The following is a 115,550-nucleotide window of genomic DNA, read 5'->3' on the forward strand; positions in this document are numbered from 1 at the left end:
GCCAGCTGAAACGAGGCGGGTGTTTTCAACCAAAATGAAGGATTTGCCACGAAACATTTCGTTGTGACCAACATTACCCTTTACTTTCTGATTTGGGTTGTTTTTTTCCAATCTGAAACAACGAAAGAACTTCCGAAACCCAAAACAACATATATACGGCTGCAGCTATACGCCCCTCGGCGACCAGCCACGCGAGCACGCAGAGGCACGCGCGGAGTGTTCGGTGGCCCGTGCAGAGCGGGAACCGGGCGGACGGCAGCACCCCGCCCCGGGGCCGCTTGCCGGCGGGAGGGCGGCTCCGCGCCCGGCGGAGGAGGCCGCCGCCACCGCCCCCCGCCGCTCCCGCCCCGCCCCGCTCGCGCTCTCCGCGGCCAACAGCGGCCCCCCGCGGCGGCCCTGGGGGCCGAAGCGACGGTTTCGCCCGGCGGGGGGCTCCTGGCACACGGGGACCCGCAGGGACCGGCCTCCTCCGAGATAACCCGGGGACCACGCCGCAGCCGCTGCACCGGGGGCAAGCAGCGGGGCCGGGGCCGGGGCCAGGTCACCCACCGGCTGTTCCCAGGAGGAACGCGGCCGTCGAAGCCCAGCCCGGCGGGGTCTACCCGGGCAGCCGCTCCCCGCCCAGCCCGCCGCCCACCACGGCTTGTGCTTCGCAGCTACTCGTAGAGCGCCGGAGCCGGCTTTATGGGGCGCGGGGAGCGGGTACCCCGTCGCCCCGGAGGGCCGGGACCTGGAGCGGTCCGGGCGGGAGGCCCGTTGCCAGGATCGCAGCCGCCAAGGCCGAGTGCACGGTGTTGCCATGCAGCGGGGCACGGCTCTATTTCTTGTTCTCTCCTCCTCTCAGCCTTTGGGAAAAAGCAATTAAAAACCCAAATTGTAATAAAGGAAATAACCTGTGAAACAGAAGGAAGTAAAGTTGTGAGTGCTTCTTCCCCAGGATCAGGAGGAGAAGGGGAGTTAATTTTGTTGTCAGGATAGCAACACCCCAGCACAAGATAAAGAGTAGAGAAGCAACAGCAATAAAACCATTTGGAAGTAACCTCGCCCATCGCGCAGGCTGGCATCTTCTGTGAGGGTTTTACCTGGTCAGAGCCTGGCAAAGGCTGAACTCGCACACTTAGGGAGCACTGCAAGGAATGAAAACACACACACAAAAAAGATTTCCAAGCCCTGCGCTCTGAGTTCAGAAATGCCAGACTTAGTTTTCTCCTCGTGGGCTCCTTGTGCATAGGTGTCACGGTTGTCCTTGGTTACCCAATGACAGATTGTTTTCTCCACCAAGTCCCTTCTTTGTTCCTCGCGTAGGAAGAACACCATACAGAAAGAGGAAAAAAAGTAGCTATTTGCTTTTTTTTTTTTCCTTCCACATGCAGTATACAAATCCATCAGCGATTTACTGCACATATCCAAACTCCATTCTGCAAACAGGGCTACTGATCTTCTCATCTTTTCTGTAGTATTTATCATTACCTCATCCAACAGCTTCATAAATTTGAATCAACTTCTTTCACAAGAGGCCCATAAGCCAATATGGTATTATTACTCTTTTATGGGCAGGAAACTTTGCAGCTAAAATGTATGTTCTGAATTACTCTGGATGTCATTTTTTGGAGTGCTATATAGCATGTATATGTTCTTTGTGTCGCTCCTACTGTCACAAATACAAGACTCAAGCAATTCAGTGAATCAAACACCAAAATCTCAAGCCAAGAACCTTTGTGAGAAGGGGCAAAGGTGGATTTTGGGGACAATTTGGCATATGTGCTGATGCTCAGTATCACCTGGGGGCTCTGGGGCAGAGGCAGGGGCTGTGAAGGTGGTGGCAAGGGGTTCACAAACACTGTGTTGCGCGGAGATGAATTTTTTCAGATGCTCCTATATCAGTCTGCAACATCTAGATAATGAGCAAGGGGAATTAGACATTCTCATTGATGAGCATGCATTTGATATAATTAGCATTACAAAAAACCCAGTGGGACGATTTGCATGATTGCAGCACTCTAGTCCCGGGTTATGGCCTATTCAGAGGGGACAGGGAGGTTAAAAGAAAAAAGAAGAGTAGGGGAAACATGCTGCTACAGCTTAGGGACAGCAGTCGCTGCTGTGCAGCTGCTGAAAGCATTGCAGTGTGCCCGGCAGGCTGCGGAGCCAGAGGGGGCAGCAGGGGCTGGGGAGATGCTATGAGAGACCTGAATCTGGGAGAGGTGCGGGTGACTCCTGCAGCCATGGTAAGGATGCCTCATTAAGCGCTTGCCGAAATTATTGGTGACAATTTGTAAGCAGGGAAAGGATCGGCACTGCCACAGGCTGGCTTGGTTTTGGGGTGCGTTGCAATGAATAGCGAGGCATTTAGTTGTTGGCCTGGGAATCGGAGGTTGTCTCCTTGAGCTGGTTGCCTTATTTTCACATCTGGAGCGTAACCTGAACGCCCAGCACGCACACTTGGTGCTCCAAAAGGACCTGCCTACAGAGGAGGGAAGTGATGTGGCAAATTAGTCGGGAAGAAACACAGTGACAGACAAATACCAGTGAGGTCTGGCGGTTGGTTGCACAAAGTTTATTACCCAGCCAAAGAGCCCATGGCTATAATTGACAGGAAAATGCCATCTTAGTTCAGAAGTGATATGAATGAGAAATTTAGAAAGTAAAAGGGTAAGACAGACAAAACGTGACATGGGTCATTCTCTCACTCTGCACATTGTACTTTCTAATGGTGAGGGAAAGGAAAGCCAGTGGGTAAGACACTGTGATGTCCTGGACAAGGAAGAATTAAATATAAGAGAAGCAATAGGAAAATTCTCTGGCTACTTAAATTAGAAATGGTATTTATTGACTTTAGCTGTTTCAGAGCAACTGCCAGTAGCAATGTATCGTCAATCTGATAAGCAGATCATTGCCACAGGCAGGGTGACATCGATGCTTCAAAGGGAAATGGTCAGGCTCATCACTTGAGCTATTTTTGAAGCTTGGGAGGGCCCTCTCATACACACAGTTCTCCATTTTGCTCTCTTCAAACCTGACGCTGTGCTACTCTGTTCCCTCCATGCTGACCTTCCTCATGTCATTTTCTAGACATGCAGTCTGAAAGTACTAAGAAAAACTACTGTCTTCCAAAAACCTGGGGCACTTTGCACCAAAAACATAAGTCATTCAGGAGAGCAACTTCCCAGGGACACCAAAACAAGGAATGAAGCTGATTGTGCCTGCCTTTTCCACCACTTCTATTTCTGTCCTTGGGCTGACTTCCATAGCCATCTATAGGGGGTAGCCTTCACCAATTTAAAAAATAAATAATTTTTTTTAAAAGTGTTTGCTGCTGGCTTGGGTTTAGCACGGAGATGGTGCTAGTGGTCCTGAGAAGTAACCTCCTCAGCACCAATGGTTTGATCTGTCTGAGCTTTTCCTGCCTTTCAGGCTGAGCAGGATGGTGGGTGGGGATCTCCGAGTCTGATAGACAGCTCTTCCCGGTGCAGAGTTTCTGTTAGCAGTTGAGTTCTGTGGAGGGTAGTTGTCCCGCTTTACGTTTCAAATTGCCAGGGTTGCCTGTGAGATGTCAGACACTGCACTGCAACAAAGCCTGAAAGGAACAGGAAAGGCTCTGAAATCTACTGGAGAAGATGCTTGTGCTCCTCACCAGAGGAACCTTTTGAGATGCTGACAGCACAGCAACCCTACCAATAACACAGGATCTTCATAGCACTGTCTCTGTGCTTGGATGCCAGGGCAAATGTCTGGAACGGCCTTTTGTCTCAGCTCTTTGGACTCATGCCACAGTGATGGATGCTTTTGGAATCTGAGATAGGGCTTTGCTTATGTCTGAACCTGCAACCATTTGGAGCTCACAGCTTCCCGATCTCATGAGTGCCAGTTGATATTCCTCGTCCTGCACCAAACCTGCATCAAAACCATCTCAAGTTCCTTCCCCGAATAGCTTAGGGAGTGATTCCCAGGCTATAATTTTGAAAAGAGGGCTGGTCAAGAAAAGTCAGCATCTCTTTCTTGTATTTTGTTTCTCCCGCAGCTTCTCGGGTGGGGACAAGGGGGGAAGAAAGAGGGGGGCAAGCCTGAGCATCCATGAAAGGAGGCAAATTACAGAAAGAGAGATTCCACTTGGCTCTACATGCAACTACCGCAGCGTAAACTTGAAACTTTGTTGATAAGGTGCAATGTCCTTGTTTTGGATGGCTGGTGGAATTTATTTGGCTGTTGACGAAAGAATTGTTTTCAAGATGATAACACAAAGGCTTACAGAAAACTTTAACAGCTGACATTGTTGTGTGCAGCTCGGGGGGGGTTCTAAATGCCATCCTTGTTTCTACTTCAAGTCTAGGTGAGTGCATCCGTCAGCAAACATACCAGGTGTTGTTGTAGAGAGAGAAACACACCTGGGAATGGCACACCTTGCAGTGCTCAGTCACTCTCACTGTCCCACTTTATCCTCCATGTCATCACAGTTTTTGAAGAGGATGAGTGAAAGAGAAGAATCACAGCCTTTGACAGATTTTGGATGGACCCCATCCAGCTCTGGCATCCCAGTCACCTGCCCCATCAGCAATTCTGGTGAAAGCCCTTATAGCCTGGACAGTAAGGCAGGTGGGCAGGTATGGTAATTGTAAGAGGAAGTGGGCAGAGCGTGTAAGAATTAGGAAGAGGTACAGCACAGACCTCGGGAGCACCTTACCCTAAGCATTAAAAAAACAAAAAAAACCCAAACCAAACCAAAACAAAAAAGCATAAAAGCTTTCTATCCGGTCTTCTAACTCCCCCCTGCCCTCCCTCCCCCCCCGAAAAAAAAAAGTGTAGGGTTTGTTAACCAAAGACTTTAAAACAGATTCATTTGGTTTTGTCTCTGTGACATTACCAAGGAGTCCAGAAAGGGAGCGGATGAGGATATGGGAGCAGGAGGGATGCTCTGGTCCACAAGATGGCCTCAGGATGTCATTTATCACCTGGTGAAGGAGGCAGATCTTTTTTAGGAGTAATTAATTTGTGTTTTTTCATGTGGAGAATGGCAGCTCAGAAACTGTTTGAGAATCCCCTCCGTCTTACTCTTCTTTTTCCTTCTCTCCTTTAGCACTTCATGGTAGCCATGCTGCCAGCCTCAGCATTCCTGAATCATGACTCAGGAATGATGAGATGCAGGAAACCTGAGGGTTTGCTTATGCCCCTAGAACAGGACAGACACTGGTGCTTTCTTGGCCTGCCCCTTCCACCTCAAATCTCTTTGCTCCGTATCTGAGTGCTCTTCCTGCTCTTTGGCTCCTTAGTGAGTCTATCACAGCTTGTTCTTGCCTACCTCCAGGTCCAGTGTTGTTACACCCTTCCCATCACTTTTACCTCCCCTTTTCTCCTCATTTCACTGGCTCTTTACTCCTGCTTTCTCCATAGCTCCCAAGACTAGCTTGCTTGTGCAACTTGTCCTAGTCTTCCCTCTCTGTAGGCCCTGCTCCACTATAGCTATCAGTCTTGACTTTTTTTAACCCTGTGTACTCTGATTTTCAGTCTAGTCATGTTAGTCAGACAGTCAAGGTTCTTTTCCCCCTTCTCGACCCCTTCATTTTCCAGTAACTCCTTCTGTCTTAACGCCCACACCAGTTCTAGTATCATTAGGCTCCTTGCCCTCATCTATTCTCCATGCTTCCCTTCCCCAAGGGACTTGCACTCGCCTGGTCCTCCTTCACCTCATCTGGACCCAGCGCCGTCAGCAGCAACGGGGTGCTTGCTCTGGCCACTCAGGCAGGGCAGTGGTTGCAGAAGATGGGTTGCTCTCCCCCGCAGCCCTACCACATGCACATATGCTTATCTCACCTTTGTGAGGCAGTGGTCAGTGAAGGAAGATATTTGAAGAACTGCACGGTAAAAGTCTGAAGTGTCCCTAACGATCCTGGGTGAACCAGATTTTTTAATATATTTTTTTAAGGCTTCTCATTTATCAAAAGTCTCACATGGATTTTTCTGGAGATAGGGAGTAGCGTAGCTCTGATGCGAGGACAGCTCTCCTCCATAATCTTCAGCTTCCTCCTCCAAAGCAGTTAGGCTGGAGTTGTTCATAGTAAAGGGCTGCTCTTGTTAACGTACACTTTAACAGTCTAACCAAAATGTTTTTCTCTGCTTTTTTTTTTTTTCCCTGAGTAGATTAAAGGTTCAGGCTGAAGCCATATTTAAAAAGAAAAAAAAAAATTTAAAAAATCGGATGTAGGCAGACAGCCAGAATGGAAAATTTCGGCTCCAATTGTAAAAGTTACAAGCAACTGAACAGTTTACAGCAGGAATGCCCAGACAGCCTAATTCCAGCTCTGCTGGTAACTTTCTCCTTGCAAAAATCTGCAGTTTGAACTTGCCACTCTGGGATCAGTCACATCACTGTCCCAAGCAACTTCAGAATAAGTCAGGAATATAGCCCTTGCTTTGCTATATGCCTTCTCAGCAGCTTTGTCTGAATTGCGAGGCAGATGGAGAAATAAGGCCTGATAGCTGGAAACAGCTACTTCACACACAAACACTGTAATATTTCTTTGGAAAGAGAGAAGAGCAAACCTGAAACCTGGAGTTTTAGATAATAATGTTGGTCTGTTAGGCAGTGTCACTAGTGTATATCAATCCATTTAAAAACAGTCTTGTTACACTTCTAAAAAACAGCTAATGTGGACATGTTCAAGCCTCACCTAAGACAGAACATTTTGAAGTGGTATGATCAAATTTTCTGAGTTCTTAAAGTAAAGGATCAGGCACCTGTTCACTTAGTGCAATCAAACTGAGAGCCTGCAGGCTGGCGTGGCTCGCCACCCGGGATGCTAATGCCCCTCCTGTGCCTGCTTGCAGCTCACAGGCACTGAGTGGCAGCTATTGCCCCTGCAGAAATATGGCTCCTGCTCCCCGGTGCCCTCTTTCTCTGTGAAAGGTGCAAGAGGGAGAAGGCTGCACAGCACAGGACCTGCTGTGGGGGCTGAGGAGGACAGGAGAGGAAGGAGGGTGCGCAGGGGAGAGGAGGAAACGGGTGGTGGCAGGGCAGGCAGGCCCTGAAAAGCGGGATGCCCCAGTGGGGCCCAAGCATGGCCACCGAGGTCTCCTCCTGCAGCTGTCCTGCCATGAAGTGCTGGACTTCGTGCTGGAGCACACACATCTTCTGCTCTGTCACCAGAGCCGAGAGAGGAGCAACTTCTACTGCAGTAGGTCAGTAGCAGACGCCCAGGGAACAGGAGCACGCAAACTGCGACGGATTTCTACTAAGTGAGCGTGTGCCCAAACCACAGATTTATCTACTTAAAGCCAGGCTTGGAGCAGCTTAAGTTCCTCCTCTGCATTAGGCATTCTTGATATTTTACTAAACAGATGCAACGTTGATCTAAACATGTCACGTGCAGATGGTATAGTACGGACCATAAATTGCAAACTAAGATTCTGTGTTAGCTCAGCCTGACATGACCTCGTTTGGCCCTTCAGTTCCTCTCTATGTAAAAGAAGCGAAAGACAGCTATCTTCCCGAGGACGCAGAGTGGAGACCTACTTAGTGGGTGCCCAAGTGCACGGAAACGTGAAAAACAGTGAAGCAGGAAGGATTGTCAGAAGGACTCAGTGCTTCCCAGGCTCCCAGTCCAGAGATCCTTCTCAAAGACTGTGGAGTGCTGCATGTATTCGCTTGCTTGCTTGCTTGCTTCTGATGCCAGAAGATCACCTGCAAACAAAATGTATGACAGGCAGAAGAAAACGCATGGCGCTTTATGGGCTGCATCCTCCACTGCCTTGCGCTCCCCTGCAGATGCTTTCCCTGTTAACAGATCTGCCACAGAGGGACTCCCTGTAAAACACGGAGTTTGCAAAGGGGGCTCCTGCAACCGTTGCCGGAAAGCCACCAGACAAAGAGACCACACCTCGCCAGTACTGCCAGTGACGGCAACCGGCACCGGGCTGCTGGTGGGCACGCAGTCGTAGGGTTGCTCCTGGCAGACCTCTTCTCCAGTTTCACCAGGATGAGGCCCAATGGAGAGCCTTCCCCCTGAAGCAGTGGGTTTCTCACTAGGAAAACAGACTCCTTCCTGTCTTTCCTCACAGCGGTGTCCAAACTTGCTGCTGCTGCTCTAAAACCTCATCCCCATGCATGTTCTGCAGGGATCTGACTGAACGGATGCAGGCGTCTTTGCTGTGTCCCACCTTAGCGCCAAGGAAACACTTTGCTACCTGGCCCCTGTGTATTACTGTTTCCCAGCCCACCTAGATACTTCTAATCCACAAAGTCCCTCATTTTGGAGCCTCCATTGAGGGTGTAGGAAATTACGTTTTTTGGTTCTTTTCTGCATACAAACCTTTTACACGTCATTATTTCAGCTTTTGGGGTTTACACTTTCTATTGCTCCCTTAGATACCGGGACACTTTTATTGGCTTTAACAAGAAATGTTGCAAGTGCTGAGCAGTACTTGTAAGAATGGGTAGTGATGATGTCCAGTAAAACCACTGATCAGATCAGAAACACTACCACATAATAAACATTAAATACAATAGGGTACAAAAGCAGTGATGGGGCTGAAAGCAAAACCCAAAGACAATGGTAAAAACTGTGTCCAGAAGTAAAATACACTCATGTGAGCAGAGGGCAAGACGAGGATTTATCTTCCACAGCAGATGCAGGATAATGCAGATGCAAGCGGATAGCAAAGCTTTCTGCAAGCTGACCGAAATGCAGCACGCGGTGGCCGTGGGCAAGGAGCAGGAGGCCTTCTGGATGGCAGCACAGCACCCAGCAAACTAGGTCAGGGCTCTGAAAGCTGTGCCAGCACGCCCCTGGGCCCCATGGCAGTGGGGCCTCTGTCCAGACCGGGCACAGGTACACGACCACCTTGCCATTGAGCAGCACACCGTGGCACTTGCTGCGGCTTTGTGCTTTTCTGCTGGCTCCAGGGTGGGCAGTGGACAGCAGGCAGCGCCCGGGCCAGCTGGGTAGGTTGTCAGGGAGGGCACTGGGGCAAGGGGCCCGGCACAGGTTTGGGGCACCCCAGGCCAGGCTCTGGTAGGGCATGGGGCCGAGGCAGGCAGCCCTGGAGAGCTGGGGTGGTGGAGGGCCTGGGGCACAGGCAGGGCCACCAGGAGGGCCCAGGGCACAAGCAGGGCGGCCAGGAAAGGGTGAAGCCAGCCCAGAGCCGGGCAGCGAGGCTGGGGCGAGCGGAGCGGCGAGGCGAGGCGAGGCGAGGCGAGGGGGTGCCGGGGCGGAGGGGGGGGTGGGGGGGTGTGCGCGGCAGGGGTGCGGCGGGCCCGGCCGGGCGCCGGCCGCGCCGCGCGGGGCTGGCGGGGTCCGGCCCACGGGGTCAGGCCTCAGCCGTGGCTATTATGGGATGGCGAGGCCCGCGGGGAGGGGGGAGGAGGGAGAGGGCGAGGGCAAGCGGCGAGTATTATGGGATGGCGAGGCCTTCTGCGGCGGGGGAGGGAGAGCCGCGACTATTATGGGATGGCGAGGCCTTCCGCGACCGGAGGGGGGCAGGTGGGTGGCAGGGAGTATTATGGGCTGGCAGGGCCCTCCTGCCGCTGGGGGAGTATTATGGGATGAGGATGCCCCATAAGACGCGGGGGGGTTGGGGGGGGAGGCGGCTATTATGGGATGGCAGGGCTCGCCGCAGCCGGCGTAAGGGGGGAGAGAAGCGTATTATGGGATGGCACCATTCCCAGCGCTTGTGACCGGGCGACAATTATGGGATGCCTCTGTACCTTACGGCGAGCTGCCTCCCTGGGAAATATTATGGGATGCAGCGGACAGAGGGAGGAGGGAGGGCATTATTATGGGATGTCGGTGCAGCCTGGGGCCGGGAGGGAGGATAGCCCCAGCCAGGCTTCCTGCCGGTGCCCGCTGGGACATCCCCGCGCCGCGGCCCCGCTGCCCCCCGTCCCGCCGCTCGCCTGAGGGCCTCCTGTCAGTGCCCCCGTCCCGCCCGCCCCAGGGCCCCTCGCCCCGGCTCCCCCTCCCATGCCTCTCCACAGTCATAACCAATAAAGCCGGCAGGGTATTATGGGATGGCTGCTCCACGGTGTGGGGATGGGGGGTGGTTGCTAGGGAGCATTTCCCGTGGGTGGCTATTATGGGATGGACTCGCCTTTGTGAACTATTATGGGATGCGGCCGGCTGGGCAGGGTGGGGCTGCCCAGGAGGGCTGCTCGGGGCCTTCACCCTGCCGCTCTTCAGGCGAGGGAGGGAAGGCACGGCAGCAGGAGGCAAATGCAGGGACACATCAGGCACAGGCAGAGACGAAAACGGTGGGGTCCATGGCTGCCAACTTCACGTGGGTTTTATAGAAATCCTTGGCTGGCTCTCCAGGATGGCGAGGCTGCTGTTGGGTGCTCCCACCTCCAGGAGTCTGCAGGCTTCTGCTTGCTCTCAGAGCAAATTCTGTGGCCTTCCTAGTTGAGGAAGGGGAAAAAAAAACCCCAAAACAGCCGCCCTTCGAACTGAGGCTTCAGAGCATCCCAATGATTCGCAATAAGAAAGGCGCTTAAACACTGGTCCCAAATGTATCCCTTTTTAAGAAAGAGCTTGCCATGGAAGTCCAAGTGCCAAAAAGCTAGGAGCTGGCAATTCCAAATTCGAGAAGCATGTGATACATGGCACAAAGCAACATTTCTCCCCAAGCAGTCCACCTCAGAGCAGGACCTGGTATGTGATTGTTGATTTCTGCACTGTGGACAGTCACAAAGTTACCTGGCTGGTTGTTGCCTGTTACAGGACAAGAGAAAACCTCCTCTGGACACTCATGTCTCTAGCAGCTTTGCAAACCTCTGGCTGGTTGTGAGATGAAAGTGGCTTAGTAGGTATCACCATTGAGATCTGAGTCTTGTATGTCCTCTCAAACAAACCCAAGCCCATCAGCTCTGCTGGAGTGGCAGTGGGGTTCATACCGAATCGAACGGGGTATACAACTTCTAGGCTTATTTGCAGTGCTCCCTGTAGCATAGTTGTTGCTGGGTGCAGCACTGGAAACGCCTCTCCCAGATCCAGGTGGAGGTAGGAGATGAAGGAGAATTCTGTCCCAGCCTGTTTTTTCAGTATTTCTGCTAACTGAGCTCAAGAGGATATGTGTTTCAGTGTCAGTGTTTTTTGCCAGCATGCACCAGCTTTAATAGAGGATGCAAAAATGGGTATCACAGAATTGCAATCCAGACAGCTCGAACCATTAGGCTGTTATTGCAGTCCCTTTGAGACCACACTTGCTTCTTCTCTGACTGGATCCAACTGTTTGTTTCATGAAGAGAGGAGCAGGGCACCTACCTAAGACATTTTAGGGAAATGGGAACCTAAAAATGATAGCTAATAAGATCCTTAACTTTTGGGTATCACTTCCAGCTTTTGTTATTCATTATATACAAAATTCTATGTTGAAAGACTGGTAACGTTGCAAAGTCAACTTTTTGCAATTGCACATTTGTTTTTTACATCTTGCTAAGTGCCTCCATCTTCAGAAAAAAAAAATGAAGATGGAAAATTCAAATCTGAATGTCTGTTGTCTGGCAAAGTTCTGAGTAACTGAAAACAGACTTGTGATGGAAAATATCAAGTAACCTTAGCTATAGGTGTCGTACCAAGTATGCCTGTGATGTTTTTTAAAGTGAGCAAACTAGCAAAGCATGGAGAGAGATCAGCAGTTCAGATTTACAGGGGGCTGAGCAGCCCCCAGTCTTCTCTATCTCTCCCTCCGCCTCAGTTCTCTGCCGCTAGCACTGCCTCATGCATCGTGTACGACCGGCTAACATGGCGTGGCTCCAGCTGCATGGCTACGCCATTCACCCTGCCCCCTCCTTCTCCTGGCAGAACAGGAGATGAGACTCACGATGAGTGCAGAGCGAAGTCTGAACTGCTGTTCTTCTAATGGGAAGTAGATGCAGAGTCATGCTGGCATATGGGCAGTCCCCACCTAGGTGGCTATTAGAGGGACTGGATCCTCCATTGACACTAGTATGTTCTCATAAAAGAAGCACACGTGGTACGTTCAGTGGTTCTTGACCTTACTTTCGTTGTATGCTCCCAAGCTCTCTGTGTGTAAGTCTCCCTCTGCCTCTCGTTCCGGTGGCATTTGTTTGCTGCAGGAGCAGCTTCTTGGATGTGACAGGAGGGGCTCTTGTCTCTGAAGATGAGAGCATTTCTTCTGTCATTTGCTTCCATGTCTGACACCAATGCAAAGATACTTCCATTGTGCTAAACAAATAAGTTCATACTGCTTTGTGGGGGGAAAAAAAAATAGAAGGGGGGGGGCACAGTGAAGAAAGCAACAATGAAAATGGATCACTTAGATTTCCTTAGCATGCCATGGAGACTTTGCAGAAATCTGGAAGTGGAGAAGAGTATCTCGGGCAGAGGAAAGAGCTTTGTAGTGTTGGGGAAGACTTGCAGAATTCAGGACAATTGCTTTGGCTGGTGTTGGGGACACAGGATTCTCACAAGATAGTTTAAAATGGGGAGGTTTGAAGAGACACAGACTCTGGGACAACAACTGAATACTGAGTGAAAGTTTGGAACAGTTTCTTACTAATTTCAAAGTAAAAGTTATGTATCTGGGAGTTTGATACACCTCCCCTCTCAAAATGGTCTTGGGCAACATTCTCTACCTTACCAAAGAAAAACAAAAGGCAACACTTCTCAGAAATCCTGAGATCTTCAAGGTTACTTGGCAGAAGCTGTAAGACCTCAACTCGGAGTCACGGCATGCATAAATACGATCAGGAGAGCCTACAGGGCTGCTGAGCAGAAAACACAAGGTGTTAAGTCTAGTCACAGTAGCTACAAATGGCCAAAACTAGGTTAAAGGAAGAGGTGAAATGTACCTGCAGCCTTGAGGAACAGCATCACTCTTTGGGATACATTGGGTGATACCAGTTTTACACAGATGCTGTGAGGGTTTTCTTTCATGTTACTGTAACATGTTCATGTTCCATGTATGTAACCTGACAAAACAGATACTACAGTCAGATTACGTACAACCCTCAGTCAGAGGAACTGCAAAAATGAATGAGTGAAACGGAAGTGTGTCTATATCCCAGAACCCAAATGAAGCAATATAGAGGCAGCATCACAACGTCCAGCATCTAAACCCACTAACACTTCTGCTTTGTTATTGGACACAAAAGGAGTCCAATATAAGAAATAACCTGAGAGACCATAAACTGACCTCTAAGATCACATTGTTTGCAGCACCAGCAAGTCACACTTACAGTCTGTTATCTGTGTCCTACATATGAACGGTTCACACTAGCCTGGAAAGCCTCCCTTCTTTCCAAAGTGCTCTGGAATCCCTTCCCCCCCACCCCAGACTCCCACACTGGGCATCACCAAAATACCCTGGACGGAGGTTTCCGGCCTCCATCCCTGCGGGATTGAAAACACCGAGCAAGTACCAGCGTGAAACAATGTCACACTTTGCTCTTCTTGTTACCTTAGAGAAACATGTCTCTCCGAAAGTGAAACCGAGAAAGGGCCCTGGGCCTGATAAAAGCCTGGGCAGGGGTGGCTGCAAGGGAGGTGGAGGAAGGTGGGGCAGGGCCCTCCCCTGGGTCCCCAGGCTGGGACCTGAACCTTGAGTCACTCGGACCGTCCACGAAACTACAGAAATCATTGAAATAGAGTCTGTGCCAGCATGGTGCTGTGGGGGTAAAGGGTGCACTTCACCCAGTTGTCCTTGGAAGCAGAGCTGGGCAGGGGTGTGTGGAGGGTCCTCTGGTTAGTTTGGATGTACTTAACACAGGCGCAACACCAAAGTGAGGGGATGTTGCTGGCATTTTCCCCAACGGAAGCACACTGTGGGGTTGTTCAGGGCATTGACACCCATCAGCAGGTAGGGAAGATTACACAGATCTTGCTGTAATTGTTTCCACGCCAAGTGCTATGAACTCTGAAGATTCAGTTAAACCAGGTAAGTAGTCAAGCAACAGTAAGGTAGGGCAACTTCCAGGTTTAAGGCAGCCAAACAGCTGGATATCTATCTCGCGGTGTTATCATCAAAGGAAAACATTTAGAAGTTTCATTTTTTTAAATCCATTTAATCTACTTGGCCCTCACGAACACTAAAACCACCTTAATCATAATTGCTTATAACCTGCATGGATTTTATTAGGGTGGAAATTAAGGCTTATGCTGACTGAGAAACTTCAAGTTACCAAGAAAAAGGAGTTGGAGGTGAGGGGTGGAACCTTGGGGGCATAAGGATAAAAACATGTTCAGGTGTGCTCCACACAGTGCTTGAGGGAAGTGGTGGCTCATTGGGAAGCTTGGTGCTTTCATGACCAAGGCTCTGGGGTACATGTTGCATAACCAGTAGCAAACAGCCCTCTCCAGATTTTAACCTTGCTGGCAAGAGCGACGGGGAGCAGCTGTAGAGACAGCCCCAGTAACTAATTCCTTATGTGGGGGCCTTCGCCTGCGTGGTACCTCTCACCATGCCACCAAACCACCGGAAGAAAGAGGTACAGGCAGAGTCCGGTGGTCACGGGTTGGGGCCAGGCTGCTCAGCACAGGAATTTGGCGTGGCTGTCTGCTTGGCTCCTATTAGAGAGGATTAGAGCTGTCATTGCACAAAAGAGGGAATGAAGAGTCCTGCGGGGATCCATGTGAGTTTGGTGGTGGCGTTATCTGCCGTATGTTTCTGTAGCGCTGGATATTCTGTTATGCTTGATCCGTGTGGAGAATAGATAGCGTCTGTGGAATAGTAACGTGGCTCTTTCCTACCACTTTTCCTCCACAGAGCTGAGATAAGCAATAGCATCGTCATCACTCAGGCGAAGGTATACTGACAGGGATAGCGCACGTGTGCATACCATGGCTGGTTGGAGGGTTAGTGGGATTTCTGTAGGTGCACGAAGGTGAATAACACAACAGCTCTTTGGGACGTACAGTCTGGTCTTTGCTGGAGAGGTGGGAAGGATGCCTGCAGGAAGGGCGGCTTGTGTCGTGGAGTGGCTGTACGCGTATTTTGCATTGCAGGACCATGCTGGAGCACAGGGCGGTGATGGGCACCTGGAGGAGATGGCACAGTTTGAAGGTATCTCAGCAGGGAGGTGCTGGTGCAAGGAGGTGGGCGGTCAGGGACTGCACACGCGGCTAGGGGGGACATTTTGGCACGTGGCAGAGGTGATGGGGTGGTGTTATGGAATATCCGTCTGCCCGGCATGCATGTGGACAAGTTTTTGGCATGGTATGGCAGATAAAGCATGGCTCATGTTACAGGATCTGTCACGACCTGTTGCAGTCTATGGCAGTAAGTCCTCCACTGGTGTTTCGGGATGTTCCACTGCGGTGGGATGAAATGGGCACATGCACCTGCAAGTGCGGGACAGCAGAAGCGTTTGTTGAGGAGGAATGAGTGCAGCCATTGACACCTGCGTGTTTACCGGGAGAGTGGACAGGACTGTGCATCTGTGTTGAGATTAATAGTGTTATGAAGATGCTAAATGGGGGATAGGTGGCATTATTGGATGTGATTTTGTTTAAAGGAAAATTAATGATACAGTTGCACATGCACAGTTGGAGTGTATTTTTATCTATGGACTGTTCATGTCCATATGAAGTGGTGATGACTTTCCTGGTAGAGGGCCGCAGCAGGGAGCAGCGTGCAGCACCGGGTACAGTGTGAGAGGAACGGCGTACATGGAGACGCTGTGTATCCCTGGGGTACAGATAGTTCTGTAGGTACCAGCAGTCAGGAGAGGAGGAGGCCGGGGAGGCAACGGGGTCACCGCAAGCTCCCCATACGCATGCTGGTGGTGGCTGCGCTGCGGGGTGTCAGGGCTGGGGATAGATAGCCTTGGAGGGGCCCCGCAGCCCTGTGGGCAGGCAGAGCGGGTGGCATGGGGTGTCATGGGCCCCAGCCCGGCACACGCTTAAAGGCGAACACATGCCACGGAGGCCGTACACCCGTCTCAGGGCACTGGGTGGGGAGTGAGGGGGTCAGTCAGCCCCAAGATCGGGGCCCGTCGGCGGGGGCCCAGCGCCTCCGGCCGGGGGAGGGTGGTGCCCGCTGCGGGCCGCCTGGGGCCTGTGTCAGAGGGCGGGCGGGTGGCGCGCAGGGGCCGGGCGATGCCAGAGCGCTCCGAGCTGCGTGGTTGGCCCCGTGCCCCGGGACCTTGACGGCAACGCAGAGGGCCGGGACCGGGCGGCGGGCAGGGCCCCGGGGCGGCGGGCAGGTGGGGCGGAGCGGGCGCCAGGGTGGGCTGGTGCGGGGGCGGTGGCGCGGCGGAGCCCCACGGGCTGCGAGGCTGGCGGCCGCGGGTATTATGGGATGCCTGGCTGGACGGTGGCTCCCGGCGACTATTATGGGATGCCTGCCTGGGCGGGGGGAGGGGTGACTATTATGGGATGTGCGCCCGAGGTGTGACTATTATGGGATGTTCTGGGGGTTACTACAGTATGCACCCCCCAGCTCCCCACTGGAGTGACGTGCCTATTATGGGATGGCAGGACGGGTAGCGTGCGTGCGGGCGAGATGCCGCGCCGCGGGGTGCGCCCTGCCCGGGCATAGGGTCCCGGGCGCGGGGGGTGGGGGGGCGAGTATTATGGGATGTCGGAGCGAAGGGGTGCGAGCGTAGGGACTATTATGGGATGTTTCGGGGGGGGTATTATGGGATGTTCCCGGCGGGAGGGGTTAGGAGGGGTTATTATTATGGGATGCCGGGCCGGGCAGTGAGTGGGAAGTTCTGAGGGGAGGGCGAGTATTATGGGATGTCGGGGGGGGGTTGCCGGGGAGACGGAGGCGGGGCCTGTTGCCGGGGTCCTGGGGCATATTATGGGATGGAGGCGGGAGCGGGGCGGGGCCTGGCCGGGTTTTTTCCCCTTTAAGAGGCGGTGCCGGGGCCGGAGCCATTTTCCCTTCAGCAGCGGCGGCGGCGGGGAGAGAGGAGACAGGGTCTGGAGACGGGTGAGGAGCCTGGAGGGGACGAGGGCGGGCAGGGCCTTCCACCGCCTCTTGGGGCGTCCCTGCTGGCGGGTGCCTCTCTCTGCCGGGCGCCCCGTCGGCCCCTGGCTGCAGCTCCCCCTCCCCGGGGCCCCGACGTGCCCCTGCCTGGGCGTTCGCAGGACGTTTCCTCCCCTGCCCTTCTTCCCCAACCTGGCACCGCGCCGGCGGGCGGCCGGTCCCCGCAGCCCCGGTCGGCGCCTGCCGCTCGGCCCCCGCCCCGGCGCCTGTCCCTGGGGGGAGGCGGCCCCTCGCCGCATGCGAGCCGGACTTCCCCGCCCCGCGCCGCCGCCCGGGAGACTGTGCCCCGCCGAGGCGCTCCCCCCCACCCCCCGCCCCCTCCCGCCGCCCCCGCCCTGCGCCGCGCAGCCCCGCTCCGGGCGGGGGCGCGGGTGCGGCGGGCAGCGGAGCGGGGCTGCCGGCGCCGCCGAGCCTGCCCTGCCTTTTGTGTGGGGCCGGCGACGGAGGAGGGCGATGCTGACCTGCCTTCCCGGCCGCGGCGGTGTCAGCCCGGGGCCGCTGCGCCAAGTTCGGACGGTCGGGTTGGGAACCGCCGGCAGCGCCGGTTCTGCCGCTGTCCGCCGTACCGGGCCCCGCACGGACTGCCAGCTCCCTGCCGCGGATCGTTGACAGCGTCCCGGCTGGCTCAAGGTCTTCCTTGAAAACCCAGCTGCCTTCCCTGCTTCACTGCCTTCTCCAGCCCGCGCAGAAATAACCGAAGGCACCCGTCTGGAGAGGACAGGAGAATTTTCCTATAGGGCAACTGTGTTTGGCTTCCTTACCAGAGATGAGTTGCTGACTCAGTTTAATATGTAGTGTCTTCAAAGTCTGCTTCATCACAACTCTAAGCTGATACTTGCTGCCAGTGTTTCTATTATCCATAGGCTCCAAATCCAGTAAAGTTGCTGTCTAAGCTTTCTCATGGATCCTCTTGGTAGCACTATTGCTTGGGAAAACGGAGTTCAGGTCTGCTATAACTTTGTTTTTTTCTTTTCAATGAAGTACTGGCTTGATTGGCAAGAAGACAACACCCTGTATAAGCCCAGGCCTCCCCCAGTTTGGAGGACATGGCATCGGGCATTGGATCTCCGTCACCATGCTCAGGGGGCAGCGATGATGATGAGATGGAGATACTGTTGAACAACGCTATCCCCCAGCATCCAGGTATGGAGATCCTGCAGGATATGCATGTGAAATGGAGCTAATGCTGGTCTCTAGCTGAATATGTGAAATACACAGTGTGCTGGGGAGTGTGTTTTTTTTAACTATGGCTCACACATGTTTCTGATTTTGATATCAGAGTCCTAGGGTTACTTCAAAGTGTGAGGCTTGTGGCTTTGTGTCAGGTGGAGCTGACTTTGTTCCAAGCTGTTGCAGGTTGTTGGGGCCCATGCTTTGAGGAGGTGTAAAGGGTGGAGGCAGTGTCCAGTTCTGACAGGGTACCAAAATGCCTGTGAATTTCATATTTCATGAATGGGAAGGGGGTAGTACGTGAAAGGGCAGGGTGCCTGGCTTTCTTTCATCTGGGAACTCAGACCGGCTGACATCCAGAGCAAACTGCCCTGGGCTGTTGCGTGACCCACTTTCCTTCATCACCACACCCAATTATTGAGGTTTCTTGTGGTTCTTGCTCCATGCTGCTTGCTCACCTTTGCTTTTCTTGTAGTCGTTGTACCTTGGCTTTTCTCCTCATGTTTGCATCCTCATCATCAACATAAGACCCCTGGGTACTCTTCTGTTTTGTGGTTTTTGTTGTTGCTGTTGTTGATTACTTGCTCTTTGGACTTGCATCTGGATTCTCTGCTTCCTTGTGAAAAGGAATAATGTATATTCTGATGTGCTGGATTGTAAGACAAGTTTGAGTTTTTCCTATTAACTGATGCTGTAGTATTGTAGTGTCATATAAGATAAATGTTGCAACTGGAAAGGCAAAATGGTGTTATGGGCTTTTTGGTTTTTTGTTTGGCGTTCTTCCTTAAGCTTTGACTCTAGGGTTTTCTGGCACGTCTGAAATCTTAGGCAGAAGGGGACTCACAGTAAGCCTTGTGAGGAAAATCTTGGTGAAGAAAAACTGGTAAAATCCCTGCAAACTGGAGAGCTTTAGGTAATGTGTTGGAAAGGATGGGACACTAGAGGCTCTAAATCAGAACTTGGGGGAGAAGAGGTGGAGTCCCTGAAGGACCTAGTGTTGCAGGATCATGGTAGTGAAGAGGCATCCATCAGTTGGGAGTATGGCAGGGGCCAGGTGCGAGACCTCAGGTTCTGAGAGCTCGACCTCTGCCGTTTCACCCCTGTGCTGCGGTAGCTCCTCTGACCTGTGGCTTCCTCCGTTCCTGCCCTGCTCCTGTGGTCAGGAGGCCATTTTCCCTTGGAGGGAGAGGAGTGACTCTGGCTGTGTGTGGTGGGCGGAGCGGCAGGGGAGGGCGGGTGGCCAGGCTGTTCCTGCAGCCTGCCACAAAGGGAAGGGCTGTGTGGCTGCCCCTGCCCCTCAGGCGGGGGGCAGGCAGGGAAGGGAGGCGCACAGATGGGAGCTTGTATGGTGGGGAGCTGGCATGTGTTTCTCTGGCTGGGCAGTGAGCTTGCTAGCTGTTGGTGCAGAGGGAAGGGGTTGTGGGAAGGTTGTGTCAAATCCGGATTGGAATAGAGTTACTGAGTAACAACTTCCCTGTGGAGGAGGAGGAGTAGAGGCTTACTGACCTGTGTTTTGCATGGGGGTGTAGGATGCTGTGTACTGCTGAAGAGGCTAGATAGTTGTGAGTGTCTTCCCTGGACACGCATGAACTGAAACAGTATCCTGTCAGGTTCTCAAATATATTCACTATTTTGTCTCCTTTAGGTGTGGCCATCTATTCTATGCTCTTTCCTCCTCTTGTTGGGTTATGGCAAACTTCTGGTCCCCAAGATCTGAGTGTAACTCTGCCTGGAGAAGTTTTGTGGAAGGGATTATTGTGGAAATTGGTGGTGTTGGAGGGAGGGGGGAAAACCATGTGCAGTGGTAACTTACGATATTACCTAGTATCTGTTGTGAACAGTAACAGAGTAAGTAGTTGTAAACACTTCTGTGTTTAAGTATGTAGCAAGAAGTAGACAAGTGATTTCTGTGAGAAGTGGGCTATGCTGTAGTGCACAGATGGGGTTTGAATGAGACATGTAGACAGGTTGCCTCTTCCTTTCCAGAGCCTGAAGAAGAGCTGGAAGAAGAGTTGCTGTCAGAGGCTGAGACACCCAAAATCAAGAAGAAGAAGAAGCCCAAGAAACTAAAGGAACCCAAAGTGCCCAAGCTCAGCAAGCGTCAGAAGAAGGAGGTAAGGAAAAGGATGGCTAAGGTCATACTCTAAAATATGGATATATGTGGTGAGGGTGCTTGCTGTTGTTGGCCTATGGCAGCAATCGTTTATATGAACCCTCTAGAGTGTGGGGAGTGTGGTGTTCAGTGCTTATCCAGGGTATTTTCTCACAGCTGCCTGATCTTCTCTCTCCTTCCCTTGCCAGCTGGGGGACAGCTCTGGTGAGGGGAATGAGTTTGTGGAGGAAGAAGAGGAGGTTCTGCGCTCTGACAGTGAGGGCAGTGACTACACTCCTGGGAAGAAGAAAAAGAAGAAATTAGGGCCCAAGAAGGAAAAGAAAAACAAAGTGAAGCGCAAAGAGGAGGAGGAAGAGGAGGAAGAAGATGATGACTCAAAGGTGAGAAGCTACCCTGCTGACTGAGTGTTTGTATTTGATTTTGGGGATCATGGTGCTCTCCATTTGTGACGGCACATGAAGTTTGTGCTGTTCAGTCTCCTCTTCCTCCACTAGACCCGCTTGACTTGAGCGTTTTCCCCACCTTTCATTCCTTCCCCTCTTCTGTCTAAAACACATGTGGAATGTATATTGAATCCAAGGACTTTTCCCGCCTCTGCTGATGTTCTACTGAGGCTGTGTCTTATGGCAGTGATAAGTGGATGGGGGGGTTCTCCTGGTCCTGACCCATTGTGTCATCTGTAGATGTGTGGAAGTTCTCCTCTTTCCTAGAAGAGAACTGGAGCATTTTCTCAGTTGCTACGATTCTCTTTGCACAGGAGCCAAAGTCGTCTGCTCAGCTCCTGGAAGACTGGGGCATGGAGGATATTGATCATATCTTCACAGAGGAGGATTACCGCACTCTCACCAACTACAAAGCTTTCAGCCAGTTTGTCAGGTGAACTGCAAGCCTGCATTTGGAAGAACTCTGGAACAAAAAGAGATGGGACAAGGGCTAGGTTCCTTGTTTTTGGAGGAACTAGCATTCTACCTAGAGCAAAAACTGAAGCAACAGTTAAATAATTGATCCATATCTTTTTTGTTTTTGGTCCTCACTCCCAACAACCCTTTCTTCCCTAGTATGTTAAATTCCATTTCACTTTCCAAGCCCCTGAGCATTTGCATCTTCCACACAGAGTGAAGGATGGGAGTGGAGAGATGCATTGTCTGTTGAGATCTGAGATTAGAAAGGAATGTAGTTTGAGATAGAGGTGCTGATGGGGGTGGTGACAGGGAGGAATAATGATCTAGATTTTGGGATGGTTTGGTAATTCTTCCTTCCTTAACTGTACGCAGGCCACTTATTGCAGCCAAGAACCCTAAAATAGCAGTGTCGAAGATGATGATGGTACTGGGAGCCAAATGGAGAGAGTTTAGCACAAACAACCCTTTCAAGGGAAGTTCAGGTGCATCTGTGGCAGCTGCTGCAGCTGCAGCTGTTGCAGTGGTGGAGAGTATGGTGACAAATGTGGATGCTGTTCTGCCACAGCCCCCTGTAGATGTGCCACTCAGGAAGGCCAAGACAAAGGAGGGCAAAGGTGAGATGAAGAGTCTGGTAGGATGGTAGAGGGTGAGTGGTGTCAAGGCAGTAGTCCTTCTGACTCACAGGCCCCTCTGTTCCCAGGACCCAATGCCCGGCGGAAGCCAAAGGCCAGTCCTCGTATTCCTGATATCAAGAAACCTAAAACAAAGAAGGTCGCACCTTTGAAAATCAAACTGGGAGGATTTGGTTCCAAGCGTAAAAGATCATCAGTAAGTGATGCTCCTTCCTTGACCTTCTGAGGAGGAGGTGGTGATGTGCTAGAAATGCTGGGGTGCGTGTCTGATTGCCCCCAGCATGCATACCTTTTTTCTTACCTACCTCAGAGTGAAGATGATGATCTGGATGTGGAGTCAGACTTTGATGATGCCAGCATCAACAGCTACTCTGTTTCAGATGGATCTACAAGCCGCAGTAGCCGCAGTCGCAAAAAACTCAAAGCTGGGAAAAAGAAAAAGAAAGGTATTGATGCTTGCTGTCAGTTGGAGACAGAAGCGCAGCTAAATATATAGAAAGATTAGAGGAATGTCTGTGTAGAGTTTATATATTTAACAGCATACCTGAGGGAGAATTGTTAGTGAAGGAAGAACCTGGTATTCTTAAGGAAAAGGTTTTCAGGAGTTCTTTCTCACCTTGGTAGGGGAACAGACACAGTGCTGAATTTTGCTGGCCTCAACTACATCTTTAATTTTGTAGGTGGAAGGAGGCACAAGGGCTGGTTTTATTCCTATTCCAGCTCTTGCTCCTTGCCCTGTGTACTTGCAAGAGTTCTGGATTCTGGATCTCTACATATTATGTAGGCTGTCGGGAGAGCACCCTCCATTGCTGTAAGAAGCCTGTACCTGTGGCTTATACTGCTGTAACTGCTCACCACCCTCTGCAGGTGAGGAGGACTCCACAGTGGCTGTGGATGGCTATGAGACTGATCACCAGGACTACTGTGAGGTGTGCCAGCAGGGAGGAGAAATTATACTGTGTGATACCTGCCCTCGTGCCTACCACATGGTTTGCCTGGACCCAGACATGGAGAAAGCCCCAGAGGGCAAATGGAGCTGCCCACACTGTGTGAGTACTGGATTCCCCCAAACTGCAAGAGGTCATGGAGGGGGACATAAAGTGACTTGAGGCTGCTCTTCTGTGGTAATAACATAACCACAAATGTGTGACTTTGGTCTTCTGATTTCCCTTTCCTATAGGAAAAAGAGGGAATTCAGTGGGAAGCGAAGGAGGATAACTCTGAAGGTGAGGAAATCCTGGAGGATGTTGTGGGGGATGCTGAGGAAGAGGATGACCACCATATGGAGTTCTGTAGAGTCTGCAAGGATGGAGGAGAGTTGCTGTGCTGTGATGCCTGCCCTTCATCCTATCACATTCACTGTCTGAATCCCCCGTTGCCAGAGATTCCCAATGGAGAGTGGCTGTGTCCTCGCTGCACTGTGAGTTTCTGCTAGTACCATTGTTCTATTGCTACAGGAGATGATTGATCTAATCCCTTGGATTGTCATGTTTTCCCAGAAGTGCTTAGTCCTCTGAAGACTCTATCTCCTCTCACGCTTTTGTCATAAAACATCAAGGCTTGGCTTTTTGTGGCTGGATTGTACCTTGTCGATTGGCTTTCTCCAGACAGCAGGAAGGACAGGGTTACAGACATGGAGGGTCTTGAGGTTTTCCCATGGGGAGAGTAGTTGAGCAGTTTTGGGTCCAGGACGCCAAGGCTCAATATTCTTGCATCCTCTATGTTTGTAGAAGCGGGAGAATGAGTGCAAGCAGATTTCAGTGCTTAAAAAATGCTTTAAACTGATGTTGAGCCAAACAGTGTTTTTTATACTGCAACCTCTGTAATGCCAAGCCCTTTCTTAGATGGTTGGGAGAAATTTTACACTTTCCAGGAAGTTCTTGAAGTATTATAAATGGCGTTAGGTGGTTTCATTAGGTGATAAGGACTTTTAAGACAATGAACAGAAAAGCCACTTCCTATGCTGGGCTGATAGCTCTATAGCAGAATATTTTTCTCCACAAACTTCCATTGGAGTTGTGGTTGGATAGACTACTGTGCTCATCAAGCCTAGCAATTTCTAGTATTTCATGTAGAATTTCTGAATTGGTGTGGCTCTAGGGAGACAACTAAATTGAGATACTAAAATTCAGTTTTGGGTTTGTTAGTCCTAGAAAAAAAGGCAAACTGGAGAAAGCTCAAAGAAATGCTGGAGATAAGAGGATGAAAGCTTCCAAGTCCAAAAAGCAAATTCTATCTGTGTAGTAAAGCTGTAACTAAGGAAGATGACTGTGACTCTGTATGTTTCTATTCCTCAGTGTTTGTGTGTACACTCTGATGTAACAAGCTCTATTTAAATTTTCAGTGCCCAGCTTTGAAAGGAAAGGTACAAAAGATCTTGATCTGGAAATGGGGTCAGCCCCCAGTTGGCCCCCCCCCGCCACGTCCACCTGATGCAGACCCTAATGCTCCTCCCCCTAAGCCTTTGGAGGGTCGGCCTGAAAGGCAGTTCTTTGTCAAATGGCAGGGCATGTCCTACTGGCACTGCTCTTGGGTGTCAGAGTTGCAGGTGAGTGGAGCACTCTAACCATGTCATAAGGGTGGATACTTGTGTGGGATGGGGGAAGATATTTTGGGTAGTTATGGGGAAAACCCCTACTAACTGCATCTGTCCTGACTCCAGCTGGAGCTGCACTGCCAGGTCATGTTTCGTAACTACCAACGCAAAAATGATATGGATGAGCCACCCTCAGGGGACTTTGGAGGGGAAGAGGAGAAAAGCAGAAAGAGAAAAAATAAAGACCCCAAATATGCTGAGATGGAGGAGCGCTTCTATCGATATGGGATCAAGCCTGAATGGATGATGATCCACAGGATCCTTAATCATAGGTAGGAGGAGGTAGTAAAGAGGATTTTCAACAAAGACCTTAAGCAGGCCTAAGGGAGAATGGATGAGCTAAACTGCAGTGTGACTGGAGGAAACAGTGGGAGTTCTTTTGTTGGTATGACAAACATTGTTCTTCTGTTTATGTTGCTTCATTAAAGGATACTTTCCTTCTCTGCTGTTTGAGTGGATTGGGTGAATACTGTCATTTCACTGTGCTTAAGGCTTACTGGTTTCTTCTGCAGTGTGGATAAGAAGGGGAATGTCCACTATTTGATCAAATGGAGAGACCTGCCCTATGACCAGGCATCCTGGGAAAGTGAAGATGTGGATATTCAAGATTATGACCTCTATAAGCAAGCCTATTGGAATCACAGGTAAAAGAAGTATCTAGAGGTTGTGTTCCTAGCCCTTCCCTCAAGAGAAAAATAGTGGAGTATGTCAGCCCCTAGCACTGGCTGGATTCATATGTGGAGATAGCCAGAAGGCATCATCTTGTTGCTGACTCTTTCCTTTGAGGAGGGACCTTGTGCCTCTCCACCAGTTTGTGAAGGTTCCAGCCCTGTTCTCTTTAGCCTATTTGAGTTGGGTGATCTCCCTCCTGTTCTTTGCAATAGTTTTCCCTTGATCTGTTACAAAAGCCATTAAACTTTCATGTTCTTGGGACTGTCCTGCACAGGGAGCTGATGAGAGGTGAAGAGGGCAGGCCTGGTAAGAAGTTAAAGAAAGTGAAGATGCGGAAACTGGAAAGGCCCCCTGAGACTCCCACAGTAGATGTAAGTTACTGTTCATTGCTTAGGAGCCAGCCGATATAGCTGCTTATTTTGGGGAGGGAGGCAGGTAAAAGGGAAACTGAAGAGTGAAGAATATGTGGTTTAGTTCCTTCCTGACCTAGAGAACACACAGATTATAGAGCCTTCAGGCAAAGGCCCACCATGTCTGTTGGGTGAGACACTGGGCTGGCTCTTGGTGAAAGGGTTTTACCAAAAGAAAAAAGAAGCTCTTTGGTGGATACCTTGTGCTAGTCTGGTCATCATCAGTGAAGTCTCACCTGCACTAGGGAATATATGGGTGACTGGGAAAGGAGTCTTGGTAGCTGTCTTAAGGTAAAGGATCTCAACTCTTCCATCTTTCCACTGTAGCCCACAGTAAAATATGACCGGCAACCAGAGTACCTCGATGTAACAGGGGGAACCTTGCATCCCTACCAACTGGAAGGACTGAACTGGCTGCGCTTCTCTTGGGCCCAGGGCACAGATACAATCTTGGCTGATGAAATGGGTCTGGGAAAGACTGTGCAGACAGCTGTGTTCCTATATTCCTTGTACAAAGAGGTGAGAACTGGGAGATCACTGCCCAGGAAGGTTCTGCCTGTGTTAGTGGTTGCATTCATCTAATGCTCTTACTGACCCTCTTTATAGGGCCACTCAAAGGGTCCGTTTTTGGTGAGTGCCCCACTGTCTACAATCATCAACTGGGAACGAGAATTTGAGATGTGGGCTCCAGATATGTATGTAGTGACCTATGTCGGGGATAAAGACAGCCGGGCCATCATCCGTGAGAATGAGTTCACTTTTGAGGATAACGCTATACGTGGAGGCAAAAAAGCATCCAGAATGAAGGTACGGAACTCTGCTGTGATGCAAGCCTGAATTGAAGGAAGAGATGCACTAGGGTGGCTTTCAGCAGCTGAGATTCAGATATTTTGATGTCCCTGGGAACTGGTTATACTTAGAGTTTCCAAGGGGAAATAACTGCAAATTGGTGACTAGTGGGCATTTGGACTCCTGCTCTAGACTGTTTAAATACTACTAGTCTGAACTAATTCAGTACTAGAGAAAGAGTTGACTAAGGTAATACTGACTGTAGGCAAGTCCCTCTGTCTCTTCTACTTAATCTGTGTTGTGCATCACTTCTACAGATCTAAGTCAGTGTCAGAATTGCCATTCTATGAAAAAGACAAACGTACCAAAAAAGTATGAAGTTTTTAATCTCTGAGGGACTGTCTGGCAGTGAGGCTGTACCTAGACATCTGAGAAATTTATTTCTGTGCCCAGACAGGAAGAGCCTGATCTAGGTGGCTAGTTTTTGTAGAACTTCAATCTTCCTAGTAAGAGGAAGATGGGAGCTAAAGCAAAAGCTGGTAGAGATTGATAGAACTTCTTTGCTTCCCTTGAAATTGAGCTGCCTGAAGTACTAGCAGTAACTTTAAAAGATAAGTAGTTTATTGTGGAACTTCTAGTCTTAGCTTTTTGATGAGCCACTCTTTTTCAAATGTCCAATGTACCTCTGTTTGCTGCTTATTTGTTAAACTTTTCTGTTACAATATTTGGCAACTGCCCAGAAGTAGCAGGTACTGAGGGAGTTGAGGAGACTTACATGTGTTAAAGTAATGGGGGATTAAAAAGCTAGAATGGTTTGGGTAGCATTTTGAATCTTGTGACAGGAAACTGGGTGGGGGTGTGAAAAGTTTTTGATGTGATGTTTGACCAGGGCTCATAACTTGATGGAGAGAAGCTGCATCTACTGTATCTACTTTATCCGGGGGCATTCCCCTATCCCATTACCATGTTCATCCTTTTCCTCTGCAGAAGGAGGCTGCTGTGAAGTTCCATGTGCTTCTGACTTCCTATGAACTGATCACAATTGATATGGCCATACTAGGCTCTATTGACTGGGCCTGTCTCATTGTGGATGAAGCTCACAGACTGAAGAACAATCAGTCTAAGGTACAGAGAAGCATAGGTGGTTTATAGGTACCTGGCATATGTTGCAGGGGGGAATGGGTAGAGAGTGTTCGGAAGGTTAGATAGCTGCTCCTAAGCATGTAAGTTTGTCTGCCAACTCTTAGTCATTTGTTCAATAGTAAATTTGATGCATTATTTAAAAAAAATCAACAGCCTTAATTTGGAGATTGATTATCATTGTCAACAACTTCACTTTTATACATATCACTAGTTAAAACAGCTTTCTCCCTGGGTGAATAGGCAATTGGTATATACTGGAAAATGGAAAAACCTGGATGTCGTCATTGCTCTGAAATACGAACTGACTTTTCTGAAACCAGATCATATCTCTGCACTGCCTCCCTTCTGGAAAGGTTTACCATACTGAGCATAAAACAAGCTGCACAAGCACAATTATCATCCTTCTAGAGTAGGGTTGCTCTCTGCATTCATCTATTTAGTTGTTACAGAAATGGGAGAGGTGGGCAGAGTTGTCCAAAAATGCCTGGGTAGATGCTGAAAGCCATATAGCTGCTTTTATGAGGCTGCATCTTAACTAAGTTTGAATTCAGTAGACTTGACTGTACTTTCTTAATCCAGCCCCTCCCTAAGCCCTTGTGCCTTAATTCTGGTATTGATTTGTCTGTCTTCAGCTGGTTTCTAGTGCTCAGTATGCTAAAAACAATTACTGTTAGAAATCTGGTTTTATAGGTTCATGGAGACTCTGTAAGACAAAATTGCTTCTTGATTTCTTTTTTTTGTTGCTTAAATGGCTTTAGCTTTTTGGATCTTGGCATGAGGCATCTTTCCAAGACATCACAGCTGTGCTTGCAGTCCAGTTTCCAGATCATTTTTATTGTAGGCACTAAGACTGAATGTCATTCTATGCTCAGCATTGACATTATTGGAAGTAGTAATGAATGCTTACTATTAATATTCATTAATTGAAAGAGGATGTAAAGGCTCAAGGTTACGCTATGACTAATAGTTACAATTGGTTATCCACCAGGATCACCAATACAAGATGATTAAATCTGCCTTTCTGTAGAGCAGTTTCCTGTCCTGTAAGGACAGCTTCAGGTGTTTGGCTGCAAGGCAAGTCAGATGCTTGTTGACAGATTATGGTTATCTACCAAAGTTTTGCAGATACAATCGGTAATTTCCATGTGATTCCAAAATGAGAATGGTTTTTCTGCTATAACTATGTAGGAAGATAAATCCCCATGGAGGCCACCAGAAGGATCCTTTTGGTGTGATAACCAAAACATAAGTGGTGGTGGGTTTCTCCTCTTTGTTGTGTTTGGATTTTTTGTTTGCCATCTAATACAAGCTACTTTCATTACGTTTGACCTTGTATCTTGCTAAGTGTAAAATAAGCAAAGAAATGGCCAAGCTCATAAATAAATTACTGCTTTATTGTCAATTTGTGCTGGTGAACATGGTACACTTGTGCTTTTCAATTGGGTACTTTAACTGCTCACTACTTCTGTCTGGAATTACTTCATTGTTGTGAAAACAGCACAAATTACCTTAAAGACACATTGGCAAACCCTTACCTCTCTTTATCTTCTGCTTGTTCAGAGCTTTGGAACATTGCCAGGATTGATAATGAATAGGAAGAGTGACTTAGCTATTTCTAGAATTCTCAAGGCAGAGTAGTTGTAAGAATGTGGAGTGCTAATTTAGCACGAAAAAGTACATAGTATAGCAGCCTGGAAATGATTGGTAGTCTGAAAGAGCTTGTAACTTAAAAGAGCAGAGGAGACCTACCAGTGCTTGATGGCTTGCAGGGTTTGCTGCAGTCATGTTTTAGCTATGCAGAACAATGATCCAAATGGAATCAGTCTAGTGACCCTGACTGGAATGTGAACTACTTGGAGCTCTTGTCCAAACAGCTGATGTGATCTAAATTGAATCCTAGATGGGTGTCAACTTTTTTTTAGGAGAAACGTTTTTTTGTAGGCCTATGACTTAATAAACCTTTGACATGTTTGTGTGTGATGTTTGGCTTTTTCCCACCATTTCTTTCCTGGTCTCTACTTGCCAGTTCTTCCGTGTGCTGAACGGTTACTCCCTCCAGCACAAGCTGCTGCTTACAGGAACTCCCCTGCAGAACAACCTGGAAGAACTGTTCCACCTGCTGAACTTCCTGACACCAGAGAGATTCCAGTATGTCTTGCAGTGCAAGTCAGCCTGCCTGTCTTGTCATTCCTATCCCCTTCCTTGGTTTTTTTTTTTTCCCCCTCTTTTCCTTTGTGGCTTTTGCTGAGTGTCTCTTTCTCTGCAGTAACTTGGAGGGCTTCCTGGAAGAGTTTGCAGATATTGCCAAGGAAGATCAGATCAAGAAGCTGCATGACATGCTGGGACCACACATGCTGAGGCGTCTCAAAGCTGATGTTTTCAAGAATATGCCATCTAAGACTGAACTCATTGTCAGAGTGGAGTTGAGCCCCATGCAGAAGTGAGTGTGAGGATGAAGAGAGCATCTGCTGTTGAACTACTGTTGCTCTGCTCTGCTGTTTCAAAGAGGATGCCGAAACACCCTCATCCTCCCTATAGAGCTTTCCATACAGTGGATAGGAGGAAGATTTCCTGCTGCCACTATAGCAGAGGGAGGGCTAATCCTATGTTCTGATGTAAGGGGTAAAGAGATAGTGAATGCCACTGGCAGAGCCTAGGTAGATGGCAGGTAATGCCAGGAGCTGTGCAGAGTTTAGCAAGGGAGTATGTTGGTCTTCTCCTGTCTGAGTAGGTTTTTTTGTGTTTTCCTTCTCAGGAAATATTATAAATACATTTTGACAAGAAACTTTGAGGCACTGAATGCACGGGGTGGTGGTAACCAAGTCTCTTTGCTCAATGTTGTTATGGATCTGAAGAAGTGCTGTAACCACCCCTACCTCTTTCCTGTTGCTGCTATGGTATGTCCAGTCACTTACTCTGTATAAGCAAATTCCCTGCTGGCTGTTGTCAGGGAGCCAGTTAGCTCCCTAGTGAAGCATGGAGGGGTTCCCCTTCCTCTCTTTCTGCTTCTGTGTGTTTTTTTTTTTATCCTGTCTCTATGTAGATCCAGCATGCTGGAAGGCCTTTCGTTTTCCAGTATATTTGTATGACAGGTAGGAGCCATCTTGTGACTCATGCAAGATGGTAAAGACAGTAAGAATAGGGACTAAGTCAGTAAGAAAGAGGAAGGCATCTAGAAGTCAGATTGTGAGAGGCATAAGGTAGCACTGATGTTTCGTATAAGTAGTGTTACACATTGTGGTTGTGCCAAGCTAAATGACCAGACATGAGTAAGTATCTGATGAACACAGCTTAGGGCTGAGACCAAACTACATCCCTGCAAGCTGTTTCCTTCCCTCACCCCTTACTCTTTCTTTTTTTTTCTTCTCAGGAAGCTCCAAAAATGCCAAATGGCATGTATGATGGTAGTGCTCTTATTCGAGCCTCTGGAAAGCTGTTGCTGCTCCAGAAGATGTTGAAGAACCTTAAAGAAGGAGGTCACAGGGTGCTCATATTTTCTCAGGTATATGGGGAAAAACGTTAAGGCTGGTAATTCTTTTTCTGGGAAAGGAGCTTGTTGATCTGGTATCCCTCACTGCTTTGTGGTGGTGTTTTTCTGATATGCAGATGACTAAAATGTTGGACCTTCTAGAAGACTTTCTGGAACACGAAGGGTACAAATATGAGCGGATTGATGGAGGAATCACAGGGAATATGCGTCAGGAGGCTATTGATCGCTTCAATGGTATGGAGTCTGCTACTTAGCAAAATGAAAACTTGTTGCCTTGTATGTGCTCAATGGTCAACACAGGATTGTTGTGGCCCAAGTCTTCCATTGCTTTCCTGGAATTTTAAATTAGTAGTGATTCTCCCTCAGGTGATGTGGGTCAGGTACAAGTCCTTGTTGAGTAATGCACTTTCCCTTGATTACTTTTGTTCTCTCCTTTTATCTAAGCTCCTGGTGCTCAGCAGTTCTGCTTTCTGCTTTCAACTCGAGCTGGTGGTCTTGGTATTAACTTGGCCACAGCAGATACTGTGATTATCTATGATTCAGACTGGAACCCCCACAATGATATCCAGGTGAGTCTGAATGAGACCACTCACTATGGAGTAATCCTGAGGAAGAGGGGAAATTAAATCTTCAGGAGGAATGAAGGAATATGAGAATTCCTCTCTAGAAATGTGTAAAATTAGAGCAGTGAGAGTGGGTGGAGATGGGAAGTGAAGTAGTGGAGGGTTCTTCCAGGGCCTAGCCTTCACTATGTTAAGAGCCAACCTGAAGGCAACAGGGAAACTTGTGGAGGTAGGTGGGGTGTATCAGACTACTACTTATGTAGCTCTAGACTGTTCTGAGCACATCTCTTTTCTAGGCCTTCAGTCGTGCACACAGAATTGGACAGAACAAGAAAGTGATGATATACCGCTTTGTGACAAGGGCCTCAGTGGAGGAGCGTATCACTCAGGTGGCCAAGAAGAAGATGATGCTAACTCATCTGGTAGTGAGACCAGGGTTGGGCTCCAAGACAGGCTCCATGTCTAAACAGGAACTTGATGACATTCTCAAATTTGGCACTGAAGAGCTTTTCAAGGATGAGGCTACTGAGGGGGGTGAGTGCCTGGGAGTAGAACTGAAGGAGGTGGGGAGGCCTGGTCTCCTTATTTAGCAAGCAGCTGTAGGCACAGTGCTGACTGTAGCTCTACAGAGAGGTCTAGGGTGGCATCCCCTTTTGTAGTCCCTTCAGATCCACACAGGAAACTGTGCCTGTCCTCTTTTCTTCAGGGGATAACAAAGAAGGTGAGGACAGCAGTGTAATCCACTATGATGACAAAGCAATTGAGCGCCTGTTGGATCGGAACCAGGATGAAACAGAAGATACAGAACTTCAGGGCATGAATGAGTATCTCAGCTCCTTCAAGGTGGCCCAGTATGTGGTTCGTGAAGAGGAGATGGGGGTGCGTATGAGGTGGATGTCAGCCAGTATCTTCTGCTGAATGATGTAGGATCAACTAAGTAAATTGAGCTCTGATGCTCTTAAGGGAAAGCAGGCATATATCTGCTCAGACAGGTTGGGATTTGGAGCATAGGGCTCTAAATTTTGTTACCTCTTTGGCAGGAGGAGGAGGAGGTTGAACGAGAGATCATTAAGCAGGAGGAGTCAGTGGATCCTGATTACTGGGAGAAACTGCTGCGTCACCATTATGAACAGCAACAGGAGGATCTGGCCAGGAATCTGGGCAAGGGCAAACGTATTCGCAAGCAAGTTAACTACAACGATGGCTCGCAGGAGGATAGAGGTACAAATCCACAGGAACCTGAGGGAGAAATGGGTGTAAGTATATGTTGCTGGGAAGTAACGGAGTAGCGTCTCAGGCTCACGTGCTGTTTTTCTTTCAGACTGGCAGGATGACCAGTCAGATAATCAGTCAGACTATTCAGTTGCTTCTGAAGAAGGAGATGAGGACTTTGATGAGAGGTCTGAAGGTAAGTTCTGGTGAAGCCAGAGTTCCTGGGTCACTTCCTCTGAGTATGGGAACAGCTGGGCCTTGATCTGGGTGATTTATACACTTTGTGGTGCTGTTCTGCAAGGGAAATATTCACACAACAATATGCTGTGCATTGTCTCTCCTCCTTAGCTGCATTTCTCTCTTCAGCAGCTCGTCGGCCTAGCCGCAAAGGCCTGAGAAATGATAAGGATAAGCCTCTGCCTCCCTTACTTGCCCGTGTAGGAGGGAACATTGAGGTAAGTAGTACCAGGGTAGACATTTGCATCCTAGCTGCTTCTGTATGGCTCTTGTCATATTTGTCTGTCGTCTTCTCCATTCTAGGTATTGGGTTTCAATGCCCGCCAGCGTAAAGCCTTCCTCAATGCTATCATGCGCTATGGAATGCCACCTCAGGATGCCTTCACTACTCAGTGGCTTGTTCGGGACCTTCGTGGCAAGTCAGAGAAAGAGTTCAAGTGAGTCTGCGTTAGGCAGGGATGGAAGACTGGCAACATCTGGTCCCTTTGCGGAAGAATGAGAATTGGGCCTTTTCTGAGAGGCAACATTTCCTTAATGTATTAGTTGATTCTTGGGGGGGAACAAAGTATAAGTTGGGAGAGACTAGGGGGTCGTTCCTAGTTCTCTTCCTTGGACCCAACTCATCAGTCACAAAAAGCAAATGCTTTTAGAGGAGTAGCATGGTCATGCAAGCATGTAATGAATACTCTCCCCAAGTCCTTTTTGGGCTTATGGTTGTTTCTGACTCAAGACTCGAGTCAGCCGTGTGTCCTTCATGAATGTAGTAATTCTGTCAGGAGATTCTCCCTTGAAGGAGCCTGGAACCTCAGAACTTGTGTTACCAATGGGTTAGGAGTCTCGGGGTGATTTCTCTTACGTGTTGGGAGGGGTCTGATAATGTGTGTCTCCAGCTAACCCAGTTTATAGTCTAATTGCTTGTCTTGTAACTGCTCCAGGGCCTATGTCTCACTGTTCATGCGCCATTTATGTGAACCTGGAGCTGATGGTGCAGAGACCTTTGCAGATGGAGTCCCACGGGAAGGTCTTTCTCGACAGCATGTCCTTACTCGCATTGGGGTCATGTCACTTATACGCAAAAAGGTAGGTGCCTAGCAGAGCAATGTAGCCTTTGCTCTCCATACAACTCGTAGTCACTGGGGCCCTAAGCTAGTGAGTTACCTCTCCTTTCACACCTATTCTTGTGTGCTGAGTGGTCTGTAGCTTCTGGTTTGAGGATGAGCTTTGCAGGACTTCTCCAACAATACATCTTTCTCTCCCTCTCATGCAGGTGCAGGAATTTGAGCATGTGAATGGCCGTTGGAGTATGCCAGAACTGGCAGAGATAGAGGAGAACAAGAAACTTTCACAGCCAAGCTCACCTTCTCCAAAAACTCCAACTCCTTCGACACCAGGGGATACACAGCCAAATACGCCTGCTCCTGTCCCTCCACCTGGTGAGAGCTCCCCTTTGTACAGTCCTGCGTCCTGACCTCATCCTGGCTGTTCCCCTCGCCGGAGCTGTGGTGGTGGGGTCTGGAGGTGGACGCAGATCAACTTGCCTCTCATGTTAGGAGGGCTGCCAAAGACATGTGCAAGCCCTTAAAGGCAAGAGAGGACACTAGCTTTCCTTGGATGAGCTGACTTCAGTGAGAAGTGCAGCATGTGTAGTGGGCAGGAAAGGGAGGTCATCTTGAGTGATGTGGGTCCCATTTTGATGGGCCTAATATCTAGGAGCAAAGGAGATGTGTGCTTGATAAACAGCAAGGGGAAGACCTTACTGATGGCTTCTCTTCTTTTGTCTACTGTGCTGCTTTGGGGGGGGAATACACAGAAGAAGGAGTAAAAGTAGAAGAAGGAGCCAGTGCTAAGGAGCAAGGAGAGTCATCTGAACCAGAGAAAGAGCTCAGTGCCTCTGCTACTGAAACAGAGGTCCCTATGGAGGTGAGTGTTGGGTTGCTTCTTTGCCTCATGCAATTGCAAATGTCTCTACTTCTACCCCCTCTTCTATGTTGTTCAGCTGCTGAGACAGGTGAGTTCTTGGAATGATATTTAAAGGTAATTCTCAGGTCCTCAGAATTGGCCTGACAGTTTTGTGCATTTTTGCTTTCCAGACTGCTGTGACTGTCTTCTGTTTTCATGCACTGCTTCACCTTGCTTCTCATTGATTTCTGTCCTCAGCAGTGTGCCCAGCCTGTGGAGACACCGCCACAGGAAGCAAAATCCCCAGTGAACCCCACAGAAGCAGATGAAAAAAAAGTAGAGGAACCAGAGGCGAAGGAAAGACCAGATGAGCCAATGGAAGTAGAAAGCAAAGGTATCTCTAGGGAGGTTGTTTAATACCTTGAACAGCAGTAAACCTCACCTCCCCTCTTAAATACTATTTTCCTAAAATTTCTGCATTTTCTTTGCTTCAGCACTTCATCCTAAAGAAATGGGTGTAAATGTAGATGATCAATGGGGGCTATTCCAGGACTTTGAACAGAGAGTTAGGGAACAGTATTAGGTTTCACAAGCTGAAGAACAAAACCTTGGACTTGCCATGTTCCCCTACATCTCATGTTACTCTTCTCTCCTGCAGCTGATGTGGAAAAAGTGGAAGACAGAGCACCTCTTGAGAATCCCTCTGAACCTCCTGTCATCACTCTGGATGAGAAAGGTGAGTTGTCATAATTCCATTCTCTTCCTTAACCCCTCTCCTGCAAGGATTCCTTGTGTGTCCAGCTTGCTGTGGTATCTGCCATGTTCCTTTTAATAATTTCCTGTGTGTACAGATGAGAAAAAAGATGATGATAAGAGAGATGTGGTGATGCTGCAGAATGGAGAGATGCTGAAAGAATCAGTAGATGAAAGGCACAAGAAGGCAGTAAAGCAGCGGTTCATGTTCAACATAGCAGATGGTGGCTTCACTGGTATGAGAAATCTTTATATGCTTGAACTTGTTTATATGCCCCTACTTGTGTTTGTGAAATAACCTTCCACTGTTTTGGTGTCTCTTGCCTTTCCAGAACTACACTCCCTGTGGCAGAATGAAGAGCGGGCTGCAACTGTCACAAAGAAGACCTATGAGATCTGGCATCGGCGACATGACTACTGGCTCCTTGCTGGGATTATCAAGTATCCTTACCCTGATGGACGAGTGCACACCCCTTGTGCATAAACTATCACCCTGAAGGTGACCATCCTGGGTCTGACTGGAGTGCATTCAGTGAGGGAGTGCTTTATCTTCTTTCACAAGAGTGAAAGTTATGGTGGGAGGAGGAGCTTCCTGCCAGCATAGTTAAAGACTTAGCAGGACATAGTTTTCATTCCTTTTCCTTGGCTCCTGTTCCTTCCCTCTTAGCACCCCCTTTCCCCACCCCCTCTTGAGAACTGTATCTGCCTGGGCTGTGTATTCCCTTGTTCACACTGCCTTTGTTTGCCTGAGCTCATCCCATCTCAGTCATGGCTATGCCCGTTGGCAGGATATTCAGAATGATCCACGTTACGCCATCCTCAACGAACCCTTCAAGGGTGAGATGAACAGGGGTAACTTCCTGGAAATAAAGAACAAGTTCTTGGCAAGGAGATTTAAGGTAAGGATTTCTCCTGTGTGGTAAGTACCTTTCAGCCAGCTGGACCTCTGAGAACAAGAGCTTGCTGTTCTGAGTTTCCACTAAGAAAGTGAAGCAGTGCCTTTCATTTTAGGGGATGGGGAGGGGAGAAATAAGCAATCTCTCTCAGGATCACATAGTGGCTCCTTGACAGGAGCTCCCCTTACTCAAGAAATGGTATGAGGGAGCTTGGTTCAGTGTGCTCTCTCCAAATGTATATTGAACAACTGGTATGCAGGAGGCTTAAGGTTCAAGTGGCTGTTTACATCACAGGTTCTGCTCAGGGCGCTACAACTCACTCAGCGTGCCTAAGCAGAACTTAAACTCTATATGGATTGGTGGAAGGATTGCTTTCAGTCTCTCTCAGCTTATTTGGGAGTGACCATAGCTTAGTTCTGGGAGTGAGCTAAGGCCAACCCAAATAAAGGCCATGTTGTTCTCAGTCTTGGGGCAAAACATGAATTCAGTGTAGTCTGGCAGATCAGTTCTGCACTAAGAGGATTCAAACTGATTTCTCCAAATGTCCCTGTTAAGCATGCTTAACAATTTGGGTTGTTTTAACTCTTCTATCTCAGTGATGTTCAAAGAAAAAGCTCCATCTCCTTTGCTCCATAAAGCTGTTTGCTATTTTACTCTTTGTGTTTAAAAAGAATCTGAGGAGGAATGAGAATCCTAGAAGATTTATGGTAGTCTTCTATTAGACTAGATCTAGCCTAGTTTTCTTGTACCTGGCCTAGCTTCATGGAGCCCTTCATTGTTTTGGGCTCTTCAGGCTTTTACTCTGTAAGTAGAAGCTGGTGAAAGGAGGGTCAGCTGCAGAACCTTACTTTGTGAGGTAGAGAAGAACTGGATCAGGAGGGACTGGGGGTGCAAACAAGATTTTTTTCTCATTATTGCCCCATTTTGCAGCTGCTGGAGCAAGCACTGGTGATCGAGGAGCAGTTGCGGCGAGCTGCCTATCTGAACATGTCAGAAGATCCATCTCATCCATCTATGGCTCTGAACACACGTTTTGCAGAGGTGGAATGCCTGGCTGAGAGCCACCAGCACCTATCCAAGGAGTCCATGGCCGGGAATAAGCCAGCCAATGCTGTGCTGCACAAAGGTAATGCAATGTGTCTAAACAGGGTGTGATAGGTGTTCAGTATCGCTGTTCCCTCTGGTCTTTTCCCTGTGGGTTGTCTGTTTCCCCTCTGAACAGATGTCCCTTCCGTTTCCAGTTCTGAAGCAGCTGGAGGAGCTTTTGAGTGACATGAAGGCAGATGTGACCCGTTTGCCTGCCACCATTGCCCGCATCCCACCTGTGGCAGTGCGCCTCCAGATGTCTGAGCGCAACATCCTCAGCCGGCTGGCCAACCGCAGCAGTGAGCCCCCTCCACCGCCACCTCCCCAACAAGTACGTACTCTCTGGTCAGCAAGGGGGGAGTGGGGGCTCTGGGTGGAAAGCCAACCCTTGAGTCTTGGATCTTCTCTTGCCCTACAGGTGGCCCAGCAGCAGTGAGTCCCTTGACCTTTTGAAGGCCAAGCTGAAGTGACACACCACCCCCCCCCCCCCTTCACACTCTACCCCTCTGCCTGACATTCCTGACTGGGTGCTGTTTCCCTCCATGGAAGCTGCTGTGCAGGTCTCGGGGAGGAGAAGAAACTCCTTCCCCTGCAGCCAACCCGCTGGAGCAAGGAGTGTGCTTAGGAGAGAGGGGCATGTATGATGGACTCTGTATATAGTGACTGGAGGCCACAGCGCCATGTCTGTTACACGGAGAACCTGGCTCCATTGCTTGCTGCCTCCGCCTGGAATTCCAGTTTTCGTTTTTAATTTTATTTTGAGTTTGTTTACTGAGACAGAGTGTGCAGGCGAGACCAAGCAAAAGCCAGGACAGAGACAAAGCTACCTCCATCAAGATCCTTTTTAATACAAAAACTGACCGGACTTGTCCACTAATAAGCAGCTTGAAGATAAAAAACAACAACAAAGTCAAAAAACAGAGCAAAACCTTGGTAAAACTGAAAAATAAAGTTTCCTTGTATTTTATTTTGTTGCCTCTGTTTAGCAGAAGAGGGGTGGCATAAGTACCTTGCTCTCCCTGTGCTCTCCTGGTCCTCTCCTTTTCCTCTATGGCCGCAGGCTCTGGGGTCTCCTACGCCTCTAGGAATTCCTGCTTCCTCTGTGCCCACGCGCCGGCCCCTACGCTGCTGCCTGCTTTCGGTAGGTTTAACCCTCCCTTCGGCTGGGCCCTGCTGAGGCCCAAGGTGTGCCGCGTGCCACGTTCGAGCTGCCAGCCGGTGGAAGCCAGGGCCTGTGCTGCCCCTGCCCCCGCCCGGGGCTGCAGCCTCCCCTCGGCGGCAGCCGCAGTTTGGGGCAGGGACCCCTCGACTTCCTCCCTGGTCTGTCGGCCTTTACCGGTGCCCGCGGCCGCGAGCGGGCCCGCAGCCTCGCATCTCGCCGTAACGCCGCCCCACGGGAGACCGGCGGGCCGGCCCCGCCCCCAGCCCCGCGGCAGGCCGGGCGTTTGACGTCACCGGCAGGACCACTCAGGGAGCAGGAAGCGGCGGCCCAAGCCAATGGGTGGGGTGGGGGCGGAGCTGAGGCCGGGCGCATGCGCCGGCGTGGGGCCGTGTGGAGGGCTGCACGTGCGGCGGCAGGCCCGGTGCCGCCGGAGGCTGCAGCGGCGCCATGGGGCGGAAGCTGGACCCCACCAGGAAGGAGAAGCGCGGCCCCGGGCGCAAGGCCCGCAAGCAGCGGGGGGCCGAGGTGGAGCTGGCCCGCTTTCTGCCGCCAGGTAAGTCTGGCCCGGTGCCGCCTCGTGGCGCCCGGTGCATCCGATGCGGGCTGCCTGACCTCCGCGTGTCTTTCCTCAGAGCCGGAGACCGGCAGGAAGAAGCTCTCCAGTCACGGGCGGAAGAGGTAAGGGCGGCCGGGCGGGGGGCGCGGGGGCGGCCGGGCCGGGAATGACCGCCGCTTCCCCTCCCAATCCAGGGCTGCGAAGAGGCGACTGGGAGCGGGCAGCGCCCCGGTGGGGAAGAGGCCGCTCGGAGGAGGGCGGGAGCCGGCAGGTGAGTGGCAGGGGCCGGGGCCCACAGTCTCGCCCTTGCTTTGCAGCCCCCCGGGGAGCCCGGTCACCGACCGATTCCGGTCTGTCTCTCTCTTTTTTTTTAATGGCATGGGACAGGCGGAATTTCATTATTTTAAGGGAAATTCTCCCGATTTCTGGTGCCAGCTGTGCCAGGTGGCAGTGCTGCCTGAAGAGCAAAGCAGTAAAAGGTTTTTTCCACATGTTAAAGCTACTTCTTTAAGTAGTAATATTCGCAGCGAGGTTATTGCAGGCAGTACGGGTAGTTGAGGCTTTTAAGCTTGCTGTGTTATGTCCTGTGTAGCTTGGGAAGCTGTCATGGTAGGAAGAAGGAAATATCCCGAAGATTTGGGAAGGAGGGTACTATAATGTGTCAGAGCAAATACTGTAAGGATTCTGTAGCTGTGTTTTTTTTCTTTGGTAATTCTAGTGAGATATCTTTTAAAGTTTTATTGGGAGTAAAGTGAAAATATGCCCTTCTCTATGACTGAGAAAACCCATGTGGAAAGCAAGTAGTCCCTTCTCTTGGACAAGCAGCTGAGGACTAGGACGAAGGCCTGTCTTGTATAACAACTAAAAAATGAGGGCAGCTGCTTTTCAGAATAATGTCTAACTCTTAACCACTTTTTCTGCCTGTAGTTAAAGAACAGGTATCCCAACAGAAGAAGAAACATGCCATAAAGGCGACAGGACAAACTCCTAATGGCCAGTCTGGCTTCAGTGATGGCAATTCAAAATGGTTGGCTCCAGCCAAAGCCAAGAAAATCCCATCTAAAGGAAACAATGTGGAGTTATCCAGTGATGGTGAGGTGGAAGAGGGTGTCTGGGAGATGGAAGAGGATGAAGAGGGGAGCAGCGAGGAGATGGTGGATGATTATGGTGCCTTATCATCAGAGGAAGAAGAGGTAGGTGCTTTTTGCCATTAATTATGTAAGAAGTACTTGAATTCTTTGGCTGACAGGAGCTATTGGGCCTGGGGAAAAAGGGTGACTTTACTGGAGGGTGGATGGTGAGGTGGTGGAGAGCTTTCTCCTTCCCTTCACAAGAACAATTTCAAGTTTAGTAACTGGTCCTAGTATAACACTTGGTGCTTTTGCTTGTTGTACTTTTTAAACAAAGGAGATAAATTTCACAGATAGCAGGGAGTAAGGAGGTACCTGGAGATATTGCTTCATTAATCTTTTCTCTCTGTTTAGTTGCTGCCTATTGAAAAAGCTGCCCTAAAGCAGAAGTCTGACAGGTGAGGATTTGAGAACATTGCCAGGCTGCACAGTCATTCTTGGTTAAATGAGGAGCCTGTGTTGTTTGTTCTTCTGCTTTGTCTGCCATCTAAGAAATGGTAGTTGTGAAGTGCCTGTGCAACGCTATTTTTGTGTAAAACATCTATCCTGTTCTTTGTACTTAGGGGAGGCCTCAGTGAAGATGACAGTGAAGAGGAAGAGGCAGAGAAGGCTGTAGAGGAGGCAAGCAGGCAGAAAATGGGACAGAAGGAGGAAGAGAGCCCAGATCTGCAGCTCAACGTGGATATAGATGAACAATTTAAATTCCCAACTAACGAACAGATTGAGAGAGAAGATATCCTTTTTATCTGTGACACCCATAAGCCATATGCATGCAGCAGTACAGGGCCTAGGTACAGTCAAAGAGCTTCATTTGGGCTTTATCATGAGTATTGCTTAGTTTTGTGCATGAGAAAGTATTTTTAGATGAGCTGCCCTAATAAATAGTATACAAAGCTGTGCTTTTGTGCAGCGCGGTTAGGAAATCTGTTATACCCTGTATGGAGCTTGGAGCTGCCCCAGTTTCCTTTCTAGTTCTAAGTGCATGTGGATATCTTTATTATGTAGTTCATTTCTCTGTACCCCAATTTTCTTGGCAGGTGTTTGTCAAATCTGTTCCTTGAGTGTCTGATGACAGTGATTCCAGTACCCCAAATGTTTGTTCTTGGCCTTTGGCGATTCTAACTTTCTGCCCCCCAGAACAATTTTATCCTGATTCTTCTCGTTCTTCTCTGTTGTCATTGGGAAACTTTTAGCTTCCTTTCTGATATAGGTAATGTTTTCAGTATTGAAAGACTTTTTTTGTTGTTGTCTTTTTTCCTAGTTTTTTTCTGTTTATCTAAAGTAACTAACCAAATTCTTTTAAACACCTTACAGTTCCTGCAAAAAAAATGAACTTTTATGTCCAGTTCCATCCTTTGAATCCCTCCTCTGCTGAGCTCTAATGAAAGCATATCCCAATGAGGCCTTTCTGGTGCAGGTGCTGTTGTGATGCAGGAGTCTGCATGAATGATTGTGCTTGTAAAGAGCCTGTGAAAGAGTTTTAGCCATTTATGATTCCTTAACGGTCTCTCTACCTGCTGAGCCGCCTGACCTGCACATCATTCACCAGCGCATCAAGGGCAACATGGAGGTGCTGCAGGACTTTGTGGTGAAGCGGGAGGAAGGGCGCACACGACAGGAGTACCTCGCATTGTTGCGCCGGGACATGGCTGCCTACTATTCCTACAGTGACTTCTTGCTTATGAAGCTCATGGACATCTTCCCACTCCCTGAAGTAGGATCCTGCTCATATCTTGGCTGACTGATGAGGATTTGGCTGCCTCCTTGGGTCTTCATTTCTATTTCTGTTCTCTGTCCTTTCTTTCATCCAGCTGGTAAACTTCCTGGAAGCCAATGAGGTTCCCCGCCCTGTGACCATTCGCACCAACACACTCAAGACACGGCGACGGGACCTGGCACAGGTGAGCGGGAACCTGTGGTTGTCTCCTGTGCTGCCTGTCACATGGGGTGGTATCTCAGTCCCGTCTCCTTGTTTTGCAGGCTCTAATCAACCGTGGCGTGAATCTCGACCCCTTAGGGAAGTGGTCAAAAACGGGGCTTGTTGTTTATGACTCCTCTGTTCCCATCGGTGAGATCATCCTTCCTGTCGTAGGGCTGAGCTGACCTGCTCTTGGCTGTCTTTTCTTTCACGTGTCGTCATCTTTTGTTCTTCCTTCCCTGCCCAGGTGCCACCCCTGAGTATCTGGCTGGGCACTACATGCTGCAAGGAGCCTCTAGTCTCCTCCCTGTCATGGCTCTGGCTCCACAGGAGAACGAACGCATCCTGGATATGTGCTGTGCCCCAGGGGGCAAGACCAGCTACATAGGTACCACCCTGGAGCCTTGGGTGGGAGCCTTGGGAGGGATGCTGTGTGAAGTGATGAGTTTCCACTGGCCTCTACACAAAGGGGGAACAGAGCGGGACTGAACTCGGAGAAAGGAGGCGGGTGGCTGTCCCTATGGGTAAAAGCACAGGAGGTTTTCAGCCCCTTGCTGATGTCTTGCCTGCCCACAGCTCAGCTTATGAAGAATACAGGTATGATCTTGGCAAATGACAGCAGTGCTGAGCGGCTACGTAGTGTGGTAGGGAACTTGCATCGTCTGGGAGTCACTAATGCTGTAGTGAGTAACTGCGATGGACGCCAGTTCCCCAAGGTACGTTCCTGCCTGCTTTGCATGTCCTTGCCATATTTGTCTAGAGCTGCTGTGCTGTCTGTTTTGTAAAGCTGTGTTCTCTAAAGCCACTTCTCACAGGAGGATGAGCCGAGCTGCTAGGGAGTATGTTTATTTGATGTGGAGACAGGAAGGTGAACAGGGAGGAGTGAGGGATCTTTCCTGTTTACCCAGTCTTCTGGTTCCGCTTCTAGTCTTGGTCTTGTTCTGAGTCTGCCACCTGTGAGCGTAATTCCAAATGTACATCTGCCTGTAGGTGCTTGGAGGATTCGACCGTGCCTTGCTTGATGCTCCTTGTAGCGGAACAGGCGTCATTTCTAAGGATCCTGCTGTCAAAACCAACAAGGTGAGTGACCAGTGGGGATGCAGGATGGGAGTTCAAGTATGAGTCATGAGAGGAAGGACTTCAGGGCAGCCTTGTTCTTGAGATGCCTGCAATAGGGACGCTGATTTTTCTTTCTCCTTCCTATACTGCGTATTGTACTAGAGCTAGGGTTTTTTTGAGGTTACTTCAGCAGAAGACTCCAGAATCTTCTATATCATACGTACTTTGCTGTCCTGTCATCCCTCCATCCACAATAGAGGCCTGGGGTGCTTCCCTGTGCTTCTGGCATCCTAACATATCTTTCTCTTTTAGGATGAGAAAGACATCCTGCGCTGTGCTCACCTGCAGAAGGAGCTGATTCTTAGTGCTATAGATTCAGTCAATGCTGCCTCAGAGACTGGGGGCTACATTGTCTACTGCACTTGCTCCATTATGGTAAGTCCCTTCTATGCTCTGCTCTGGTCTTCTCCTGCTCAGGGGACTGGTGAGCTTTGGATCCTAATGCTTATTCTCTGGCAGGTGGAAGAGAATGAGTGGGTTGTGGATTATGCCCTGAAGAAACGCAATGTCCGTTTGGTGGCTACAGGCCTGGACTTTGGCAAGGAAGGCTTTACCAGGTGTGTGCCAGCTCATAAGCTGGACAGGTGACTATTCCTTGGTGGGCAGGTTTGAGCAGAGACATTCTATCGCTTCTCACCCCACTTCCTCTTCCAGGTTCAAGGACCGTCGCTTCCACCCCTCCCTCAAGTCTACAAGGCGTTTCTATCCCCACACGCACAATATGGATGGGTTCTTCATTGCGAAGTTCAAGAAATTCTCTAATGCTATCCCTCAAGCACAAAAAGGTAACCTAGTGCTGGAGCTCAGCTGAGCTGCCTGGGCTTGCTCTTACAGACTGCTTCCTCTGCAAAAGCCATGTGGGTGGTTCTCATAGCACCATTCTCTCTTCTTTCAGATGAAGAGCCTGCTGTGGAAGCAGCAGCTCCGTCTGCTGTCCCTGATACTATCATGGAACCTCAGCCAAAAAAGAAGAAACTTGAGCGATCGAAAGCTGATAAAGAGCAGAAGCCACCACAGCCTGCTTTGAAGAAGAGACATTCATTGCAGGCACAGAGGAGACCCTTGAAGGCTGGCCGGCCTTCTCCCAAAATGATGCATCCTCAAGTCCTTACCAGGAAGAAACATAGAGTGAAACTGAATGGACAGTGAGAGGAACTGCTTTTCCAGCTGTTGGTCCTCTCCTTGGAGAGCAAAGGCTGGGGGCTGCCGCAGCTATGCGTGTACCACCTTGTCTTTCCTGCTTTGTGCAGATAACCTCTGCAGCACTGAGCGCCTGGGTCAGCTATAGCCCAGTTTGCCCCTTTCCCTCTGCATCAGGGACTGATGCACTGACCCATTAAAAGTTTTATACTCCTGCTCAAGTCTTGTCCTTTTTCCCTTGAACATGGAATACAGAGTTCTGCTATGTCCCCTTAATCCTCTGCAACAGAAACCCCTTCCACTGCCATCTGATGCTTTGGCATTCCTGGTGTCTGTTCTTACGCTCTGCGACATGGATGTTTGTGAAAAAGCAGTGGGAGCTGAAATCCTAGCTGCCTTGCATGAAGGTTGTATTGTGTGGTGCCTGTCAGGAGAGTTCTTTGTCGGGACAGGGCTGGAGCTTGTAGGCCAGTGGTCCTGTGCCCGTCCCTCATTCCCTGTTGTCACTGTGTGCTAATCCAGTTCATTGTTGTGATTGTCCCCGTTTCACCCTTATGCTAGTCCACAGCAGTCTCTTGGTTCTTGGCCTCCCAGACTGCAGGCAGGGGTTGCTGCTGTTCCTGGAGCTGCACAATCATGTTCATTCTTTTTGCCTTTTTGTTCACCTAGATGTGGTTGCTTCTCTTTGAGGCATAACAAGCAGTGGTCTGGGCTGTTTCTATTTAAATGATAGCCCAGGTCTCTTTCCCTTGTCAGTGAGTTGATACTCACTCCTTTGGTTCTGCTCTCCAGTGAACAAATATTTTTCTAGACACAGTTCATTAATAAGGTGTCTATCAAGGTGCTCTCCAGCTTCTGTTCCACCACAGTGTGTGTGCAGTTGGGTGGGTAACAGACATGAGGCATAACTTGTTTCTGTAATTGTCTTGTGAGCTCAGCTCACATGAGACTTTGCCTTGATTTGTTTTCCTTGCCAAGCTTTGGATTCATGGGAGAACTTGATGAGCTATTCCAGTGTTTGTTGTTAAGGACAGCTGAATGCAGTGGACTCCAGGGACTCCTTTCTGTCCTGGTCTGCTACGTGTGAGGCTGCTGCTTTCCCATGTTACCAGGTTCAGCAAGGGGTGAGGCTGAGTGTGAACTCTAGAAACCCTCAGACACACGCACACATGCTGTAGATGCAACCAGATGCAGACGGATTAGCAGAAACGGAAGAAAGGTGCTGTGGTGGGTGCCCAGGAAAACGCAAACAGCACTTGCAAAATGTGAATGGCAAAATGGCCTAACCCTGTTCCTGCTCTCTGGCCCATCAACCCTAGAGCATGCTAGTGCAGCGGGTGCACGTGCTTGCATGGGTCTCTGGTAGCTGGCCCTTAGACCTGTGGTCTGTCTGGTAAGGCTCTCAGACCTCTTATCCTGCTAACGGGCTAGTCCAGCTTGCAGTTTGCTAGAAGATCAAATGCGCATGTACACAGAGGAAGCGGCTAAGATTCGTTTAATACAAGGCCAGGACAGATGGTGGTAATCGGGTGCAGGGCTCAGCCAGAGAAGCACACTGATCAGCAGCCAGGGGCTCTGCATGACTGGCTCCTCTTATTTATTCCTCCTTTCCATTTTCCCATGCTGACTTCTCCCTGATTTAGCTTGATGCCTGCCTTTCCCTTCCTTCAATCCTTCCCCTAAACACCCATAGCGACTTTTGCTCCCATAATCCTCCTTAAAACATTACATGCTAAACTTTACACAGTCCCACAATTCCCCTCAAACATCCCATAAGAAGTTTGCTCTTTCCCATAAAGCCCATGATAGTTTTGCTTTCTTACAAGTTGTGTAGCTTCTGGCTGAAGCTCTGCAAAGGTTGTGCTTGAGGGGTTTCTGTAATGTTTTGATTGTGTCAGTGTCTCAGGAGTCCTGGTCTTTGTTACAGCCTGTGTTATCTTCTGCTTTTTAGGGCTTATGCAATTGTGTGGTTAATTATTATAACTTTGGTTTTGGGTTTTTTTTTTACTTTGTCTTTTTGTGTTGAATAGCCATGAACCAAATACGCCTATACTTGAAAATTACTTTTTCATCACGCTTCCCAGTGAATTAGGGCAGGGAGGAGCCTCTGAATGTGTCCGTCTCACTCCAGGCTTGTGTGTTGAGGTCTCTGGGTTGCCTGACATACAGGATCCAAGAGACGTTTAAAAAAGCTAGATAAATGCTAGGTGCTATTAGGAAAGGAATTATTAGACAGCAAAATGGAGAATATTATTACCTCCCTGTATAAAATGACAGTGCATGCATTTCTTCAATACTGTGTTTCTAGTGTCCTCCATCTGAATAGGGATTGAAAAAGTGGGAAATATTCAGAGGAGAAGTACATCCAAATTTACAGAATGGTTTCTGTGAGAGGAACAGCTAGAGTCATGGCCACTTTAAGCTTGAAAAAGAGACTGAGGAAAAGGATTAGTGATAGAAGGGCATGTAAAATTGAGTGACATGGAGAAGGGAACAACTGCTTGCTGTTTTCCAATAAACAAAAAATCCTCAGACCCATCAAATGTACCAGAGGTGTAGGTAGCTGTGAAACTCAGTTCTGCAGGGTACGGTGGATGCTAAAGCTTATGCAGGCTGAAAACCCAGCTGCATGCACAAGGTAAAAATATTTTTTGTAAGGGCTGATAAACACAGCTGGCTCAGAAGATCCACAAGCTGTGAACTGGTAGAGGCTGGGAGAGCGCTGTGAGGGGGGATTGCTGCTCACCTGCCCTGATCACAAACCCCTCTGTCCTCGTCCTGTGCTGGAAACTGATTCCTGGGCTTAGATGGACCATTGATCTGACCCAGCTTAGTGGCTCTTGCATCCCTGGGAGGTGGTCCTGCTGCTGCGCCTGCCCCTTAGTGCTCCCAAGGCGAGTTGTGAGCTCTGCCAAGGACCTCAATTCCCTCAGCTGGGTCCTTGCTGCACAAGGCTTGCGTTACTTGTGGCAGCAGCAGCTTCTGGGTAGGCTGAGCCCTGCCTCTGCTCCTCCGGCCTTATTTCTTATTCCCTTCTAGCAGATTTCCCCAGGAGTGACAAAATACAGGATTTTAGCATACAACTCAAAACTGGAGCCATATGGCAATCTTCCAGCTATAAGGTGACTTGTACCTAGAAGAGCTTTTATCTCTGGCAAGCCATGAGCCTGTCCTTTTGGGAGCAATGCTAACCTGTCCTGCTTTGCTGCTGATGCCTGTTGAGGTTCCTGTGCTAGCGTATAGTCTCATCTTGATAACCAGCTTATCTTGATAACCCCAGCAGCAGGGGTAGAAAGTTCTTGGTTGGGATCCCAATGTAACAATCTGGTTTCTGGTGGATCTCCAAATTATCATTCCCTTCTGAAAGGTGGGAATAGATGCTGCTTTAACCATGTCAATAAAACTTCTCTCTCTTACTGAGCATGGTTCCACTTGCTTTACTTGCCTGTGGGCCTTTTGTTATAGCTGGGGAGAGACAGAGGAAACTTTCATCTCTATTTTGTGGTTCACTCCCCTTCTGCTCTTTGTTTCAGCCATTGCAGTTACCACTGCTCAGAGAGAATGTTGAGTGCGACATTGAAGTGCTGCCACGGAGCTTCGGAGGCAGAACTGGGGATGTATCAGCTGGGCTGGGGACAAAGGTTGGTGGCTTCCGTCTGCGTTCTGGTACGAGGCTGCTGGTCACAGTAGACTCGTGTTTACTTTCTTACTCTGGGAATCTTTTGTTATTTGAAAGCTGAGAATTTTGGAAAATGTGACTACTGGATCATCTTTCAATACCTTCCTTGAATGTATTTGAATATCTGAAAGCTGCTGATAACATAGCTTGCGAGAGCTGAGGCAGAGCAAAGCAAGAACTATGGCAAAGCAAGGGCTGAAAGCAGATCTGAGGAGTAAAAATGCTGTCATAAATTAAAAGCTGATTGAGAGAAGTCAGTGTAACGTGTTGAGACGCCTATTCCACTGTGCCGTGCACAAATGTTAGTGGGATGGCATTTAATTACTTGGAGGAAAAAAAAATGTGTAAACAGTTCTGTTACAGAGTTGCCACATGCTGTAAAGTTATATAGACTAGGCAAGGCCAGAAGCATGCAAAACAAACCTGGTGCATGGAAGCGGTGAGGTTCTGTGTTAATGACTGCCAGTGTGGTGGGAGAAATATCACGCATGTTGTAAGATCTTGAAATCGGTGCGGATTCTTCAAACCCTTCTCCGCAAAAGGAGAGGAATGAGTCTATCGGAGAGGCCTTACCAGGGTGCAATTAAGACAGCCAGCTGGCAGCTCCTGCCTGCCAGGCTCTGGAGTGCTGCCAGCTCACCTCTGCAAACCGGGAGGGAGAGGTAGGGCACCTCTGCACCCCTGGACTTCAGGGGATAATGGCGCATAATGGAAAGAGAAGAGACTCAGTAGCAATGCGAGTCAGTCACTAATTCCAGTGATGTCACACCCTGTAATGTCTGTTCTGTGCCGGGTAGGTAGCCTGCGGTTGCCTTGTCTCATGTCAGGCTGTATCCAGAGGAAGGGACTGAAATCCTCCACTGCATGTTTCAGGGACTTGGGTATAAAATTTAGAGCCTTGAGCAGGCACTCTTGCACATAACCCTGTAGATATATACACTTTTGCAGGGGCCGAATCCACAAATGACCAAGCTTGCTTCAGTAGGTTTTGTTCCCCTGAGCCGTCCATCCCTGCTAGAGAGGATGTGGAGGATGTCTGCAAGTCCTACTTGCCTGATGTAGTCAATGGGGAATTGCTGGGAAGAGTAGGGTCACTGAGGCCCTTGGCTGTAGTACCTAGAATTGCCTTCACAAGCAAGACCTGGCTACAAAACTCCCTCCTGGACTGGTGTTTGGGGTTTTAAAGAAAATCCGTTCCCTCCTTTGCTGTTAGACAGGGACATTTCTGTGTGTTGGTTAGTGTGGTGATCGCCCTGATTCTGTTGGCAGCTGCTCCTCTGTGCCAGTTTCTCCGCATTCACACCCAAATCTAGGCAGCTAACTCTGGGCTGCTGGCTTTGCTGGGCAGTAAGGTGCCCAAGCGTTGCAGCACCTGACTCTATGGGTAGAAGCAATTTTAGGGATCGGTTTTAGTGAAGCATTCTGAAAGTTGGAAGGCTTGGAGAGTTTATACTGAAATGTTCCAGCAGTGTGGTGCAAGGGAGAAGGTAGCACTGGGGTACGTGGAAGGAGAGCAGGGAGGTGGGGTACACACACTAATGTGACCTATGCCTTAAAAAGCCTCAAGGAAAGCTGTGGAGCTAGTTTTAACAGGTTTCGCCTATGAAGCACCTTTTGCAAGGTGGGTGCATTAGCTAGTAAGAGGTGCTGTGATCTGGGAGAGGGGGAGCATCTCAAACTGGCAGTGGATGTTAAAGCTAGGCAAATTCAAATGAAAGGCAAGGCAAAGCATGTGAATTTAATAGGTGGTTAGCACCTGGGGAATCCACCTTGATTTGCCTATGAAGGGTAATTTCTTTTTACTGTGCTGTCAGCAACTAGAGAGACAGTCCCACACGAGTACCTGACTTGAGCTACAGAAATTGGGACCGTGTGTTTTGCATGGGGTCACAAAATGTGATGCTTCTTTCTCAGCCTTCAAATCTGTGGAAGTAAGATAAATATCAGCAGGTCTGTGTCTATTTTTACTTTGGCTACAGGTACAATTTTAAGAGCTGCTGAGCCTGAGGTGATAAGCACAGGGCAGGAGCTATCGGAGTCTGGAGAAGTGCCAGGGGGTTTGGTGAACCAAGATGAGAAGAGGGGGAGGAGGAGCTGGTCTGCTGGGGTGAGGTTGAAGCCCAGTGGAGGAGCATTGTGGTCCCCTGGGTAGCAGGATGGGCTCTGGGCTTCCTCAGGAGCAACTAGAAGGGGTTGGCCCTTTGCCCCACTCCTGACATTTTCTGTGTCAGGAGGAATCCTTTATTCCAGCAAGCATCCTGAGCAAGGGAAGCTAGGGGAAAAAAAAGAGGCTCCACAACTGTCTTGTCCTCTCCAGGAGATAAGGGGGGTGTTGGTGGGAAGCAGTGCTGGTGTTCTGTAGCTCAGCCCCCTGCCGTAAGCAGGACTGTCCCAGACTGTCCCAGGTCACATCGTTGTGGCTTGGCATCGTTGAGCCCTGAGAACCACCAAGGATGGAGATCCCACTACCTGTTCTAGTGCTGCACTGGCCTCCCGGTGCAAAAGCTTTTCCTGATGGATGGCGATGCCTTCCTCTGCTGGCACTTCATTAATCAGCTCTGCCTGCCAGGTTTCCCCCAGCAGGACAGAAGCAGTCCAAGCAGAGCTTAGGAAAGCCCTTGCTCCATGGTTTGTGGTGTTGCCCTTGTCTGCGTTCCCTGCTGGCTGCACGCAGCAGCAGATGACCCCCCTGCCTGACCCTGCTCATCTGGGTTCGCAATCAACTGCAGGAACTGTACGGGGGGTGGGGGAGTGGTCTAAAATCAGGGGTACGCAAGGGTGGCGGATGCTGGCAGAAAACATGGGTGGTTCTGCATGCACGCAAGCTGCAGCGACATGGGGGCACATGGCACTGTTTGCCATCACTCAGCCTCTGGTCAGAGGCAGAGCAAGGGAACAGCTGCTTAAGAAGAGGAAAAATGTTAAAAAAGAGGTGACAGAAGGAGAAGGAAAGCTCACTTCATTTCCTACCCTAAGCCCATATGGGAGGGACTGAAATCCAGTTATGACTTCCAGCAGTTATGGGTGTGCCAGGGAGGATGCAGCCAGGTTATTGGTGGGAGGGGGGTGTTATAAATGCAAATGGGAACTGTGGCGGAGAGCCCAGAGTCACGGGCAGGACAGGAGAAACAGATGTGTGCTGGACACAGCAAGGCAGGAGAAGGGAATAAATTTGATTAGTCTGCTCCTAGACAAGAATGGCAGAAGAGTAATATCGGGATGGAGGAGCCCTGTAGGCCTGGAGGAGAAGCAGCAGGGAAAATGCCATATGCAGCCTTCTACTCAAGACTAGCAAAGCTGGCCATCCTCTGGGAAGTTTCTGGAAGTGTGGACTGAGCCATACTTCGGATCCTAAGGGAAGGGCTGCAGCACACTACCCCACTGCAGCTCTCTTGCCACAGCATTCAACATAGTGCAGTGCTGGGCCTCTCCTTCAATTCAAACCCCTTGCTAGCTCATCCTTTGCCGATTGCTCAGCCGAGATCGCAGAGGCTGGTTTGCACAAGTGCCACGCTCAGCTGCGCAGTGGAAGTCCTGGGGCAACGGGCCCTGGGCACACCATGAGACAGCAAGGTAACATAGCTGTCCATGTCTGTAAGTGTTAATGTATTGATTGCATTGCCTGCAGCCTCCTCCCACCGGATAACGGGGTGAGGGACCAGGCTAGTGCTTTTTGCAATGTTGACCTGGGGTTAAGGTCAAGGTTTGAGGGCAGGGAGAGACTGTAGGAAATGATCTAATGAAGGCTAAAACAGAGGGCAGGAAACAAGACCCAAGGCTGCTTTGCGAACAAGGAAGGAGACCAGGCTACCATAGGCCAAGCATGACGGCAGGGAGCTTCCCCTGCCTGCTGGCTTGTCCTTGTCTGGTGGCAGCTCTCCAGCAGCGGGCTGCAGATGGAGCAGGGCCAGGGCTGCCTTCGACGGGGGCTTCGGCGGTGCTGAGAGAAAGTTATGCCGTGTTTAAGAGGGGCAGCACTAGGGAAAGCACGGAAGACTATGCAAAAAAAAAAAAGGCAAGCCCAGGGGGGGTGGTGCTGGGCTGATGACGGGAATGGGTGCCCGGCGGGACTACACTGTACGGTGCTGGAGAGGGGACCCTCCCCGGGGTGCCAGCGCGGCGGCCGCAGTCCCGTCCCCCACCCCTGTGCGCTGGGGAGCCCCGAAAGCCGCCGGGGCGGAGCGCGGGGCGGCGGCCGGGAAGGGAGGTGTCCGCCTTGTCCCCTCCTCTGCTCCCTCGGGCCGGCGGGGCCGGGCGGGGAGCGGCTCTCCGGCCCCGCCGCCGCATCCCCGCCGCAGCGGAAGCCGCACCCCCGCCGCCGGGGACGGCCGGGCGCAGCCCCCCGGCGCATCCCGCCCCCGCCGGGGCCCTGATTGGCGCCGGCGGCCTGGGCTCCCCCCCGCTCCCCGTCCCGCCGCCGCCATGAACCCACTCTTCGGCCCCAACCTCTTCCTCCTGCCGCCGGAGCAGCAGGGGCTGCCGGGCCCCGAGCTGCCGCCGCCCGCCCCGCGCCCCGCCGAGCCCCTGGCGGGGGAGCTGGCCGCCCCGCCGCCCGCCGGCCCCTTCCCCGCGCCGCCCGCCGCCATGGCCCTCCGCAACGACCTGGGTTCCAACATCAGCGTCCTGAAGACGCTGAACCTGCGGTTCCGCTGCTTCCTGGCCAAGGTCCACGAGCTGGAGCGGCGCAACCGGCAGCTGGAGAAGCAGTTGCAGCAGGCGCTGGAGGAGGGCGGCAGCGGGGGGAGCCGGGGTCGCGGACCCCCGCGCCGCGACCAGGCGGTGCAAACGGGCTTCGTCGGCCCCATCCGCACGCTGGGGCTGGGGCTGGGGCTGGCGCCGGCCCGGGCGCTGGCTTCACCGAGCTGCCGTCCCGGCGCCCCGGCCCAGCCGCCTCCTCCCTTCCCGGCCGCCTCCCGCTTCATGCCCGGCACCATCTGGTCCTTCTCGCAAGCCCGGCGGTTGGGCCCGGGGCCGGAGACCACCCTGGTGCAGGGACCGGGGGTCTCCTGGGTCCACCCGGACGGTGTGGGCGTGCAGATCGACACCATCACCCCGGAGATCCGGGCCCTCTACAACGTGCTGGCCAAGGTGAAGAGGGAACGTGACGAGTACAAACGCAGGTGAGAAGGGGCGGCGGGAGTGAGGGTCCCCCGAGGGACCACAGCCATCGCTGGGGGGCTGCAGGGTGCGGGAGAGGTGGGCAGGGGGAGAGAGGCAGCCTTAGCCTGACTTCCTGGGAGCGCAGGCTCCAGGCAGCATGAGGTGAAGTTGTAAGGTGAAAATGCGGACCCCGGAAAAGCATTTGTCCATGCCTGGGCCTCCTCACTTGCCTCCTGGTGTTTGAACTCTCCTGGGATGATCGCTGCACCTTTTTATGTCTTGTCAACACGGCACAAGAGGCTAGAAACCCTTTTTCCAAGTGGGGAAAGAAATAACATGACTCCAGGAGCTGGTGTTTTAAAGGGGAGGGGATATGGAAACGCTCGGGAAGGAGGAGCTGCTAGAAAGTAGGTGAGGAAGGTGGATGTGCAGCAGTGAGCAGGTTTGGGTTGGAAAGGGCTGCTGGGAGGAGAAGGAGGGCTCTTCCTGGTACCGAGAAGCCCCTCAGCAGAGGGACTGGCTCCCCTAGGCCCCTGCCCTCCCCAGTGCTCTCCCAGCCAGCGCCTCAGCAGTAGCGAGCTGTGTGGGAGCACCCCACTCTTCCGGGGCTTTCTTCCTGACCCAAAATAGCTGTGGCTTGGCATGTGCGTCGGAGAAGGGTGAAGCAGAATGCAGAGCTAATCTCTTGGCTGGTTCTTCTTTCCCGAGCAGGGCGGCCGCAGCTCTCGCATCGCACCAGCGATGCTTTTTCTTTCAAGCCTGTTTCTGAGGCTGCTCCCGGATCCACACATAGGATGAGATCAGGCAGGGGGCTGGCGTCGCTGGGTCAGGGCGTGGGGCTGGGCAAGACCATCGCTGGCGACTGACGCCACCCGAGCGACTGTTTTTGCAGAAGAAAAGTCACTTTACGATACTTCAGAAGCACTTAAAAAGTAAACAGTTATGTACCCAACGGAGCGAAATAGGGTGAGCTGCCTACCAGAGCCATGCTGCTGATCTGTGCTTTGAAGCTGTGGGCTCTGGTGCCAAGATCAAGGCTGGGGATCCAAGATGACACCTTATGGTTTTGGCTTTATAAGGCTTTGGCTGAGCAGATTTGCCTGTCAGACGCTCTAAAGGCACCGAGCCGGACGTGTAAGAAGAGGAAGTTGGCATCTTTTCTTTCCTACTGATTGCTGTGGGTACCTAAGGCCTTTTATTATTAAGACAGGGGTTGGGCTCCTTCTCCAGGGACGGGTAGCTCGCCTTGCCTTTTCTGATCAGGTAGTGGGGAGCTGGAGCCACCTTTTCGGCCTGGAGGGCTTAAGCGTCACACAGTCAAAGCAGTTCAGCCGGAGGGGACCGAATTGAGTTTGTCGGTGCTGCTGAAACTTGGGGAGAAAGGAGAGCAGGTTGTCCCACTCTGGCAAGAGGGCTTTGGGGAAGGCTGCGGGGGGCGGGGGGGGTGTGTGATGGAGGGAGTGGGGATGCTGGGGGCAGGCAGGGGGGCACCACGAGCTGCCGTGGGCCAATGTTGTTGGTGGGATCTATTTTTGGACTGTGTTACCAGGGGCTGGGGGAAAGCAGACCCCACCCCCAGGCCCTTTCTGGCACTGGGAACTTTTCTGACGGGTGCAGCCAGGTCCCGAACAAGGGAATGGGGCAGGAGGATCCCATTTCCATGCACTTCCCCATACTGAGGGCTGACGCCAGCTTCCCCTGGGAGCAGAGACCTCCCTGTCATGGGGACAGTATGGCTGGTGTCATTGCTTTGCCACCTGCCTGGGGGCAGAGGGAAGAGACCATGTTAACTGGGAAGTCCTGTGTTCTCACCCACCACTCGGGTGCTTGAGCTTGTGCTTTCTTCAGGGCAGCGTTGCCACCATGCAACCTACAGCACTCGGAGCGGTGCAGCAGGAGGAGCTTCTCTCTGAACGTGCAGGGCCTGAAATTCAAGTCTAGGAACTAGGAGGAGTATGGAGGCAATAGGGAGGGACAAGAAGAGTAGCAGCAGGAGAGGGGCTCGCAGGAGCCACGCTTGGGAAGGGCAAACTGAGGCTTGGTGGTCTGCAGAGGGGCAAAGGGTGCCTGTGAGTATCACACATAGCCACCAAGCACCGTGGATCTGAGCATCTCATCATGTTTGTGCTGTCTACTGCATCTGTATTCCCAAGTAGTTTTTATCTTGGATGCTGCCAGCACTTGCTGGACATATGGGGTGAGTAGTGTTATGGCACAGCGTGTTAGGATAACAAAACGGTTTGGGCCGGAAGGGACCTTTAAAGATCATCTAGTCCAGCCTCCCTGCCATGGGCAGGGACATCTTTCAATAGATCAGGTTGTTCAGAGTCCTGTCCAATCTGACCTTGAACACTGGCAGAGATGGGGCATCCACAAATTCTCTGAGCAACCTGTTCTTGTGTCTCACCACCCTCATCATTAAAAAAAAAAAAAAAAAAGTCTTCCTTACATCCAATCTAAATTTACCCTTTTTCAGTTTAAAACTGTTGCCCCTTGTCCTGTCACTATAGGCCCTGTCCATCTCTCCATCTTTCTTATAAGCCCCCTTTATATATTGAAGGGCTGCAAAAGGTCTTTTGTTGTTGCAATTGTTTCCCAAGGAGGTGCGCCAGGCTGCAGGGCATTCACCATTAAGGCGAAGCTCAAACATGACAAGAGAGGGAAACATGCAGCTTCCAGCCCAAAGGATGCCCTGCGGCACCGGCATGCGCTAACCGTGCAGCGTAGGGTAAGGCATCCCAGCACCTTTTGCAGCGAACAGGATTTTTAAAGATGGGGGTGGGTTGTTTCTTTTGCTAGGTGAGCTTCTTGAGGGGACATGCCTGGTAGGGGGGCTGTAGGGACAGCACCGCATCTTGGCATGTCCCCAGCTTTGGGAGGGCTGGCCTGTATCTGTCAAGGAGACGGCCAGGTCTGCCTGCTGCTGGGACCCTCCTGCCCTCGCTCTCTGCCTTCTCCCTGTATTTCAGCCTTTGGGGCAAGTTGCCGCCTTGCAGCGGTGCAGGAAGGATGGGTGTCTCCCCTTCATGTGTGCTGGTGGCCGTGGGGTTCTGTGGGGCGGCCTTGCTTCCAGCCGGCAGTGACCTGGCAGCGGCTGCCGGCTGTGCTGTGCTGCGGGTGCAGTGCTGCAGGCAGGTTATTATTAGGAGTGGTGCATTGCAGAAGGGAGCAGGCAAGAAGGAGCCAGGCAGGAGGCAAGCGGGAGAGAGGTTCGTAACGGATGGGCGTGCAAGATTCGTCACTTGTGGGGTGAATCTCTGTTGCCTCCTGCCTTTAAATTGGCATTTACCTGGTCTGCACTCGTCTTCTGTAGCATTGGTGTGAAATCGATTCTTCCAAGGATTTGCAGCTATGCTTTACTTCCACGGTAAGTCCAGGCTATATAGAGACCCAGAGGAAAGTGGGGACCAAAAAAAGAGAGGAAGCGTCATGCCGAGAAAGATGCTGAAAATTTTTTCTTGTGTTGGAAGGCGTTTTTCTCCCCAGGGAGGGAGGCCTTGTTTGAACAGTTTCCATATAAGGGCAATTCTACCTTTTAACTTTCTCCTTCCCTCTCTGTCTCCTTTTTTCCCCAAAGGGATGGGAACCCCCTTGGACCTCTCTTCTGTAGCTCCGGGATGGAGCCAACACCAACACAAGGACTGCACGCTTACTCGTTTGAGTAAGGAGCGGCGTTGCCAGCCTTAAGAGCCTAGAAATTTATAAGCCAGGACTCTCCCACATGGTCTGATTGTCTTGATACCCTGTGATAGCAAATGCAAGGGCTTTTCATGTGCTTTCTGGTCTCCTAGACTTTAGGATTTATTTTTCAAACTTGGTGTGAGTAAGCAAGAGGATAGATTTTACATGTCCTCGTGCAGGGTCAAAATGCCTGCGTTGGTGCTTGCAAGTATTAAATAGAAACTGGAGATCACAGTACCAGGTAGGGCCCAGCTCTGGTTGCTTTCCCAAAGAAATCCCGCTTTCTTGGAGAAATCTGGCTTTCCCAGAAGTCGGGATCTGGGTAATAATGCAGCAGCCCTGCCCCGTGCCGCACCGCAGTGTGTGCCAACCCACCTGCAATATGGGATATGGATCATTTAGCAAAGAACAGTACAGCCTGGTGCCTCCCAGCAGACCATGGACTGGGCCAACACTGCAGTGTGGCCCAAGATGATGATCTCATGGCAGTAAAATATAATTGCTAGGTGATGTGTCTTTGTATAGCAAGGCTAGACACCTTGCAGCTCAGCCTTTTGCAAAGCTGCAGAGTCTAATACAGTACCCACCAGCCAACCTGGCATAAACTGGGACAACCCATCCTGCTTCCTTGCAGGAGAAAACACTATTTTTTTTAATCCAACCTGTTATGCGGCAGTACAGCCAAGGAGACTTCTGGCCCTGCCCAGGTAGCGTGGACTGGTGCAGGGCAGCCCTCTGCGTTGGTTGGTACAGGCAGAAGAGCAGCCCTTCATGTTGGTGCACATCATGGCCACTCACGCTGTAACATGATCAGCACGCAGCATGGTTCGGTATTAGGTTGGGTTTCGTGCTTTCGGACAGCCCAAACTGCATCACTGCAAATATGCACGTGTGTCTATGATGTAGACGGGGGGGGCAACTCTGCTGCGTTTGCGAGCCCATTATTGAGTGTTGGAGGTGAACCTAATGTGAGTCAAGGCCAAGGGGCTCAGGGGTGGTCAAAGCGGCTGGTGGGCTGCATCGGGCCGTGGGCCAGCCCTGGTGTGGCAGGGTATGCAGCGCAGCTGCTGCATGGAGCCCGTAGTTGGTGTCCCCAGCTACCCCTGTCACGGAGCAGGCAGCCCTTGGCCAGCCCACGGCAGGGACAGCGTGGTGGGGCAGGGTTCGTGGCCAGGGAGCTAGCCGGCATTTGGCAGCTGCCGTTGTCTGGAAAAAAGCAGCGATGCATTCCCGGGCACGTTCTCTTTTCCGCCCTGGTGCTCTCTCGGGTAGAGAGTTCTCAGATAGCTTTGGGGTGAGCAGCTGCCACTCCCTCCCCTCTGGCAGCCGTCGGGGCGAGGCTGGTGGGATCTGACCAGCGCGTTTGTCTCCCTAGATGGGAAGAGGAGTACACGGTGCGTGTCCAGCTTCAGGACCGGGTGACTGAGCTGCAGGAGGTAAGCGATGCTGTTCCTCCCTTCCCCTGCACCCCAGCTGGCCTGTGTTGATGCTGATTTGCATGTTGTCTTCTGCCTGGGGCAGGAAGCCCAGGAGGCTGAAGCCTGCCAGGAGGAACTGGCCATGAAGGTGGAGCAGCTCAAGGCAGAGCTTGTTGTCTTCAAGGGTCTGATGAGCAACGTGAGTTCCTAAGCCCTCTCCGACCCAGCAGTGGTGTTCTATCCGAGTAGTGGGGCTGCATAGAAAAGCAGTTCCTTGGTGGGGCACGTCCAGCACAGAGGTGGTCTGGTGAGGTTGGTTCAGTGAGCAAAGTGGAGATGCAGATGCCGTCCTGCAGCACAGGGGTTATATTACCAGGGGGAATGTGAGGGCTCTGCCATTTGCCTTGCCTAATCCTCCTCCTTTGTCCCCTGTCCTGCGGTGCTGTGGGTTCAGAACATCACGGAGCTGGACACCAAGATCCAGGAGAAGGCCATGAAGGTGGACATGGACATCTGCCGACGCATCGACATCACTGCCAAGCTGTGCGACGTGGCACAGCAGCGGAACTGCGAGGACATGATCAAGATGTTTCAGGTGAGAAGCACCTGCTGCTACCCCAGGCTCAGCCACCAGCTCTGGGGAGGAGAGTTCCCAAAGGAGGTAGAAAAGACAACACCAGCCCCCTGCTAGGGGAGACACTTGGTCACCCTCACCCTTGTTCCTTGTGGTCCCTTGCTCTCTGTCTTTCTTGGGAGGACCAGGCAAAAGGGCACAGAGAGGAGGTGGAAAGCTCCAGATGTTGCTTTGGGCATCAAGAGTCCTCTCAACCTCTCGCTGACCTGTTGTGTTGGGCCCGGGGACCCCACAGTGCTAGGGGAGCAGCTGCAGGAGGGAGACGAGTTGCTGGAGTGTCTGTCTCTAACTCCATCTCTCTCCTTCCCCTTCCCCTCTCCGTCATCTTCTCTCTGTCACTCTTCTCTGCTTCTGTCTCTTTTCTCTTTCTGGATGTTGCTGCCTTTCTGTCTCGCTCTCTTTGTCCCCACAGAAGCAACTGGTTAGTTCCATTCAGTTGGGAAAGTGTACAAATTTTAAGCTTTCTATTAATAAGGTTGGATTGTAAATACTGACATAATTCACCTTTTTCAGACTCTGTCTCTTTTTTCGTGTTTCTGTCGTTGTGTTTCCCTGCCTCTGAACTAGGGTGGTGGGCAATTTGAGTTTTTCTGCAGTAAAACCACATTGTTTTTTCTCATCAGATTCATAGATTCCATCTTTAGTTGCTTAGTTTTAATTTTAGAAAATGCTAAAACCATGTTTTATTCATTGCACCATCTTTAACCTGATCATAATGAGCCCATCTCTCTCTCTTGCTTTTCTTCCTTCCTTCCTTCCTTCCTTCCTTTCTTTCTTTCTTTCTCTCTTTCCCTGCCTTTCTGTCCCTCCGCCATTCCTTTCCCCTCCATCTCCTCCCAACTACCTGCTCCCGACCTCGGACCCGGCCTCGTTTCTGTAGTCTCTGCACTTGTCTCCCGTTAAGGTCCCAGCCTCGGTGGGGCGGAAGCGGGAGCGCAAGCAGGTCAGTGATGAAGACACCTCGCTGTCAGAGAGCGATGCCTCCCGAAAACCTGAAGAGGAAGAGGAGGACGAGACCACAGCCATGAGTATCAATGAGGAAATGCAGAGGATGCTGAACCAGCTGTGAGTGCAGCTGCTCCGCACCTCTGCCGCCAGCATCGAGCAAGGCTCCTGGCACCAGGCTCCCTGCTGGCACCCGGGATGGGAAGGGCAGGGGTGGGCTGCACTGCCCTTCCTGAGGGAGGGCGAGGTGGGAGGTGCTGCAGCAGGGTGCTTACACCCCATGCTCTGTGGCGTGGTGGGACTGACACCCCAACATGTGCAGTGTGTGGGAGCTGGTCCCCTTCTCTCACTCTCCCTTTTCTGCTTTTTGGGAGCCATTGTCTGAATTTGCAGGGGGCTCCTGACCGTAAAGCCAGCCCCTTCCCCACCAGCTGTTGGGTCTGGGCACACTTGAGCTTACCCTGGCCAGACCTCCAAGAGCTCCAGCCCTTTCAGCACTGTGTGGCCTCCTGCCTGCCCTGCCCGCTGGGGTTTTCCTGCTGGGTGCTGACATGCTGTTCCCTTGCCCCCAGGAGGGAATATGACTTTGAGGATGACTGTGACAGCCTCACGTGGGAGGAGACAGAAGAAACGCTGCTCCTTTGGGAGGACTTCTCTGGATATGCCATTGCAGCTGCAGAGGTGCAGGGGGAGGTAATGGTGGTGTCACGTCTCCTCAGGGGTCCAGCCCTGGGTTGGGACACTTGGTCTTGCCAGAGCCTGGGAAGGTGCTCCCTCAAAGACCAGACTTCAGCCCCTCCATCCCTTGCAGGCCTCTACAGGTCCTTCCCCACCACACCCTGTCTCCTATACATGAACAAGTTACCGCATCCTTATGAAGGTCTCCTTGTTAGACAGACCAGGGACCTGTAGCCTGAAGAATGTGTGGAGGGCATGGCCCGCACATGCCAGGAGAGCTGCAGCCCTCACAGAAGAGGACACCTCCTCTGGCTGTGCTGGGCTCTGGTGGTCTCTTGCTCGGGCTCTCCAGCCCACCTGCCCACTGTGCAGCAACACTGCCTAAACGGAGGCCTCAATGTCTGGCCAAAGCCCTTGCTGCACTGCATCTGTGGCCCTCTTCCCTGGGGAAGTGTCCTGCTTGGGGACGGTCTGTGCTCTCTAAAGCTTCTGTGTATTGCTGGGCTCGTTCTTGGCTGATGTGCTCACTGCCTGGTGTGGGGAGTCTTGGGTCTTTGTATCCCGTGTTGGCAGGAGTGACTCGTGCCTTATTTATACTACATTGCTTATGTTTCTTCATCTTTTTCCCAGTGCTGCCAGTTCTTTCTCTAGCTTATCTCTCTCTCTCTCTCTTGCCTTTGGTTCCTCATGTTGGATGCCTCCCTGCCTCTAAACGTGCCGTCTGCTCTCCCCAACAGCAGGATGACAGCCTGGAGAAGGTGATCAAGGACACGGAGTCACTGTTCAAGAGCCGTGAGAAGGAGTACCAGGAAACCATCGACCAAATAGAGGTGGGAGGAAGAGGAAGAAGTGGGGAGGACATGGCACAGAAGCAGGGTGAAATGGGGGAGTGGGTCCTCAGGGGAGACAGTCACCATACTGGAGCAGGTAGTTAGTAATGGGGGGTGACAGCCTTGGATCTGGCCGTGCGCCCTGCCTTGCATTGCACCATGCCCTGGGCTCATCTTTGCACCGTTTCTCTTGTGCAGCTGGAGCTGGCCACAGCCAAGAACGATATGAACCGGCATCTGCACGAGTACATGGAAATGTGCAGCATGAAGCGAGGCTTGGACGTGCAGATGGAGACTTGCCGGCGGCTCATCACCCAGTCTGGGGACAGGTGAGCTTGAGGACCAGGATACCTGTGCTTTGGGCAAGGACTGGAGACAGGGTGGTTGTGAGTGGGAGCTGAAGCACAGGGTAGTACTCCTGCCCTGCCCTGGTGTGGCATGGAGAGAGTGCAGTTCTCACAGGCTGTTGGACTTGTGGTGACCAGCCTTCATGTAGGTCATGGTGCCACCTCTGTTGAAGGTGGGCTGTGCAAAGGAGTCCATTTTGACAGGTGAAGCCAGACACCCTGGTGGAGAGCGGAGCTGCCATTGTGCAGGGACACAGTACAGGACCCCATGGGTGTGTGGAGCCAGGGTGGCTCCAGGCTGGGGACCTCTGTGGTGGGCTTTCACTCTGACCCCTAGCCTCACATGCCATGGCAGGGTCCTGGGCAGGCTCCTTGGGCGTCTCCCCCAGCCCTGATTCATGCTCTGGACCTCTGCTCTGGTGTCCTCTGGGACACCCTCCCCAGCACCCAAGGATTCCTGCAGACCCACACATGCCCCAGGGGAGCAAGAGAGGCACTTCAGCTTCTCTCCTCCTTGCTCTGCTGCTGCCTGCCCACACCAAACTGAGTCCTTTCCCTCCTCCTCCTCAGTCATGCTGTGACTGCTGTCCTTACTCCTCTCCACAGAAAGTCTCCTGCCTTCACCCCGGCCTCCAACAGCGAGTCGGCCCCGAACGAGGAGAGCGAGGAGTCTGATCGGGACCCCCCTAGCGACGCTTCCATCAGATAATGAGGGGAGACCCTGCTCCCTCAGACCCCCTTCCTGGCACGGGGGTGCCTGAGCCACACCTGGGAGAGACTGTCAGGGACATGGAGCCGCTGGTAAACGTCTGTTGCCCAGGCTCGCTCCTGGTTTGGGGTGCTTGGCAGATCCCACACCCCTCCGCCACCAGATATCTTGCAAATGGGAATAGCTAGATAGACCTGAGGGCCCTCACCTGGGCTGCTCAGCCTCCAGCCCCTTCTCTATTCCCTTCCCCTGCTTTGGTTAAACCGTGGTTCAGGCAGGGAGGCTCCAAATCTGCCATGATGGCATTCTCCAGGACCTGTCCCCAGGCCTGCTCCCAGACCCATCTCCTCTGGCCTCCGGCCTGGTACGCTTGACCTGCCCCCTGCCCTCCCTGCGCCACTTGGAGCCGAATGAGAGCTGTGCCTCCCTGCAAACTGGACCTGACACTGGTGCCAACTGGACCGAGCCCAGGGCTCTCTCCGTCCTTGCTGCTGGCCGGGCACCCGGCTGGTCCCCACGCCGTGCTGGGCACCCCGAGCCCCCCACGCCGCTTCCGGGGCAGGGGCCGAGTCCCGCTCACCGTGCACTTTGCTGCGCGTTGGCGGTATGCTCGCGTCTTTGTTACGGGGCAAGGGGTCATTAAACGGGACAGTTTCCTTTTCTACAACTTCTCTGGGTGTGGGCTCTCCCTGTGCTGCTGCGGGCGCCATGCGGCTCAAGGCGGGGGATGTCCTCTACCGGACACCCAAGCCCACATCAATGGGGGCTTCCCATGGGACATTCCTGTCCCTTGCACGTGCCAGGTGGGGCTGGCGGATGGGACGGTGGCGAGATCCCTGTTCTGGGAGCCACTGGCCCTCAACGGGCCATGTGTAGCACTGGTGCTGTGTGGGCAGCCTTGTTCTTAACCTTGGACCATCATTACGGCTGAGGGATTGGAAAGGTCTCGGCTCCTGTGGGGAAAACGAAGCCGAACATGGCTTGCCTGGCCTCCTCTGCCATGTCAGCTTTTTACCAGGGCATCCCAGAGCATCTTCTCACTTGCTTCCAGTCCTGTGTCCAGCCTTGGTCTAACTGCAGTGGGGGTTCCCCTGTCCCACCATCTCTTGTGGCATTTGCCTGGGTGGCCATTGCACGTGCTGCTCCAGTGAGGGGAGGCTGGGGACCGGCAGGGTCACAGGAGTGAGGGTGGGGTGAGCAGGGTGGTAGGGTGAGCAGCCTGCTGAGAGGCCGTGTTTTGCAGGGCCATCCGCTGAGCACTGGACCCAGGCTGCACAGCCAAGGCAGGTGAAGCTCCAGAGAAAAATGCTTCTCACAAAAGTTCCTGAAGGGAGGAGAAAGTAGATGGCAATAGAGTTTTTGGATCATCTCTAAGATTAGGTAAGGTAGATAAAACGGGGCCTGGGGGTTGCAACAGTTTCTCTCCCTAGGTTTGGCTTGGGTAGGTAACGCTGCCGTGCACTTGAGCTGTGAGCACTGGCGCATCCGCACACCGCAGTGCAGAGGGCTGGCGTCTGGGCAGGGTGAGGTCCTCTGCCTGCGCCTGCAAGTCGCGTTAAGGCACGTGTTGGCATTTCAGCGTAGGCTAAGCTGGGGGCGAGGAGGCGAGGCCCTGCAAACGGCAGAAGTTAGCAGCCGGGGAAACCTCCAGGCCAGCGTGCAGCTGGGGCATTGCTGCTGGCGCGGGGAAATTGGGGTTCCTCAGCTGATGATCTGCTGTGGCTGGGCTCTCACTCACAACTGCCATCTTTGCTTCGCACAGGGAAGCCAGGAGACCATTTTGCGGGAGCAGCAGCAGAGTTGTGCTCCCCTCCTGCCCTGGCAGCATGGGGCTTCACAGGCAGATGGGAGGTGTGTGCCTCGGTGCCTGCCCTGAGATAGGGCCTTTGCCATGGGCCTCGCCTCCACGCCGCCTTCCCTGACTGTTTCTGTTTCTTTCCCTCTTCTCTATTTATTTTTCTTCTTAAAAGAGCTAAAGCCAGAGGAAATATTTTAATCTGGGATTTTTTTCTTTCTAGTGATGATGCCTCACATGCAGTAGCTCAGGGATCACTTTCTATCCTGCCTGGAGGCTCTTTTGGTTGATGGAGATCCCCTTTCCCATACACTTCTTCTTTGCAGCATTTTCTTCCCTTTCTCTGCTGTGGACATCTCTGAGTGGCTGGTTAAGTTTGGCTTTCCCTGTGCGTAATCCATGACATGCATATCTTGGCCTCTTGGTACTGCTTAAGAAACCCACAGGACTGTAGAAATGTGTGCTGAGAAATTTCAAACATGAAGCATAGGAGGACTGACATCTCTGCCTTGAGCAGTCATTTCCCAGAGGAGCAGCTGGTGCTGCCAGATGCCTGTGTACCAGGACATCTGGGGACCCTAGTCCCACACTGCTTTTCAGAACTTCATTTGCCGTGAAACTGAGATCTCCCCTGCCCATGTGTACAAGACGCTGTTCTCTGGTGAATTGTGTAGCCAGCAGTAGGCTCTGTTCCCCAACCAGTGTGAAAGTCCTTGAGATCTCACTGGCAGGGCATACAACACTAATCCTTTGGCAATTTCTCAGCATGGGAGGTGCTGCCCAAGACCTCCAAGCCAGACCATCTGCCTTGCATCTGCCTGTCCATCAGTGGTGACCCCACATCTTTCTTTGATGCTGGATATGATGAGATGTGGACCTTCCATTTATTTAACTCTTCTCTGTGGGCTCTTCTCCATTCTTTGGGGAGTATCTAGTCTGCTTTTCTCCACCATGAACCTTGCTGTGAACTGTCATGTCTAGGAACTCTTCAATGCTGGGTTGCTTCTCACTTCCCTAACCTCATCCCTTTTCCAGGACACCAGGCAGCACCTGCTCAGTATCAGAAGTAATTGTCAGTAAACTGTCAGAAGCAGTATCAGAAGAAATTGTCTAGTGAAGACCCAGGTCTTGGCTGCTTGATCTTTTGAACAATTGCTGGTCTGTATTCATCTCACAGGGAATACTTGTGTATCTATCTCATTTGCCCTTAGACACCAGCCCATTCAAAAATCTTTGTTTAGCCTAAACTTTCTCAAAGTCTTGGTTGCAGGGGCAGCTTGGCCATGGATGGAGGGGACCTTTTCCTATTCTTGACAGAGCTGATGAAATGAACTTTGGAGGAACAGGTCAGTTACTCTTTCCAGCTGACCATGCTTACCTGTGAGTATGTTGCAGCTGAGCCTGGTGTGGTCCTTAGTGCACTAGAGCATACCTTGGCATGTCTTGTCTCAATGTCCATGCATTAATGGGAATATTTATTGACCAAGTACAGTCCAAGCACAGATGTGTCTTACTGAATGAGGTCCTATGGCAGGATGCATCTGTGCAGTCCCTCTGTCAGCATCCATCTCGGGACTCTTCAGATGTGGCTGCTGTCTGGTCACCTCCATGAACATCTATCCAAGACCATCCTTTTAGGATCGTGTCTCTCTGAATCAGCAGAGGTCCTCCCATTGAATATTTAGGCAGGCTGGTTCAGCTTCCCCACCCTACAGACGTCCATGGGCAATCTTGGAGACTTACTTGGGCAATCTGAGAACATGGTAGTGATTGCTCTGGCTTCTCACCCCCCAACATTTGGACTGCTGTGTTTAGGTGAGGACAGGCGCAGCTTCTATATCAGCAGTGGGAGTGGCACAAAACCCCTCCCTTGAGGCAAGAGCTGTCTCCGGGCTGGGACAGATCCACTTGTCAGCATCCTGCCTCCATGAGGTGCTGAAGGACATGATCTGCCTTTGAGCTGGGGTGAGAGATGCAGTTCTCCCTGCGCTAAGCTCAGACTCTTGGCAAGGCACTTCAGTAGATGGTGCCAGGCATTTTGCCGAAGTGAGCCCTGGCTCCCTGCTGAATGCGTTTCTGATCCTGTGGCATGCAGAGTGGTCTCCCCTGCCCCTTTCCTGATGAAGTCCCCCAGGACTCAGCTGAAAGGTGAGCTCTCATCCTTAGAGACCCTGTCTGGCAAGATAGCTCTGAGACCAGGCCCAGTGAGTTTCTTGATGAAGACTACCACATTTTCCCCCAGAGAGGGCAGAGAGCATCCCCTTCCTTTCATCTCACCACATGGATGGAGGATATTCTTACTGACTCTAGAGAGGGTTCTGTCAACCTAACCACTTAAGTAGCCCAGATCTTCCCTGTGTTAAGCAAGCCCACTCTCTCCTTTCACTCATTCCTGGATCCCATCTATTTTAGATCATATCTCAGAACTGTAAGAATCTGACTTGACTTGTCTTTCTGTTCAGTTAAGATCCCATATTTTCCACCCAGCACCCTTCTGCTGAACATGCTTTGTCATCTGTCCCACACAATTTGGCTTTGTGTGAATTAGCTTTTCGCCCTTTCAGGATTCCTTAGGTGAACCTAAATGTGATGCTGTCAGCCTTTGCCAGAGCAACTTTTGGTTCCCTGACAACCTGTTTATTCTGTTTATCTCATTTACTAGCCAAGTGGTAGGAGAGATCAAAGCTGCATAGTAAGTTGTTCTAGCTCAAATCTAGAAAAAGGAGATTGGCTTTCCTAAGCCTCATACCTCTGCTACAAACACTTCATTTGTTCTTAAGAAGGCCATACTCTTCATGTTTATGGCTGTTGTTATCTCAGGTACACACAGAGTACCTGAGTGTCCCAGAATTTGCATGTGATGATCAAGTATGTCAAATACTCTGGTTGTGGGTAAGAAACCCCCATTCAAGAGGAGAGGTCAGAATTAACACAGAACACAGCAGCGTGCTGTCTCCTTGGAGATGCATGGACAGGCTTCTGAAAACATCTTGCAAACCCCCACATGATTAATGCTGGGAAAAATAGTAAGACAGCATGAAGAACTGGATGGGCTACAGACAGTAGCCCAGTCACCACTGAAAATCTTCCACTGGATGTATGAGACTGTAAGAAGTGTTTCAGATGTGAATTTTCTAAATGCTTGGGCCACTTTCTGTTGGGACAGGAACAAGGAGAGGATGCTGTAGGTCCTCTGGCAGAGGGGGGTATAGGCTTCATAGCTTTGAGAGCAACTGTAGGAGCTGGGAACATATTAAGGCAACGCTATGGAAAAGGAGCTCAAGGGGCCACTAAAAGACATCATGATCAAGTTGAACCAATATCACAACAGATGGGAAAAGGCAACATTTTTACCTTCCATGGCAGACTGTATCTGGGCAAAGTGCAATAGAAAATAGAAATTCTTTGGGGAGGAAGAAATGTGGTTAATTAATTGACATTTTTAATGTTCATGGCCACATCATAGAAGTGCTAGCTGACCATAGTGGTAAAGGTGGAATAGGCATGACCAAGTGTGAATTGAGGTTGCAAGCTGTGCTAAAAATCACATTCACTCTAGAGCTAACAGCAAAACAACATGATCTGACACATACACAGTTTTTTCAAGGCATTGAAGAATCTTTTATATACTCCTGAGTCACCAAACAAAACACTGTGATTTATTTCTTAAGCACCTCTCTGTTCTGTGTGGAAAGGAAAACTATGTTGTCATGGGAGACTTTGGCCGGAGATACTGAAGAATATGCTGTGCCATGGAGCATTTCTCATCAACTTACAAATTATAGCATGCCCAAGCAAGGCAATGATTTTAGATGTCCTTATGACAGATGAAGACTGGGTTAGGATTGATGGTTGCCTAAAGATGAGGGATCAACTGAGAAACAAATCAAGACCTTACCCAGGGCAAAAATGCCATAACAGAGAACCGCATGGTGTGATGTAGCCTTTTCTTACAGTGAAATTGTTTAGGGGAAGTATCAAAAAAGTATGATTAAGTGAGATATCTTTGGAAAGAAGAGTTTTTCCAGTTATTTCAAAAGCTGTGATTTAGTATGCATCAGAAGATAGCTTTCAGTAAACTACTTATATAAGCAAGTGGCCATGTGACAATAATATTTAGAATAACTAATAAAAACAATAATAAAGCTTTCCTTAATTAATAAAAATAAACCTCGTAACAACTCTATCTGACTGTGGGTGGGGGAAAATGAATAGAGGGACAACATGATCATCTGTAAAAAAAGGTCTTCAGCTACTCCTATTGCTTCAAGAAAAAAATAACAGTAGCTGGATCTCTAAGGACACTAACAAGTTGTTCTAGTTATATTTATTTAAAGAAAAATCAATCCTAGCAGTAATATAAACCATTTTTCTTGACTGAAATTGGAAAAAAAAACCCCTAAATTATGCAAAGAAGAAGTACTCACCAGCTATGTCTGTTCTGTATTTGGAAAGAGCAGAGTGTGGTCAGAGGGGAATGATGAAGCACTTTCCAGGCCATTAGCAATTACAGAGGATCCTCAACAGGATCTTCTCAGAATAAGCACTTCTACATTTCCAGGCACAGATGATCTAGAGCATGGTAATGTGGAGAGGTGCACAGGGTGCCATAGCAGTGAAGAGGCCACCGCACAAAGCCTGAGGCTGCTTGGGGAGATGGAGTAAGTGATGCTGGAAAACACAGCACTGCAGCTGCGTTCCTGCAAACAGCATTTTGCAAAGCAAAGCACTGTAACCCTCAGTGGTGATGAAATCCATGGTTTGCTGATGTCAATTTTTAAATGCATTGGGGAAGAGATTTAAAAAGGACTGGGTGGGTGGGTGAACAAATTACATCAGTGCTTAGCCTGACAGGCCATGTATGAAAACCAGTGAGAAACCAGTGGAGGAGGGTAGAAATCAGGAAAGAGTGCAAGAAAATCTGCACAGATTTATGGAGGGACAAGGAATTGACAAGCAAAACTGATACCATTTTTTGATATATAGAAATGATGTACCAGGATTTTCAAAAAGAGCACCTCAGTCAAAATGCCAGGAGACATTAAAATACATTTTAAATAGAATAAAAATGTAGGTTCTATTGCCATACATATGTAGACAATATTTAAGCTATGCATAGATACATCTAAGAGCAAGAAATACTAGTGACTAATCATATCCAGGACAACAGGAGAGCTGGAAAGACTTGGGGAGCAGGGCTCACAAGCAACCCTGTGCAAGTTCTCAGCCAAATACTGAAGCTGATGGTATCTTCAAACATTTCTTATCCCCATGTGACATTGGCATGCTTTGTATCACAGTTTGGAGTAGATGGAGCAAATAAATACTCCTAGCCCTGATGATTGGAGAAAAATGTTTTGAGAATGAAAAGTTTAGTTATTTTTCTCCTTTAAAAAAAAAAGGAGAGCGAGCATTTTTGACCAGTGCCTAAAGTCACTTCACAATGATGGTCTAGATGGCGGTTTAGTCAGGCTGACAGGCATACTAGGAGTCTGAGGAGATGAGGAAGCTGGAGGCCATGTGCATTCAGTGGGATTTCAGTGTCTGCTTGGGGTCCAGATACACCAGTATCCAACTTGGTAACCAAAAAGCTGGAAATTACAGAGATTACAAACCACATATATTTTCTTCTGTCCCCAGACTCAAAACAAGGCTGACAAAGTTGTCCGCCCATTTGATGAACAGCTGGGCAGATTTACAGGGCTTTGAGACCTGCAACACTACAGTTGTGTCATTCCACACACCCCCTCCCCCTCACCCCCCCCCCCCCCATGTATTAGTTCTCATTTAGCAACCTTGAATTTCACCAACCATTTTAATAACCCAGTCACTTGGGCATAAGATCCTTCTGCAGCTTTCCAATGGTCTGTTTCAGTGTTGAGTGTCCTGCATCAGTTTGCACAATCAAACCTTGGCACCCCGTGCTCCAAATTGCTGTGAAGGTGTTGAATGGAAATGACCCTGGGCCAGATGTGTCCAGACACTGGCCACTCACACCCTCTCTCTCTCAGTAACCAGCAGCCTTACCACTAGTTTTCAGCCTGGAGAGGACAGTCTTCCCTGTCCTGGGCCAGTTCAGGTTCTTTGAAAGGTTTTGCCAGTCTGTTGTTTTCCTAAATCCAGTTGCTCTTTGTCACATGGGACCTGATGGGAGTGGTGAATTACTTACATCATGGTTACCTGTTCATCCATTTCATGCTGGAGACCATCTGAGTCTGGCACCTGGTACTGAGGGTTTGCTGCACTTCATGTCATGGACATCTCAAGTTCTGACACTTCGGTTTGCCATTTGTCTCATTGCTGATGAGGAAAAAAATCTTTTGTCTGGGAATACCCCAAAGCTCTTCTGATGGAAAAACATCAGTTTTACTTTTCTGTTGTGGCCTTAGCTTCCCCAATCACTCCCACACCATCTTACAGTTTTTTGGCAGCTTTCTTGTCTCCAAGATGCATTTGAAAAAAGGTTTTCATACCACCTTTTCTATTTGTCACATAGTTTCCTAAAAATCTACCTTTTCTTAGGCTCTTAAGTTTAATTTGCTAGTTCTAATTTCATTTGACTACAGCTTCAGCTTTTTGAAGGCTGTCTTTTCAAATCTTACACAGTAAAGTATAACCCATTACTATTGTTCCTTCTATGAAGATTTAATTGAGAATAACTCCCTCAAGAAGGCACTTCTATAGTAAGATAATATATGGAGGTAAAGTAGCTGTCCTGTAGTAAGAAATTATATTCAGCTCAGAAGAATAAGTAACAAATTATTTGTTTTTGCAGTGTGTGTACAGTACAATTGCCCAAATGTAGGCAGCTTGTTTTTGATGAACTGCCTGCTTTCTGCGAGTACTGCCTGTGCCCACAGTGGCATTGCCATACCTTGACTTTACGTCATGAAGCTACATTCTGTGAATGGCTTCTGTTACAAAGAAGAGTTTGGAACATTATCATTTAATATGTCTTACACAACTATCCAATATATGCCTTGCATCATAGTCTTTCCTATCAGAGACCTGTATCTCCTCTTCCTTCCACAGACCTTGTTGATTGCTTTGCTCAAAGACTCATTTACTTTAGAAGCAGACAGATTATGTTTTAAATGTCCAAGACTTTTACTGTGCTTATGCAGTCACCATTTTGCTACATTTTGGTGTGATTTTTCAAGCAAGCTTAATTAGTTTCCACATCTGCTCAAGATTATTTATTTTACTACATGGCAACTTCCTTAATGCTGAAGTTTTGTGCTGACATCTTAAGAAGGTGGTCTGAAGACAGCTAGCCATTTCTTGCAGGAGTAATCCAGATGTGATCATGTGGGCAAATGCCAATGAAGTATAAATTAATTTCTCTAAACATTCAAAGGTGCCATAAAAGGGAATTTTCCTGTGATGCCATTGCTAATTACCATACCACAGCATCTCTTAAATTTCCTCTGTCTTAAAAAAAGATGCAGCTTGCCACCCCTAGAAATGATTAGCTGCCCATCAGAGAAGTTGACCCTTGGGTCAGTGGGAGAGCTTTGTGTCAGCACAAGTCCGCAAAGGAGTGAACCCATGTCTCAGATGCATCCCTCTCCCATGAGGCCCAGCACAGTGAGCCCTGGTGCCTGGCCAGTCAAGGAAGGCAGAGTCAAGACTTTGGCCAGGATCGGTGTTTTTCTGTATCTTCCCCTTGCAAGGTGTTTATAAACCAGGATGGATTCTAGCTTATCACAGCTGCTCTTAGAGCCGGTTTGTCCCATTAGAGCTGCACAGTGGTTTTTAGTTCCTTTGCTGAACAAGAGCCTCTTCATGTCTGTCTCAGCACCTGCCTTCCCTGACCAAGCATTTCTATCAGTTTTTCTCAGAAAAGCTTTAAGAGCAAACCTAGAGCTCCCCTACTTAGAAAACTCTCCTCTGGAGAGAGAAGCAGCTGCCACAGCAGATCTCCCATCTTTATCCCAATACCATCTGCAGTCATACATGTCAAGTTTTCAAACTGACAAAAAAAAAAAAAAAAAGAAAAAGGACAGGATTACAGTTTTTGGACAGGCTGGCCACTGAGCTAGCTTTTCCATCTGTCCAGAGGGGCCTTGCTGTGGTGCCATCTGCAGGCACAGCGTCTGGATACAAAATGAGGATTTAGGAGAAGAGCTGTGCTCTTTAGGGAGCTTACAAGAGATGAGGCAGGAAACCCAGCCCTCCAGGCGTTCCAAAGGCTACACGACTTGTTTGCCACGCTTGCTTTCCCTGTTTCCATACAAGAGGAACTGTGTTTTAAATTCTGTGATTCCTGGCTTGCCCTGCCTAGATACCATATCATTCCCCCCCCCCCCCCCAAGAATTTCAAGCAAGATTGTAAAAAGGTTGAAATAGTATCTTAAAACACAGTAAACCTTTATCCGAGACATTCCCAGCAATTGCTGGTCTGAGCCCCACCCCAACCCCCAGGTTGTATGAATTTGCTCATTCCCACAGCAATTTGATCTCAGGTTGGATAGAGCTCTTTCTTGTTAAACAAGAGTTCTTTGCTCTAGGTGAATTTTCAGGCAGCCTTATCTTGCTCAGGGAAACATAAGGCTTTTTAGACAAAAAGGCAACCTGTTGAAGTGTTCCTACCTTAATCCCAGTTCAAGATATCTTTGTTTTACATGGGAAAACAGGCATCCCTCCAACAAGGTGTTTCAGTAGCCTCTCTGCATTTCCAGATTACCAAGCGAGGCGCTCGCTGGCACGCATACAAATACATGGGCAGCAGCACAAAGGACAGCCATTCAAAGGACCCAAACACAGCAATCAAGGACAGGATAGGACCAACCCAAGACTCATTTGTAAACCTGACAGGCCTGCAGGCTATGCCTCTCCCCAGCAGAAACCCAGCTCCACAGGAGGGCTGATGCACGGCATCAGGCAGCTCCCATTTAACTCCAGAGTTACATAAAGCTGCCACAAGGCCATTTTTGGGACAAGCCAGGTATCGCTGCTGTCCCAGGGCTAACAAGCTGCTTAGAGGCCCAGCTCCTATCCAGAGGCAGGTTATTCAACCTTTTTCTCTTTGCAAAGGAACTTTGAGTCATTGCCCTCTAGCCCAGTAAACATTTAATTTTTTTACACAGACCAACCACTGGAGATAAGCAGCTCTAGGAAACGATGTCCAACCAACATACCTTGATCCTGGGAGCTTAAGTCCTCACTCCACATCAGGGGTCTAAAGCAGTTGGGGTCCAGACAACAGCTCCAACCCTGCTTGCCAGGGAGAAAGCAACACATCACCTCTGAGAACTGTCTAGTAATTTGAGTTGCTAAAAATGGAGGGCCATGTGATTCTGTGCAGTGCATTGCTTATCTTCCCCAGTGCTCATAGGTCACAGAAGGCTCAGCCCCTGCCCAGCTGCATTTGTGCTTCCAGGAGGAGGGAACAGTCCCTGGCACAGGGCTGACACTCACCTTGCAGAGATTTGCCGCTCAGGAGCTTAACTGCAACTGCCCCTCCTTCTGCATAGAATTAAGCCAGAATTAAGACTAGCTACCACCATGGTAACACCGGCCTCTGACACGTCCCTCGTGGGCAGCCATTTCCTCCAGGGCAAGTTGATACATTTTAAGAATGAAAAGCAAAAGCAAAATCCTCCTTGTTACATTTCTGCTAAGGCAGGGGGAAGAAGAAGAAATAATTGTTTCTTGTGCCACGTCCGACAAACCAAATGCAAAGAAATCACCTGCTCAGCACTTCATTCTGCATACACCCACCAGACGAGCACATCCAGAGAGCTAGGTGGATGGAGCAGCAGAGCTGCCTTCCACTCCATCACGCACCAGTCCTGCAAGCACAGCACCACACCTTATTTTGGCTTACAGGCAGTCGTCTTACCTCCAGCACAGGTAGTTCACCAGTCTGCATACCACAGCTCTGCTCGCTGTGCACTTGTGCTCAGAGACAGGCACTTGCTGTTCGTTGCATCAGGTATCCCAGCACCATGCCTATGCACAACCCAAGCTGTCCAAACAGCTCTTCCTGCATTTCCCACATCTCTATCACCTGGCTTCACAGCCTTAACACAGTGGCCTCATAGCACTGCTTGCAAGAGCTGTCCCACAGCCCATCTTAGAGCAGGCACCTGCGTTTGCTCATCACCCCACACTTTCTCCCATTTCCCACTGACAGAGACAAGGCATTTCAGATGGTGATCACTTTTATTGATGTAAGGTGGTACACAAACAGATCAGTTTCTATCAGCCTCTCCACCTCCCCCAGGCTCGGGGAGAAGTTGGAGGAGTGGGGGAGACAAGGGAACAGAACTGGCCTCTCACTGCAGGATGCAGAGCTAAGCGGTGGTGAAGAAGGGCAGGGGCTCCAACGAAGGAGAGTCCTGCTTCCCTAGGCAGCAGGGGGCTGTGTGCTCGGCTCACTCCTTGGATGCCATGTGGACCATCAAGTCCACAACACGGTTGCTGTATCCATACTCGTTATCGTACCTGGGGACAGAAACGGAAGCACTGTCAGGACTCACAAGTTTCTTGCATCCTCTTCCTGCATTGTTCCTGCTCCTCTGCCCCATCCCACACAACTGAACCAGGCAGCTTCCCATCCACTTCCAATAAAAAAAAAAAAAGGAAGCATCCCATCCACCCTCCAAATAAGAGAAGAAGGCTACAGTCATTTCAGGCAAGATGGGATCTCAGTCCGCATAGAGTTTCAGCATGTTGGAGCCATCCTGCTCAGCAGGAGCCTATGTATCACCCTGCATTGCCAACCTGGCAGCAATGACGAGGACAGAATTCCATACCTTGCCTGTGCCAGGCCCTAGCCCCGCCAAGCCTCCCACCACCAGCCCCCAGGCTATGCCTACCAGGAAACAAGCTTGACAAAATGGTCGTTCAGTGCAATGCCAGCACCCGCATCGAAGGTGGAGGAATGGCTGTCACCATTGAAATCACAGGAGACAACCTGAAACAGAGAGGAAATTTTAACACATAGTTACCTGCAGCCTGAGCCAGAAGTACCCAAATCAGGATCCCAGCAAGGCTGCTCCCATCAGAAAAATGAGTGGAGTGCAAATAACCACAGGCCAAGAGACTAGGATTTACTTACCTGGTCCTCTGTATATGCCAGGATGCCCTTCAGGGGCCCATCAGCAGCAGCTTTCACTACCCTTTTAATGTCATCATACTTGGCCTGAGAAGAGAGACATTCAGATGGTCAGATGCCAACTCACACAAAATGTCTGATGGGGGCGGGGGACACATGGGAGCACTATGGCAGACATGCGTGACGTGCTATTTTCACCAAGATCAAATCTTCTTAGGGAAGAGATAATGCAGGGAGGGCAATTCCAGGTGAAAGAAGGCATTTACAGGAAGCAGGGGCAAGTCTGGAGGTTGTTAGGGCCTTGTCCTCAACACTCACTGGTTTTTCCAGACGGCAGGTCAGGTCCACAACAGAGACATTGGGGGTTGGCACACGGAAAGCCATTCCAGTAAGTTTCCTGCAAGAGACCCAAGTCAGCAGGGCACAGCACCCAGCACCCCTCTGCCAGCCCTCCATTCCACTAGGGACAGGTCAGAGCTGGCCAGGCACCAGCTCCTGCCTCCTGGCACACAAGGAGGGACAACACTCACCCATTGAGCTCAGGGATGACTTTTCCCACAGCCTTAGCAGCCCCAGTAGATGCTGGGATGATGTTCTGGGCAGCACCTCTGCCATCCCTCCAGAGCTTCCCGGAGGGCCCATCCACTGTCTTCTGTGTGGCTGTGATAGCATGGACAGTGGTCTGGGAGAAGAGAGCACAGCAGTAAGAAAAAGCATCCCAGGTACCACTTCCCCATCCCAAGGGATACGAGGAGTACAGATGCTTTTCCTTTCAGATGAGGGGACCAGGGGATAGGGCACACTCCTGAGCAGCAAGCTCCAGACCTACCATAAGACCCTCCACGATGCCAAAGTTGTCATTGATGACCTTGGCCAAGGGCGCCAGGCAGTTAGTAGTGCAAGAGGCATTGCTGGGTAAGAAAGAGGAAGGCACATCAGCCAGAGGCAACACATCTGGCAGCTGGCGAGAGCTCCAGGCCAGAGAGCATCTTCTTCTCTCCTTACCTGACAATTTTCAGAGACTTGTCATACTTGTCATGGTTGACACCCATCACAAACATGGGAGCATCAGCTGAGGGGGCAGAGATCACAACACGCTTAGCACCACCCTTCAGGTGAGCCTGGAAAAACAGAATATTAAATTAACTCAGAATCCCAACAACAGATCACCTCTTCAGACAACTTCTTCCCCCTTCCAGCCCCATCTCAAGCAGCTATGTACACGGTAATGTGCCCCACAAGCAGGATTAGCCACCCTTTCTCCTGTATACCACTGTGGCATACTCACCCCTGCCTTATCCATGGTGGTGAAGACGCCAGTGGACTCCACAACATATTCAGCACCAGCATCTGCCCACTTGATGTTGCTGGGGTCACGCCTGAAGATGGACAAAACTGTAAGAACTGCTCTGAGAGAACCCTGCTATCATCCTCCAAAGGGGCAAGAGGGAGAGTGATACTTACTCCTGGAAGATGGTGATAGGATTCCCATTAATCACAAGTTTCCCATTCTCAGCCTTGACAGTGCCCCGGAAATGACCATGAGTAGAGTCATATTTGAACATGTAAACCTAGCAAGAAAAGAGGGAGGAAGATCAGGTACCCAGGCTGCCATCTCCCCAATCCTTGCTCTGGCTACACCAAAGTCTCAGCTCCCCACTTCCTCAGTGACCTTGTCCCAACTGCTGCACTGTACCTGGCTCTGCCAAACCTCCCAACCCTGTGCCTCCCCACGCCCGCTTTTCCTGGGAAGCTACTAGAACAGTGCCAGAGGAGTCCTACTCTGAGAGGCCCAGAGGGGGCACTGCAAGGCAACTCACCATGTAGTTCAGATCAATGAAGGGATCATTGATGGCCACCACTTGGACTTTGCCAGAGAGGACGGCAGCCCGGGTGACCAGGCGGCCGATGCGGCCAAATCTGGGGAGAGACAGACATGGGTGAAGAGAACGAATGAGGAACCTGCCAGGCTGGGCACGGCCCGCTGCCTTCCCTCGGGAGCATCCACCGCTCCCTGCCCAGCAGGGCAGGAGGGAGTCCAGCAGCCACGTCCAAAGGCCAAAGCACCTCGGTTAAAGATTAAGAGCGACCCCCGCACAGGAAAGGTCAAGCGCTAAATTTACTGAGGGCCCCGGGGATCCAGTTACTCCTCAGCCCGGCAGGAGAAGGTCACATCCGCGGGCTGCTGTCGACACACGATCCACCGAGCAACCTTTCAGTGGGGGGCCGCAGCCCACCGGCAGGGCGCAGGGACCCCCGGAGGGCTGAGGCAAGCGGCAGCGGCGGCGCTTCCGGGGTGAGTCACCCCGAATCTGCACGGGGAAGTGACTCAGCAGCCCGCCCTGCCCCGACCCCTCATCCCGGCACGGGGGGCGGCGGTGCGGGACCGGTGGGGCACACAGCTCCCCCCTCCCCAATCCTCCCCGCGCCCTTGAGGCGACCTTGCTCCCCCCCCCCGCTCCCTCACGGCCCCCCCGCCCCGCGGGGCGCCAGCCGGTGCCGCAGCCCGACGCCGGCACTCACCCGTTGACTCCGACTTTCACCATCTTTGCCTCTTCGGGATGTTCCTGCGGGCAGAAATCGTTGGTGAGGTACCGGGAGCGGGGAAGCGGCCACCGCCCCCGGCAGCCGCGCCTCGCCTGCTCGCGCGCCCGCCCCGGGCACCGTTAACGTCTCGCCCACCGCCGGGGGGCGGAGGGATGCATGCGCTGCGAACCCGCCCCCCCCCCTTCCACCGCGACGCCTACCCGCCCCCCAGTCAGGCGGTCTGCCCCCCCTCCAACGCCTACCCGCCCCCCCCATTCTTCCCCCCCGCCGCCTCCATCTTGCGGCACACAGCTCCGCTCCGCCTTTGTGCCCGCGGGCTCCGCCGCCACGCGGTCCCGCTCCGCGCGGGGGCTGCCGCCCGCCGCCCCGGCCCTCCCCCGTGTCGCCAGCCTCGGGTAGGTGGTGGGGGAGCGGGTGGTCCCCCCACCGCCCCAGTCTTGCCCTGCACATCCCCTCCTCGTCGTCCTCCTCCTCCCCCGCCCCCAGTCGCCGCCCCTGCCCCTGCCCGTTACCTGCTGCCCGTTGAGCCGCCCTGGCGCGCAGTGAGAAGGTGGCGCAGCGCCGCTCCCCCGTCCTTTATACCCGCGGAGGGGCAGAGCCGGGGTCCGCCCCGCCGGGCCGGCGCCGAATGGGAGCGCGGGGGCCGGGCCGGGCTACGTGCGGCCGCGCTGCGGGTGCGGCTGCCTCGGTGTGTAGATCGTCGCCCCCCCCCCCCCCCGCCGTGACAAAGGCGCCGCGCCTGGAGGGGGGCGTCCGCAACGGTCCCCGCGCAGGGCGAGGAGTGCGCGCTGCACCTTCCCTGCGAGCCAACCCTGGGCGGCCGGGGGTATGTGTGTGATGGCGGCGGGAGATGCCCCGGTCCCGGAGGAAGCCGGGTCCTTGCCCTTCGGCGGGGAGGTGGCCCCAGGCCAGGGAATGGCCCCCCGGTGATGGCCAGAGAGGGGCTGCCTGCTCAGGGCTCGCTGCTGCCAGTGCCGCCGCGTGCGCTGCTTTCACCTGGTAACAAAGGAGAGACACCCCCACCCCCTACACCGGCTGCAGCCTGCCCCCCTCTCCCAGCCTACCCTACTCCCCCGGCATGGCGGCGAGGGCAAAGGGGCCGCAGAGATGCTGGGGACGCCTCGAGGGAGCAGCGAGTCCCCAAGGGTCTGCCATTCCGCGCCCCCGCCCCAGCGCTGGGAGGCAGCAGGTGCTCTCCGGGAGCTCCCTCACCCCCATGCTGGGGACCCCCGCCTGCCTTTGGCTCCCCGGGTGGGTTCAGCCAGACGTGCCGTGCGTGGGGCCGCCGGCCCGGCAGGCCACGCACCGCAGCATGAGCACCATCTTAACGAGGCACTGCGGCACTGCTGCTGCCCGCGGGACGTGACGGCGGAAATCCTGCTCGTCCGCGGCCTTGTCCCGCCTTCGCCAGCTGCCAACGAGGGGGAGTGCTCCCTGCATAACCGCCCTGTGCTGCCCGGCTTGCCGCCCCCCACGCCGGGCTCCCTCTCTCAGTCGTGCCGGGCTGCATCCCCTCGGCTCGGTGCAGGACCTTTGCACAGCCCAGGCGATGCGGGACAAAGCCGCGCAAGGCACAGAGCGTGCCGGAAAGCCTCCATCCCTTGGGGCGGGGTCCTGGGGCAAGGTGTGGGAACGGTGGGGATGCAGATCTGGGCTGGCAGGGGGTGTTGGGAGCAGGCCTGGCCCTCTGGCTGCTCGGCTGAGCTGGGCTACAGCTGAGCTCTGATGAGGAGGGAGGAGCGGGCTGGGGGAGCCACGCAGGTACCTGGGCGGTGGGCAGAGGGGTGTCATACAGCTCGAACGTAACCCAACTCTCCTTGTACTGCTGCTATTCCCGGTGCTGCCGAGGGGCTAGCGTCTAAGTTTAGCCCCGGACGAGGTTACGACCTTTTCTTAAAGGCCAGAGGATGCTGCCACTCGTGGTACAGCAGTGGGGCTGGCGGGGTGCGGTTCACGGTGCCCCGGCTGCAGCCCGCCGAGTGGGCGGGAGTGGGGGGGGGTCTCGGGGGCAGCTTCTGCACAAACAGGAGGCCCCTGTGTTTGCTCGGCAAACACGGCAGCGCCGGGCGGCCTGCGCCGGGGGCCAGAGTGCGGCTGCGATGAGCCAACGCGGCCCTTCTGCCCCGGCGCCCGGCCCGCGGTCGATACCTCCCCATTCCCCTCCCCCGCTTTCCCGCCGCCGCGGCCCTGGCCGCGCCGCAACCGCGCGTGCCGCCCGGCCCACCCGGAATGGCGGCGCGCACCCAATATGGCCCCGCGCGTGGGGGCCGGGGGGCGGCGGGCTCTGTCGCCATCTCCCGGCCCGGCCCCGCCGCCAGCGCCTCGGCCCCTCCCGGAGGCTGCCGCGGAGGCGCGGCCGCCGAGCTCGGACACGGCTATTAAGGACGGCTCTGTTTAATTAGCAAGCGAGTCCTCACGCACGGAGAGGAGGGAGGGGGTCTTCCGGCGGAGCAGGGGTCCTCCGGCCGAGGGTCAGCCGCGGAGGCGGGCAGCTCCTCCTCCTCTTACGGCCGCGCTGCTTTCACGCCGCCGATGCTTTCCCTCGGGGCAGGAGCTTCACAGTTTGGGCCGCTGGCGCGCCATGCAGGTTCCCGTGCAGGTGGGGGCTGTGGGCACCTGCGACTCCTCCGGCTGTGCAGAAGCAGGGCTGGTGAGCTGCCCAGCGGCAGGCAGCCCGCCTGCTCTCGTGCCCTGGCTGGGCCCCCAGAGCAGTCCCGGTCGCACGGGTGGCCCCGTGTCCCAGCCTTTGCTCCGGCTGCAGGCAAGGTGGTGGCCCCACAGCCTGCCCCCCTGTCCCATCCCTATGCTCCTGGTCCTCCCCATCACCATGCTCTCAAGTCTCCCCTTACTTTTCCCTCAGCTCACTTACTCAAGCACTCGCTGCTGGCCCTCTCACCTTGGAGCTCCTCCAAGGCTAACACCCCAAACCACTGAAGGTCCCAATCCGGTCCAGTTTCAGCCCAAAGCAGCCCCTGGGCATGGCCTTCCAGGCCCAATCTCCAGGCAGTGCCCACTTGCGACTGGCGAGCATCTTGCGCCAGAGAAAGGGACGGGCAGCTCTAGCCCCAGATGGGAGGAAGGGGAGGGTGGGGGAGAGCAACTGAGGGCCAAAGCTGGACCCCTCCTTCGTGTCCTCTTCAGCCAGCGTGGACTCAGGCTCCAGGGGCAGCAACTGGGAAAGGAGCATCTGGGATGAAGAGAGAGGTGAGGGATTGAGAGTGGAGTTGCCTGTGCTGCTGGTGAGAAGCCTGTACCCCCTTGTACACCACTGCTCATACCTTCCCTAGGGTTCAAGCAGAACATAAAATGGTGCCTGCACACAGGCAGTGCGCCTGTGACGTTGCATCCAGATGCAGGGAAGGGCTAGACCAAGAGCTCCTGCAGTCTGAAAAGATTTTACTGTTCAAAAGAGCAGGCAGGCAGCTGCTGTGAGCCTCTGCCTGAGTGAGGATTGCCCTTCTCATGTCAAACTGTGCCCGCCCTCCCCATACCTGGAAGGTTACTGAGGCTTCAGTCCTTGCTCCTTTTGCTGGTGCTGAGCACCTCCATGTGCTTGGGCTGCTGTGTGGCATTTCTGGTTTTCCAGAGGACTGCGTGGGTGGGGGGGGCAGACCTGCCACAAATACTTGCTGCTAAAGATGAGGGGGAGGCAGGAGCAGCATCACTGCGGGAGCAGGTGTGAGGAAGGGGGGCTCCCCATCTGCTGGGAGTCCTCTAGTGCAGGTGGGCACATGCTGATCGCAACCCCTGGCACTGCCAGCAGCCTCCGGCTGTAGGGAGGGGAGGGTTGGGAGGTGCATTGAGCGCAGCAGAGTCATGGCATGGTCACCCAGGGAAGCAGCCTGCGGTAGCCATTCCACATCTGTCCCTCACATGGGTGCTGAGGTAAGGCTGAAGATGCCTTTGCGCAGCTCTTTGCGGTAGCAAGTTAATTGAAGCAGACACGGGCATCTTCAGCAAGGAATGAAAGTGGTGAGTCACAGCAGGATCAGTCTTGTGATTTTAGTTCATGTCCTAACTGCTCCCCTGTAACTTTCCCAGGGTGATGTGAAGGCAAGGTCTTGGGGCTCAGGTTAGGGCTTGGGTAAGAGCGAGCTGGGTGAATTTGAAAGTCAAAGTATTATTTTGCTGTATTATTGCTGTAATTGCTGAGGGCAGAAGGTGTACCCAAGTGAAGAAGCCCTTAGCTGGCATCCTGACAGGGACTCTTGGCCTTAAAGGGGGGCTACTGGGGGGTAATACTGAGCTTAGGAGTGAAAATCCCAACCTAACAGGATGCATCTTCCCTCTGAAATGTCAGAACCAGGACACTGAATATGATGAGAGACATGACTGTGATTTCTGGTGGCTGCTGACACAGGGCTGAGTTAGAGAGGGCCAGTCTCTTTACTATTCAAAGCCTCTGCAGGAAATGTGGGGAGTCCCACAGGCAGCCTGCCCCAGACCAGAGCGCACTAAAAAGTTTTTGACTGTCTGCTCGCTTGTAATGCTGGTGCGCTGTAGGAGCTGGGTTATAAAGATACAGCCACCCTAGAGCTGAGGCTGATGGACCAAAGGGGAAGAAGAACAGACAGCAGCCTCTGGTAGCTGGAATTTGGGACCCCGACTCATTCCAGGTTCAAACACGACCTCCCCAAATTGCCCCTGCCACTCCTGAAACCTCCCTCAGCTCTCTCCCAGTCCCCCCTACCTGTAGCCTCTGTCCTGGTAAGGACATGGTCTGAACGCTGGCCGAGAGCAGAACTAAGAGGAGGAAAAGCGAGCAAAGCCACGACTGGAGCCCCAGCATCTTCTTCTCGTCCCAGGGCTTGTGGGAGGCGAGGCAGCATCTGCAGCATCCGTGTCAGATGCGGTCCCTGAGCCCCTCTTTGCCTTTATAGCTTTGGTTCTGGCAGGCGCCTGGCCCCCAGCACTCTGCTGAACTACCCCCCGGAGCTCCTTAACCTTTCAGCCCTTTTGTCCAGGGTGATATATTTCAGAGTGAGCTCAGCAAGACCCCTTGCTCTAAAGAAAAAGGACACAAAGGTGTTTACTGAGTGTCTGTGAAGACAAATGTGAGTTGGGCTACTGCTGGCCAGGACCTGGAGGTATCTGTCAGGGTCAGGAACGGGGTGACACTTTGAAATACGTCATAAAGGAGGATCTTGAAGACTGCATTGTATAGCGATACTGAATATCGTAGGCAGAGTGCTGTTAATGCTCTTTCTGTAATCGGCATGAGCATGAACTAGCGGTAGTTGCACTGCTGGCTGCACAGAGCTGACACAAATTCAGCTCTGTGACAATACAGGCTCTCGCTTGTAATATTTATATCTTGGTGAGCTGTTTGGCCTGGGAATAAAGAGCTCTTGCTGCAGAAGGTGTGTGAATTCCAGCACTAACTCCACGAGATTTGTAGTGGTGACGGGAGCATGGGTCTGGTACTAGTGGGCATATAACTTGCAGGCTGGTTGTCCTGAGTCACTCAACATACACCATCTGGAGGGTTGGTCTGAGTTTCCAGAGGAACAAGCATAGAAAAGAGCTCATCGAGGCTCAGCTTGCACTTTCTCAAGCTCAGGCGCACAATGGAAGTGGGACGGCGAGGAGCAGATTCCTACCTCCTAAATCTTCTGGCCATTAGTCCCCCTCCGCTTTGTTTACCTCTCTCATTTTACTGTAGTTTCTCACCAGCTGAACAAGGCAATGAGGTCACTGTTTGGAGACCAGGGTGCAGAAGTCAGCCTGGGTGTGAAGGCAGAAACTAATCAGAAAAGTTTGTCAGGGAGAGGAATGGGGGGGCTGTACCCCCGTACAAGATTAGAAGTGGATGTGCTGGGTGAGTTTAATAACACCTTAAACTTCCCTTTCTTCAGTTTTGTTGCACAAAGCAATTGGGTCAAAACTTCACAGGCACTGTTCTGTTGCCTGCTTGTGCTTATTTTTTTTAAGAAGAAAATTAGGAAAAAAAAAAGTCTTTTGCAGAGAGAACAAAAGTCACTGTTCAGATACTTGCTCTGTCTGTCCCTCCTTCCCAGCATTTTGCACTTGCTGATGCAGATTTGTGGGTCCCTTTCTTCCCTGCCCAAGGAGCCAGAAAGTTTTATGAACCATTTTGGATCAAGTCTGTGAAAAGTGAGTGTGGGGCTTCAGTCTGGAGCACTGATGCTGGAAGCAGGAGAGACTTTGCACAAGTGAGGGCATCCAGCTATGTTGGCTCCACCTAATACCCATGGGTGGTGCTGGTTCCAGAGCAATGCTCTGGTGATCCTGTCTGGGGGTCCTCTGTCACCCTCTCGCCTGGGCCAGCCATCTGGGGCATGCCAGCAAACGGAGGGGCTCCCTAGGCCTTGGCTAACGGCCTCCACCAAGAAATTTTGTGGGGAGCAAGAAAGATTACTTTCATACTGGCCTTTTAAACCACAAAGCACAGATGACTGCTGGCGAGTCACAGGATGTGCTGGTCGGGTGGGCGTTCGGATGGGGTGCCTGTGCACAAACAGAGCACGGTGTATGTGTACACAGCCCGCCCCTCTGCGTGCTGGGTGCGGTAGGGTATGGAGCTTTGTGGTGTGAAAGTTTCAGAGGGGTGGGAGAGAGGGGACGGAGGATGGGAAGTGAACACATGTTCATCCCACATGCAAGATGTCTCAGAGGATGTTGTTCTGTACTTCCTAGTCACATTCAACCATCCAGAAGCAGCTGAGCCAGTCCGCTAAAGAGTATTCATGCTCCCAGCAAGACAGACGCAGGCAGATGAATCTCACGTTGAACACACCGGTTCCAGAAGTCAACTCTTCCCTGAGTGAAAGGTAAGTACAAGAGCAATGACGCTTTGTTTTTGATACAAAATGTAGCAGTGGTTTGATCTGGCATCCCTTGAATGTGGTGGCCCCCATACTGCAGGAAGAATGCCAGAAATGCGTTTTGCAACTTCTCTGAATTCCAGCCCACTTGCACGAAGACTGAGCCCTGCAGGAATGGACAGGCTCTGAGTTCTCAAGTGATAGGTCCTCTCCTTGGGTCCAGCAAAAGCTGGGGCTAGCAGGAGGGAAGGAGTCATCACTTTCTCATACCAAGCAAGAAACCTCAGAGACTGTAGAAAATTTTGCAAATTTTCTTGCAAATTTGCAAATCCAGCAAAGCCTGTATAAATTGCAGGTGCTTAATGACTCAGGTGCCATGAAGTTGCAGCTGTTCTGTGCCCCAGATCCTTGCTGGGACCACAGCAGAACTGAATAGTTGCTCTGACATGTCCTGGCAATGGCTGTGGCAGACGAGTCCCCAATTGCCCCAGTTTTCTCAGACTCAAATAGGTTATTGTCCTTCTTTCCTCTCTGGTGCTAAGAAGTTTCCCCTGTAAAAACCCTTCTCCCTCTGATGCTGGGACACTGATTCTAGAGCTTGCAAGACCACCAGAAAAGCGGTCTCCTGCTGAAGTACAGTCAGTCTTTTACACACAGTTGCTTATAAAGGAAAGGAGCAGGGCAACTGTAGAGGAGGAAGCCTAGGAACTGGGTGAAGTGCCCTGGGGGAACACCTCCTGGTGCATGGTGATGAAAAGGGCTGAGGGTTGCTGCAGGCTCTAGAAGCAAGGATGATATTCATGTCATTCCACTGGTACCACGTGTAGGAATCCAGAGCCTACTGTGGTCAGGAGTCCCTCAAAGAACAGAAACACTGCTGATCCTGGCACAGAGTAATCCCACTGCCTCAGAAGCGAGGCAGTGGGATTACTGCTTCAGTAGCAATTCGTGGAGGAACAGACAGGCAGCACCTGGCTGCTTAAAGCAGCAGCTGCTGTGTAGCTGTTCAAACCCTTCTTGGTTTTTGCTTCATCTTTTTGCAGGACTTCCTTTGTGGATGACACAGGATTGCTAATTCCTCCAGTGCCCAGAGAGGCCAGTGAGGAAAGAGGGATGCTCCACCTGAACAGCCTGCAGAAAGGGAGCAAGAGGAGCTCCCGTTCACTGACCTTCCACTCACACTTGACCAGGCAGCACTGTGCCCAGGAAAGAGTGAAAGATGGACTGCAAAGCAGAGAAGGATGGCGGTGCCAGTCCAGCCAAACCCTCCTTCGGTCTCAGAAAGGCAGCTGGGCAGCTCTCCTGAAGGAAGAAGTTTAACCACTTGTAAAGGAAAAGCATGGCCTGAAGGTAAGCCAATGCTTAAGAGTTTTATGTCCACCTTGGTTCCTCCATCCACCCATTCATACCTCCCTCACTGCAGCATTGTCAATGTGTGATCTCATATGTATGCAAGCCTTACTGCACAGACCTGTAAAGCCTTGAGCCTGGGTAGAAATCCATATATGCTGTTCTGTTTTTTTTTATTCCCATTTGTGAGTGACATACACCGTGGGTGGTGGTGGGAATCATGTACAGCATGCATGACTGCATGTTGTATTTACTGTTAATGCCATAGCTGCTGCCTCCGTCTCTTGTAGCCTTCACTGAATATTTTAGCATGGCAGGAGGGGCAGTATTGCTGTAGCTTTCTGATCTTATTTCACATGATTGTCCTGTTCTTTCCAGGATGCTCTGGATTTGGTGGGAGGGGGGATGGTTATATTGGTATCTGGCTATTAGACTAGTGGTGACAAGGGGGCAGAGCAGTGAGTCACAGGACTTGAGGGTCGTATTTGGTCCACATATCACAGCCCAGTAAATACACCTGTCCTTGCATCATTCCCTTGTCTACTTGTTTCTGTCCATTCAAGTACTGGCATTAAAAAAAACATATTCCGGGCCACTGTAAAGTATGCAATTTCTAATGCTTTTTTTTTTTTTTTATAGTGATCAAAATAAACTACAGTAGTTTTTTATCACTACTTATGCAACAAGGCCAGAGGAGAACTGTGCAGCAGGCTCTACTTGCTGGCAAACCAAGGGTGACCATGACGACTGCAGGAACGTGGTAGATCCTCAGAGACAGAGAATGCGGAAGATCTGCAGGAACCTTCTGATAAGAGGACCCTTCCGATTCCTGCCTGCTAGTCACTAGTCTGCCTTCTAGGCAACTGACAGGTAAGAGGAAATAATTCAGTACTAACAGCTTTGGGACAAAAGCCGATTTGCAAGTGAGACAGACAGGAGGCTAAAGGTTCTTTATGTGATTAACACAAATTCAAATTTAGGGCACTTCATGTTCACATGGCAGTCCAAGGAGAGCCAGGACTGACTTGAACACTGATGTGGCATTCCTGTAAGGAAAGGGCTTAACTGCCAGTCGTCTTTGAAACATTAACTGGATTCGCAGTAAATATATTCTGAAAAGAGCCGAGACAACCACTGTTACCAGTATGCTTAGTAACTTGATCAAATCAGAGTTAGGCAAAGATAATTCTAAAGTTTTTTTATTTTTTCTTTCTTCAAAAGCTTTTAAAAGTTTTATTTTTTTTCTACTCACTTTGCATGTTCTCTGTTGAGGCACTCTAGCTCTGCTTTAAGTGAGCCTTTCTCTCTCTCTTCCCTCATCCCAAAATCCCTCAACTCTTCTTTGAGGAGATCCATATAAGAAAAAAGATGCAGGTGACTTCCCCTTAAAACTCTGCTGGACTTTGCAGGGCAAGAGCTTCAAAAAGGACCAAATATAATTGGTCCTGTATTAAGAGAAGCTGGACAGTGTACTTATAACCACGTACAAAATGGGAAGGGAATGAGCATTTTCTACTTGGTGGTTAGTTTGGCTCTTCTTAGAAAGGCTTGCTTTCAAAGATTTTTTTCTCTCTCTTTTTTTTTTTTTTTTTTTTTTTTTAATCAGAGCAGCTTACTTTAATCTGCAAAGCCATGGCAAAACCAGTCAAAGTGGCAGCTATGTTCATCACTGCCTTTCTTTGTGGAGATATCAAAAGACAGGTTTGGAATCACTTTAGCTGGGTGTGTAACTTCCATTTTGTCCTCATTTAAAGCACTGTCATATTATAGGGTAGTTCAGACAAGAGAAGTTGACTGCTGCATAAAACAAGTTTTATTTTTAGTTAAAGTCAGTGGCAGATGGCTCCCTCAGCGCAGCCGGCGGGCTGAAGACCTGGTGATAGGAGTTGTTTTGGTGGGGGTTTCTTCCTCTTTTAATTCTGCTGATAGCTCTAAGAGAGTAAAATGTGTCAATAATCTGCACTCCACTGCCCTGAACAGAGAAATTTACAGGCAACCTAGGCACTGCTCTGAAGCCCTATACACCTTCTGCCCCTTACCAAAGGTACATCCTTGATGGGCCAAGTCTATAATCTTTCTCTAATTCTCCACTTTCATCTTTTGAGCATACGGGTACAATGCCTTACCGTCCTCAGAGCTGTTCTCCTCATCACTGGAGAAGGTGATAATAGCTTTTTTGGGTGGAAGGCGCTTCTGGGCACGCTTATGGTTTCGGAGGGTGCGAGGCTGGGGTGTGATAAAATCTTCATCCCTGTTGGCTGTGCTCAGGGGCTGGCGGCGTGAACCTGCCAAGAAAAAACACACATACACACAAAAAAAAGGTAGCAGCCATTCTCCCTGTAAAGGTGAGGAAAAGTCCCTAGGTGTCTCTGCTGGACTGCAGGATCAAGGGAAAGGCTGCAGTCTCACAAAAGGAACGTACTTCCTGTTGGTTTCCGCTTGGCCGGCTCTGACACTGGAGTTCCACTACCTTCCTGGCATGTCTCTGCTGAACCCAGCCCTCGGTTATGGGAGGCAGACAGCTTCTCTTCCAGCTCTTCAGCCAGAGCCTGATGGAGATGTGATACAGTGGGGGCGGAGGGGAGAAGAGAAGGTGAGGGGAGAGATGTATTACATCCACAGCAGAATTACCATTAAGTTCTCCGATAAATTGTTGGGGGCAAGGAGTAGGCTCCTTAATATGGAGAACTGCAGGGCTTCCCAATCATTGTGTGTAAAAAGCAACCCTTTTCCTAGCCTGGACACTTGCCCCCCATCCTTACTTTAGTCTCAGGTTTGCTGCCTGCTCTGCGGAATCGAGCCAGCACAGTTTGGAAACAACTGTAGACAGCTTGGTGTTGGAGCTTGTCTGCAAAGCAGTCAAAGTTGTCCTGCAGCTTGTGAAGGCCCCGTTCCGAGAGGGGAAGCAGAGTAAGGCAATGGGACAGATCCCGATATTGACGCTCAGTTCTGGAAAAGACAAAAGATTGCCATTATCTTTTATGAAGAGGGGTGTGTAAAGATGAGCACATTCTACCTAGAGTTCTACAGCACATGAGGATAAAGCGTTTCCTGCAGGTGCTTTTGCCCTGCAGAACATGAGATCCAGGTTGTTCTGTTACAGTTCAGTTACAGAGTGCCATGCCATACCAACCGCTTCACAACCAGAGTGACTTCGTGTCTGTCAGAAAACACGAAGGCTTCACTGTTAAAGAACACAGTCACTTGTTCAAAAAGTGTCAGAAGTTATTGCTGACTAGGGTGAAAAAATACACTCAGCGAGGTGAGGACTCGTCTTGAAGGGCCTTATTTCAACTGAATAATAAAAAACCCCTGGCTGCTCATTTTTGCATGTTTGAGGTAGTCTCAAACAGAAGCTTTATTTCATGTTCTCTCTCTCTCTCTCCTGGCCAGTTACATAAAAGAAGGCCATTTTCATTAATATATACAGTGAACAAATAACAACTGCTGTTTCAAAGGAGGACTACATTCAAATTCCATCAAAAGCTGGTGGGGGGAAAAAACCCAGCAAACTAACATCCTTAATGCAGCTTGCTGTCATGGAATGGGAGGAAAAAAAGGCTAGGCCAAAGCCCTATTATTAATATGTACAAAGCAGAGGGCCAGAAGTCTGTCTTGCACATACCCTCTCAGGGTGCACTGTCCAAACACAGACAGATGGAGAACAAAGCTGCAGCATCCAGGTGCTTCCGCCTTTAAAAGACTGAATGATACTTGGCATGTTGCTATGTTTAGAACTCCAGAAATGCTGAGGAGGGTGATGGTGACTTCAAAATCTTTTCTGATAAGTTCCTCTTTTAGCCTGGAGTGATGCTCTAGCATTACTGTTAGTGTGTGTTAAACTGATCATCTTTGTGGTATAGAAATATTAGGACATTTTAGTAAAGGATAGATATGCCTTACACACAGACGGTTCATTACAAATGTGGTATGAAGAGCTCACCAGTGTTCCTGGGAGGCAATTTTGGAGAGAGGGGCCACTCTCCACTCCAGCTCAGGAAACAAAACACAAATATTTCTGAGGAATATGCAACTCCCTCAGGCAGCTAAGCAGCTCACATGCCCAGGCGCTGTGTACAAATGGCCAAGATAAGCAGACACAACTTAAATCTCAAGGGCAAAGCCTCAATGGTGGAGAAGGAAAACCACAGGAACGGAGGAAGGCAGGGTGCACCAAATTCAGTGGAAGGTAAATGAAGGTATCACTGAAAGTACATGATAGAGGCAGATAAATTTCTACTGTCTTATTGGGGAAAAAAAAAGTACATGTCTGTGTCAGTGAAGTTACAGCTCGGGGAAAGGAGCAAAAAAACCCCCATCCCCAAACCCAGGAAGCAAAATCATATCCCAGATTCATGGGATGGGTCCTGCACTGTGTAATCAGCACCATGAGCAAAGGTATACACAACTTGCAGGTAGAGCAGGGCAAAGGCATAAATGTATAGTGGCACAAGCACTCGAAGAAGAAAATGGAGTCTTCGGCATAGAGTTAGTACAGAGCAGCCCATGCACGCAGAACAAGGACACAAGGACAGGCCTATGTCAGCTACACAGTTGCGATCACCCAGACAGGACTGCAGGGGAGAACCCGACTTCGCAATTCAACACACTGATTTCTTGGCTGAGATGCAAGGGAATAGCCTGTGGAAAAAGACCACAAAGGTGCATAAAACCCACATGTGGGATGTCTCCTTGCCCAGCTGCAATGCAGATCTAGATTGTCACAAAACCTTTTCCCTAAGAAAGGAGGGAAAGGAGAGGGGCTGATCACAGCGTAATAAGACCTGAAGCCTTAATTTATACATATTTATTCATATATTTTTAGGAAGAAGATAGGGAAAAAGAAAAGGGACCTAATGCAAATTATCTCAGCATTTGTCACTTTGCCACATGAAGAATATGATTGGAACCTGTTACAACCACTGTATACAGGCTAGTTTTTTGTAACAATTCCTAAGAAGCAGACTTGCTTGTCAGGAAAATTAGGATTACAACCCACCTGGCAGTCCGGAATCGCTGACAAAGTTTCTCCACCAAGCTCTCTGTCTGTTTGTCTTTTGTAATATATGAGAAGAGGTGTCTGCAAAGGCAAAAAACAGCAAAGTTGAGAGCCCAGAGGGGAAACCCCATTTTTGCGTACACCATGGGATGCCGGCAGCTATCCTATCCAGTGATCAGCTGGGTGGTCCTCCAAAAGAAGCCACGATTGCTCTGCATGCCTCAGACTTGGTTCAGGATAAGCTGTAAGCATATATATACATTTCAAATAGTAATCACAGTCCCTGTTGGGGGACGGCTGCTATGACATAACATATAATTAAACCTGCATATTTGCGTAATAGCACCTGCCTAGGATGAAACTAAGAAATCCATCTAAAGCAAAGACCCTTGTAGCTCTGGAGTAAGAAGTGCTAATTGTCAGTGCGGGGTCTGAGGTAGGAAGGACACTGAAAAGGCTGCAGTGTTGACTTCTGATCAGCTCCTTCCATCCAGTTTTAAGAGCATACAACTCCACACAATTTCCTCACTTCACAAGTTGCACTAGCAGACTAGCATGTCTGACAAGCAGACCCTGAGGGAAGTGGGGTGGCATGCAGTATTCCCCCCTCCCCTCAAACCGTTCTTGTGCTTTTTTATTTCATTATTAGTTTGCTGAAGGTATGTTGCTATGTTTTGGATCAATGTGAAAGTGAGCATCACTTTGCACTAAAGTGGGAATAAAGCCTAACAGTACTTAAATGCCAACCTCATCCCACATTTTTCTTAGCTTCTTGAGGAAGAGAGACACATGGACTTTCACACATTTAAGTACTTCTGCATTTTGCATGATGTCCTCATAGAAATCACAGAATAACCTTCTATTTATTAAGAAGGTGCCACTGGCCTCCCTTTTTTCTTGTACTAGCATTTCTGTTAACATACTCAAGGCCAGAGGCAACCTGCCTGATATAACTGCTCTAATCACATCCTCCTTCAGTCTTTGTTATGTCTACAACCACGACACCAAGCCTCTTTTCTCAGATACAGAAAAAAGATGGTATCCTCAATAGTCCTCCCTTTGCATTGTTCCAGCATCAATTCATCTTTAAGTGACTGTAACTGTGGCAGCATTCCAGGCAAGGTCTCACCAGCACTACCAATGCTTCCCTATATGTAAACCAGAAATAACTTGACTGCTTAAAACAGCAAGTGGAATATATCTCTAACTTTAGCCATAGCTTTACAGCAGAGGTTAAACAATTTCTAAACATTCAACCTTACAGTTTGTTGTGCTAGTTTACATCTGAATTATTACTGTAAATCTCTCATTCTCCATGAGTTAGTCCTTCAACAGGGATACTCTGCAGCTTTTTATCCACCAGCAGATTCCACTACCCCCATCTTTTTTACACCTCCCTATTCTCCAGTTTGGCAAGTATCCCTGAAGTATAAACCACTGCTTTCTTCCTAGCCTGTGCTTTTGTCCACCACAGTTTCTGAGTTAAACCGGATCCTCTCCGCAATGTAAGCATTTCATATAGTGCTACATGGGAAAATAGTTCAGTTTCAAGTTTTATTCTCTTTCTTCCCTTTTTAAAGGATATGATGTGGTGTGCTGATGATCAGGTCTTCTTTAAAATTAATCAGCTTTAGACTAATTTGATACCTGTCTACTTTGTTAAATCAATACTGCCTTTTCTCTTAATTGCCATGTACCTCCAGTTCTCTCCCTGTATGTTGTTGGAAGTCAGAAGAGTCCATCTATAGCTGTCTTAGCCTTACTAATTAAACTTCAATGCAAGTGCTACACCTATTATTCTCTATGTCTCTGGTAACATCTCCAGTTTGATATTTATTAAAAATTGTACTGAAAATTCCAGGATTATGTCCCATTCTTTCTATACATGCCTTCTTCATGTTTCTCTGATGAGAATTTTCTCTGATCATGTTTCTCATGATCTGCTTCCACTTCAGACACTAACTTCCCTTCTACATGTACTGTTAGTAGCCAATGCTGTATTTTCCATTCTGTCACATTAACCTCCTTACTGAAAGCTGAAGCAAAACATCCATATACTTTTGCAGCCATAAATTATTTTCAGTCTCAATTTCAGTCTCACTAATAGACCTTTTCTGTGCCTTGCACTTCCTACATGTCCAAAATTCCACCCCTCTTCCTAAATGCACTGGAGTCTCATGGACAGAAAGACTAGTTGAAAAATCACTGGAGATTTTATTGCAACAGCAATACTTTTGTTTTGTCCAGCACTCCTCTCTCTAATCCACAGGGATTCAAGCAACTCCGAAAGACCCTCATATGGTTAAGTTTCAGATATGAGAGGAAAATTTCAGTAATTTACCACTAAAGACATTCTTTGTGCTGTCTGTGAACAACTAATACTCTCAGATTGAAATATTCCAATGTGTCTCTATACTATTGAGTAAAGGCTTTCTTGAAAAAAAAACAACCAAACAACAACAAAAAGACCAAACCCAAATCTGTTACCTTAACTACAGCTTTACTAAAATTGCTTACAAAAATCTGCTAGGCCACCAAAATGATAAAGGTGACAGTGTCTTTAAAATCTGTTGTGTTGTCCTAATGTTACATTACCCACGTTCCCGTGCATAAGCTGAACTGTATTGCGTTTCTAGAGGGAAAGACATTTTGAATGAGCTACTGGAAACTCTTTGTGGCGTCTCTCCTCATTCCCAACGATGTGTCTTTAGAATCAATTCCCCTCAGCATGACTCCATTTCAGATGCAGACTGAAAAAGTCAGATCAAGAACAACAACTGAAAAAGCATTTTGTATACATCACTATAGTTTCTCTTCCCTGGACTTAGCACCCCTTTTGCATAAAAGCAGACCTGGTCAAAAGATATTTCTTTAAACCCAGAATACCTCATAATAGTGTGGAAGGATTCCTCCTCTATGCTGCAGTTAGGATCCGAGAGACGACTGATTATGTCTGGAAGCAGGTTATAGATGGCATTACCCTGTGCAGAATAAAAGGTTCTACATGAGATGCAGAATTATGGAGCACAGCTCGAGTAAAGCCAAATAAGCTGTCCATTTAAATTACCTCCTTTCTCCTCCCCCAAATCTACTGACTGCAAACATTAGCTTTTTGAAACGAGCTGTACACAGCCAGCCCAACCTATCCAGGACTACTTGGCTGAAGCTAAGGGGGAAAAAAAAACCCAAAACAAAAAAACCAACAAACCAACAAGCTACCAATCCTTGGTTTGCAAGAGCTCTGTTCTTTGGCAGACTTGGATGCAGTTTCTTTGCTTTCCAACCTTGTCACAAGCCAACACAAAAGCTTCCTGATAAAGGAGACTCACATAGCAGTTCAGCTCAAGGAACTGCCTCCCATCTTGCCTGAAAAGGCCCAACCCAAATTCCCCTTCCCGCTGCTTTCACATACTTTTGTCATAGATGCTGCAAAGATAGGAAGTCAGTACCATTCAGGTGGCTGGCTCTGCTTTTAACAGAGCAAGCCAAGATAGTAAAGCTCCAGCATCACTGCAGCTTCTCAGGCAGTAAATCTCAGACTCTGAAGGACCCACAGCAGCCTTCATGTTGAATGAATTGTACAGGAGGTAACGCTGCTACTCTTCTTACCTACTTGGGCTGTAACTGCTTCAATTTAAATATTTCACTGTCACACAGCCAAGAACAACTTTGAAGGGTTTCAGAAATAATGCACTGCTTGAGCCATAAGGTCAGGGAACTCTGTTGTGAGGCCTAAAGGTAAACTGCAGAAAACTGTTCCCAACCCTGTGCTAGGCGCACTCAAGAAAGCAAAGACAAAAGGCGCTGGTTTACAGCCTGCCTTCTGATGTGAATGGATGGGGTCAAATTCAGCAACATCAGCGATGAAACAAACTAGTGTTACAAAATTTCCTTTATCTACCCTCGTTTAGGCAACATAGAGGGACAGACAGCTGCTCTACACCACTGACACAGGACTCCTCTTGTGTCATTGACCCAGCCACCACCAGCCCCTCCCCACTCTTGTGAACTAAGGTCCCTGAGCATCCACTTGCCTTGTTGGAGAGTTCACTGAAGAAGTTCTGAGCCACTCCCATGATTGCCTCCTCTGGGTCTACAAGCAGAGTTGCCATTTCGCTCACTTGGCCCTTCACCTTTACCATGTCTTTGAGGATGAGGTGAGTCATCACCATTCCAGCTGTCTCCCTCACACTTGGGCAGGGGTCCCGCAACCTGACAGAAGCATATAGTTACCGCAGAAAGCAGCTGAGTGAGTACTGCTAACGTAGTGATACCCATGACAGCCTAACTCCACAGCCCAGGTCTGTGTCTCCCTGCACTGACATCTTCAATTTGGTTTCCTGGATCATTCTCACCTTCTGGAGGCCCAGTGTCACCCTTCCACAGAGTTCTCATCACATGTCCTCTCCCAGCAATGAGACTAGTATTACCTGGCATAGAGATGCGATGTCCAAGGCTCCACCAGATTGGGGAAACGGATGGCTAGATCTCCTGCTGCAATAATGAGGTTGGATCTCACACCAGGCAGAGCGGACTTCTCCATCATAGTGAACAGCAGGCGCAAGTGGGAGTCACAGAACTCGGAGCTGATGGGATAGGGCACAGAGAAGAAGTCATAGGTACACCAAAATCCCGTCTCTCAGAGAGCAGCGAGACAAAAAAACCCCCACCCCAAAACCAAAAAAACCCAATCAAATCTATGAATGCTCTTTTGTGTTTTTTCTCTCCACAGGAAAGGACTTGCAATGTTTGCTTGTGCTTTAGTACTAGGAAGGCTGGGAAGAGAACACTGGCACGGCTAGGCATTACCTGATCATGCAGACTTTGCCAAGAGTCAGGGCTGCAGCAGCTGAGAGCGCCAAATCACTGTAGAGCCCAGGGTTGTTGCAGATCTTGAGCACCAGTGGAACAAAGGCAGAGAACAGGTGCTTCCCTAGAGAGTGGGGATGAAGACAGCAATTACATGAGCATTGTTTGTGCATCCCCTTTTAAGAACAATAACTCAGTTTATCTCAGAACTCCTGCAGAAACTGCTTGACTCACTTTCACCGTTGAAAAACCACCTCCAGAAAGGAGAGCAAAGAAAAAGACAGCCTACATAGAAATTGACACTGGACAAAAATTACAGTGTTTCCTTCTGAAGGAAACAGCCTTCCTCCTCAGGGATCTGTTACCCACCATATCTGTTCTTTCAGACAGGCAAATGGAGCCAGTGCTCCTCAGTGCCAGTCACACTTACCATCTAGAAGTTCTGTCTCACAAATACTGCGGATGAGCTCAGCCTCGGTGTCATCAGCTGAGGCTCCCAAAAGGCCCAGCTCCTCCTCCATAGTGGTCTCATTTCCTGTGCTCTGTGTGAAAAGGAAGACTGTAAAAAAGATGACAGGCAACAATAACCCCTTCCTTCACAAAGCATACTTCCCTCTGTCAAGAGGTGCAGGCATGTTACCAGCAGCATGACTATAGAATTGAGCAGACTGACGGAGAGTTTTATAACTCACTTTTCCCCGAGAATTGAATGAAGCTGTGAAGGGTAGTCCAGGATTTGCCAGCCCATGTGCCACAGAACACCAATGAAAAGAAAGCCTAAGCTACTGAAGCCACTAAGCTGAGACAGACATAGGAATTATCTGGCATCAATGTCTGAGTCTGGCACAACTTAAGGGACATGCAAATCCTAAAAGCAAGAAGTTCGAAGTGGCCTTTGAATTGCTGGTCTTGTGAGCAAGATTATGGTAAACCTTATAGCAAGGCAAAAGCAATGCAAGGGAAGAAAAGAGACATGGGCATTGCATGGGGACCAAGTCTGCATCCAACTGCTGCTTCTTGGAAAAATCTCATAGTAACCTCCTCCTGTGTGGAAAATGGGAGTGACACAAGCAGGGTGGATGAGAAAATGAACTACAAATTTCTCTGGACATAGCAGTATAGGCATCTAATAGAGACTGGATACCTAGGGACACACAACATTTTTCTTTATTCTTACCCAAGAAAGTCTGGAACCTTTTTTCCTCTATCCTTACCCACTACACTCTAGAAAATGTTCCAAGGTAGACCTATCCAAACAGGGTATTTCTATCATACAGACCTCATTAAGAAGGCTACTATTAAACTTTCATTATTACTAACTGGGAGAGAATAGGGACCCTCAGGCCCTGTGGACCAAAGCTGCAGAAGCCCTTTTTCCAAAACTCAGAGCACAAATGGGTGTTCTTCACCACTAGCAACAATTGCAAAAGATTGCACTAGTAATAAAGGAGGTGACGAGTGGAAAGCAAATGTTTGCCTGAAGCAGGAAGATAAGCATGGCCGGGACATCACCCTTCATTCGCTCTCCTCTGCCTCTTCAAAACCCAAGACCAGTGTGAGAATTTTATTGAACAAGGTCATTCAACAACCTCAGCTCTCCCTGTCAACACATGTCAAATAGCGTTGATCAAAATAAATCCTGACCAACAAATGTCAATTTCTATTCCCAAAGCACACATTACCCCAGGCCTCATACATCCTCAGGAGTGTATTCTCCAGAAGTTTGCTGTGGCAGTAGCTGGGACACTAGAAGAGCTGCCCACAGGAAAAAAACAAACCCTCAGTTCTCACCTGGGGTCTCTGCTTCTTCATGCTGCTGTCAGAATGCTTCTTGGTCTTCTCCTCCCTGAGGATGCGGCGCCTGCGTAGCTCTGCACTCACTGACACTTCCAAATACGCTACGTGCTGCAGTGCCACCTGTCCCACAAGGGACACCAGGTGCATCAGCAGGAATGTGGGGAGACTGCTAGCACCATCAGAGACTCTGCTGGGAGAACCCTCTGGATCTAGTGAGAAAAATTACTACAGTTCAGTGTTGATTTAGACCTCTTCCCTCATCAGTTACTGCCAAGGCCCACTGTATAACCCATCTCCATGCTCCACAGACTCCTTCACAGCACTTGCACCCTTCCACACCAACACCTCTACTAGCCCCTCAGTCTGTTCCCCTGCAGTTACTCTAGGCCACCCAACTGCAGCACTAGAAATCATGGGTACAGATTTCCTTCACCAGCTTTTTTCCTCACCAGCTTTCTGCCCATCATCCTCCTGCAGCTTCTCCAGAGCTTGCTGACTGCACACCTGCAGGATGTGAGCACATATCTCCTCTGGCCCTTCTGCTAGCTTGTAGATGAGCATTATTGCTGCCTCCATGAAGGGGATCCAGTGACCACTTGGCTGGGCAAAGCCTGATGAGAAGAGGGAATCATTTACCACACATACCAGCAGCAACACAGGCTGTCTCACAGCCCAACCCCATCTCCTCGAAACCTACTGCTGAGCTGAGCTCACCTTTACTCACAGTCTCACTCAGGCACCCAAAGAGCATGTGGTTTTGTGGCAGTCGAAAAGGTGCGTCGTTCTTCCCCAGAGAAGACTCTGACTGCCAGAGAGAATGAATGAGTTACTCTTACCACATAAAGAGTTTCCACCCATGTCCTTCCCGGTAGTTAACCTTGCTATGTGCACAATGCTAATCAAACTCATGCGAGGCCCGTGGCACGGACATCCAGTACTGCTCTGCAACTAAACACACAGCAGGGACATTACTGTCGCTTTTGAAGACATGGTGGCACCACTGGGTGGATTTAAAGCTTGGCCAAATGATGAACCCAGGCCAACCCAGACAGTTCCACTACTTCACCTTAAATCAAAATAACTCTTCTGAAATCTCAAAATGACTCTCTTAAAATCTGATATTATTTACTCATTCTAGGCAATGAATGAAGAGCACCTTTAGAGGAGTTATCAACAGTAAGTCAGCTAGATGCCCTTGCCTGAATCATAAGATTTTGTTTAAAAACAAAATATCATCAGTAGAAATAACATGGAATAGCTCTGGATCCAACACCATCTCACACTTAGGCTGTTGCAGATGCTCTGTATTAGTCTTGCCACATTTTAGGTTGGGAATAAGATAACCCAGAGAACTACTAAGCCAAGTATGACAATGCCTGAGATATCCCAATGCATCTGTGGCTGCCTCATCAAGATATACTTGACCAAAACAAGCTACTGCTTGAGGATTTACCAGCTTTTGGTAGCTGGAAACAAAATTTCTCAATTCACTACAGTCCTACTCTCTGTACTGAATTTCTGGTTGGGGGTCAGGGAAGGGGAAGGAAGGGCTACCAGTCATTCATATATCTACAGTTCAGTCCATTCTCACATATAACTGCAGAGTTAAGTCAACCTAAAATTGAAGTACAACCATCTTCAGAACATTTAAGAGTGTTGTGATACATGTTAATTCATTAAGGTCCTGCAATAACATGCCCAGTGGAAGGGGCAAACACAGAATGATGGTGCTATGTGAAGGAGGGCTGCTTTTATGCTGGAACTCCTGAACCAAAATCCTCAAATGCTCAAGTCAAAAAACAACAAAGAAGTTTTTCCCAAGTGCATTTAAAAAAAAAAAAAAAGTTATTCCCCAAAGAAGCCATCTGATAGGTGATCATCATGTTGTTGTAAGTACAGTATGAACAGGTTTGAAAATCTTTCATGTTTTATATTCAGCTGTACAGCTGACAGCTCCAGATATTAGTTAATAGGGAGAGCAAAAGAATCAGAACAGCAGAGAACATCAGTAGAGCAAAGGGCTTCATGGTTGAGAAAACACAGTTCAGAACTGTGAGTCTGAGGAGGAAGAGAATTGAAAGGAAAACAGATTTTCTTGTGCACTGAACTATTTACTAATTGAATTCAGCCTGTTGCCTAACGAAAATTCTTTTATTACATGTTCATTGATGTGTGCTAAGCTTTCCAGACAGTGCTGCTGAATGGTCTCAACCTACTTAATTTCAAAATTGGTAAAAAGTTAATCACGTCTCTCTCTTCTAAGTACAAACCATTTCCCTCCCTTCTTTTTTTCTTGATACCTGTTTCTGGAATACCTCAAGAACAAATTAAGAGTCTTACCTTAGGGTTCCTGGCAAGTTTGGAGATGGCATTGCATACTTCTTGAGCCAGGCGATAGTCGTCACATGCCTTCTCAGACAGCCCTACTGTCACCAAGACATTCAGGTTGCTACCTATGATCTCTGGCTTCCCTCTGTGGAGTGGAGGGGATGGAGAGTATTACCTGAGTTGCTGCTGAAAGTTTACAGAAGTATGCATAGCCAGTAGAAATATTCCTTGTGCCTTGCGGAAGGCAGTGGTTTGAGCAAGGAAGGCAGGGGACGAAATCCATCCAATAACTCAAGATAGATACTATAGGAGTAGCAACCAATATTCCACAGAAGCCAGTATAATCTGTACTCCACTAAGAGATGAGGTTCTCCAAAGTGAACAACACTGGGCATACCGCCTCTTTGTAAAGAAAGAAAATTCTTGACTGTTCTTTCTTGCCAGAAAGGAGCAAAACTTAAAAGGGCAAGACAAAGAAAAATGCTGCAAAAGAGAAGAGATTCCAGCAGCTCAGGACTGGTGACAAGTGCCGCTTCCTCCCTTACTGTAGGAAACAAAACAACAACCCCTGCCTCCCCCACCCACACCCCACACTCTTTCTACCTGTGAAAGACAGATCAGGCCTGACCTGAGGAATATAGAATTACCTGGGTGAAGAAGGTAAGAACAGAATCTAATATATTTAAAAAGAGAATCTAAAAAGCTCAACAGGCATCTACAGGACAAAAGCAAAATCACCTCCCTTAGCAAATCTGTGAAGAAGGCAATGCTGTTCTTATTTCACACACAGATATCCATGGACTCAACACAGGATCTCATGGGATACCCCAGCAACCTACAGTTTTCTTTAAATCCCGTGATTTTAGGGAATGAGATTAATTTTGATTACAATTCTGCCACAAGCACATGGGATAGGGTGGTAGAAAGACCTTGAAAGGAATATCTAATACTCAAATTGTGGAACTGGCTGTAAGCTCCAGAAATGGCTCCAGCTCTAGAGCCATGAACTTCAAGATCATCATTATGTAGGCCTATTTTTGACTGATGGACTGAAGTAGGAAAAGCAAGGCAAAAAATCAGCAGGTAAGCTAAATGCCAAAGCTTACTGGGCTGGGAAACTAAGGAAATTAAGACCTTATAGTGCAGTGACACTCTTTTTGCCCCCTGAAAGGGAAGCAGATTAATTTCCCTCCATGCTAAAGGCTCCAGACATCTCTACTCAGCAGCTTCTCACTATTCTTATCCAAACACAGACAAAGCTGCAGAGCCATGACATGGTAAGCTCTGAGAAGGGATGGACATTCAGAACACAAAGAAAGTAATGTTGTCATACTCATTCAGAGATAGTGCTGGTGGGTCCCAGCACATCTATGTTTAATTCTAGGCTTCATTACCCCATGACGTGGTTACTATTTTTGAAGCTGAAGAACAAACGGTCAAGTTGATGCAATACCCACAGTTCTTCCAATAAAAATCAACTCCCTGTACGTCCTTCCACTCACAGGATTAGACCAGGCCCTGGGCTCACCGTGCCATCATCCCCAGCAGCATCACAGCGGCACGTTGTTCTAGTGACGAGCACTGAGATTTTTCTGTGAATCGCTCCCAAAGCAGCTGGATCACAGCAGGTTTTATTTCATCTTTCTGCACAAACTCTGAGATCTGGAAAAGAAATGCAGTAAAACAAGTAGGGAGAGGCAGAGGAGGATGGACTTCAAACCAACAAAAACATTAACTGCAGTGACTACCGTTTTAACATAATGGCCAACTAAGATCACAAATACAGTCCAAACCCAGGCAAGGCAAGTACTCACTATTTCTTCTAAGCACTGTATCGTTCCTAGCGATGCATCCACCATGATGAGAGAGAGAGAATGCACGAGGCCCTGAGCCCTGGGCCTTTGAAGGATAGGAAATAAAAAAAAAAAAAAATTAGAAGGTAAAGAAAAGGAAGAAAAGCAACTGTCATAATTACTATCCTATTTGGAAAGCTGAGGACATCTATTAGATAATACAGCCTGGGGACAGGAAAACTTCCCCTTCCACAAGCTGGAGTTCTCCAAGCAACCCAGCTCAATTGCCAGTGAGCATGACACAGGCTCAGAAATCCACTGCCCTGTGCACTGCTGCTCCTCCTGGTGCTCAGAGACCCAGAGGCACTCACCAGCCACTTCTCAGACTGCTCTCAACCACAAGTCAAAGCACTATTCTCTAGAGCACAAGAAACTGAAAATCTCTCTATGAACAAATAAGGCTGGAGCTCAAATTGCAGGAGAGTTGTCTCCAGGCAATACTATCAAGAAGAAATAAGCAGCAGTGGGTGCATTTTATTGCCCAGATGGTACAAATGAGGGTGAGGTATGGTGCATCTCACCAGGGATCACACTTTAAATCACACAGGATTTACATGCAGGCAAATGCTAAGAAAGAAGAGCAAGTGCCACAGTAGAGAGGATACACAGCTCCTCTCTAGTGTGGAAGAAACAAGCGTGCAAGTGGTACCCAGCTCCCACCTCCAAATCCTCAGTAAGGATCAGCAACAAAGAGCCCATTAACAGCCTCTCCATCTGCCACACATAGAGATTTGTCATGAAAAAATTTAAGATAGGTCTGAACGAAATACAAACAGAAATGTGTGTGAAAGCACCCAAATGATAACAACAATAACTAACCTTGTATAGTGGGAAGGATAAAGAAATGGTGTATATCAAAAAAAAAAAAAAAAAAATCAAGGACACAACTGACAGTAAGAAAAACTGTAAACATTAAGGAATGTGTTGTATACATCAAAAGCAGAATGCCTACACTCAGATGAGGCCACAGCACTCATGACTTGTCAGCAAAACACCTGAGCTCTGGTAACAGAAAAATAGCTCCAACTTTAGACCACACTATATACCATTCCTCATTATCCCAACAGGATGAGTGACTACAGCCATAAGAAACCCAAACGGGGGAACAGACATTGGACAACAACTTTGCCCACAGAGGGTGAAGTATGCAAGACTCTTAGACATGGGATGACTCCATAGCAACAGCTGACTCTCAAAGGTGTTGAAATAGCCATACAAAAAATCAGTTCATTGTTGCCAATCGAGAACTCCACTGACAAGATAAACATTCATAACTGACACCCCTTGTTCTCTATCACAGAGACCCTACCCAGATCATCTGGGCACACGTATCTTGGTGCAGTGCTTTGTACAAGAGTGACATTTATGAGAACATTAAGCATGAGTACCTGATAACTGTTTAATTTAAAGTAATTTGCAGCTTCTCCTTCCGTAAGGCCTCACATGGAGTTTTGCTGCATGAATTTCCTACACATGAACACGAACACTATGACAAACCAAGAGCAGAAGCTCAGCAGTAGGTCCCACAGGAAGACTGGGATACTCTGATATATAACCTTACGTTTCAGCTTAGTGTGAACCATGGCAACTTTGATTTCTCTTTCTGTCCATACCGCATTCCCAACAGCTCCAAAAAACAAGAAATGGGAGGAGGAAGGAGAAAGAAGAGAAAAAAAGAAAAAAATCTGTCTGACTAGGAAGAGCCATACCTCTCAGAATCCTTGCTGGGGTTCAGATAGAGCCGCCTGTAGGCGTTCAGCACGGCCTCCTTAATACCAGGCTCTTTTGACCATATGAGGGGAAGCATCCTACGGACTCCAAGCAGTGCCTGGGGCACACCAAACTGCGAGACTGTCACAAAGAACTCAATGGCTTCTTGCACCACTGCAGAGAGAATAACAGTTGGGTTAGTGGAGTTCTTTCCTAATCCCCATTAGAGAAGCCATTAAAACAAATTCATAGGCATACTGCTGTCACAGCAAGCCCTGCAAGCCATTAAGATCACTGCTACCATCTGCAGAGGGCTGAAGTCAGAATAGGGTCATTAGTACAAAGATGTAGATGTCCTGGAGGAAATGGAAACAGGTTAGTAATATTAAAGCTAAATCTGATGTGATACATTTAGGAGAAGAGCACAAGAGACCATGTTTGAGAAAGAACAAAATTCTCTTTTGGGAAACAGTAGCTTTGGAAAAAAAAAGATATCTCATGGTCACAGCAGATGAGCAGCTGAATGTAAGCCCCAGTGCGATGCTGTAACCAGAGGAACTAAGTTATATGATGTATAAGTGGGGTAAGGAATAATGTATTTGATTCCAGCTTGACTACTATTGAAATATACAGCCCAGTCTTCTTCTCATAAGAGAAGAAAAACCATTAAGTTGGAAAACATTCACAAGAGAGCCACAGTAATGATTAGGACTGTACAATGAACAGTTCATAGAGTCAGACCTCTGGTTAAGTGGGAGCTTACACCAGTATAAGCCCCAGCTCATAACTCTGAGTAAAGATCCCCTATCAGACAAGCTGGTATGCTTCTTCTGCCCCCAGTCACAACAGAAGATACATATTTACAATAGAAAAAATAAAATTAAATCTTTAATTAAAACACATAAATCTGAGCATACACATCCCTTACCACCACCCCTTCACCCAGCAGCATACTGTCTCCAAATGGAGACGATGTCTCAAAATCCCTCAGCTGTCCAGACACTCAACTTGCCTTCCTTACACTATAGCATAGGACAACAGAGAGGTGGAAAGTCAGTAAAGTCTGTGCAGCCATAAAAAAAAAAACACCAAACCAAAACGCAGGTGTTTAAGTATCAGGTGAGGGGCACCCTCTCAGCCTTGAACTTCAAATGACCTGTAAAGACACTGAACTCAGGAGTTCATTTTTGTGTGTGCAAAAGGCTAATGACATCCAAGCCTTGCTGGGGAAGCCCGCATGCTTATCACAGGTAACATATGAGTTCTTAATACAGATGAAGCCTCAGAATTATTTGCATGAAGCTAGGGTGCTGTAGTGCCCAGACCCATCTGTACCCGAGAACTATGCAAGTGGTTGGCAAGTGGAAGTGCCAGGGAGGATGGATGGAAGAGGAGGGAGCTGTGCCCCTCTATGCACCAGCCCCCTCAGGGGTGCCGATTCATGATAAGCACTTGAAAAAAAGTCTAACTGGTTACAGTAGTGCTAATATTAAATATGAATAGCTTAATTACTCAAAGGCCTACTCATCACCACCTTTCACTAAGAGGACCAGGCCACAGAACCTGTTGATCAGGATCACTTTTAGCTACAGAATAAAGTTTAAGGGCAAGACAAGCTGCTCAGTTTGTGGCCAGCATAACACCTGAAGCTGCGTCAGGGCACTGGTAACAGAATCCAGCTTCACTGGCCATGCTTACTTTCGGAGAACCTTGGCTGAGATGATGAACATACATTCACTCCCACAGGAGGTGGAATAGCTTCCATAAATCAAGTCATTTTGGTCACCTAGCTTTTATAAACATTTTCAACCTTGATATTTAAAAAATGGATTCCTAAAAAGCCTGTTCATGCCCTAACACAACCCCTTCATGACACTCATTTAGATGGTGTTTGCTTTTCCGATATCCTGGAAGTGCCTGTGACATCTGCTCAGTGAAGAGCAGCTCCTCCAAACCTTCTCCCCTTCCCCTGGAGCCCCACCACTCCCACATCTCCCCTCCAGCGAGGGGAAAGATCTGGAAACACTGAGTGGAGGTGAAAGGGCCCCATGGCTATTTCACATACCTGAGACACAGTTTTCATACATCATGTTGCTGATCAGGCTCAGGGCTTCTGTGATTTTCACTGAGAAGTTGTAAGCGTCTTGCAGGTATTGCACCAACATCTCCTGTTTGGCCAGCTCTGTTTGAGGCTCCTCTTCCAGTACAACTTCATCAGTCTTAGGGCTACTGTTGCCACATGGAGGATCATCACTGCTCGCACCTGGGCATGAACCTGCACAGCACAAACACTTGTTTCTGAGCAGTGTTGAAGGTACAAGAGAAACAGGCACAGTTCAGGGCATTTTAACCCTTCTCTCTCCACCCCATAGAGACATCTTCCAAGAGCCTGGAGGCAAAAATCCAAATTCTTCCATCAGACTTAGCTACAAAGACAAAATCTCAGCATGCTGTAGAGACAGTTCCAGTACTACAATGTGATGCACCATAGAAATGTCAGGTTAATAAATGGGTGGAGAAAGGCATGATCCAGCTGTGGGAAACTCCATTAAAATCCTGAAGGGGTTCATTTGAACTTGACAGCTCCCCAAATATGGATGAGGCTCTAAAAGGGAATCAGGGCAGAGTAGGGAGAAGGCAAACACTACTACTCCCAAGCAGAATTTGTGCGAGTGTGGAGAGTTGACAAAGTTAAGATTTTTAGACAGTAGATTTTTGATAGAAATGAGCGCAAGGGGACTGGCTAGTAAACCTTGTTCTGAAATAAACACCAAAGATAAAGCATGCGAAGTCTTAAAAATACACCCAGAGGCTTGAGTCCCAGATAAGCAAGACTTTGCCTGAACCAGATACTTGGTCAAGGCTGCTAAGTGTAAGCACTATGTGTCACCACCTGTTCAGGAAGCAGAACTCCTGGCAAATTCAGACAGGACAGAAGGGTGTGAGCAGATACTACTGGCTTCACTCCCCTCAACAGATTATTACCTGAGTTAAAGCATCAGAAATGCACTTCTACTGGGAACATGGAAGTGTTCTGACCAGAAATGAAACAACAGGAGTAATGTGATCCATCAAAAATGCCAGGCCACTAGGTGAGCAAATGATCCAGAGATGGTGCAGCTCTATGAATGGTCAAATACACGCAGACTGAGCCCCACAAGTCAGAAGGAGGGACAGGGCATTCCAGAGGGTTTTGGTCTAGCTCTGGCATCAGCTTGGACTTAGGGAAGAGAGAGTGATCTGAAGTAGTTACCTGTGTAAAGTCTCTTCAGAATACCCAGGATTGTTGCCTCCTCATTTTCCTCTGTGGAGCCACTGAAGGGCTCTTTCCCCTGGAAGTGACACAGGGCCTTCTGTGTAAGGCGGGCTGCACTCCTAGACAATGACATTGCCCAAGAGAAGAACATCAGCAACTCGTTAGGGCAGAACACAAGGAAAACCACCCAATTTTACCCTGAACATCTGGGAAAGCAGCTCCTGCCAGCATCTTGTGCTGGGTGCCCATGTCCATCTCTTCCTACAGACTAATGTTACTGGAAATCATCACTGTACCCTGGAGCTGACACCTTTCTTGAGCAGAGAACAAGAGACCCAGACATCCCCTAGGATAAACACTCTCTCAAACTACATAGCCTTCGTACCTGTAATTCAGCTTCCTCAGCAGCCCAGTGATTTGCTCCAAAGTACTCTCCGCTGTTTCCTCAACTTCCAGCACCTCCTCTTCCCCTTCCTGCAGTGGTTGAAAGAGTTGCTGTAAGGCAGCCCTAACTTCTGGCAGCATTGCTTCCCACTCTTCCTCTGGGGTAATCACTGGAGCTATTAAAAAAAACAACAGAGGGAATGTAGAATACAGAGACTTGAATCAAAGTTTGGAAAAGACCTCTAAGATCATCAAATCCAACCATCAATCCAACACCACCATGCCCACTAAACCATGTCCCAAAGTGCCACGTCTGTATGTTTTTTGAATGCCTCCAGTGATAGTGACTCCACCACTTCCCTGGGCAGCCTGTTCCAATGCTTGACCACTCTTTCAGTAAAAAAGTTTTTCCTAATATCCAACCTAAACCTCCCCTGGTGCAACTTGAGGCCATTTCCTCTCATCCTATCACTTCTTACTTGGGAGCAGAGATTGACGCCCACCTCGCCACAACCTCCTTTCAGGTAGTTGTAGAGAGCGATAAGGTCTCCCCTCAGCCTCCTTTTCTCCAAACTAAACAATCCCAGTTCCGTCAGCCAGTCTTCATCAGACTTGTTCTCCAGAGCCCTCACCAGCTTCGTTGCCCTTCTCTGGGCATGCTCCAGGACCTCAATGTCTTTCTAAATGGGGAAGAAACTCATCTGGTACTATTCCCATTGCTGATCCCACCCAGACTGTAAGAATAGAAAAGAACTCTTTGGCATAAAAAAAGAAACCACTGAGGGTAAAAAAAAAATGACAGGTAAGAGAGAACCATCACTTGGTATTTATTGTTTTGTAGGCAGCACCAGGTCCAAGGCTAATCAAGTTTAAATTAATATCTTACTAAAATTATGGCTCAAGCAGTCCTTGAACGGTTGAAAATGGAAAGCTGGGAGAGTTGTTCATAGGTATTTTCAGTTCCAGTGAAAAGCTAGACACAAGCTGGCAATGTGCGCTTGCGGCCCCAAAGGCCAATCGTAGCCTGGGCTGCATCAAAAGCAGCACAGCCAGCAGGTCGAGGGAGGTGATTCTGCCCCTCTGTTCTTCTGTGATGAGACCCCACCTGAGTCCTGTGTCCAGCTCTGGAGCCCTCAGCTGAAGAAAGACATGGACCTGTTGGAGAGGGTCCAGGGGAGGGCCACAAAAATGATGAGGGGGATGGAACACCTCTCCTATGGGGACAGGCTGAGAGAGTTGGGGTTGTTCAGCCTGGACAAGGCTCCAGAGAGACCACAGCCTTTCCATACATAAGAAAGATGGGGACGGGCTTTTTAGCAGGGTCTGTTGCAACAGGACAAGGGATAACGGTTTTAAACTAAAAGAGGGCAGATTTAGACCAGATACAAGGAAGACATTTTTCACAATGAGGGTGGTAAACAGCTGGCACAGGTTGCCCAGAGATGTGGTAGATGCCCCATCTCTGGAAACATTCAAGGTCAGGTTGGACAGGGCTCTGAGCAACCTGCTCTACTTGAAGATGTCCCTGCTTACTGCAGGAGGATTGGACTAGATGGCCTTTAAAGGTCCTTTCCAACCCAAACTATTCTATGATTCTTATTCTGAAAACAGGATATTTAGCTAAATGGACTGTTGATCTAGATAGGGACATTGATACGGTCCTTTTATACAGTGGTGTTATAAAAAAAAACTGCTGTGATTTTAATCCCAGTTATCTGGCCTTACTGACTTGCATGAGTAAGATCTGAGACCAAAGACACCACAACCTGGGAGCAAATTTGAGGAAAAATAGCTCCTGATATGCCCTGGGAAGGCAAGAGGAAGAAGGGAAATTACCTGCTGTGGCTCTGCTGCAGTCCCTCATTTCTTGCAGCTTCTGCACCTCTTTTTTCAGTGGCTCGGCCAAGTCACTACAGCTTAGCTGAAGATGCCAGGAAGAGAAGTAATATGTTACTTATCCTTCTTTTTCTGAAATGCTAGAATTCTCCTTTCTCTGTCACTCTGCTTTAAGTTGTCAATCCCCTCAAATAACCCTGTTTTTGGAAACTGGAATAGTAGACTCTGGCCATCATCCTAGAATGGGAACTGCTGTAAATTGCCAGTCTGAGGCTCAGAAGCTCAGGAGAGGGTGCAGCTAAACACAAAGAGGTGCAGGTTCATGCAGGATGTTCTAAAAGGCTAATTCTGATCCTAAGAAAGGAAACCCCACAGCAGATTCAAATCAAACTGATGCAGGTTTTTCCACAACCAAACACATCCCTCCTGGTCTTCAGCATACCCATCAATTACATCAACCTAGGAAAACCAGAAAGCTCCCACCTGCAGACTCAAAGGCTACATTGTCCCTCCCACAAGACACAGAAAGGCTGCTGCCCTGGTACAGCACACTGCAGATATTTAGCCTACAAACAGACATCTAGCATATCCACCATATCAGTCAGAATTACCTTGCAGGAGAAGGGATTGTTGGACAAAAACGCAGCCAGGAGCTGGATCGCATTTTTAACTACTACCACAGATTTGTCTTTGAGACGCCCAACAGTCAGTGATACCACAGACTGAAACTGAGTCAAAGGCAGGGCCTAATACACAATGAGAGCATAGACAAAGTTATCAAAAAGGCCTAAAGACTCAGGAAAAGTTAGTTTACTGTGGACATATTAATGTACTAAAAGGCACAGATTATAGATTTACAGAAAAGTATAGGTCTGAAAGGACCTCTGGATATCTTCAGGTCCAACTTCTATTGAAAGTAAGGACTTAGATTAGGTTATCCAGGGTCCTGTTGAGTCAAGTCTATCTGGCGAGGGTGTTTTCCCATACCAGTGTCCAAAAAGAGCTTGCATACTGTGCTCTTCCCTCTAGTCTGTCCCAGTAATGAAGAGCAGCATTTAATTTCTGTTCCCCAGTTCCCTCGCCCCTAGGATCTTTGGTCTCTTGGGAAAAAGGAACTGCAGACACCACAGTAAACAGAGACAATACCTGTCTCTGGTAAACTTCAGTCTCCACAAAGAGCAAGGTGACAGAAATTCCCTTAGAAAACACAACAGGGGAAGGGATGACTGAGGAAACGCCATTTCCCTAGCACAGACTTACCCTGCACTGCACAATTCGAGTGAAAAGCTGCAGCACGCGGCTACGCACAAAGCCATTGATATCACAGACATGGGCCTGCAGCATAATCAGGAACTGGTCCCGAGTACCACGGGCAGCTTCCTCCAGCTGGTCACCATTCAGCACCTGCACCAGCACTTCTGCCATAGCTGCCAGAATAGCATTCCGCATCATGTAACTCTGGGTGGGGGGGTGGAGTTGTTGAACCAGGAACAGACAAAAAGACATCACTTGACATGCCATGGACAAGAATGGCCCAGAGTTTGGGCCTCCTAATCCCAAGGCTCCAGCCTTATGTGAATTTCTCCATTATGGACTTTGTATCAACCTTGGGTGAGCATGGCTGTGCCTGCAAGACAGAGTAATCCAACCCCACTATCCAGCTAGGTCCACAGAAGCCAAGGACTGATATGAGAAACACTTACGGCTTTTAAGGGCTGTTTAAGAAAGGTAACACAATGACAAATGCATTAAGTACTGAAGAACAAGGGACAACAGCTGGGATCTCAGACCAGTAAGCAGTCTCCTGTTCTCTGCTCTCTGGGACTGACAACCAGACAGTAGATGTCATGTGTCATGGCTTCTGTGTCCTTTGCATCTTTTAGGTAAGGGCAGAACCTATTCCAAAGGGCAGGTTTTGGCTACTTGATCTCTGTGAAAGATGTTCTGTTTTCAGACAGGAAAAACTGGATAGCACCTCCACCATTTGACTTCTCCAGACAGATAATATTGCAGAAATGTACCTCCCCATCCAAGTGACGCAGGAGAACGCTCATGTTGGATAGCACCAGAGCTGGAATCTGTTCAGCTAGTTGAGTTATAAAGGTAGCATAACCCTTGACTCCAGAAGCATCACGAGCCAGATCCTGCAGATGTTTCTGTCCAATTTCCCTGCACAGAAAGATGAAACAAGGAGTAGGGTGCCTCAAGTTGCTAGGGATAGAAGGACAAACCTTGGGTTTTTTTTTCTCACCTTAGCAATTCACCCACCAGGCTTTTCAGACCATACTCTGTAGCCCAGAGGCTCACAGACTGCGCAAACACTGGCGCTACATGTTCAAAGTGCTGCAGCATCTGCGTGATCTTCAGAGTGGCACCTTTCACACGTGAGAAGGAACAAAGGGGTCAGGGAAGGTAACTGGAAATGGCTTCAGGAAGAAGGCAGAAGAGCAGGAACTCACTGAACATGTGATCATAGTGAATCAGAGCTGCAGCGAGGAGATGTGTCACAGCCTCCCGCGTGGCCCGGTACTTTTGAAGACTGATACTTGGGTTCTCCAGGATACGGTAACAGCTTCCTGTCATTAAACTAAAGCCACAGAAGACAATCAACCTCAGTATCACAACTTGCACCAATATTCTAGCACACTGCACTACGCAAACATTTCTCTCAACCAAGAGAGATTCTCCAGTATCCTTAAAAAACTGATCAAACAGCAACTGAATTTGAGAGGCCTACATGAGGAAAGGAACTGCTTCCTAAACTCATCGCTTTTGCCTCAAGATGGCTTCCTCAGTTTTGCAGCGATCTGCACCCTGCAGAGAGCTCTTATACCACCTTGCTGGCACATTTAACACTTAAACTTCCAGAAAACCAGTCACCCATCCCACCTCTACATTGGTTGGATGGTAGCATCCAGAGGGTAGCAGTCAACAGCTCAATGTCTAGATGGAGATCGGTGACAACTGGTGTTCTTCAGGGGTCTGTATTGCAGCCAGTACTCTTTAATACCTTCATCAATGACATAGTGGGATGGAGTGCACGCTCAGCAAGTTTGCAGATGACACCAAGCTGCATGATGCAGTTGACACGCTTGAGGAACGGGACGCCATACAGAGGGGCCTGGGCAAGCTTGAGGAGTGGGCCTGTGTGAACCTCATGAGGTTCAACAAGGCCAAGTGCAATGTCCTGCACATGGGTTGGAGCAACCCCCAATATCAATACAGGTTGGTGGATGAAGGGATCAAGAGCAGCACTGCCAAGAAGGACTTGGAGCACCGGTGGATGAAAAGCTGGTCATGAGCTGGTAATGTGCGCTTGCAGCCATGAAGGCCAACCATATTCTGGGCTGCATCAAAGCAGCATGGCCAGCAGGTTGAGGGAGGTGATGTGATTCTACCCTTCTGCTCTGTTTTGGTGAGACCCCTCCTGGAGTCCTGCGCCCAGCTCTGGAGCCCTTGGCACAGGAAAGACATGGACCTGTTGAAGCGGGTCCAGGGGAGGGCCCCAAAAATGATCAGAGGGATGGAACCCCTCTCCTATGAGGACAGGCTGAGAGAGTTGGGGTTGTTCAGCCTGGAGAAGAGAAGGCTCTGGGGAAACCTTCTTGCAGCCTTCTAGTACTTAAAGGGGGCTTATAAGAAAGATGGGGACAGACTTTTTAGCAGGGCCTGTTGTGATAGGACAAGGGATAACGGTTTTAAACTAAAAGAGGGTAGGTTTAGAGCAGATACAAGGAAGTAATTTTTCATAATGAGGGTGGTAAACCGCTGACACAGGTTGCCCAGAGAGGCGGTAGATGCCCCATCCCTGGAAACATTCAAGGTCAGGTTGGATGGGGCTCTGAGCAACCTGCTCTAGTTGAAGATGTCCCTGCTCACTGCAGGGGGATTGGACTAGGTGGCCTTTAATGGTCCCTTCCAACCCAAATTATTCTATGATTCTACTGCATCCCATACCTGACAAACTCTTCTTCCACCACCAAACCACCCCAAAGCTGACAGAGATCCAGCTGCAGCAGCTGCGTGAGCAGCCGTAAGAGTGGCTCCCTCTCCTCTTCCCACAAGGATCCAGAGCTCTTGTTATGGTTCTTCTTGTTCTAGAAAGGAGATTACGTGATGCAATACATCATCAGCTTGAGAACAGAAAAAGCACCATCACCACCCTGCTTCCCTCAAAAAAGAAAATGACTGTTAAATTCTACAGCATTAAATGACAGAGTGAGATGTGCGAGGAGCTTATATGCCCATAGAAAGTGGCTGTTGCTGTCATGTTTGACTACAGAAGAGAACTCCTGAGAAATTACTGGCACAGTAAATACTAGCCAGACACTGAAGAGTGAAACAGAGAGGCCTGGGCATCTGAGCACTTGCTGATGTTTAGACACATATTGTCCCTTTGGCTGTTTTCCATGTACAGTTTCATATAAATCCCAGTACTCCACATTATGCACTGCTCTTACCAGCATCATGTTTAAATAAATCCCAACTATAACATCTGACAGATACCACAGAGTTCAGCAAGTTTACATGTTTTCTACTTTTATCATCTTGTTTCCTCCTCAGTCCCCTCACCTACCTTCCCACCAGGATCCACCTCCAACAAACTACTCTTGTAGGTTTCCATTTCAAAGGCGTCCACCAGGCCAGACAGCAAATAGCAGTTCATCTTTAGAGCGTTGAGGTGAGCAGCACGGTCTGCATGGCTCAGCCCAGTATCACCCAAGATGGCAGGAAGTTCATTGGAATGATGGGACACCACTGAAGAAAGGTAGAAAGTCATGAGCACTCCTTGCCATGCCCCTCAGCCATCCTCTCTTTTGGAGACTTAGAGCAGTCATCAGATTACCAAAGACATGTGCTCACATCTCACCAGCTCTAACATAGGCTGCTCCCTGCAACCCAAACCTTGGATGCGCTGTCCTATCCTATCCCCACAGCCCCCCCTCAGCTCACAGAAACACTCACTCAGAGCTGATGCATCCCAAAGATGTATTTTCCAGGGACACGGGGAAGGGGATTTTCTGTTGGCCTGCCCTTACAGCGAACACGCACAGCTCTGCATTGTCCACCAAGATTACAGACCTGTATTACTGGAATGGGCTGAGGGTGCAACCCAGCTGGTCAAGTCACATTAGCCTTTATATCATCACTGAGCTGCTGAAAGAGAGCAACCTCTCTGTTACTTCTGCTTCAGCTGGAAACAGCAGATACCCACCGTGCATCATCAGCTCCAGGGCATCCTCCTTGACAGCAGTCCCCACAGCTTGGAAGTGGCTGCAAGGCAAGCACAGTGCATAAGAGCAACGAGTAAACACCACCAGCAAGAGGCAGGAGTGCGCGGGTGCACCAGCCTTTCCGCAAGCCTCCTCCACCCGCTCCGCTCCCGGCGTCCCCGGCTCTGCCCTCTGTACTTACTGGAGCAAGCTATAGAGAGGGTCGAAGTGCTGCAGCACTGCCAGCGCGCCCCGCGCGCGGAAGGCGGTCCGGAAAGCTGCGGAGAAACACGGAGGGGGATGGGGGACACGCGGTCACCGCCATGAGCCGGCGGTGAGAGCGGGCCAGGCCGGGAGGGGCGAGAGGGAACCTTACCTGTGAGGGCGGGCAGCAGCTCGCGGGCGGGCAGCACCTCCTGCACCACATAGCGCCCAGGGCCGCTATCCCGCAGAAGGTCGGCGGAGGCGAGAGGCAGGTGGAACTCCCAGACCGCCGCCATGGCGACCGCCGCCTCCTCAGGCCTGGGCACTCAAAACAGCGCGCGCGGGCCGCTCTCGTCTCGTCTCGTCTCGTCCCGCCCCTATCTCCCGGCCTATTGGCGCCTAGCAGCACAACCGCGCGCCCGCGCCTCGCCCAATCGCCAGCTCCACTTCCCTCTTCAACCGTTAAGCGTGACGCTACTCCCTTCTCCTTCCGCTTCCCGACGGCCACAGCGACCGGAAAGGGCGGGGCCAAAGCAGCTGGGCGGGCGGCCCGACGGTACCCCTTCTCCTCCCCCGGCGGCGGGGGGCCCGCCCGCGGGGTCACCCTAATGGCGGCGCTGGTACGAGCAGTGGGGCGAGTCCTGCTGGGCCGGGCCGCGCTCCTGCTCCGGGCCGAGCGGGGCATTAGCGGTGGTGGGGCGCGCTGGGGGCCTGTGCGGCCTGGCCTCCCCGTGCCCCTCTCCTCGCCCCTGGCAGGGCTCACCCGCGCCTTCCGCATCAAGGAGCCCCCGAAGCCCAAGCAGGTGGATCGCTGGACGGAAAAACGGGCCTTGTTCGGGGTCTACGACAACGTGGGGATCCTGGGTAAGACCAAATCTCCACCGTGGCCCCAGGGCAGGCGGGGAGGGAGGCTGGACCCACCTGCGGGCAGGTGGCTCCTCCAGCAGTGAAAGGGCAGGGGGGATTGGGGTCGGCCGCCCTGGGAACAAGCCTCCTCCAGGACCTGGCTTCATTCTCTCTGCTCTGCCCTCCTCTTCTCAAGGTGACTTCCAGATCCACCTTGCGTTGCGTGAGT

The 115,550-nt window shown here is 49.9% G+C and overlaps 7 protein-coding genes across 8 annotated transcripts in view; 4 read left to right on the forward strand and 3 right to left on the reverse strand.

The window, feature by feature from the left end:
* Positions 1-17,984: 17,984 nt before the first annotated feature.
* CHD4 (chromodomain helicase DNA binding protein 4) lies at positions 17,985-37,937 on the forward strand (the record flags this gene model as incomplete). The annotated part of the gene is made up of 39 exons (XM_081997244.1): positions 17,985-18,081; positions 20,095-20,222; positions 20,410-20,601; positions 20,979-21,097; positions 21,496-21,737; positions 21,824-21,951; positions 22,066-22,201; positions 22,623-22,804; positions 22,936-23,175; positions 24,100-24,303; positions 24,418-24,623; positions 24,864-24,995; positions 25,298-25,394; positions 25,761-25,952; positions 26,040-26,240; positions 27,210-27,347; positions 29,392-29,513; positions 29,632-29,805; positions 30,121-30,262; positions 30,736-30,867; positions 30,972-31,089; positions 31,300-31,424; positions 31,715-31,952; positions 32,125-32,297; positions 32,459-32,639; positions 32,740-32,826; positions 32,997-33,085; positions 33,171-33,304; positions 33,803-33,947; positions 34,135-34,300; positions 34,678-34,787; positions 35,025-35,160; positions 35,425-35,502; positions 35,618-35,755; positions 35,852-35,960; positions 36,286-36,418; positions 37,346-37,541; positions 37,657-37,832; positions 37,920-37,937. The coding sequence occupies 39 exons, from the start codon at positions 17,985-17,987 to the stop codon at positions 37,935-37,937; spliced, it is 5,754 nt and encodes a 1,917-aa protein (XP_081853370.1).
* A 1,106-nt stretch (positions 37,938-39,043) lies between these two features.
* NOP2 (NOP2 nucleolar protein) lies at positions 39,044-44,535 on the forward strand (the record flags this gene model as incomplete). The annotated part of the gene is made up of 16 exons (XM_082014327.1): positions 39,044-39,216; positions 39,296-39,341; positions 39,414-39,490; positions 40,147-40,412; positions 40,704-40,747; positions 40,913-41,097; positions 41,834-42,063; positions 42,161-42,250; positions 42,330-42,417; positions 42,515-42,655; positions 42,844-42,983; positions 43,258-43,347; positions 43,639-43,761; positions 43,846-43,943; positions 44,041-44,171; positions 44,282-44,535. Exons 1-16 carry the CDS (start codon positions 39,111-39,113, stop codon positions 44,533-44,535), a joined length of 2,109 nt encoding a protein of 702 aa, XP_081870453.1. The 5' UTR covers positions 39,044-39,110.
* A 7,881-nt stretch (positions 44,536-52,416) lies between these two features.
* On the forward strand, positions 52,417-62,547 carry IFFO1 (intermediate filament family orphan 1; the record flags this gene model as incomplete). Of its 2 annotated transcripts, none has more annotated exons than XM_082014301.1 (9): positions 52,417-53,325; positions 58,362-58,422; positions 58,508-58,603; positions 58,859-58,999; positions 59,919-60,103; positions 60,556-60,682; positions 61,402-61,491; positions 61,690-61,820; positions 62,445-62,547. In XM_082014301.1, exons 1-9 carry the CDS (start codon positions 52,628-52,630, stop codon positions 62,545-62,547), a joined length of 1,632 nt encoding a protein of 543 aa, XP_081870427.1. In that variant the 5' UTR covers positions 52,417-52,627. The 2 variants fall into 2 exon arrangements, with proteins under 2 accessions (XP_081870427.1, XP_081870428.1); XM_082014302.1 differs by having other exon boundaries at positions 60,556-60,676; positions 61,399-61,491.
* Positions 62,548-74,446: 11,899 nt separating this feature from the next.
* GAPDH (glyceraldehyde-3-phosphate dehydrogenase) lies at positions 74,447-77,950 on the reverse strand (the record flags this gene model as incomplete). Its single annotated transcript, XM_082014035.1, has 11 exons — positions 74,447-74,791; positions 75,166-75,263; positions 75,408-75,491; positions 75,723-75,801; positions 75,935-76,086; positions 76,234-76,315; positions 76,410-76,525; positions 76,693-76,783; positions 76,869-76,975; positions 77,225-77,324; positions 77,928-77,950. The coding sequence occupies 11 exons, from the start codon at positions 77,948-77,950 to the stop codon at positions 74,722-74,724; spliced, it is 1,002 nt and encodes a 333-aa protein (XP_081870161.1). The 3' UTR covers positions 74,447-74,721.
* A 2,915-nt stretch (positions 77,951-80,865) lies between these two features.
* Positions 80,866-82,740, reverse strand: LOC309416898 (C-type natriuretic peptide 2-like; the record flags this gene model as incomplete). The annotated part of the gene is made up of 2 exons (XM_082014279.1): positions 80,866-81,138; positions 82,642-82,740. 2 exons carry the CDS (start codon positions 82,738-82,740, stop codon positions 80,866-80,868), a joined length of 372 nt encoding a protein of 123 aa, XP_081870405.1.
* A 4,921-nt stretch (positions 82,741-87,661) lies between these two features.
* On the reverse strand, positions 87,662-114,771 carry NCAPD2 (non-SMC condensin I complex subunit D2; the record flags this gene model as incomplete). The annotated part of the gene is made up of 31 exons (XM_081998637.1): positions 87,662-88,017; positions 88,213-88,371; positions 88,509-88,635; positions 88,849-89,035; positions 91,086-91,166; positions 93,972-94,066; positions 95,120-95,297; positions 95,516-95,671; positions 95,895-96,018; positions 96,325-96,436; positions 97,686-97,900; positions 98,141-98,302; positions 98,406-98,490; positions 100,032-100,164; positions 101,548-101,681; positions 101,834-101,918; positions 103,582-103,756; positions 105,648-105,857; positions 106,836-106,957; positions 107,224-107,398; positions 109,059-109,143; positions 109,670-109,804; positions 110,319-110,516; positions 111,080-111,227; positions 111,310-111,433; positions 111,518-111,645; positions 113,016-113,155; positions 113,635-113,816; positions 114,274-114,332; positions 114,474-114,549; positions 114,648-114,771. The coding sequence occupies 31 exons, from the start codon at positions 114,769-114,771 to the stop codon at positions 87,935-87,937; spliced, it is 4,197 nt and encodes a 1,398-aa protein (XP_081854763.1). The 3' UTR covers positions 87,662-87,934.
* A 212-nt stretch (positions 114,772-114,983) lies between these two features.
* The window catches only part of MRPL51 (mitochondrial ribosomal protein L51), a gene marked incomplete at its 3' end in the record, with an annotated part of 904 nt that continues 337 nt past the window's right edge, over positions 114,984-115,550 (forward strand). Inside the window, exon 1 of the mRNA XM_082003882.1 lies at positions 114,984-115,339. Within this exon, the coding sequence (XP_081860008.1) occupies positions 115,084-115,339 (256 nt within the window). The 5' untranslated portion in view covers positions 114,984-115,083. The remainder of the gene's footprint in view (positions 115,340-115,550) is intronic.

This window comes from Phaethon aethereus (genome assembly GCF_964289735.1).
Source record: "Phaethon aethereus genome assembly, chromosome: 1".
Classification (NCBI taxonomy): domain Eukaryota; kingdom Metazoa; phylum Chordata; class Aves; order Phaethontiformes; family Phaethontidae; genus Phaethon; species Phaethon aethereus.